The 120611-nt window shown below is 46.6% G+C and overlaps 1 protein-coding gene and 1 pseudogene across 5 annotated transcripts; one reads left to right on the top strand and one right to left on the bottom strand.

The window, feature by feature from the left end:
- Positions 1 to 21217: 21217 nt before the first annotated feature.
- LOC149871383 (U4 spliceosomal RNA) lies at positions 21218 to 21340 on the bottom strand (annotated as a pseudogene).
- Positions 21341 to 22230: 890 nt separating this feature from the next.
- SLC25A22 (solute carrier family 25 member 22) lies at positions 22231 to 113671 on the top strand. 5 transcript variants are annotated; one of them, XM_090032410.1, is made up of 11 exons: positions 24364 to 24607; positions 51912 to 52052; positions 68934 to 69068; positions 73380 to 73505; positions 78305 to 78360; positions 84182 to 84272; positions 95998 to 96116; positions 98405 to 98570; positions 99863 to 100017; positions 100604 to 100679; positions 102749 to 113671. In XM_090032410.1, the coding sequence occupies exons 3-11, from the start codon at positions 69049 to 69051 to the stop codon at positions 102900 to 102902; spliced, it is 963 nt and encodes a 320-aa protein (XP_089888536.1). In that variant the 5' UTR covers positions 24364 to 24607; positions 51912 to 52052; positions 68934 to 69048; the 3' UTR covers positions 102903 to 113671. The 5 variants fall into 5 exon arrangements, with proteins under 5 accessions (XP_089888539.1, XP_089888536.1, XP_089888537.1 ...); XM_090032411.1 differs by lacking the exon at positions 51912 to 52052 and adding an exon at positions 46374 to 46570; XM_090032412.1 differs by lacking the exon at positions 51912 to 52052 and adding an exon at positions 26218 to 26263.
- Positions 113672 to 120611: the final 6940 nt, after the last annotated feature.

The following is a 120611-nucleotide window of genomic DNA, read 5'->3' as shown; positions in this document are numbered from 1 at the left end:
TTGATGCTCCAGGTATCCTTCTTAGTTGCCAGGACTTTTTGAAGGCATCTTCCAGGGTTCTTTGTGCTGCAGTAAGGTCAGTCACTCAAGGATTCTTTCCCATTAGGTTGTGGGAAAACTTTTGTGGTCATCCGAGACACCTGGCAGAAGTTGTGGGGAAAGTGTTGGAGGCTTATCAGCACATGTGGGGGGATCCATAGGATTATAGGAAAGTAGGGCGGAATGGACTCAGGAGGTCATCTAGTCCATCCCCCTGCTCAAGGCAAGATAGTCCCTGATGGGCCTGTGCGAGTTGGCAGCGATCCGATCTGGCTTCGGACCTGGCCGCTTCGGGTGGCTGCGATTCCGATCCAGAGCTCTGGATTGGGTTTCGGCCTCAATCCAGCCAAAGCTGCTCCAAAGCCAATTCTTTCCTCAATCAGAAGAAACTAAGCCTTAATTCTTTCAGTCTTTCTTTATAAGTCATGCTTCCTAGGTCTCTCATCATCAGAGATCCTGAGTTTCTCTGATTAAAAAAAATCCCTAATTTTTGGATTTAAAAAAATAACCCAAAATCCACATTTATCCACAACTAAAATGAAACACCACTATAGTGATGTTTTGATCATGGAAAAATGTTGATTTGGGGTTACTCTTTTTAAATCCAAAAATTGGGGATTTTTTAATCAGAAAAAAACAGGATCCCTGCTCATCATTTTGGTTGCTCTCTGCCAGACACTTTCTAATCTGTCCACATATTTTTTGAAGTGCTGGGATCCAAAACTGGACACAGTACTCCAGAGGAGGTCTCACCAACGTCAAATGCAACTAAAGAATCACTTCCCTTGATTTGCAAGTGACACTCCTGTTACTATAACCCAGTATGCTGCTGTGGTTTGTTTTGGGTTTTGTTTTGTTTTTTTTTGCGGGGGGGGAAGGTGTTGTTTGTTTTGTTTTTGGCAAGAAAAGCAAACTACTGGCTCATATTTAGCTTATGGGGTACTATAACTCACAGGTCCTTCTCTGCAGTCCTGCAGCCCAACCTGTCATTGCCAAGTCTGTATTAGTGCATGCAGTTATTCAGTTCCAAGTGTAGGACTTTACACTTGTCCTTGCTGAATGTCATCTGATTGACTGTGGACTATTTCTGTAGTCTATCCAGGCCATTCTGGATCCTATCCCTAATCTCCAATATGCAGCTCTACTCAACTTGGTGTCATCTGCAAACTTGCTAAGCTTGCATTTATTCCCATCATCCACAACATCCACGGAAATGTTGAACGGTACTGAAACCAGGATGGACCTCTGTGGAACCCCACGTGATACCTCTGTCCCTACTAGACACTGAACCACTGAGGACTCCCCTCCATTGAGCTATTGATGACTACTCATTGAGCACAATGATCTAACCAGTTATGTTTCCACCTGACAGGACTTTCCTCTAGTCTGTACTTCCTTAGTGTGTTAATGGGTTTAGCCTGCATTATTACAGCAGAGCAGTGGGTTCCCAGCCTGTGTATTACAAGAATCTTGTTTCTTACCCACACCTACCCTAGAGCCCACCAGCCTGAGGTGAAAGTGCCATTAAGCTCTGAGAGGCTTGTGTGGGTAGAAAAGAGGGGCACTAGTGGCAACACTTGAGGGCATGGACAAATGAACAAATTTCAGTGAATGAAAATGGAGTAGGGTTTCCCATGGAGCAGCTGCCACAGGGTAATTGCCTTTGTGCATGCTTTCATCCTGTGGTAGGTGTATGGTAAACTGGGGTAACTTCTCACCGAAGGGTAAGATGCCCTGGTTGAAATGACAATTTTCATTTAGAAATTTTCAGTGGGTAGAAATAAAAACAACAGCAATAAACCATCAGAACAGAAATTTTCCCTTGGAAACTTGGTGTGTGCGTGGGGGGGGGGTCAAAATCTAATTTTTGGGTGTTGACATTTTCCATGTTGAAATACTGACCAGCTCTAATAGCACTGTCTGAAGGATGGCATGACTTGCCAGAGTGTTGTGGTCATTTTGCCAAAGCAGTAGCACCATCTAGGGGTCGTGTATGTGAATTATCATCTTGCGTTCATTAGGGTGATCATCAGTAGGGAAATACCTAAACCTTAGTTTGGGTTTTTTGTTTGAGAAGGCCAGCATATAAATCAATCACACAATGAGAACAAATTGGAACGTAACTTAGAAAGGGTGGCTGGAATATCAACATAAAACATTAACCCCTTTAATAGAGGATGGAAGGTATCATTTAAACCAGCTAAGTACAAATACAGGGAGTCCAGCTCTCTATTTGTTTGGCTTAGACAAAGCAAAAAGAATTGAAAACAAATAGTTATGCTTAAGGGCAAAATTTAGCCTTTAACCATATTTGTCATCTACAGGATTTATTCTTCTGTTACCTGGTACTGGCCACTCAGCTGACTGGGCTGAATGAACCATTCAATTCATAGGTGAACCAATTCATAGCTATTCTTATTTTCCTGCTGATTTTTCACAGCAACGCTCTCTATGAAGGTGTGGAGTTCCTTGGTGGTATCTGTCCTTATTATATCTGCCCTTCATCTGTATACAAATGCATCATTTCTGGAATTATTCTCATCTGCAGTTCACATTTCCGCTCCATTCCTGACCCTGTGTAACATTAGCACTAATATATTAGCTGTGAGATCAGTTCCAGTTGCTGGGCAACATACTTAGTGCATGGAGATGAAGAGGCAGATAAGGAATCCTGAGAAATCGGGGCAATCAACTAATTACTTCAGGTGCCTGTACACAAATGCACGGAGCCTGGGAAATAAGCAGGAAGAATTGAAGTCCTCCCATAGTCACAGAGTTATGACATGATTGGAATAACAGACTTGGTGGGACAGTTTGCAGGACTGGGGCATGGTCATGGATGGGAATAAACTGTTCAGGAAGGTCAGGGGTGAAGAAGAGGAGTTGCACTTTATGTAAAAGAGTCATATGATTGCTCACAGCTCCAGTATGAAGCTGGTGATGGGCCTGTTGAGAGTCTCTGGGTTAGGGTCAGCAGGGAGAGCAACAAGTGTGATGTTGTGGTGGGGTCTGCTATAAACCACCAGATCAGGAGGAAGTGGTAGATGGGGATTATTCAAACAGCTAGTACAAGTTTCCAGATCACAGGCCCTGATTCTCACAGAGTACTTCAATCATCCTAACGTCTGCTGGGAGGGCAATACAGCAGTGCAGGCAATCTAGGAAGTTTTTGGAGAGTGTTGGGGGACAACTTCCCGGTGCAAGTGCTGAAGCATCCAACCAGTGCCCATGCTCCTCTTGACCCACTGTTCACAAACAGGGAAGAATCAGTGGGGAATGTAGTAATGGATGGCTTGTGACAGAGGATGCAGAAAAGGCTGAAGTGCTCAGTGCCTTCTTTGCCCCAGTCTTCATAGGCAAGGTCAGCTCCCAGACTACTGCACTGGGCAGCACAGTTTGGGGAGGAGGTGAGCAGCCCTCAGTGATGAAAAAACAGGTTAGGGACTCCTAAAAAGCTCGACATGTACAAGTACTTGGGGCCAGATGGGATGCACCCAAAGGTGCTGAGGGAGTTGGCTGATGTGATTGCAGAGCCATTGGCCATCATCATTGAAAACTCATGGCCATCAGGAAAGGTCCCAGATGATTGGAAAAGGGCAAACATAGTGCCTATATTTAAGAAAGGAAAAAAGGAGGATCCAGGGAACTACAGACCAGTCAGCCTCACCTCAGTCCCTGGAAAAACCATGGAGCAGATCTTCAAGGAATCCATTTTAAACACTTGGAGTAGAAAAAGGTGATTAAGAACAGTCAGCATGGATTCACCAGGGGCAAGTCATGCCTGACCAACCTGATTGCCTTCTGTGATGCGATGACTGGCTCTGTGGATATGGGGAGACTGATGGACGTGGTGTACCTTGATTTTAGCAAGGTTTTTGATACTGTCTCCCACATTCTTGCACGCAAGCTAGGGAATTATGCGTTGGATGAGTGGACTGTAAGGTGCATATAAAACTGGTTCAGGCTCAGAGAGTTGTAATCAATGGCTCGATGTGTAGTTTGTAGCCAGTATCAAGTGGAGTGCCCCAGGAGTTGGTCCTGGGGCTGGTTTTGTTCAATGTCATCATCAGTGACCTGGAAGATGGTATAGAGTGCACCCTCAGCAAGTTTTCAGATGATACCCAGCTGGGGGTAGTAGATAGGTGAATTCAATTCATAGGTGAACCAATTCATAGCTATTCTTATTTTCCTGCTGATTTTTTACAGCAATGCTCTCTATGAAGGTGTGGAGTTCCTTGGTGGTATCTGTCCTTATTAGATCTGCCCTTCATCTGTGTACAAATGCATCATTTCTGGAATTATTCTCATCTGCAGTTCACATTTCCATTCCATTCCTGACCCTGTGTAACACTAGCTGGAGGCTGAGTGGCTGGGCAGCAGCTCTTCAGAAAAGGACTGGGGATTACAGTGGACAATAAACTGAATACGAGCCAGCAGCATGCCCTGTTGCCAAGAAGGCTAATGGCATACTGGGCTGCATCGGTGGGTGTGTTGCCAGTAGGTCAAGGGAAGTGATTATTCCCCTCTATTCAGCACTGGTAAGGCCACATCTGAGTGCTGTGTTCAGTTTTGGGCCCCCACTACAGAAAGGATGTGGACAAATTGGAGAGAGTCCATCAGAAGGCGACAAATGGTGAGGGGGCTGGGACACGTGACTTATGAGGAAAAACTAACAGAACTGGGCTTATTTAGTCTAGAAAAAAGGAGACTGATAGGGGACTTAATAGCAGCTTTCAACTACCTGAAGTGGAAACTACCTGGAGCTAGACTGTTCTCAGTGGTGGCAGATGACAGAACAAGGACCAACAGTCTGAAGTTACAGCAAAAGAAGTTTATATTAGATATTAGGAAGAATTTTCTCATTAGGAAGGTAGTAAAACATTGGAACAGGTCACCCAGAGAGGCGGTGGAAGCTCCATCCTTGGAGGTTTTTAGGACCTGGCTAGACAAAGCTTTGGCTGGAATGATCTAGTTGGGAATGGTCCTGCCTTGAGCCAGGGGTTGGACTAGATGACCTCCTAAGGTCCCTTCAAACCCTACATTTCTATGATTCTCTGAATCTAATTCCTGCTCTCTACCCTTCCCTACACTGATCATCACTTCTTGGTTTAGGATAAAATTCCAGCTGTTTCTCCAGATCTCGACATGCATGTTCCATAGGCTTGTGTTTACGGCCAAAGTAGCTGATTTTGCTACAGTCTTTTTTGTCCCCCCTATTCAGTGTTTCTGTAAATATCAATGCCCCACAGAAATAACAATAAGCCATTTTTAAACATGCTGTGCCCAAGAAGTGCTCAAAGTCCCTCCTTAACTTTAGGCTTTAAAGTGGTAAACAGTGAGGCAGAACAGACAGCAGTGTTCAGCAGCTATTTCTGTTCTGCATTTGGAACACAGTAGGCAGACGCGTCTGCATCCTACCTGCAGTTGCGGATGGAATAGAGGGTTTGCCATCTGTCACAAGAGAGGGGGCGAGGCACCATTTGCTAACAGGAAACTTTTTTAGATTTACAGCAAGAGGTCTCAGACAGCTCCATGGCTAGTTCCACTGATCTACTTAATGTGAATGCTTCCCATATTTTGGAGAATTGTGGAAATTGTAAAGGATTGGAAAACAGCCACTGAATCCCATTATTTCTAGAGAGTAGCATGAGTGATCCAGGAAACTCAGTTGGTTCATCTGACATCAATCCTGGGTAAAGAAAAAAATTCAATCGTGAACTGATTGTTCCATCAATAAAGAATTAGTTGCTGAAGAAGTAATTGTAGTTGACATGATGTGATGGAAAGTTGGTCTTGTCAAACAAATCTGTTGTCTGTGTTTTGGCAGGATGAAGAATCTGGTTGCTAAAGCAACTCTCATAGTATCATATGCTTTGTATTTTTCTTCAATATAGTTGACTTGGTGCCATGTATCATCTTTATTAAAAAGCTTGCATTATATGGGATTTTAAAAGACACACCTTAGATTAAAAGCTGGTTTATTGATAGATCTCAAAATATAGCTATCAATGGTTATCAAGGAATGAATGGGATCCCGGTAAAGATCAGTTCTTGGTCTAATTCTATTCAGTGACAGTGGTTGGCAGCATTTTCTTGTAGCAGGCTGGAATGATGCAGGTCAGCGCTAGGATGCTTCCCCTAGCTGCCTGGCTATGGCATGGATGAAATTTCCTGCTTCCCAGCCGCAGGGCAAGTGAAACTTCCCACTGCCAGAATGCCACCAAAGCCCCTCCTGATTCCATGGGCCAGATTCAATGACTCTGTCAGCTGGATTTGGCCCATAGACCATAGGCTGCCAAATCCTGGACTACAATATAAAATCTGGTATCATTTGTGCATGTAAATAACAAGGACAGATTACTTTTATTGCGTGATCTGAATCATCTAGTTTCATAGTTCCAATTCAACTAAAAGCATTTGGATACAGCCAAAGTCAGGGTAATAGGTGCCTGTAACAGGGCCCTGCCCTGTTACTAGGGATTCAGGGGAGTTTGAACAGCCCCACACCAGACCTGGAGGAACTCACAGGAGGCTGGGGAACCAGGTCCTGGGATGTAGTGTCCTGCAGGAAGGGAGCTGACACAGGTGTGGGGAGTGAGAGAGGGTTAGCCACATGAGCCCACAGTGGGAGGGATAAAAGACCCTGAAAGCAGCCTCAAGGGGCTGCACCTGGCCAGGGAGCAGGTTGCCTGGAGCCCAGAGCAGGCACTGGGAGAGCCTGGAGCAGGGTGCTTGCTTGCTCATTTGCACAAGCCTGCAGATCCTGCAAAGCCTCTGAAAGATAAGCAGCAATCGGGAGGTGAAGCCTGGAAGAACCACTGGAAGACCACTAAGTGCTAACTTATTTAACTGCTTTTGTTTGTTGTGCATCACTACCAAGCCTGGGTGGCCTCCTAGTATTATCTAGTAGCCTGGCTGCAGCAGAGGCAAGGGCCCTGAACAGTGCGTCCTTGGCCAAAGCCAGCAGCAAAGGTAAAACTGGTTAGCGCAACATGCCCTGCTGTGATCTACCCAGACTCTCCCCATAGCAGCCTACAGTGCCCAATAGATCAAGTTGGATCTGCCCCTTTGTGTTTAATGGGGGGGGTTTCTGGGTGTAACCAAATGGTCTGTGGTATACAGGAGGTTAGACTGAATGATCTGGTTGTCCCTTCTGGCCATAGACTTGATAAGCACAAAGATAAGTTAATTTCCCCACACACAAATATTAAGCACTGGAACACAGCAACTGTTTAGAAAAGATAAAGAGGTTGTTTGGACAGGGCTCAGTCTCTCTAAGGGCTCTTTCTCCTACAAACAGGAATTAAGGGTTATGAATGGAGCAGAAGCAGGCAGGCATCATGTAAAATAAGAATGACCTGGATCTGGACAGTAGGACTTCTGGCCATGACTGCTGTGTCACTTTAAGCAACCAAGGAGTTAACACTGCCACAGTTCAACCCCTGGAACTACTGCTGGAGCTGCACTGTCAGTATGGCTAGCAGACAGGGGGTGAACACAGCTGGTTTTAGACTCTAGAGGTGACTGAAAGCACTAAGTTCTGCAGCAGTGCTCACCCCCTGCGTGCTTGCCATGCTGATCCTGCAGCTCAGGCAGCCAAACAATGGGGTTGAGTGGTGGCAGTGTTAACTCCTTGGCTACCTGTAGCCCTGGCAAAAAGTCCCACAGGTTGAATGATCCACTTCCAGGGGCTGGATCCCATGGGCTATATGTTTGACCCCCCGTCACAGCAGAACCAGGAGCTGTGGGAACTAGTGGTGATGACAACTTGTGTGGGGCGCTCAGGTACTGACTTGCTGCCCAACCACTCTAGTGTCATGCTGGGTACAAGATGCTGGCAGAGGAACTGGCTCGCTTGGCCTAAAGCTCCAAGTAGATCTGGTGTCCTGACAGCTTGGCGATTGGTAGGTGTCATGTTGAGTTTTCAATGAAGGACAGGCTATTAATTAAATTTCACTCTGCTAACCCCTTCTACTGTCTATCTATACCTTCATCCCTGTACAACGTTGGGAAGCAACTGTCTCAAGTATGTCCTGACCACCTATTCCTGCTCATTCAGAGGTTCTTTTCCGGATGTAGTAGGAACACTTGTTGATCAACCAAGATGCTTTCCTCCCTTTTCCATCCTAAATCTTCATCCATTTCTTTCCATTGGCCATTTCATCCCCAAAGTGTCCATGGCAGGTGTTGTGACTCCCACCCATGTCAGCAAATACTTTGAGAGGCTTTAGGATACAAATGTTAACAGTAAAGGCTGCTGAGACTGGAGCCAGTCTGCCCAAAGCATGAGATCAGGAAGCATGGGCCATTTGATTAACTCTTTCTTTAAAATCTGCTTCCCTAAAAAATTTATTCCCCTCCCATTTTTTTGCCCATCATTTTGTGTACTGTAGAGAGATATTGGCTTCTGCTCCTCCCACTCCATTCAGCTGCTCTATGTATGCTTTATAAAGACACAGTGATCATAAAATATTCTTAAGTAAACATCCATTGATAGTGATAACAAGAGGCATCAGTGCCCAAATGTTCTTCCAGCTGTGTAGGTCTGCTAACTTGAATTTCTTCTTCTTCATCAGTTGTATTATCAGTCCTGAGGAGCCTGAGTCATGGACAAAGATGCCAGGGTATATGGCACTTGTGCAAACACAGAAATATCACACAGTCCCTGCCCCAAATTGCTTACAACCAAAGATTAGTAAAGGAGACAACAGGGATACAAATGAGGTGTACAAAGAAATGCTGAAGCAATGTTTGTCAGTCAACATGACAGGCAGAGCCCCAGTGCCCTGGCTGTTGTCAAGTTTTGAAAACTTTGCAGCAAAGAAGAGTTTGTACAGAGCAGGATGTGGCACAGAAGGTTTGTAGATGCTAGTGGAAATCTCCTCCTACATGGATGAGACAAGATAAAGCACGGATGTGATTCTGAAATTTGCAGTGTGGGTGGCAGAAACTGGAGTCATGGGCCAATTAGAGGCAGAAGTCAGCATCTTGGTAACAAATGAGAGAACAGAGGTAAGGGGGGAATAGAGCAAGTTTGGCCTTGAAAGAGAGGACAAACAGCTTATGTTTGGTGCAGTAAAGAAGGCTTGGTCAGTGGAGGGATGCATTTTGAGGCAGAGGTGACTCGGTCGTAGCTATAGACTTGGGAAATATTCGTCACAGCAATATTCTCAGAAGATACGAATGGGACAAGGCTGTATCCAAGTCAGAAAATAATGTTGTGGTAACTGAGACATGAGGTGACAGAGCTGGGACACATCTATTTAATTGTTTGGATGGAGATGAAAGGTTGCAACTTAGAGATGTAATGCAGAAAGAATCTGTAAGATTTCCATGTAGTCTTTGGTGGGAACCTAGGGAAAGGCTGAGTTCAAAAAGACTCCAAGGTTATGGGCCTGAGTCACAGGCAGGAGATTGAACTATAGATACATTTTTTAAATATTTAAATCCAGAGTGCTTGGGGCAGAACCAGATGTTACATCCAATTCCTAAGTCCCAAGTCCCAGCCAGCCCCATGACCCCAGAAAGGGTTAAATTCCTTTTTCTTCTTTTTAATGAGTGTTTCTGTCCAGGCCTTAATGTAACTGAGGTCTCTTAGCAACTGAAAACTCAACTGTGGAGATGGAATGGAGACTGTAATATTGTTACACAAAAAGAGCAGTCAAGTAACCCATAGAAAGAGACTGGGAAATAGTATATGATTGATCAGATAGTTCTCTGACAAAAAGGTTTTTCCACTGGAAAATGATAGTTTAGCAAAATCAAAGCCTTTCTTGGAAAAGTATTGATTTCACCAAATCTTTGCATGCACAGTTGTCTCCTGCAGCCTTACACACCTGGTAGGCCTGCCACAGAGTCAGGGGCCTGGCCACTCCAGGAACCAATGCTCAGTGTCACAAGGATTTGGGGGGAGGAGGGGTTGGGCATCTGGGCAGATCAGGGAGCCTCAAGAGTCAGTTTGGCAAAGTTGAAATTTAATTTGGATTTTTTTAAGAGCAAATTTCTGGGTTTCCAATGAGAAGTTTCAAAGCTTAGTCCAAAGTAGAATCATCATTTATTTTGATTTCAGAATTTTGTACAGGTGGAGAGTTCCAGGTTTACACGCTCTTCGGTTCTATGCACCTCTATGCACTGGTTACTGCAATAAGGCTGACGTTTCCAGACAAATAGAATTGAAACTGGCCCTGCCTTCTATAATGCAGAAAAGGATTACCCATGCAACTTTGCTTTTTCTTGCAATAAATTATGCCTGAAATTCAGTGCATGTGACTTTTGTTTAGAGGCTGATTAAATATTCTATTGCAATAATTAGGAGAAAAGCTTTGTATTTATGCTGAGGAGAAGGATGGAAAACTGTAGGAGGGTTTATCTGAGGGAGGGTTGAGATGGCTGTGATTTTTGCATAGCGGACTTGCTGTTCCCAACTGGACAGCCTGGGTGGGATAGGCAATGAACATACATCTTTGGACTTGGGCAGAAATCCTAGCATAGATACTAGGCTGCCTGGGGTTGACTAAGCTTGTGGGAGTTGGGTTGGCATTGTTGTGTGTACATGCAGTACCTAGTGCAATGGGACCCTGCTTGGGGTTTCTGGGCTCATTTACAATAGAAATAAATAATAATGCAAAGAAGGCTAAACTCACTTGGGCCAGGGCCCAACACAGCCATTAAGGTAGCCCAGGATAAAAGACTGAACAGTTATACACTGCCTTCGCCCACTGCAGGCCACATTCTGTACAGACTGGAGCAGAGAGCTGTTCCTTTCTGGGCACACTAAATGCACTCCTGTCCCTAACACATCTCTGATATTATTGTTCAGCTGAGTAAAACCTTGTCACTGGTTACCATAGTAAGGCATCTATTGGTAGAAAAGCTTTGCACACTGTGTTGTGCAGCTTCCTATGCCCTGCCCTTCAGCTCATAGGTACACTACCTCAATGTAGGCAGGGAAGATCACCCTGTTCCTTAGTGCTTTGTTTGTCTGTCCTTGACAGCCTTTTGCCATTCATATGAAGCCCATGTGTTCCCAAACAGCCCTTTCCAGTCTGACCTGGCTTCAGTGCACCCTCATCTCCAGACATGTATGGGATCTGCTGCCACATTCATTGGATGCCCTCCCCAAGTCGGGTAATTCCCCCTAAGGAGCAGGCTGCTACAGGTGACATTGCTGCTCTGTTGGTTATTGTATTGCATGAATCTAAGGCAGTAGTTCTCAATCTTTTCAGATTCAAGTCACCCTTTGGAAAAATGCCAGCTCTTAGCATTCACTTGTTGTTTGATTACAGAAAACTAATAGAGCAATTCTTCTGTTACAAAGGAGAGAGAAAGCAAAGGAAAGTGGGCCTTCTTTTTATATTCCAGTCAACTGAAGTCAAAGATTTGTACCTTGGTGATCTCTGTAATGGGTCTGCCTTGACCTTCCTACCCACTCAGAATCCATAGATCAGTGATTCTCAACCAGGGTGCACAGCACCTTGGGCTGCCTTGATATCTTTTCAGGGGTGCCACAGAATGTTAGGTGTGCCAACATGATTCACAAAATAAACCCAGATATTTCAATTAGGAATCCATAATATTAAAAACATTCTGACCTGTTTTGGTCTTTCTGAGACCTTTGCAATAAGAAAATTGTTCTATTATTTTTCTATAGTAAAAAAAATAAAAACTAAGAGCTGGAATTTTCCGAGGGGACCTTGAGTCTATCCAGGGGTGCCTTGTCAACCACTGCCACAAACTGTGGCAACCAAGCTAAAAGTGTCTCTTTAACTTATATGATGCTCTGTAGGAAATGTCATCAATGGCTCTGGTATCCAGGTTGTAGCCGTATTGGTCTAGAGGCAAAAGGAATAAGAACTTGTGCTAGATGTCATATCTTTTATTAGACCAACTAGATGTTTGCAAAAAAATTCTTTATTTGCCAGCTTTTTGGCACAGACACCCTTCTTCAGGCACAGGAGAAAAAATTGTAAAGTTATACTAGGTAGAAATGAAAGTTTCTATTTTAACTCTCCTATGAAATATGAACTTTCATTTCTACCTAGGAGAACTTTATCAATGATTCTGCCTTCCCTGAAGTCAGAAATAATGCAATGCCAGGAATTAGATACCACAGCCACTGATTTGGAACTGGAGTGTACATTGCCCATGCTGAGATTCTTTGGTTGAATTAATGGCTCATGTGGCTGTTGAGGACTTAGGGTCACTTGCCACGAGCCATCCAAATAGCTGCCCAGGAGGATTTGGCTTGCAATAATTCCTTCTTGACAATAGGTGGCAGTGGCACTGCTTCAAACTCCACCCACTCCACCCTGCCCAGGGAATGGGAACGCAAGTGGCATCTCTCAGCCAAGACAACTCCATTCATCAGCGCTCAATAAACAAAACTGCCAAGGTTTTTTAGCAAGGAGATAAGAGAACAGTGGACAAGATTGTCTTTCTCTCCTTTTAACCTGTAGTAGGAGTGTGTGTTGGTAGCTCCCTGTATGCTGGATGACTGTCAAGAATAGGAACTGGAATTGTGGATTGAAGTTTATTTAAAGGAGAAACCACATGCAAGGCAGGTACTACAGACATTCATCACCTATTTGGAGACTAAGCTTTGTGGGGCAGGAGCTTGCCTTTTAATAAATAGCTGTACAGTGTCTAGCATGTTGACACTTCTACAATACCCAAAACAATGGCAATTTTGTCTTTAACGATATTACTTGATTGTTTGTGGAGTGGGTGCTGCTGCCTTTTACAGAGCAACTTTTGTATTTTGTCACTTTGACTTGTGTATGGCAACTACAGTCAACTTGGAATGTACTGATTCAATTTGAAAGGTCAAATGCAATGGGAAGAGCATTTGGATGTTGTACCTTTTTTTGCTTATGATGCATAAAGGAGACCTGAAAGTGTCCTTGCATTTTTTCCTAGTTTGGACATAAGAGGAATGTCAAGCTTTGTCATCTTGGTTTCTGGGGGAGAGATGGGGAGCTTTCTCAGCCCTTAATTGAAGGGGGATTTGTGTGGACTCTTTATCAGAGAGAGCTTTTCCCCAATTGGTTGTTAAGCACTGGAATTTAAATAGATGTCAAAAGTGATTCATAGAGGTTAAATACAGAAGGGACTGTTAGATCATCTAGTCTAATGTCTCCTATAATACAGGTCATTACATTTTACCTAGGTGCCCCTACACTGAGGCCAGTAATGTGTGTTTGCCTAAAGTATAGTTTTGTAGTTTCATAGTTGGTAGGGTTGGAAGGGACCTGAGCAGATCATCAAGTCCAACCCCCTGCCATGGGCAGGAAAGGATGCTAGGGTCAAACGACTCTGCCTACGTGATTGTCTAGCCTCCTTTTGAAGACCCCCAGGGTAGGGGCAAGCACCACTTCACTTGGAAGTTGGTTCCAGATCCTTGCTGCCATGACTGTGAATTAATGCCTCCTGATATCTACCCTGAATCTACTCGCAGTCAACTTATGGCCATTATTCCTTGTTATTCCCAGTCATGCTCGGGGAAACAGGGACTCTCCCATTGCCTTCTGGTCCCCCTTGGGAAGTTTATAGATGGCCACCAGATCCCCTGTCAGCAAGATAATATAACCACTTTGCCCCTGCATCCTCTCTTAATCCATGTGACTTACTGTCATAGTGCTGATTTTTTAAAATCAGTATTAAATCAAACACCTTAAAAAGGCCTAAGTATTTCACATCTGTGCAATTACCTTTCTCAGTTAAAAGAGTGAAATGAGGTGTGTTTGACAAGACTTCTTTTCCAGAAACCCATCTTGAGTGGCATTCATGACATAGTTCTTTTGTAACTCTCCATCAAATTAATTGTATCTCAGCTTTTCCATTATTCTGCTTAGGACTGGTACCAAGCGAACTGGTGTAGAGTTAACCAGCTTCTACTTGCCCTGTGAATATTTGGTACAACGTTGACACTCTTCCTGTTTTTCATCACTGCTCTTCTAAGATTTATTAAAAGTTGAGTGAGCTGAAAAAAAAAGAAGTAAAAAAATAAAGAGCCCGGAACAGTCCAAATGAAAACCCCTTCCCCTCTTCACTAGTGAATTGGTATCCAAGGGCTCAATACTTGCAGTGTTATAAGAGCTCTGGTTCTCCAGTCATCCGGAGTCTTCCAAAAGTATGTTTTTACTACTCAGTGGTTATCTCCCCTCATTCACTGCCACTTCCTGCACTCTCTTTGCCAAGAAATGTCATTGAGTTGTTTTTTGGCGCATGCCCAGGGTCATACTCATGTTCTCTTTCTAGGCATACTCCCAGCATTGTGCTGTCATGGTGATCATGTGACACTTTCAGCAGGCAGTACATATAGAATAGGAATGAGTGAATCATAAAGTACAAGCCATATCCCCCTGCACAGATCACTTTTGCCTGGAGGTCTTGGACCTATCCAATAAGCTAACAGTAGATACAGAAATGTGTAGTGTTTCCTGCAGTTACCCTAGTCCACTGGTTGTGACATATACTTAAATAATACTGAAAACAACAATGCTGCATCTTTGTAAATCTCAATCAACCCTATTCTCTGTTCACATTTGCTATTTCCCGCTGATTTGGACTAGATAACATTTAGACTGTAGAAAGGTTAAGATGTAGGCAGACATAGGCGATGCGTAGGGAGGGCATGTGGCTCTCCTGAGATAAGCTGCCGCTGGCTTCTGCAGGTGGTCGCTGCTCACCCCCACCCCTGCCACCAATGTCACCGCTTCACTCTCATCTTGCCCCCCCAGCAAACATCGCTGATGGCATCTGTGGGTGATCCCCACACCAACTACAAATGGTGCCCCAGTCATTCATGTAGGCAGAGTTCACCTTTCGAGTGGTCCTGTGCACTGCTATTTTTTGCTTTACAACATCACTGGGGCACAGTTGTGCTAGATGCTGTACCTACATGTGAGAAAAAATGGCTCATGATGTAAAAAGCTTATAGTCTAAATCAGGGGTGTCAAACCCACCCTACCTCCCAGGCCTCATACAGGCTACAGGATTCCTCTTGGGCTGGATCCAGATGTGGCAGTGGGGTGATTGGTGGTAGCTGTATACGGGTTAATGCAGCCCAAACAGGTCTTCGTGTGGATTTTGGTTGCAAGCCCTGTCCCATCATGGCCCACCCTCAAATTCCCAATCCCTCTTCAAGCCCTATGGGCCAGACAACACAGCTCTGTGGACTGGATCTGACCTGTGGGCTGTACATTCGGTATCCCTGGTCTAAACAGTCAAGGAAGGATTATTATCCCCTTTTATTACAGCTGGCCAATAGAGAGGGCAAGCAATTTGCTTAAGGACACAGAACACTTACAGCAGAGCTAGGGAATGGACCCAGTTCTGCTGAGTCCTAGCTAAGTGCCTTCCCTACATTGCTATCTTTTCTCCTGAAAGGAGCTCATCTTTCTGTTAGGCTAACATGTGGAGGTAGGACCACTGCCCATTAGGGAAAGTATGAGAGTTGTGGAAGGCTGGACATCAGAAAATACACCTTCAGAAGTTGGGTTATGTTCTTTTTTAACCTACAAGCAGGACGGGCTGAGGGGAACACCTTACAGGTAATCAGGGTTCAAATTACAGGGAAGCTCGGGGGGCTGAGCTGTCCCATAAGAGACGAGAACCCCCCTGTAAGGTTTGAAAGTCATAACTTGCAGGGGTCTCTGATTTTATTAGGGCATCGTGATGGGCAGCCCAATTTTTTTTGCAGACCTCCCTCCCCCCCAAAGTCAAAGTGTTATTTGAACTCTGCAGGTAATCTGTTGGATTCATGCCTCTTTTACTTGGCTACCTTGACATGTTCTCCTTAAAACTCTTAGCATGTCACCCTTAGCCCTCTGACCTTTGTGTACAGAGTAGATATATAACCAATCATTCTGATCTGTTCTAAATTACCTTTAAAAATGGATCCATTTTAGGTTGCTGCTGCTCTTTAAGCTCCACTTTGCGCAATATGGTTTAGAATTTCTCTGTAGCTCATCAGAAGAAAGAATTCACTTTTTCTTAGAACAGGAAACCTTGGCAACAGCCTGGCACTGGCCCTGTCTGCATCTGAATTCTCAGTCCTTTATTTTTAATGCTGTCAGAGGAAGCGGGACACTTGCTACATACAGATTTCAGAGTTGGTGTGAACATAGCCATTCTTTAACACAGCATGGCCAAAAAAATAATACAGTGACTGCAGTATTTAGATGTACTTCATATTGTAGCAGGATTAACCCCTTTCAAGCTAAACAGAAGAAGGAGTATCTGTGAAAAGGCATGGAAGAGTAAGATGTTCAGGGCTCTGCTGAGCTACATTCATCCCTAGTCTGATTCTATTTTGTCCAATGTATTTAGGGTATTTAACATCTCCGGGCACTTAAGGAAGATTACGAAGGGCTTTCTGTGCATAAATGTAACTCCCACTTCTCAAGTGTGGGCCAATATCCCTCTTGAGTGGCGGGATTTAGTGATTTAGGAGTCTGCTGCAACTTCTGAGATAATGGATCTAGTCCTTCAGCTTAAGTACAAGAGATGTATACTTCAGATGAAAGGGCCTTGAGTGCAACCCTTCTAGGTTGGGATCAGTGTGGGTGAAGCTTCATAACATCCCTATAGCTGAGGACAGAGAAATTAAGAGAGACTAAAGCTGAGGAGGAGGGGATCTGATTTGTTCTGTGCCTTATACCAACAGCCTGAGAAACTTAAGAAATCCTCTTTCCCTGTGTGATACTATGCTGCACTGACGCTGGTTTGAGTTTTCTCTGACACATGATTTCCTAGTGCAGAAGTTTCCAAACTGTTCCATGTACCCTGGGGTTTCATAAAAGGTCATCAGGGGTTCTGCAAAGGTATAAGGGGTATTGGTGTAAGGGGTATTGGCAGTGGGCTGAGAGGTGATGCACCACCATAGCCGGCCCAAGTTGCCTGGCTCCAGCTACCCCTCCAACTAGGGTAGGGGTTCCAAGGCAGAAAAGTGATATGAAATGGTTCTGTGGCTTTAGCAAGTTTGAAAACCACTGGACTAGTGAAAGCAACTCTAAGTACATCCCTATAGGAGCATTATGAGGCAGTGTCCTGGTACCCACTGTCCAGAGAATCAAAATAAGACACAGCAGGCCATTGATTTTAAACACCACACAGGCAGAAGCACAAGAGATAAGATTTTGGTTGCATGAAGAGTGTGAAGTCCTGACCAAGACTGGGGCATAATTTTTCTGGAGGCTTCCCCAAAAAAGCCATGTGGAACCAGATAGTCATCACACCCTGCTGTACCCAGACCTTCCACAGCCAGCTACATCTCACTGGGTACATCTACACAAAATGCTTACTGTATGGTAGCCTAATAACACTGTGCAGTAGCATGCCAGTCAAAAACCATACTAATAAGCTACTGTGCAGTGTTATTTGGCTACTGTGCAGTAACCCTCACAAAAAAATTGTGTGCTAGTGCTACTGCTCTGTAAATGTAGTTACTGCACTTTCAATTAGTACTTCATTAAGGAAGTACTGAACTAAATGCAATAACTATGGCACATTAATAAACGTGTAGATGCACCCACTGTCAGGCAACTTTCTGACATTTAGTAAACATTTTTCTGTTCTTCTCACTTCTTATCACAAGCCCTCAGTATTTTGATAACTAATTCCTCTCACCTCCATGTGCACACATCTCAGATATTTGCAGGTAGTCCTCATGCCCCCACTTAGTCATCACTTAGCCAAATAAGGCACATTCTTTTTTTATTTCAGCAAGTCAATTCCTCTAGCCCCAAAGTCCATTTAGTTGCTCTTCTCTGAACTTCCTTTAGCAGCTCTTCCTATATTATTCATGAATGGTGCCCTGAAAGAGAGTCCCACAAGATATTCAGTGTCTTTTAGGTGTGCTCTGCACCTCATTTGGAGTCACTTGCTCCAGGTACTTCTCACTCAGAAAGTGTTGTTCTTAATTGCCCTGTACTGGCTAAAAAAATATAAATAGTTGATAAATCCACTATAGATGCTAGTCTTAAGCATTTGTTCCTTAGCTGATGTGGCAGCAGCTCATATGATGAGCTTGGTAGGTACCAAGCTGTAAAACTCCTTTTTGTCCAAACAAATCAGTTGTTCTCAGCAGTTTAGGGGACTAGGCTCCAAATACAGTAGTTCAAACAATTTGCTGTAGACAAGCAAACAGAGATTCTTGCCCCCTTTCATGAGGGTGCGATATGCCTGGATGTGTCAGCCTGAATGAGAGTAGCTTTTTTGCTGGTCTATCAAAACTTATGCCAGCTTGCTCTCCACTGTTCTTCACCAGCCTAGGTCTAGGTCTCCTAGGTCTTCTGTCTAGGTTTGTGGCTTTTTTTGTTCCTTATACATTATGGGCATTCTCTCAAGGCAAGTATTATGTTCTAGAGCTGGTTAATTTTTTTCAAACTGCTCTACAAAAAAAAAAAAAAGGAAAGGATTTTTTCATAAAAGCAACTTTCAAGAAAAAATGTTTTGGTGTTTTGACCAGCTGCATTATTTTCCTAATTCATGTCCTCATTCCCAACCCTAGGACCCTGATCTTATTGATTTTAGTACTGATCTTATTAGATGCCAGCAAAGTCAGTGAGAAGATGTAGTCTGACTTCAGTGGATGGTTGATCAAGCCAAGAGTCCCTGTGTATTAGTTCTCAGTCTTCTGCTCATGTTGCCACCCAATTTATTTTCCTCTCTGAACACCTTTACCATGCTGCTTCACTCCATCTTAATGGTGATAAATCAGATGGTAGTCAATACCAGTTCTTGTGCCCACTCCTTTGTTACCTCTCTTCCCAACTCAAGAGAGACTGCTGTTGATATTATCCTGTTTCAACTGCAGAAAAGTAGAGGTAGATTAAATCTCAGGAAAACCTTCCCAACTGTAAAAGTGGTAGGACAATGGAGCAAGCTACCTAGAGAGGTTGTGGAATCTCCTTCCTTGGAGGGTTACAAGAAGCTGAGTAAGTATTTTTCTGGGATGGTTTAGGAAGAGCAGATCCTGCATCTATGCCAGGGATTGCACTAGATGATCTCCAAGGTCCCTTCTAATCCTGTGATTCTGCTACTATGATTTCACAGTTCTGTGGTTCTGATCAAGTTTGTGACCGTAGTTGACTGGAATTAATTTGGGAGGTTTTATTTCAAGAGACAGATCCTGACCCTAGCCTAAATCAGGACTAAACCTCCTGAAATTTGTAGAGGTTTACTGGTGGGTATAGCTAGGAGAAGAATTGAGCTTGCTGTATCAAATGCCTAACTAAAACCATGCTGCATTCCAGCTTTTGCATTCCTTTGTAATTCTAGTTTAAAAAGCAATTCATTCGGTCTGACATCATTTGTTCTTCTGAACCTCAGGCTGCTTATTGCTTACCAACTGAAGGTCCATCACATGACCAGAGTCTAATCAATACATCATGTACTGATTGTGTTTGCTGTGTATTCCCAGCCCTATTTCTGCACACCCAAATCCTGCTGCCTAGTCTCACAGAGGCCCCATTCCACCTCCTCAGTGGCGATGGAAGAGTTGTTATTCACACCTCATAAGGACTGTGAGAAAAGCAAGCACCATCTGTTCCAGTTTAAAGCAGGAAAAAATCAGCATAAAACTTTGCTTGCTAAACAATCACCTCTGCCTCTGGCTTTATTAACAAGCTTACTACTTAGGGTTGTTGCAAAGAGAGCTTGATAAAGAAGCTGGCTGGGCTGCCTGTTTCTTCCCTTACCTACTACTTGGGTATTTGGATAAGCCAAAAGTCATCTGAGATATCTGGAGCCTAAGGAACAAGTTTTCATCTCAGTTACACTGGTACTAATCTGAAGTGGCTCCACTGAAGTCACTTGGGGGGATACAGCAGTGGGGAAATGACAGCAGGGCTTGTCTCTCATTGATTTTGACTGAGATGTGACCCAGTGGTGAGAAGCTTTCCAGTGACCATGACATTTGCAGTAAGGAAGGGTCCATTTTCCCATATGTTCCCAAATTTGTCTCTCTCCATATTTGTTCTGTTAATTTACTAGGGAATGGAATTAGATTGATTATACTGTTACTGATGGCTGTAACACTAATCAGTGGGGTCAATACAAGTGTGACAAAATTGTTAGGGCAGGGCGTGAGAAGAAAAATGGTTGTTTAAGGGAAGACAGTTCTTAGCAGCACAGAGTATTCCCAGGACTCTAGCTCAAGTCTGTGGTGAGCTCAGAAAACAATAAAAGACCTAAAATAGACCCTGGTTGCAATGTCTCAAGGCTCAGACACTCCCATGCTAGGATACAAGTAACTCCCATTGACTACACTGTCCTGAGAACATCATGTAAGAGAGCACTCAAAGTGCTAGGCCCCATATCTGAGCTGTGCTCCTCAGGAGGCATGACCCAGAATGGAGGGTCCAGGAGGGGAGATGATGGCTTTATGCCATATTTGGCTGTCTGTAATTTGGGACCTGCCAGAGGCTTATCCAGTCCCAGGAGCTGCTCTAACATCCGTGGGCTGTAGTGGTCCTCAGTAGAGCTCAGTATCATCAGAGCATTCTGGCTACCCTGCAACATGTCCCCACGCCAAGAAGAAAGGAGCAAAACAGCTAAGCGCCATTATATCAGATGTGTGCCACTCAGAGGAATCCCAAGGCAGGGAGTCCAGATGCTTTTCAATGAAGGATGAGTAGGTAGACTCACCCAGGGTCTGCCCTGAGGAAAATGGAAGAAGGCCTGCTTAGAGACCCTTGTCCCATTTGAAATTTTGGATCATTCATAGGCTTTTTTGTATATACTCATAAACTGGTATACACAATAAACACCTGCCACACAGCTTTTTCTGGCTGTTGTACTTGACTTAGACTCTGACTGTCACCAAGAATAGCAGGGTCAACAGGGTCGACACAGCTGAAAACATCCAGGCCTCAGGAGCTGGAAGGATGCAATTTTAGTGAAGGTTGTTCATCTGTGGAACTTCATGAGCCTGTCTCTGTGTCTTGCCTCTGGTCCAACCCCCATTCAAGGCTGTAGGGGTCTTTCCGTAGATTTGAATGGTGGCTGGAATGGACATTTAATATAGCACACACTTCTTTGCAAAGCTTTCCTTTAATAGAGGCAGAAACCAGTTACTTGGCAAGTGTACTTTCTACCATAGAAATTGCTGAAATCCCATCTTGCTGAGGAAGCTGCAGAGAGGATGGCTGTCTCTGTATTACTTGCATTACAGTAGAGCCCAGAGGCCTCAGTGAGCATCAAAACCCTGTTGTGCTAGGTATTGGTAAAAGTTTTCAACTAGCAACGATCATGCCTCAGTTCAACCTCACAAGCTATGATACTGCCACTGCACAAAGATACATACATGCTGTTCCCAAAAGTGTGCAGACTACGTGGAAAAGACAGCTGGTAGGAAGGAAGTTTCATTATCCCCACTTTATAGAGAAGCTAAGTGACATGCCTGTGGTCACACAAAAGATCTGTAGCAAGGTCACACAAGGGATCTGTAGATAACCTCAGTGCTAGGCTATTGTTTTAACTAGAGAATTGCTCTTCCTTTGCAAGCATCCCTGCTCCTTCCTGTTTGGCACCCAGAATTCATGCTGATTTTGATACTCTAGAAGTTGACTGATTAGATTGAATGTACCAAGGGGAGCTGCACTGGTACATTCAGAGACAGCAATAGGGCTTCTTTGCTGCATCTCAGCTTCTTGTCGTGCTTTCAGTTCTCTCTGCAATCGTCCTTTCAGCATTTTACCTGCAAGCAGTTGATATCAACCTTGTGATGCTTACAGAGTGCTGGCTCCCCAAAGCACCTGCCATGAGTAAGTTTCTCCATGCTACAGCATTCAGCCCTGGCTACTTCAGTTATAATTACGCAGGTGCTGAAGAGCATATGACGCTTCCCCCTGCCCCTCATGCCCTGCTGCCTCAGCATAGCTTAATCTTATTACCACTTTCTAGCCAGAAAGGATGCCTTGTGGCAAGAGTGCATGCCAGTGACTCATCAAACAATGATGCAGGTATCTAGCCTTACTGATGATGATGCCCAGCACTGCTGCAGGGATTTGAGCAAGCCACGTGATTGACTCCCCCACCCTTCCCCTCCTCTCCAGGAAGTCTGAATGTCGCCAAAGTCTGATATGCGCTGACTCTGGAAAGTCAGATCAAGCTAGTTTCAGTATGACTCCTCCCGATGAAGCCACGGGTGTGCTGTGCAGTATTTTTATCAGAGGGAAAGTATAGAAATGATCAAGCAGCAGTAGCTGTTTCACATGAGTGAACCCTCCCCTGCAGGCCCCCCTGTCATCTCATTGGGTGGCTTCTGCTGAAAGGAAAAGGAAGGCCAACTTCCAGGTAAGGGGCCTCTCTCTCTCTGTGTTTGTATGTGCGTGCGCACAGGCACATGTATTTGTTTAGTGTTCTTCAGGCAGGCTGTGCCATGTGACTGCCGGGAGGATGTTCATTATTTCTCATCACTCCCCAAAGTTACTGCCTGGGCTATGGCTGCTACACGTGGGTGACCTGCCATTCACCCCGTGCTATAATGGCACTGGTATCTACAGCCTCAGTTTTGGAGTGGATCTCTCTGATCCAGTTCTGCCTCTTTCAGGGGTTGGTTCTCTGTGGCTGGAAGGTCTTACAGATGATCGTTCAGGACAGGTACAGCATGGCCAGGCCAGGGTTGCGATGCCAGGTTTCTTCTCTGTGCTGCTGCTGTGTAGCGCCCCAATGATGCTGCAGGGGAAAGTGGTTCTTCCATGTCATGACCTCCTGATGAACTGGCAAAACCTAGTGATGCACTGGATTTGCCCTGCAGGGGAAAACAGCTCATGGTGACATCACCAGTCCCGCTCAAGAGCATAGATCTCATTGGGAAGGGAGCATGTGGTGTCCTGAACTCTTTGGCTGTGATCCACCCAGCTGTCACCTATGGGCAGATCCCTGTGCCCAGAGAAAGCCCCAGTGGGACTTTGCAAAGGGTTTGTCCTTGTAGGGCAAACTTGCAGGATTTTGGCTTATGAACGGTGCCTGGTTGGGGCAATTTTATCTGTTAGGAGAAGCTCTCCTTACCCAGCTCTGCAAACATGCTGCATCCCTGCCTTGGGAAGGACAATCTTTGGAAAGGAAGCTAAATCTGGTCTCTGTGCCCCTTCTGGTCCCTGGATTCTTCATCACCAAATAAGACCATGAGACTTGATGCTCCAAAGCATCCTCCATCTATGGATCCCCAAGCACTTGACAAAGCTGGAGGGGATCTTCCTGGCAGCACCTGCAGATGGCAGAGCATAACACCAGCTCAGTGAGTGAGCTATTGAGGCAGGATTAGCACAACACAGGTCTGCAGCCTCCCTGTCCCTGCTCTGATGACCAGCCAGGACACTTCTCATAGGCACAGGCTTTTTTCCACCCCTGATTTAAGGAGGATGCTCTTACATCCTCCACACTGGAATAGAGTGCAGGAGAAGTAGGTTCGGTTTCTAACCTTGCCACTGACTTCCCACAAGATCTTTGGCAAATCACTTGATCCTGCTGTACCTCTATTTCCCTGTCTGCCACATGGAGATAATCAGGCCCCCTCTGTTTCTATCTGTCGCCTGTTTAGACTGTAAGCTCTTCAGGGCAGAGATACCTTTCCCGCTCCGTGTGTGCAAGGGTAGCAACGGCTGCCCGGAGAGACTGTGGAATCTCCATCCTTGGAGGTTTTTAAGAGCCGTGGGCAAAGCCTTGACTGAAGTGACATAGGTGGGGACAGTGCTGCTCTGAGTAAGCGGTTGGACTAGATGACCTGAATCTGTTATGATTCTATGGCTGAGCCTGCCCCTCGGACAAATCCTCCCATTCTTGGCAGCTGCTTCGTGGGATTCAAAACCCGCTGTGTGGAAGCCCCCAGAGATCCACCAGCCACAGTGGCACCCTGTTGCCCTGGGGAAGGGAAGCACGGGGGTCATGCTTGGGGCTGGGGGGGCACTGCCCTCACCCTGAAAAACATGAAGCTGGGGGGGGGACTTGCCCTCACCCCGCAAAAAACATGGAGGGGAGGCACTGCCCTCACCCCCCAAAAATATGGATCTGGGGGAACTGTCCTTGCCCCCTAAAACATGGAGCTGGGAGGGGGCACTGCCCTCACCCCCCAAAACATGGAGCTGGGGGAACTGCCCTCATCCCTCCCTCTAAAAAAACCCCCAAAAACAAAACCATTCAAGCTCCAGAATTTGATCTCCTGCCCTTGAAGCATCCCGGGGGGTGGTCTGCCTCCAACCCCGTGGGAGGAGAGCGGATGGGGTGGAGATCAAGGTGGACCCCCCTCCCCCCTACAAAGAGAGTGTGTGTGTGTCGGAGGGGTGGTCAGTCACGGATCCTATCCAGTACCGTAGAGGATGCCTGGCACGTGAAACCTCCCGCCGGGGAGCGCACTACAGGAGGCGGCAGAGGCAGAGCTGGCGGGGAGCGGCCGGCAGGGGCAGGGCTGAGCCGAGCTGCCCGCGGCCCGGGGGAGCGGGAGCCGCAGACGAGACATCCTGCTCTGCACCAGCTCGTGCGCGCACGCGGGGCTCGCCGCTCGCAGCCCAGGCAGACGCGGGGAGGCGGCCGGGCCGTGCCGCGCCGCGCCGCGCCGCGTGAGGTGGGTGCCGCCCCCTGCCCCTGCCCCTGCCGGCCAGGCCGGGGCGTTTCCGCCGCGGCTCCCGCCGCCTTGCCGAGCCGGCCGGGCTGCTCTTCCCCGCGGATGAGCCTGCCGCAGCGGGCGCCGGGCTGGGGCCGCTTCCCTCCTCCCCCTGGCCCCGATCTGCCCCCGGGCCTGTGCGCTGCCAACCGCGGGAAGGCTGGGGGGTTGCAGATCCCCCTTGTTCCTCGCCCCCCCGCTCCTTTTCCAGGGGCAGGCGGGGAGATGGGTGGTGGATGCCCAGGGAGGATGTAGCCGGGGGGGGGGGGCAGAGGGCAAGGGAGGCTTTGGCGGTGTAGGGGTGATGCCCGCTGTGAGGGGCTGCTTCTGGCTCTGCTACTGACTTGCTTGGTGACCTTGTCTGGGGGCCTGAGCGTCTGTGCCTCTGGGAGGGCTGGAGCTGACTTGGAGAAGTGAGGTGGGGGGACCTCAAGAGGTCACCTAGCCCTGTGGGGGGTTGAGGGGAGTAGCTGAGGCCTGACTTGGTTTGTCTGGGAGAGGGCTCAAGCTGACCTGCTGTGTGTGTGAGTGTGCAGGGCTTTTCCTCAGGGCTGTGCCCTGAATCGTGAGAGTCCTTTCAGACCCACGTGGCTGCACATCTGCAAAGACCGGTGGGCAGGGGCGGGTGCGGTCTGTGCAGGCGGTGGTTGGTTGTTGGTTTTTTCCACCTCTGTGTGTCTGCTGTCTACCTCCGCAGGCTTTCCTTGCTTGCTGGGGAGCAGCTGGAACCGCACGGGCTCCTGAGACTCCCTTCTGACGCTCTGGTGGCAGAGGCTGGGCTCTGTGTTTGCCTCCATGCACGTGTGTGCGTGCGTGGGTGTGCATTTCCCCTGACCCTGCTCTTGAGCCTGGTATCATTCCCCTGTCAGACTACGGGATGGGAACCTGCCACTTCTCCTTCCTGGCTTTCAGGGTTGCCCCCCTGCCACCTCCCGCACATTCCCTGAGCATAGAGGGCAAGAACTGCATGCCCTCTTGCTTGTGGGGCTTTTTTTCACATGCAGCCCCAAGCATGATTTCAGCTGTGAGGCTGAAATTGGCTGCAACTAAATCAGCTGACACTCTCTGGGCCTCACATTCCTGTCCTCTATCCCTTTTTGATTCAAGGAGTCTGTGCGTGTGTTCGTGATGCTCTGATTTCTCCAGAGCTTTGTGCTATCCGTGCCTAGCTGCTGCAATCGTGCATGAGGTCTCCCTGTATTAGGCTCAGTCTGTATGTGGGATGAAAAGTAAGTTCTGTATCTCTAAGCTTCTGAAAGCTCTTTACAAATTTAAGCCCAAATTTAAGACTTAGACCCCTTTGAGGCCTGTGAGTCTTACGCTCCTGTCTGGATAAGAAGGGAGAAATACAGGTGGGTTAAGTGACAGTCTCCAGGTCATCCTGGCAGGAATTGGTGACATAATCGGGCAAAGAACCCATGTGTCCTTAGCTCCATTGCTGCACTCCAGCCCCTGCAGCATGCTGCCTCCCTCTGTGTTAAAGCTTGTGGTTGCATGTGAAAGTATGTATGTGAAACTTTCCAAAGCCTGTCCAGGCCTTTCTTCAACATGGGTTCTTCCTCTTTTTTTAGTCTTGCACTCTGCCAGAGTCTAAGAAACTTCTGAACAGGATGCCAGGTACATTTGTTTGGTATGGCTTTTAATCTATTTGATTGCCCAGTGGATTGATCCCTGGTCAGAACACGGGACACCAGGAGACTGGGGAGCGCTTGGCTTGGCTGCTGACTTACTCTGTAACCTCAACCAAGTTGATTCCCTCCTCTGTCTCCTCCCTCCATTCTCTACCTTGCCCACTGAGATCTTGTAAGCTCTCTGGGGCAAGGATTGTGTCCTGCTACACCGTGTGCCTGTATACTACCTTGTACTGGAGGAACATCCTGAGTCTCTGAGATGCACTCTTGTGCAAACAATAACATGGCTGCTGCTAATCTGTCTGCAGTTTCCAGCTTTATTTAAAGCTTTGCACATAAGCATGCATGTCCATGGCCATAGCATTCAGTAAGTCAGCACTGTAAAGTGGGACTGAACTAATAACGATACATCACCTATGATTCTGATACAACTGAGGCAGTTCAGAGGGCAGCTGGCTCTGTTGGCTTGCTGCCTACTCAGCTTCATAGCCTTGAAAGCAGAGAGAGAGCACGTTCCTAACTGAAAGAACCTCTGGCCTAGAAAACGGGTATGAGACTTAAATCAGGATGTACCTCCCTTTTCAGTTGCTGTGCTTATCTTCAGCATTTCAGCTGGCAAGAATCAAAATTAGATTCTTCCCTCGCCCCCTTTTGTACTAAAATCCAGTGGAAGACATGTTAAGTCTCTTGCCACATGCGCATATGTTGGTTTGTTTACAGGGGAAGCCTTAGAGTAAAGCATGTATTCTGAGAGCCAGCAATGACTATTTGCAGAAGGAGCCTGGCTTTGAATCCTTTTCTAACTGTAAATTATGGGTTAGAACAGGGGTGGGCAAAATGCGGCTCAGGGGCCGGATGCGGCCTGCCAGGCCATTCTCTCTGGCCTGTGGGGCCCCTTAAAAATGTAAAAAATTAGTATTAATCTGCCCTGAGCTGCCTGTCATGTGGCCCTTGATGGCTTGCCAAAACTCAGTAAATTGCCCTCTGCCCAAAATGCCCACCCCGGCTCAGAACCATTGACAGGGAAGGTCAATGGTCACTTCTTAGACCTAGCAGTCTTGTTCCTGTATTTCAGAAAGACACCAGGGACCCATACAGTATTAAATTATGAGAAGTAAAAATACCTGACCACCTGTCAGAATAATTTGTTTTCCTTGTTGCCAAAAACTAATGTAGCAGGTAAGGCAGTAGAGGACATTGTACCTGAATGTTTGGCCAGCCCAGATGACTGGAACCTTGTCAGCATGGAAATTGCCTCCAGCACTTGTGTTTTGTCTAATAGATGTTTGGCTATGCGTGGCTATCCTGGGATGTATCGGATTTAAAGAGGGGCCCAAGCTAGAACAATTGGATTTTTGTACGTGCTCAATGTTTGGGAGCTGGGGATTTGATTCAGGTCAGTTTCTAATGAGAAATAGAATCCCTGAAATAAATAGCTAGTTTATGAGCCTTGCATGTTACATGCACATACAGTAAGTCTTGCATAATGTCCTTCAGGCAGATTATTGTGAAATACTTTAGAGGGAGAACTTTCTGGAGCTGGAGGAGTAGAAAAGGAAATGTCCTGCACCTGAGCTCAGCACAATGAGGGCTGATCCCTAATAAACAGTGAACAGGACCCAATTTACAGGCATTTGCTACCAGAAGTAGCATTCAGCGTTGGGACTAGTGCTAGCTTACTTTAGGGAATGATCTTGTTGGGATATGCATTATACACTTTAAAATAGATAATAATTAACATGTAAATCCCAGCAGTATCAAGGGGATAATCTTTTCACTGCAACCAGATAAACATGACATTTGGGAGAAGTCCCTCCGGGAGAGAGTTGTTTGGGAGAAGTCCCTCCGGGAGAGCCATGTTAATAGCTCACCCACCCTGGATGGAGCATGCAGGTATACCACAGGGTTGTGGTGTCTGACAGTGCTCATTCCACATGGGATGTGAGCTTGACTTTAGGACAAGCTGTAAAGCCAAAAGCTTCAGCCTCTAGAATGTCTTGGGTCTGAGAGCTGTGTTGGCCTTGATGCTGGCCATTGTACAAATTCAGGCCAGTCTTCCCTGGTCTGGGAGTGTTCATCGGCATTTAATAGACTTCATAGACATTAGGGCTGGAAGGGACCTTATAAGATCATTGGGTCCAGCCCTCTGCCCAAGGGACAGGAAGTCAGCTAGGGTCAAAGGATTGATCCCTGCAAGATAAACATCCAAATGTATCTTTAAAGTGTCCAGAGTAGGTGCTTGCACCACCTCTGGGGGAGTCTGTTGTGGACATATCTGGGCTAAGTTTGCTGACAACACCAAACTCTTCCCCAAAGTTTGGTGTCATCAGCAAACTTAGCCAGTCTGCTTCTGGTACCAGAGTCCAGATTGTTTATGGAGATATTAAAGAGGACAGGTCTTGGTCCAGAATACATTCCCTTTGCAAGGTATCCCAACTTCTGGAAGTGGCTTGTCATATAAAAAAAAATCCCACTATTTTGGGGCAATTACTAAGCTCTCAGCAGCTGCTGAAAAATGGTACATTTTAATGAGGCATCTCAGACAAAAAGCATGTGGGACTAGGCAACTGAGGTGGGTGGAATATGGCTACACCTACTCCCCTGTAAGTGGATAGTGCTCACCCGTGGTGACTCTGTCTGAGGAATCCTTCAAGGTTGGGTCTCACTTTAGTTAAAGCTAGTTTCTTTTCTGGTCCTGTTGGTTTCCCCAGGCCATGCTTTGGGACACTGTGGACGCGTCTACACAAGACGCATACTGCGCAGTAGCCTAATAATACTGCACAATGGTGTACTGGTCAAAAACCATTATAATACTGCTCAGTGTTATTAGGCTACTGTGCAGTGAGCATCACAAGAAAGTGCACCAGTGCTACTGTGCAGTAACTGTATTTACTGTGCATTTAGTTAGTACTTCATTAAGCCAGTACTATAGTAAATGCACAGTAACTACTGTGCAGTAGTGAACATGTAGGCACACCCAGTCAGAGAAGAGAAACCATGCTCTGCAGAATCTCTTCACCACTGTGTCCTTGACCTCCTCCCCACACCCAACTGCTAGTAGCTAGGCATTGCTCTATCCATTAGACTCACAGGGGTGGGCAATTAATTCGGGCAGAGGGCTGCTAACTGAGTTTTGGCAAGCCATCGAGGGCTGCATGACAGGTAGCCAAGGGCAGATGCATATTAATTTTCTAAATCTTTTAGGGGCCCCACAGGCCAAATAGAATAGTCTGGTGGGCCACATCTGGCCCATGGGCCTCATTTTGCCTGTCCCTGTATTGGAGCTTCCCATGTGCTTTTTTTTAACCCACATGAAAGAGCGAAAGAACACAGACCCTAACTATTCCTGTTAGTACTGCCTCACTCTTTAGGTGCTAGAGCAGTGGTTCTCAACTGTTTTTTGTACCAGGACCCACTTGTAAACATCAATAGCCAGTCCTGACCCCTCCCCCCCAGGCCCCAGCCCCTTAGCATGTGGGGTCGGGGGGAAGTCTGATAGCCTTCAAGGGAAAAGCCATGGTTTCCAACCTTTTTTTCTTATAAAGGGGAAACCATTTTTAAAAGTTCGGTGATCCATTTTTGAAGTTTGTTTGTGACCCTTTCATTTATTCTTGCAACCCGTGGGTTGCAAAACACTGCCCTAGAGGTCCTGGCCAGTTTCACGATGTACTACCACCTTGTTCTGTCTAGGGTGTATTGTAAGTAATAATTTAGAGATGGGATTGGAGATAATCATATCTAGGGTGTCTGTTTTAGCCATCCCCAGGGCCTCTCTGTTTTGTGGCCAAAGTTAGTTTAGTACAGTCTCTATTTTTCATGACTTTTGAGAAGCAGAATGTTGGTCACATAGCTGGCATGTTTCTGATCTGATTATTTTTGGGGGTGTGGAGAGGGCTACCAGGAGTAGGGTTGTTTCCTAGTGTCCACCATGCAGGGGTATTTTTTGTGGGGAGAGGGTGGGCGAGGCTTCCACCCGCTTTAAGAAGCCCTTGTGGTGCCAGAGGGGCCTAAAAGGGCTTTAGTAAAATTCTTAGTTAGGTTCTGAGAGAGTGTAAAGCCAGAGGCCTACTTCTGCAATGAGGAAAAATTCAAAATATTTTTGTTAGACTGTCAAGAGATTCCAAACTGTGGACATAATGTGTAACCAACCCCAGCCTGGAATGCTCCGGGACCAGCCAAATTTTCATGTCAGCATTCTTGACATGCTCGCTCTCTCTCACTCTCTTTCTCTCTCCCCCACCCCCCTTATGCATTTCTATGAGATGTGTTCAAGGATGTCTCCTATTTACTCCTCTGGACCATTTACCAAGAGACCAGCATCTTCTCAAGAGCTCTTTTCCTTCCCAAGTTTCCACTATTTGGCCTTCTAAACAATTGCTCCTGGAAATTACTCTGCAACTCACTGGTGCCCTGTCATCACAGGGCTGCATCTTCAGCTGGGGTATATCAGTGTAATTCTATTAAAGTTAACGAGGAACAGTTTCTGTTTGGACCTGCCAAAAATCTGATCAGTAATGTGAGACCCTTTAAGCTATGGAAGACTGGCAAGAAATCTATACAATGATTTAAGTTGAGAATATTCACTTCATGGTTACACACACAGTATGTGAACATGCCATTGTTACAGTTGCCAGTATAACCTTGACTCTGCCCTCATGTGCGTCTACATCCTGGCAGTTTAGTTATAATGTATTATTTGCAGAATAGGATGTGACTTGATATGTCACACTCTTTTGTTACTGCAGATACACCTACATAAGCAACCCTGTCACATTTACACTTAACCTTGCATTAATGGGACAAAATGGCTTGCAAACCCTACTGGCTTAGGGCAAGGGTCAGCAACTGTTTGGAGTGCCAGGCCACTGCTTGCAGCCCAGCCATTGCCATGGGTTGCTGCTCCCCACTGCTGCGCCATCTTCTGCAGTGCCCAGGTGGCCTGCCATTGCCTTTGCTGTGTGCCACTGATTCCCAGTGGCAATGGGGAGGGCTGAATTAGGTAGTACTGGTGAGTGGCATGTGCCATAGTGGGTAGAAAGGTAGTGAAAAGTCACTGAAAGGGCATAGAATGAAGTCATGCCTCTAAGCTGCATGCTGCTGATTTCTTCCCCCCCATCCCCCATGCCACCACAAACAGGATCCAGCCCGAAGGCCCTATGATACTGAACCCTTACTAATGATATATCATAGAAGTTTCTTTTCCAATCTGATTATTAATAGATCTGTTGGAACTCTATGTGTTACGTTGAGTTAGCAACAAGGCGTCTTCTTAGGTGCACTTCAGCCAATGGATCAACCGATTGCAAAGCTAATTTAGCTGATCATGTATGCACAGCCAATGTCTGAGACGTGGTGCAGATGCTCAGGTATCGAATGACAGTTGACAATCCTTTAGCTATAGAGAAATGGAAATAAGGCATTTATTTACAAAGCTTAAATAAGAGGCAAATGTGTATGTATCAGTATAATTTCTTATATTACTTCATGCTATGCAATTTAATATGTAGCTTGTGTGTTAGCATGGCTTACTCTGAATTTCTCACAGATGCGTTCTCTGCACTTTGTCTGGCCTTACTGGTGTAAACTAGTAGTTTGCCTAAACTCACTGTTGGATACCCAGTGTGGTTCCAGCTGAACTGTTTTCTGCAAGATGGAATCCTCTTATGGTTGTGTCCCTGGCTGTAGCCTCCAGAGGCTATACAGTGCAAAGAAGGGAACAGCAGAACCAAAGCCGTCTCTGCTGTTGTCCATCTAGACTACATGTGAATATTTCATGTCAGAAAATGAAAGGTGATAATGAACAAAGTACTTATCGGAAGGAAAGAGGGGGCTGGGGTTAGATAGATGGTGCTAGATTCCAGGTGCCTTTCTACAGTACCTTTTTTAAAGGGTCCATTGAGAATTAGTGAGCCCTGAAAGCTCCTTGGTGATGATATGTAATGGACTTACTTGGGGTCCTTATTTCGGTGGCATCAGTTGTGCTAGAACCAAAGTCCCAGGCCTCTCTCAGGGCAGCTCCAGTCCCTAGCTGTTGTGCCCTTTCTTTCTGTGTTTGTGAGTCTTCTTCCTCATAGCATCACCCAAGTGTGTGAAATGCCTTTCTCTCTACTGGCTTATTGGGGAAATGCCTGTAGAGTCTCAGGTGTTGCCATTACATCTGGTGGGTTAAATCCTTCTGATGAGGATTAGCATTTGCAGTTACCCTTAGTGGTAGCTTATGACTACCAGTCTGAATATTCATGCCTGGATGGCTTTTACCAGACTCTGGTGGTGGTAAGGAGGTAAAGCCTTCATCTTGTTTTTAAATCTAGGTTATAGTGACTGGGCATGTCCCCCATATGACACCTTGAAGGACAAGTTTACTCATCTTGTTCTAGTCCATCTGGCAGACAGCATTATGGGATCAGGTAGCAATCTTGTTGACCATCTCAAAGGAGGCGAATAGACCAAAAGCAGAAGGTCTACTTTCCAGGTCAGGGCTGAGGCATGCCAGCAAAGGCAGTCTGCAGATCCTGCTGCTGCTTGTGATGGGTCTGGTGTGGCTGAGCCAAGGGCTTTAGTCTGCAACACTGTGACTTGTGGCCTCTCTTATATCTGAGGGAGGTAAAGTCTTCCCTGGTTCAAGCAGGATCTGCCCAGTAATCTCAGTCACCAAAACCTCTGGTGCTTTTCACCAGTGCAAAATACTACTGATACCTGAATCCTTTAGAAATAAAATTGTCTTGAGCAAAACAAAAGAGCCTTGCTTTGAATGAGTAACTTCTTGCTTTGACCTTTCTTTCTTCAGTTCCCAGCTGCTGACAGAAAACCTGCTTGCTTGGCTTCCTTAAAGGCAGAGAGAAAATGGGGCCGCTTAGTGGTTCTAGGCTGCAGAATTGTGCACTGCAGCTCTTAAATTGATAACATCACTCAAGATGTAACATGGGTGCCAGTGACTTAACAAAAAAACCACAACAAAACAAAACAAAACAAACCTGTCACAGGTGGGGTTATGTTTCTCCCCTGAGCAGCCTCTCCTTGTACATTTGCAAATATTGAAACTTGAAGTACTTGCTCTCCCCTGACAGCTGCTCCTACCAGGATTATTGCTTGAGAAGAGGTAGGCGGGTATATTTGTTCTTTGACTTCCATGTCAGTGATTATCGGGGCTATGGTTTTATCTTAGAGCTGTCCAGCGCAGTCTAGTTTTAGAGAACAGCAGCAGGATCTCATGTTTACTTTGTTTAAATGCTTTCCCAGCGTAATCAGCTCTCATGCTCATTTTCCACTGCTCCATGTTGCTATCCCTAGAAATGGCACCAGGGATCTGCAGGCCTTTCTCAACCAAGGGTTTGTTAGTGCTGCCTGTCAGTGTGTGAAGTATTACTATTGCCCCAGTCAAACTTGTCTCCTTTCCAGATCTGACCAGTTTGCTAGGTACGTAACTAGCCACAGCCCTATAGTGAGGGGAAAGAAACTAAGAGATTGACACCTATATTTTAAGTCTCAAAGTTGTTATCGTGCTGAATGGGGAGCAGAGGACTTGAACTGTGCTAAGTTGTGCCATGGACATTATTGCTCCTGTTGTGGTTATACCCAGAGACTCTCCAAATTGGAGTCTCCCAGTGGCAGGCACTGTTTCTGCACATTAAGGGTTGACTTTTGTCCCCACAGAGCTCACCATTAAAAGAGGCAGTTCATTATTTGAAAGAAAGACTCATCCTATTTGGCCTGTGGGGGAGCTGGGATACAGAGTGGTTATGTGACTGTTTCTTCAAGTCCTCTGGGTCATCTTGCAGTGACTGATGACCTCGAGTCCTAATTACGGGGAAAGTCTCCTACTTGCTCCTTGGTAGCTAGTGGATTCTTCCAGCCCTGTGCAAAAATCCCTTCCACATCCCTGGCCCTGGGCAGAGAAGGCTCTAAAAACCACAAGCTCCTCTCTGTGTGATTCTTCCCACAAGATGCCTGGGTGTTCCTGCTGCACCCAGAAATGGGACCGTCTCCATTTTTACTTTTTTCTGTGAGGCCCCTTTTTCCTGTATCTTCTTCCAGGGAGACTTCTTAGCTATCCCTGGGCACAATGAGTATGAAACAATTGTCCTTAGTCCTAGCTCCCAGGCAAGTTCTACTATGCCTATAAATTAGCACATATATAATAAATAGTTTATCTTGGCAGAAAGAAGGGAGTGAATTAGCCACAAAATCCTCTTTAGTTTAACTGGAGTTTAAAAGCTGGTGATTTTTACTGCCCAGGCAGAGAAGGGGACCCCACGATAAGTTCTATTCCTTCTCTGTGCAAGGGAAAGAGAACATATATCCCTGTTTGCTAAACATCAGGAGAAACCTTGCATAGAGAGACTTGACCCAGAGCAAGTTCTGCAGAGCTAGGAACTGTATGCAAACTCCCAAGTAATGACTGAGTGCCTGAACCACAAGACTTTGAACTATTTTATCTAATAATGTACAGCCGGGGCCTTGTAGTCTCTATCCATCAACTCTGGTAGGAGGAAATGTGCCTGGACTGGATGCTCAGTGCTGTTGGGAGAAAGATGTGATGGGGGAGTGAAACCTCCGCCTTTCACCTGGAGGTTGCTGAATCAAATCCACCTGAGGGCGGTAAAAGATGGATCTTGTGACCATCTAGTGGTTGTGGCCTCTTTGGGATTCTTGCTGGCTGGCTGCTGTTATAGCACAGTAGCACACAAGGGCACTTTTGGGCAGCAAAGGACTGAAAGGATGTAGATACTGACTGGTTTGTGTTCCCTTGGAGTGAGTGGCATATACAGGGTATGGAGAAGGCACATTTGTGGAGAAGATGGTGGTGTTTGTGCCATACTTCTTCTGGTGGAAAGAGAGTCCAAGCTCCTGCATTAAGGAAAATGAGCCCAGTTGCCTTATTGCATTGGCAGAGGATGGTGGGGGCCTGCCCAGTGCAGAGAGATACAAAGGCACCACCCTGTCTCAGAGACACAGCCCAGTCTTATGCAATACATTAGTTATTGACATTCCTGGAGGTGCGTAAAACCATGCTACTGTGCAATGAAAGATCTCAGCAAGGTTGTTTGAACCTTATTGCCAGGGCAAGGCTGCAGCTGAGGCAGCATATCAAGTAGCAGCTAATTTGGAACATGATCTGCGTCTCCTGACTAGTTTTACATGCATCAAGCCTCATGAGGATGTGCACTGTACTGTCTACAATGGAAAAGTCACATGGTCAGAATTATGGAAGGTGCATTAAGGAAAAAAAAGAGGCAAGTAGGGGAAATGTGGCATGCTTTCAGAAACATCCAAGGACTGAGGAAGGAGGAATAATTATGACAGTGCAGCTGGGATGGGCACAGCCTGTACTGAGGCACTTTTATGGCCTCCATTACCCTGAGGTTTAAGCACCTTAGAGCCCTTACCCTTGTGAGGCAAAGAAGTGCTATTATAGATACACAGGAAGTGGCTAAGTTGGGACTTGAACTCGGGTCTCCCAAGTCCTAGGCTAGTGCCCTGGCCACTGGATCATCTTTCGTTTCTTTGTTCAGTCTGTGGTAGTCTTGCAGCCCTGCTGAGTGGCTTGACACTGGTGGGATAGTGGGGGTGTTTGATCTGAGCAGGTGCACTTACAATGGTGCCAGGGTTTTCCCATTGTAGCCAGTGCTTCTATATGTGGCTGTGTCTATGCAAAGCTGCTGCTGTATATTTCTTATTGTAACAGCACTAATGGAGATGGGGGAAATGCTCCCAGTGCCCCCTTCAGATGGGAATAACTATATTAGAGAAGGCAAGGCTCTTGGATGCGGTAGTCTTGATAGCTACTTAAGTAATATATGGCCTCTCTTCTTGATGGCCTCAGTACCCTTTTCAGTTTTATTTTATTCCTCCAAAACAAATCTGTCACCCTTATTTTTGTGTTTCTTTGTTCCATCCCCTGCTGAAGGTGCTCTCCGTTTCTTTGCTGGCATGGGAATGCAACAGAAGCCTGGGTGAGTCCACCTCACTTCTCTGGAGGTGGTGGGTGGGTATGAGAGCTAAATTGATCAAAATTCCAAGTTTGTATAAAATTGCAATCAGCTGATTCTCTTGCTGTAGAACAGTCTCCCTGATCACTCTAATTTTGTGGCAGAAAGTTTCCTTGACACAAGTGGCTTTTGGGTTTTCTTTCTGTAATCTTTTGTAGAAAACTTGGGACCAGAATGAACAGACCTGTTTCTCTTTCTCCTTTTTTTGTTCTTCAAATAAAATGAAGAGGGCAGCAGCTCAGATATTTCAAGGATAAATGTTGTAGAATTGCCACTTAGGTAAATAACCAAAATGAGCCTCAGTCTTTCCCAGAGTAAGCATGATTTGCTGAAACACTTTGACAGATGGTTTGAATTTGGCCCTGGAAAAAAGAAATGCCACAGTGCTGCTGAGCCATGTGTGTGGATGGGTTTAGAGTTCTGCTGCTTTCCAGAGCACTTGAAGAGAAGGATGTGACATGGGGATGTTCTTGGACCTGTGTATGTTGGGGGGGATTTGTAGTAATGCAATGCCTGCTGCAGTTTGAATGCTTTTCTTCACAGGCTGATAATGATAATCTGTGATGCTCACAAGTCTGCATACATACTACACGTGCCATATAGACATGCCTAGGTATGCTTGCATACATGCATGCTCTTTGCCATAAATGGTTCATCTCCACTGCAGTACAGCCATGATCCCTCCCACACTGATCCTGTACATAAAGGGCATTGTATAGTCTCATCTGCTGTTAATGTTATGCACAAATACATTATCAGATGCTGTCCATGAAGAGCCTATGACCAGAGTAGACTATAAGAACTGGTAGTACATCTGTTCACATTTCACAGAAGGGGTTAAGATGCAAAGATTAAGTGACTTGCCTTGGGTTAGGAAGTCAGTGGCAGAGCACCCAGTCTAACAAGACATTAATTGTTTAATAGGGCTCCTGCTAGGTTCTGTAGTGCTCCTGCCACATTTTCCTGGATGCTGCTGAAAGAGGCAAAATGGGCTAGTGGCTGGCACACAGGACTGTGGAGATCCATGAATGGCAAGCATAAATTTATTAGAAAGCCAATTATTTATCTATGTGACATGCTGTGTGATCCTCAGTAAATTCCTGTGCATGCATCTAGTGGAACATGGTCATTGGACTGCATGTATATAATAGGTAATGGATGTGTAACATGCAAGGAATGGCTCTCTGGACCTGGTTTTTGATGCACAAAGAGTTTTCTGCATCTGCTTTCACTCAGTGTAGAACATTTGCCTAGAACAGGCAAGGACCTTGTGTCCACGGCTATGTACGCTTTGTCCATATGCTGTGTAATATACTGAGAAGAGCTGCTTTTCTGCTGTAAAGGATGCTGGAGATGCGGTTATCTTGTAGCACTTGATGAGAGGTGAGAGAAGTTAGTGACTTACATTATGCCAGGGAAAACCGAGTAATGGGATTTTTGGTTGTAGTTGTCGTGGAAATGTTAGTGGATTTCCCCTAAGTAATCAGTAATAACTGGTAAATGTAGCCTAGGTATGGCTGTTCACACCAAAAGTAGCTGAGAGCCATTTTGTTCACTGTATTGTTTTGTTCTCAGTGCATAGCATGAATGGGAGAAGAGAAAAGTGTCTGTGATGCTAGAGGGGAGTGTGTGCACTCCTGTGTCCATGAGATACAGGAATTGACAATGAATCCTATGCTACTCTATCTTCAACCCTATGACTATATTTTTCTATGGCAGGGCGGTGTGGCTGTTCCAGTTTAAGAGGTAAGAAACACTGGGCAAGGAGCTACTGCCCAACAGTGGGCAGGCAGTACCATCTGTCTCAGAAAAGGGTGGAGGAAACTCAGTGGTAGGGGGTCACCTGCATTTAAGGGGGAAATTCCTTCCTAATATCCAGTCAGCTAGAAGAGAGTTTGCATGCATCCAGAGCCTTTGGCTATGTTCAGTAACCCTTCCTGTTGTAATTTTCAGCATCACTAAAGATGTTCAGGTCTTCTCAAATCCTACTGAGCTCATGGCTTCATCTTTTGGCAGGGAGCTTCACATGTGCTGTGTGCACAAAAGTATTGCCCAGGCTGCTTTGTTTGCCGTGTCTTCAGGAAGGTTTCTGCAGACAGCCATCATTCACCATTCCACCCTGCTGCAGAAGATACCCAGACCCCTGGCTTTCCACTTCTCAGTCCTTTTTTGGTTTATGATCCAGAGCCAGAGCTTGACTCTGGGATAGCTGTATTGACATTGCTCCCTTGGCTCAAACTATTTGTATACAAGGTGCTGAACATGTCAATCTATTGTGGTTGTTTCCTGCCTACTCTAAGGAATTAATCTAAAACTAAAACTGAAAGTTTCCAGTAAAATGTCTGTCTCTAGTTGCATTGGATTTTCCCCTCCTCTAGGTATTTTCAGACCCAATTCAGAGGGGCTTCCTCAAGTCCTTCCCTTCCTCCCTTCCTTTTCCCCCTCCTGTGGAGGTAAGAAGTTACCATCCCAGTCCCAGTCTAAGGGGACTTTAGTTTGAGTTCAGTGGACTTTGAATTGCATTTTGGGCCATTGGCCCAACGGAGGAGAAAGCGTAGACTTCATAGATTTCATAGACATTAGGGCTGGAAGGGACCTTGGAAGGTCATCAAGTCCAGCCCCTTGCCCAAAGGGCAGGAAGTCAGCTGGGGTCATAGGATCCCAGCAAGATAAGCATCCAATTTGCTCTTGAGGGTGTTCAGTGTAGGTGCTTGAACCATCTCCGATGGCAGGCTGTTCCAGACCTTGGGGGCTCGGACAATAAAGAAATTCTTCCTTATGTCCAGCTTGAAATGCCCTTGCAGTAGTTTATGACCGTTTGACCTCGTCATCCCTTGGGGCGCTCTGGTGAACAAACGTTCCCCCAGATCCTGGTGATCACCCCGATAAACTTATAGGTGGCCATCAGATCACCCATGAGCCTGCGCTTTTCCAGGCTAAAGAGCCCCATGGCTCTCAGCCTGTCGTCGTACGGTCTGTTTTCCTGACCTCTGATCATGTGTGTGGCTCTTCTCTGGACTCTCTCAAGCTTCTCCACATCCTTTTTGAATTGTGGAGCCCAAAACTGGACACAGTACTCCAGCCGCGGCCTCACCAAGGCCGAGTACAAGGGGAGAATGACATCCCAGGATTTGCTTGAGAAGCATCTATGGATGCAAGCCAGTGTTTTGGTCGCTTTACTAGCTGCAGCATTGCATTGCAGGCTCACGTTCATCTTGTGGTCAGTGATGACCCCCAAGTCTCTCTCTTCCATAGTGCTAGCCAGTGTAGCACTGGCAAGCATATAAGGATGCTGCAGGTTTTTCTTCCCAACATGGAGAAGCTTGCATTTTTTGGTGTTAAACACCATCAGGTTCTCATCCGCCCATTTTCTGAGTCTGTCCAGGTCAGTCTGGATCACCCACCTATCTTCTGGCGTGGATGCTTTGCTCCAAAGTTTGGTGTCATCAGTGAACTTGGCCAGTCCACTTCTGACTCCAGCGTCCATATTATTAATGAAGATGTTGAGCAATATGGGTCCAAGGACAGAGCCTTGGGGGACCCCACTGGTCATAGGACAGCACGATGAGTGACTTCCATCAATTACTACCCTCTGGGTCCGACCACTGAGCCAATTTCCCAGCCAGCGGATCGTGGTGGACTCAAGACCACAATTGGCCAGTTTCGCCAAGAGGTGATCAGGTTTTTTGAAGTCAAGATATATGACATCAATCTCTTCTCTGTCGTTCCAGGTGATAGGTCACCTGGTCATAGAAGGAAATGAGATTGGTCAAGCAAGATCTACCCGCAACAAACCCGTGCTGGCTATCCCTCAGGATGTTGGGGTCGGCCAGTGCATTAAGGATGGCCTCTTTAATAAACTTTTCTAAGATCTTCCCTGGGATAGAAGTCAGGTTGATGGGCCTATAGTTAGCCGGATCCACTTTCCTCCCTTTCTTGAAGATCAGCACCACATTGGCCTTCTTCCAGTCTTCCGGCACTACACCAGAGCGCCAGGAGTTCTCAAAGATCCGTGCCAGGGGCTGGGCTATGATGCTCGCCAGCTCCTTGAGTACCCTGGGGTGTCGATTGTCAGGGCCAGCTGACTTGAAGGTATCCAGCTTCTCAAGGTGTTCCTTTATGAGGTCAGCATTAATGGAGGGCAGGGGGGTCTCCCTTACCTGGACCTCCGTCCCGTAGCAGGCATGGGCTTGCCATGGGACTGATGAAAGACTGACACAAAGTACCCATTTAATAGGTTGGCTTTTTCCTGGGTGTGAGTTGTCAGTTGCCCCATCTGGTTCAGCAGGGGTCCAATGTTGCCCTTGCTTTTCTTCTGGCTCCCCATATATCTGAAAAAGGACTTTTTATTGTCCTTGATACTCAAAGCTAGTTGGAGTTCAGTTGCAGCCTTGGCTTTCCTAGTTTGCTCCCTGCAGGACCGAACCAGTTCAGAATATTCCTTCTTAGAGGTGAATCCCATCCTCCATCCTTTGTAGGCCTTTCTTTTTAGACTCAGGAGGTCTGGTAGATCCCTGGAGAGCCAGGGGGGCTCTTGCTGTGCCCTCTTGCTACCTTTCCTCCAAGATGGAATCAAATTAGCTTGTACATTGAGGATCGCTCCCTTGAGGAGCAACCAGTCTTCCTGGACTCCCCTCCCCCTGGGGTTGTAGTCCCTTAGGGCCTCACTGACAAACCTCCTGAGCTTGTCAAAGTCGGCTTTCCTGAAGTCAAGGACTTCCATGTTGCTGAAATGCCACCGCACCAGGTTTCTACTGCTTTAGTCTTCTAATGCTCCACGCTGGGCCAACACAACAGCTGATTCTGTGATGCAGATGTGACCTTGCACTAGGAGGTCAGGATTTTGTAAGACCAGTTGTAAGCAAATGGCTTTTTGATAGGCTGCCTCCGCAGTGACATACTTGCCACTCTTCCTTTTTCTAGGCTCCCTGTAAAGGTCACAAGGAGTTAGTAATTGGATTAGTCTCTCTACACAAATGAACTGCTTCTTATAAGGGCACGTACAGAGCCCCAGATCCCTCCTGGTATCTGATGGGAGATAAGCAGGCCAGACTTGTTTCGTTAGGCACCTTTTTTTTTTTTTTGTCCCTGTAATCTGTTCCTCATAAGAGCTGATGAGAATTTTGTATCTAGATATAAATATAAACACAATTTTTTTTTTTCCAGGCTGGCCTGGCATCAGCTCAGTACATGTCCAGGTGCATGTGGTAAGGCAGTGGAGTACAAGGAGTTTCACTGTACTCGGGTGTAGGCCCCGAGAGGTGATGGGAACATGCACATGCTCTAGAAAATGCCCTATATGTCAGCATCCTTGGAAACATGAAGAAACATGACCAGCTTCCTCTCCTCTTCCTCCTTCCCCTTCCCTGCCTTTTTTTTCAGGTACCAAGCGGGCAGTGACAGCACCTAACACACACAGGCCTGGTGTGAGCACAGCTGATACCAAACACATCTCTCTCTAGGTGTGAACAAGTCAAGGATAAGCTTGCTTCTGTGTTGTAGGAGGGGCTTATTTGAATTTTTCTGCCTGCTGGGACTGCCTGCTTTTCCAGTTAAAACGTGCCTACCCCCCCACCCACCAAACAGCCAGATCTGGACCTGGAAGCACCTGATCTCTTCCAAGTAGGAAGCTAATGTAACAACCCATACCTCACCACATAGTCATCCCCATACAGGCCTGTGTAGTGAAATTGAAGATCTCCCCATATTAGCATAGCTGTGAACATTACAGCTGACAGGGACTCTTTATCAAGGTTGGCTGCACTCTGCTTCTGTGTGCATCGACCCCTTTCCTGTTTGTGGCATATAGCCCATAAGGCTCAGCCATGCTATATTCAAAGCCTCTTGTGGGCTTACAGTTGCAAACATGGCTAGGTTTCCTGGAACAGATGCACGCTTAGTTTATTTTGCCAGTGCCACGTCCCCTCACTGTGACAGGTTGTTTTAATGGAAAACCCAATGCACTGTCAGTAACTGCGCGGGGCTCCTGGCTGCCAACACCGCTGTGCCATTGGAACACGTCCATGTTGGCACTTTGCTGGAGGCTGTCTGTTGGCTAAGGGCATGTGGTGTTCAGAGAGGTGGTCTTTATTTGGGTGACAGGCTGGGTTTTGCCAGTGTCCATCACATTTGTGTGTGGACACGTGCAAACCTGGGGTGGCAGATGGCAATTTCTATTGAGGAAAACTCTCCCAGCGTAGACTAGGTCACGGATGACAGGTGGCTGGCTGCTGGACAGCAGGACGCAGTTTGGCTGTGCTACCTCAGCTGTTGTCCACACCAGCAGCAGTACTATAGTTTGTGTTGTCTATTTCCAGTTCTAAACTATCTTCTTATACAGCCACCACTGCTCTGCATCTCCAAGAGCTCCATAGAGAGCTCTTTCCTCATCTGATGCCCTGCCTGGATCCTCAGTGCTCCCACTTTCCTCTGAGTTTAAGGTGAAAGCTGAAGTGGTGGTAATGTTTTGGATACTTGAAGGACCTATATAGGGCTGGGTCTGACTTAGCATGGTTAGGGAATGGAGGAAAGATGATGTAGGTTAACTGCTTAGTGGGTTGCAAGCTGTTTTGATTGCCTTATTCCTCACCACCTACCGACAACAAAAAACTGTACCCCCAAGCAGAGCTTTGAAGCTGAAGGAAGTGCCAGAGACTGTACAAAGTCCCTAAAGCAGTGCTTCCCAAACTTTTCCTCAGCATGACCCCACTTATGGCCCCTTACTCCCAACCCTTACCCCCATCTGCTGATGTTATGACCCAAATTGGGGTTGTGACCCACGGTTTTGAAACCACTGCCCTAAAGATTCTGCAATTGCTATAGCTATTACAAGGAAGGGACTGCAATACTATGGTGATTTGGCAAGAGTATAACAACTTAAATTAGATTACACAACTGCTTTGAGCTGTTTGGTACAAAGGCACTAAAGGGGTGGGAGTTGTTGACACTATGAATATTCATACACAGACTTGTGTCGACACTGATTGATGTTAAGAAACTTCCCTCAACATGCTGTAGTTCAGGCTGCTTTGAATATAGGATAGAAGATTTTTTTTTTTTTTCTCAAAAGCACCCAAGCTATCTGGAAGCCAAGACCCTGATGCCTTTCAAATAGCTAGATGGGAGATACCAGGTGGAGGCTTCAAGGGTAAGTTGTCACTAGGCTTTAAAGTGAGGAAGTTCCTCAATGAGGCTGTAGAAGTGTGAGTTACTTAGCTAACTCAACCAGTTTAGCCTTAGCTCTATTAGCTAAAAACTTTTTAAATCCTGGACAGGACAGGACTATCTTTCTCTTGTGTAGATGCTGTGGAAGAGCCTGACTACTACTCCCTTTCACCACTAGTTTTAGAATATTAGAAAGTGAGGGCTGGAAGGGACCCCAGGAGGTCATCTAGTCCAACCCCCTGCTCAAAGCAGGACCATCCCCAACTAAATCATCCCAGCCAGCGCTTTGTTCAGCTGGACCTTAAACCTCCAAAGATGGAGATTCCACCTCGTCTCTAGGAAACCCATTCCAGTGTTTCACCACCCTCCTACTGAGATGTTTTCCTAATATCCAACCTAAACTTCCCTTGCTGCAACTTGAGACCATTGCTGCTTCTTTTGACATCTGCCACCACTAAGAACAGTCCAGCTCTATCCTCTTTAGAACCCCACTTCAGGTAGTTGAAGGCTGCTATGAAATCCCCTTTTAGTCTTTTCTTCTCCAAACTAAATAAGCCCAGTTCCCTCAGCCTCTCCTCACAAGTCATATGCCGCAGCCCCCTAACCATTTTTGTTGTCCTCCACTGGACTCTCTGCAATTTGTCCAAATACTTTCTCTAGAGGGGAGGCCCAAAATTGGACACAGTACTCCAGGTGTGGCCTCACCAGTGGTGAATAGAGAGAAAGAATCACTTCCCTTGATCTGTTAGCAACATTCCCACTAATGCAGCCCGGTATGCCATTAGCCTTCTTTGCAACAAGGGCACACTTGGTTCTTATTCAGCTTATTCTCCACTGTAACCCCCCAAGTCCTTTTCTGCAGAGATGCTGCTTAACCAGTCAGTCCCCAGGCTGTAGCTGTCCATAGCATTGTTCCATCCTAAGTGCAGGACTTTGTACTTCTTATTGAATCTCACAATATTTCTTTTGGTCTAATCCTCCAATTTGTTAAAGTCAGTCTGAATCCTAGTCCTACCCTCCAACATATCTACTACTCCCCTCAACTTGCTGAGGGTGCACTTTATTGCATCTTCCAGGTCACTGATGAAAATATTTAACAGAACTGACCCCCTGGGGCACTCCATTTGATACTGGCTGCCAACCAATCATTGAGCCAATGACTGCTGCCCTCTGAGCCCGGTGATCCACCCAGTTTTCTGCCCACCTTACAGCTAAGGGAAGGTAACCAACCCTTACTTCCCTTAGCTTGCTTTGGAGAATGTTGTGGGAGACCATATCTAAAACCTTACTGAAGTCAAGGTATATGACATCTGCTGGTCTCCCCGCATCCACAAAGCCAGTCATCTCATCATAGAAGGCATTCAATTTGGTCAGGCATGACTTGCCCTTGCTGAATTCATGCTGACTGTTCCTAATCATCTTATTTTCCTCCAAGTTTTGTTGAGACCTCTTTCCTTCGCTCTGCCTCCCACCCCCTGGCTACACTGGACCTGTATGAATTAGTATTAACTAGTACAGGCCTTGTTAAGTCATCAAGTCACAAAAAGCATGTATTAATATCCAGGTAAAACCAACTATTATTGACTAATAATATTTTGATTGCATGGCCACAGTTAATGTTTCTGTCAGGCCTCTAGTTGATGACTCAAGACTCTCCTATTCTGAAGCAGGTAGAGAAGGATGCTGGGATGTATTTATCTGTACAGAGTTCACAATTTGGATGAAATGGCCAATCTGTGCCGTTGTACAGTGAAGGCCTTTAGAGAGAGTGCACTATGTATCTTGTTCAGCTTCCAATATCAACCTCAACGTAACTGAAATGACCATTGTATTCATTTAGTGAGATGTCCTGTCTAACAGAGGCCAGAGAGAAAGAATAAAGAGAAAGTACAGTATTCTTTGCTTTAAATACTTTGAAATAAAGGGTTGAATTCATGCCAGCAGGGGAGCAGATTAGATTTACTTAATAGGTCTTTTCCCATCCCTAATTAATGAAATCATCTGTGAAAAGAACAATGGATTTATAAGTCTCTGAGGAAAGGAAGCTAAATGCTTGCTCCTTGGTCAGGGTTGGAGTCCTACTGTGTATTTAGGAACTGCCTTTGCATATTAAGACCACTACTCAACTCTGAATAATAATAATAATAATAATAATGTTCTGTTTGTATATTTAAATGATTGAGGGTTAGATGCTTTTACAGCTTCTGAAAGCTAAGCAGCACACTAAATGCACTAGATTGCCTTGCATTTCCCTTCCTGTACAACTTCCTTCCTAGCCTTACTTTTCATTCTGTTTCAAAGTGCCAGGATTTTTTTCTTTCTTCCCTGTTCCCTTCCATGTACTAAGTGTTGTGCTCATTCTCTCTTTTTCTGGCCTCCCCATGCCCCTTCTCCAGCACATTACCATTTCTCAGTGAGATAAATCATTCAGTATAGTAAGGTCTTTTGGGAAGATGGGCCAAGTTATCCTTATATTGGAACACCATTAATAGCTGCTGTTAACTAGCTGTTTGGCCTGTAGACAATTGCAGAAGTGTTTTGAGGTTGAGCATATAGTCGTGGAGGGGAGGGGAAGCACATTCTCCTGTGTTCTTATTACCTTCCCCCACCCTGTCCCACAACCCCATTGATGCCTAGACTGTAGACAGTTCCCTGAAATTTTGGAATTGATTGGGCATGCCATTCAAAACTTACCGTGTTACAGGTAGACGAATGGAGAAATTCAGTTAAGTTGTGTAGTGCCTTGCAAGTGGTGCCATCTATGGGCCAGGTATGACGAGCAGGAACAAACGTAACTTCATTGTCTTCAGTGGAGCGATGCTGAATTACACCCGCAGAAGTTGTGGCTCTGTATTTTAGTTGCCTTCACATAGGCAAGTTTGAATGGAGTTTTGGGGGCAGAGGAGAAAGAACATGCGTTGCTTTTTTTGTTCCTCCTTGCAGTGCACTCTGACAGCCCAGCAGGCTCAAGGAGCTCAGGTCTTGTGAACACGACACACCACAGCCTGATCGCTGAGCTGCTGTATAAAAAGCTAGTGGCCATAGGACTGTTAAAGTTGGACTGCAAGGAGCAGAATCGAGCTACTGAGCCCCATAGAGCATCTGAAGGCATGCTGTGGATTCATCGGAGTACCCATGATGTAAGTAGCCTGTAATAAGAAGGAAAGAGAGGAACGAGAGGCCTTTTTTTAATTCACAGTAGTCCAATGACTAATAACCCATCCCAAGATGCAAGTTGCATGACTTTTACAGGTGTTGCATCTAGGTTGTCCATCATAAAGGACATTCTGGTTTTCTGCTACTCTGTCCTCTATTGATATGAAACCCAACACCTTTATGTCCTCTATTTTTCCCTTCAAGAGAAAAATAGAGGACATAAAGGGCTTCGGGTTTCATATCAATAGAGGACAACCAGAGTATCCTCTATGATGGCTACCCTAGTTGCACTGCTTAATTTCTCTGCTCATGGTGGTAGAAAAATACTTCTACTGAGTGTTAATGTTCCTTTATAGGAAGAGTAATATGCTATGCTGGTATGAGGCAACTTCATACATCTGCTAGGAGTTGTACTGGTTATAACTGCGTCTGTTTTTAAAAAACAAAAAAACCCAAACCAAAAACATTGCATCAATGGTCTGTGTGTTCAGGACAAAAAAGGATGGAGGGAAAGCATCAGCCACGGAAAGAAGAGTTGCTCCCTAAGAACACCTCAGGATAGGCATCTGACCTACTTTCATGCCTAGGAGAGCCATTGCCCAGTTTGACAATGAAGGGGTCCACACACTGCTCTTTAATGACAGGTTAGAGCAGCCTGAGCAAATTATAGCTTCTGGGTTGTAGCACCACCTCCTACTGAAGGCTCCCTTCTGTGGGGTGGACAGTTAGTCGCCCTGTGAGCTGCACAAGAAACCGCAAGGAAAGGCAGGTTAGTGGAGGGGATGGCTCAGCACCATTAAGTGGTACAAAGTGATAGGTGGGGCAGAAGAAATGCCCAAAGGGCTGGATATAGGGTGGCCATCCTAGAGGGCATTCTCGTTTTCTGCTACTCTGCCCTTTGATTCGAAACCCAATGCCTTTATGTCCTCTATTTTTTCTCTCTTGAAGAGAGAAAATAGAGGACATAAAGGCATCAGGTTTCATATCGATAGCAAACGGAGGACAATTGGACTGTCCTTTGTGGTGGCCACCCTAGCCATAATCTAGCTGGGTCATACAAAAGGACCCTGTTCTCTTTCACTGCAAGGAAGTCTTCTCTAGAGAGAAGCCTGAATATGCATTTGAGAGTTGCCTGTGGTAATGATCAAGGTGGAGAAGATGATTACCCTTGAGATTTCCCTCCTTTTCTTCCCGGATTTGGAAGAGTGAAGGGCAGGATGGATTCTAGCAACCTGGCTGAAGATAGCAAGAAAAGAAGTACTTTTGCCTCCTCCCTCCCTTTTTCTTGTTCAGTGCTGCAGCAGTAGCTGTATCACAGCTGACTCAGAGGGCACTTTGCCACTGTCTGACTGGAAGGCATTTGAGGTCGATTTATAGCATTAGAACATTTGTAGTTGTGCTTAGGGCTATTTCTGGCATTTGGTATTTGTTCAGCATCTGCCTCGAGGGATAATGCAGGAAACTAACAAACAAACAAAAAAGAATGAAAAGGAAGGAAAAGAAGTGTTTGGTTTTTTTAAGGTCTTGCACCAGGTGGTAAACGATCTTGGGGTATAAACATGTTGTGTTTGGAGCGGGATCCATTGGGGTTGCACTGGAACACACCCCAGCAATCTGCTTCACTGGTGTCTGCAGACATGGCCAGGGTTGTTGTCTTGCAGGGCTGGGCCTCTGCCACTCCTGGGGTGTCAGAGGCCTGATCCTGTGAGACGAGCCCCAGGTGCCATGCCCTGGCTCAGATGCCTCTGCTAGCAGGGAAACCCCCCAAGCAGGTCAGGGGCATGACAGCATGATACACACACACACAGTGAGACTCTGGGGGATAGGGGCTTCACCTCACCCTCTGCAAACCCTATAGGGTTTCTTCCATCAGTGCTTGTAGACATTTACTGCAGGCATTTCCCTGCAGGGGGATTCCTGGGGAATGCAGGATCTGGCCCCTGAAGCCCCAGGAATGCCTGCTGTGGCGGGGGGGGGCGGGGGGGGGCTGAAGAGCTTGGGCAGCCCTTGGCTGCCTGCCTTCTCTCACTTTAAGCAAACAGACATATACTGGAAAAAGGTGGGATGAACAATGATTGACAATCATTGCACTCGCAAATCCCAGCATTTGTGACAGGGCAAAGGGATAAGATGGTTGTTTGCTTGGGTTTTGTATTACCATAAAAATGTTTATGGTGGTGCAAAGGCAACATTTTTGCAGCCTTAAGGATACATTCATTGGGGTTTGCTGTGGAATGGTGGCCTTTGGCAAGGGTTGGGTGATGTGTGAGCTTCCTTTACACAGCTGCTTACATCACTCTCTATTCAGAGCACTTTACCCATAGGCTGCAGAAAGGGGTGGGCCACCCGGGCCCTGGCCTGACCAACTTTTAGCATGTTAATTTAGCTAGCTACACAATTAAAAAAAAAAAAAAAAAGCTGTACAGTTTTGACCAGAATGACAATTGTGCGTTTGTGGGCTATATAAATGAACGTGCTAGAAGTTGGTCGGGCCATGGCTTCGGGTGGCCCACCCCATTCTGCAGCCTCTGCTAACCTGGGATATGTCCTTAGCTTCCCCAGAATACCAGTGCTCCTGAAATGCAACATCCCTTCCCATCTCAGTCTGCCTGTCTGAAATGCTGTAAATGATGATCAGCAGCACCCTCAGCCTTCATAGCCGTATACATGCCCAAAGAGCTCAGGAGAGGTACGTCCTGTAGAGCCTGTGGTCAGACTTGACCTTCACAACCATTTTGTAGCCTAATCTAGAACTGCTAAAGTAAAGGGCTGCAACCAGCCCATCTTTTCTGAGCAAGCCTAATAGGAGCTCACTTCAGTGCGGGTGGCTCTGAGAAACCATTCAGAGAGTCAGGCCCTGGTCCCAATGAGATAATCCAGGGAGCTCTGCCAGCAGCAACGTTTATTCTCTCTCAGTAGAGCCTCTGAAGCCTGTTCTCTTGGAGTAAAGCAGTCTGTTGTGAGCCAGGATCCTTATTTTGCTGCTGATTGGAAATGAATGGGGCCTTTCACTCCTAGCATTCTCAGCTGGGGGGGCAGGCCTCGCTTTTCCAGGCTCCTGCTAAGTAATGAACTGGAATGCAGCCCTTGCTTTCCACCAGTCTTGTTAGGTTTCCAGTGATACTACTTTATGCTGGTTGTCTTAAACCACTCAAAAAGGTCTCCTGGCTCTAATGTTCTCACATATTTCTTTGCACCCATTAGTACCTGAATTGAGTGGCCAAGGCTGTGTTCAGACTGCATCTATGTCCAAACCCTTCTTTAATTAAAGTGCTCTGTCAGCTGTCTGACCATCATTTTTGGGGATTTCCTTTCCGTGATCTGCAAGACCTTTTCAGACTAAAAATGATTATTCTTACTAGCATTGTTGTTCTTATTTTTCTTATTTGACAACCTTTACCTGCACCAGTTGTCCCTCCTATTAAGAAAAATAAAGGTGGATTTTAAATATATTCACAATTTAGATCCACTCTGATTTCTAAGAAAGGAAAAAGCAACGCGTGTTATAATTTTATAATTTGGAGGATATTTCTTTCCTATTATCTACTTAAACACTAGTTACAACAAAGGTGGGCTAGAATTTATGCTGCTTGTGTTGAGTCTACCCTTGCATCACAGTGTGACTGAGGATTTTGCAAAAGAAGCCACATAAGAGATGTTCTTGACCCTCTGGTCTCAGAGTTCCCCAGTCTTATACCTCTTTTCTAGCATTCCTGTAAAGGTTGCATAGAGTCAATATTGGAATCACCTTTGAATCCTATAACCCTGATGTCCATAGGCCTCCATATTCATATTACAGTAGCCCTTGTGCTAGACAGTACACTTGTGCAATGCACATGTATGTGTGTACACGCAGTAAGGGACAGTCCCTGCTCTGGGAAGCCCTAGGCTCCGCAGTTTTGCTCCTTACCCAGTGCCTAGCTATGGTTGTGGATTGGAGGCAAGTGAAACAATTGGGGCTGACTCCAGACAAGACAGAAGTGATAGTAGTGGGTAGATTTCATGATTTGTTGTTGCAGAGGAGGTAGGGGAAGAAAAGGACACCTATCATTGGGGTTGTCTCCCCTTGTCATTCAGGTGACAAGGTGCCTCTGAATTTTCAAGTTTGTTGCTGTGACTAGAAGCATGTTGCACCAGTTCCATTTGGGGAGCAGGCTGGGAGCTTTTCTTTAAGATTTGCATCTGGCTACCCATGCCCATGCTTTCATATATAGGTGCTGATTCCATGGGTGCTCCAGAGCTCAAACACCCATCAGAAAAAAAAAAATAATAACAGGTGCTCAGCATCCATGGAACCATGCCTGCAGACATTATAAAAACTAAAAAAACCTGCACTTTACCAGAAGAAGCAGCATGACTTCAACCCGACTCTGCAGTGTCTGTTAAGTTTGGATGCGTCACTGGGCCTTTTTGACGCTTTTAGCTAAAGCTGATTCAATTAGCTATGAGAGAAAAGTGCCAAAACAGCACCAGTAAAGCACTCAATCTTTACAGATGCTGCAGAGCCAAGTTGAAGTTATGCATTGCCTCTTCTGGGCATGCACAGGAATGCATCAACTTAAAGTGCTGTTTTCTGGGGTGGGGGAGTATAACTTGTCTGTTTGGGTTTTTTTGTTTTTATATCTGCAAGCACCCACTGGCAAAAAACAAAATCGGTGCCTATGCTTTCATACCCTCGGGGCAATAGATTCTACCCTTGATAATTGTCTGGAAGCTGCAGCTGGTGCAGAACATGGCATCCTGCCTTCTAACAGGGGTGGGTTGCCAGGAGCACATATCTCCAGTGCTGGAGTTTGTGCTGGCTTCCATTAGCTTTCCAGGCACCGTTCACAGTGTTGGTCCTGACCTGTAAAGCCTTAAGTCTGGGCCCTACATGTCAAATGAGAAGCCTTCTGCCTTCTGTTCCACTGTGATCCCTAAGGTCAGCTGAGAGCGACCTTCTGCAAGTACCATCTACACACCAAGTTCTTTGGGCAAAAACGCATGGGAGGTCAGTCTCAGTAGTTGCTCCTCAGCTCTAGAGGCTCTTGTGGGAGAGGTTGGGGCCACTGTGGCCTGTCAGAATCTGAGCCTGGACATTTCTTAAATAAGTATATGGTAAGACCTTTTTATTTGGGTAGGCTTTCAATAGGTAACATTTGGGGGGAGCATTGTTTGGGGAGTTTATTTTATTACATAGCATTTTATTTTAATATTGTTATCTGGTGTGTATGTGCGTCTATCTATTCACTCATTGGAAGTACATGCGTCTTTTCCTTAAAAAGGACCAGTGGCTTACAATACCCCCCCCCCCAAAAAAAAATCTCTCTCTGTCTCTCTATTTAGGGAAAAGCCCCATTTACTTCTGGTGAGTGAATAAATAGACAGGGAAGTGGGGGAAGGCAAAGGCTGATGGAGTGCCCTGTCTAAGGTCACATACCGCAGATCAGTGACAGAGCCAGGAACCGATCAGAGGCCTCCAGATTCGTAAGTACCTTGTCTTCTCTATTGGACCAAACACCTTTTGCCAGAACTTGGATGCTCTTAAAGTGGAAATTGTTTGAGATGGTCAGAGCTGACACAGTTTCTGTCAGACTCTTCACAATTCCAGCAACACTGCTGCTTCTTGCCAAGGTTGCTATGAATCTCTTTTTTTAGACCTGCTAAATCTCACTCCTCTGAAGGAAGCTGTTTCCATTTTTTTCCCTTTAAAGGGAAGCTCTAAAACATTACCCTCTCATGAAGCATAATCCTATCGTGTGTTTGGGGGATGTTTGGTCTCATTCGTACTCCTGCTTTTATACCTCAGCAGCCCTAATTTCGTTATCTTCGAGATATTCCCAAGTGATGTTGGGGCCACTCATTAGCCTAAACCGGGGGTCAGCAAATTACAGCCTGCAGAGCCACTGGATCCAGCTCACAGAGCTCAGGCCTTGGTGGCAAGGGGAAACACTCATGCCATGCTAGAGCTGGCCAGCATGGAGAAATGACAGCAGGCTCGTTGCACTGGCCCACCTCAGCAGGGCTATTCTAACCTGCTGGCAAAAAAATCTCTGACCTCTAGCCTATATGGAATAACCAGGGTAGCTGCAATGGTGATCCTGAGTACTGGCAGGGGCAAGCGGGGGTTTGTACCAGCATGTCAACTAGGATAGACAATGCTGCCCTGTACACAGAGGCTTAGTGGTTGAGGGTGCGGTTTTACTCTAGGGTTGCAAAAGAGCTCTGATCGTCATATCCAGCTGTGTCCCTGACTTGCTGTGTGAACCCTCGTTGAGTTGCTCCTCTTTCTGGTGCCTGTTTTTTGTTGTTCACCCTTTTCTCAGAGCAGAGGCACTCTCCTTAGGGAGCTGAACACTGCCAGCATAATGCAGGTCTGACCGTCACTGGCACCTCTAGGCACAGCTGTGACTAATCCCAGATCCAGCAGTTGCTAGATGCAGAGTCTTGAGGCATAGCTAGAGCTCATTCTGGGTCAATACGAATCCACCAGACGGGTCCTTCTCTCTTATTTTTGTCTGAGCCTGCCCAGTCTGGCTGACGGGCTGCCTTTTCCAAGCCCTGCTCCCCAGGTGGGCCTTAGCTGTAGTGTATATTGTACAGCCAAGGACTTAGAAGCCCAGCTGTCATGGGGGCAGCTGCTTGGGGACTTCCACGCTGGGCTCATTTACCACAAGGTGCTGCTTCCCATTGGCAAGGGGCACTTGTTGATTAAAGCAAGAGAAGGGGTTGGGCCAACAAAGACAAGCTGCAACAGGGCCCCACATGTACACCAACAAGTGAGGGGACCCCCTTGGAGCATGGATGGACTAGCATAACCAAATGTAATGTAAATCTGCTGCATGTAATGATGCATCGTAGTTACTACATGGTGGGGGAGCAGGTAATAGCTGGTTTGCTCTTAGCAAGTACCTGACCTGGTGTAGATGCAGACAATGTAACTTATGCTACCAGAGTTTGATACCCGTGATATTTTTCAGAGGTAATTCTCCATTGGTTTGGGCAAAGTCATCCTATTTTAGGGGTATTTATCAGTCGCATCATGTTTACAGTCACAACACATGCCGTATGTCTAGTCTCTCAATCAACCTCTCCTTCCTGAGGTGAAGGAGACACTGTTCAGCCTCCCTGGTTGATCACCTCTTGCTGGCATGAGTAGCTTGCGAGGACCATCACTCAGGTTGATCTGTTTAAGAGTGGCTCTGCCATTATGGAGGAAGTGGTTCTTTTATGATGATTTCTGGGATATTTTTTTGCAAGGCCCCAGGTAGTCTCAGTAATTTGGGGTCGCAGGAAGTGTTTGGGTTGAGGCAAATGATGCTGGCATAAGAACTGGCATGTACAGAGCTGCCTGCACTCTGCAAAGGGAATGGAGAGCCTTGCAGGAGGTGGTTGTGGGGTGGATTTTGAAAATCGAGTCTTTCTCCATTTTCTTCCTTTAGTGTAGGTGAGTGTAAAATGCCTGTGCTTCCAGCTCTCTGTTGTCTTTGCTGCAGTCATGTCAAAGAGGAAAGAGATTTCTCTACTTTCCCTCTATAAAAGATGGTTATAAGTTCTGGGGAATGAGAGTGGAGACTGTGGCAGGAATTGTGGAGCCTATTGTCAATACAGACTCAACATGCTGCACCAGACACCAGCTCCTTGGATAACATGCAAGATTGTCTCCCTCCTACGTTCTCTCTGCTCCCACAATACTAACAGTGGGACACCCCCTTGGAGCAGTTTTCCTTTAACAAAGTCCTCTGAGGGCTGCCTGGAAAGTCTGTGCTCTGGGCAGGATCCAGGTTTTCATGGGTTAACTCGGGCCTCTCTTAAGTAATTAAGTGCTACTGACATTAAAAATGCAGTCCTCCATTGGAAGCTGTCACTAACCAGGTCTCACTGTGCCTCTTGAGGCAGGCATGAGCATCCCCATTTGACAGATGGGGGAACTGAGGCATGGATGCCAAGTTTTTTTTCAAAGGTTTCTTGTGACTTTTTTTTTGGGGGGGGGGGGAAGGAGGGTGGTCAGAGTCTGCCTCAGTCTTTAGATACCTGAGCAGAGACCCTGTAAAGCAGGGCAATCTTTGGAGTGCAGTATGCTCAGCAGATCAAAAATCCTTGTTGTAAAATCTTGGCCAAGGACGTGGAGAGATTTGTCCAAGGTTGTGTCCATGGCAGAGCTGGGATTGGACTTCAGGCCTTCCAGCTACTAGTCACAGGCTCTGGACACTAGCCTCATCCAGTCAATCTTGGCAGGTCTGTGAATAATAAAATATATCACCTCCTTTTGGCAGGTCTGTGAAACTTGACCTGGGTAACTGTAAAACTGCAAGCCTTTATGACACAGATGTTCTCAACCTGGGGTAGAGGATTGCCTTCCCAGGGCCTGCTTTGCATTGTGACCAGAGGGAGGAGTGGTGGTCCTGCAGTGAGGGCTATTGTGTTGCAGATGAAGAAGAGACTGAGGAGCACTGTAGAAGCAGGGAATCCTGGCAGAGCTCAGCCTGCTGTTTGGCAGGTCTCCAGGGTTGTGTGTTGGCTGCAGACCTGCCCCTGACATTCCCGGTTTGGATCTGAAGGGCTGCCATGACTTGTGTGCGGGATGATAGTCTGAAGAGGAGTTTGAGGGAATCCTCTTTCACAATAAATAAGGAACTGGGAAGCTGGGTAAAGTGACGTGGGAGAGAGCTGAGCCGAATTGGACCTCTCTTGTCCTGGGCAGGGGCAAGGGGGGTGCTGTGGGCTAAGGCTCAGCATCCTGGCAGCTTCTCTGGGCAGAGGTCTTCTTGCGCACTGCTGCCCTGCTCCTGCCATGCAGCCAATTGGAAACCAGCCTGGCCTGACACCACCCCTCCTTCAGGGACTTTGTCTCAACTGGCAGGGCCAAAGAGCCTTTGCTCGATCTGTTTCTTAAAGGCTCCCTCTCTGCAGAGATCTCTGCCCTATAACCTTCGTCCCGCTGACAACAGGAGAGGTGAGTTTGGAGCTGTAATGCTATAGGGATATAGGTTGCAGTTGTGTTGGTCTAAGGACAGAGGCAAACAAGGTTCTTGGTAAATCTGATATCTTTTATTAGACCAACTCAGATAGCTAGAAAAATTCTTCTTTGCAAGCTTTCGGGTATGAACTGTATAATGCTGTCAGGCTTTTTTTTCCCTGGCCATGCTCTATAAGGAAGCTGGCTGGCAGCATCGTGGGTTTGCAGTGCAGAGAGGTGTACTGCACAGTGGATCCTTCCTCTCCCTTTCCCCTGCAAAGGCGTGCAGGGATACCCCTCTTGTGGTAGTGAAGCACTAAGAATGTGCCTTGTTCCATGTGTAGCAGCCTACAGTCCAGAAAGCAGATGGGGAACTCAAATACTAGCTATTTTGGGAAGCACCATGAGAAAGTAGTGCCTGACTTGAGCTGGGCTACCTTGGAGGAGACGCTTTACTTTTGGGTGTCTGGCCTGTTTTAGTGCAGCACGGGCTAGAAGGCATTGTTTCTCTGGGAGAACTTTTGGTTCATTTACATTTCTAAAAAGTCTCTGCCTGCCTCTGTGGTGTCCCTTTACTGGTTAACAAAACTTGGCAGGGGCTCGTCTGCTCCATGGTGTTGGACGTGTGTGTGTGTATTTTATAATAAACAAACTAATGCAGTGCACTAATCCCCCAAGTGGTTATGATTGCTTCACAGCTTGCTCAGTGTATGACAGGTCACCCAAGTGAGAGTAAATGCTTCCATCGCCCATGAATTGGGGCTAGGATACCCCTCTGTCCTGGGGAAGGGAAAATTGCCAGGGGAAACAGTGGGGGGGGGGGGGGGGAAAGGAGCACGCGTCTGCCGATTTGCATGCACACGTATTCTGGCTTAACAACTCTGCAGATTGATGGCTTCTATAGCACAAATATCGGCGGACCATCAACCCACCAGTGAGCCATTGCCCTCAAATCATAAGGTCCTCCAGGGTGAGAGGGGGCTTTTGGGCACTCTGCAGAACCTGAGTTGGGCTGAGCACACTTGTATGAGGTGCTAAGATCACTTGTCTCCTTTTCTGTAAGCCACTGCCTCCTGCAGGTGCAGGCCCTGGTCTTGTAGTGTAACATGGCCTGATCCCTTCCCCTATTTGACTGGGCTCTTTAGCCCCATGGGTGGCCCTCTCCTCTCAACATGCTGCATGCTGGAACCTGGCACAGCGCTGGCCTGCCAGTCCCCCTGCTTCTTGTTCACCCTGCCACTTGGCTCTGTCCTCTCTTCTCTTCTCTGTGTGTTCAGAAGATCCCATTTTGGTTCTGGAGATCAGGCTTGGCTCCAATTGCCTGCTTTTGAGGCAAACCTTTGACACTGCCCCTTCCCTGGCATACTGTACCAGTTGCCTTTGTGCATCTCCTGCAGGCATGTGCTCACTGAGGTTTTGATTAGTGAGATGCCAGCTGATGGTGCTCAGTGAGAGACAGTGCACTGGCACAAGGGATAGTCCCCATGCTTGTTTTGAGTAGTTTTTTTTTATTATTATTTTTTTTGCGGGGGGTGGGATGGGAACTGGTCTCCGGCTATTCTTAGGCTTTGCACATCACTGCTCTCAAATTAATTAGCAAGACTGAGTTTCAATTCAGGGGTCCCAGAATCTGGACCCCAGATCATTGCTGAGGGGCTGCATCAAGGCTGTAAGGAGTACTGGTACCCATGGATTTCAGGACCAGGGGAAGTTCTTAAGTCCAGGTCCTCCTTCTTATCTGAATGACTACCTTACCTTTTATGCAGCAACTGAATTTAGGATCACACCTGGCTTTTGGTTGTTTCTGCACTTCGAAGCAAGAGGAGTAAAATCCTAATGTGGTTTTAACTTGTGTGCATAAAGGAAAAGCTATTCATGATTTGTTGCGGGGAGGAAGAGGTGGGGGATTAATTTTAGACTGCCCTGGTCCTAGTGCTCTCCCAGGTCATGTTTCTAGGGTACCAATCTACAGTCAATTTAGCAGCATTTCTGGGCTGAGGCAAGTTCAACAGAAAAACAAACTCAGGCCCTGTACTCTGAATGGAGGTTGCGGGGTTAATTTAATCTATTAACCCTGGAAATAGAGTAGATGGTTGCAAACTTGGTCTCTTTCTGCAAACCTAGCACCTCCTCCCTTGTCTGGATGGTGATGTTGGAAGGCTCTCTAATCCCACATACTTTCTCTGATACCATTGCATATACCTGAATCCATGTCAGATTAGATAAAGTGTATCTAGCCTGGTGGCAGGGGTCCTAGTGTGTGGGCACAGTGTGTATGTAGAGGAACTACTATCTTCATGCTAAAACTCCCTAACCCAGCCCTCCTTCCTCTGTATATTGTGGAACGTGATGATGTGTCTTAGGGCTGCTGTGAGAATTAGCTGGATGAGGTTTTCCGTTTGCTTTTATATGTGATAGTAGCTAGAGATCACGGTCATTGTGGAGCAAGGGCATCAGAAATATCTGAAGGTCCTAGCAGACCATCCTCCCTTCAATCCTGCTCCCTGCATACCACTGTTTGTACAAGGAGCATTAGTGCTGCATACGGCCCAGTTTTGTTATGGTGTGGGATTCCCAGGTAAAGCATTGCCCTTCACGCGATAAGATGAAGGGAGGCAAAGGTTAACAGGCAACCAGGTGCACTGGCATATACTTGCACCAGAAGTGTTTTGAGGTACTAAGGTTAAAGTCCCTGAAGAAACCTTCCTGAAGCTTGACAGGGTTCAAGCTGATGTTGTGGGGACAGAGCTAGTTGCTGCTGGAGGCACTCTGGAGGAACTGTTTGGGTTGTGCCTCAGAGATTGGAGGTTTTGTGTGTGTGTGTGTGTGCGTGTGCACGCGCACACACATGCATGTATCTGCATGACAAATGGCATCTGAACAACATGTGAGAGTCTCTATGATTGTTCTCTTTGGAAGACAGGAGGCAGGGTCAAGATGGCATCTGAAGCCAGCTGGGCTTATGCTACCCAATTACTTGATGCAGTCTGGTATTTGAAGGGGCTATTTCTTGGAAGTTACGTATTGGGGTGTCAGAAGGGTGACACTGTGCTAGCGACTCCTTGTTTGGGGAGTGGGGTATATGTTGTCATGGAGGGAAAGGCAGAGCATCCTTTGGTCCATTATGTACTCCGTTTTTTTCCTCTTAAATGCAAAGGAAGCCGTTTGCAGCTGGACTGCTGTGTGGGAACTCCATCAAACCCTGCGAACAACAGGATTCTGGGTCACAGCCTCCGGTTCCTCGATGTGGCTCTGACCCAAGTTATGGCCATCTTTGGAATTTTTCATTCTTGGCATTCAACTCTGGAGTGTTTTCTTGGGAGGAAAGGAGAACAATGCATTGACCAGCTGTGATGTTTCTCCCTGGTGTTGCTGGCATTGGTGGGAATAGCTTCCAAAAGTGGAGGTAGGGCTGGGGACTAATTTGAGTTTTAGGGCCACGAGGACTGCATGGACATTCTAGCTGGACCTGGGCAAACACCTTATGCAGACACAGTCCACACCAGGCAGCACAGTGTGTCACAGTGCAGCTTACATGATTTGAAACTGATTCAAATTACAGCCATGCTGGGGGCTTGAGTTGGCATAGGTATAAGTATGTTGGTGCCTGAAATCCCAGTGTGGACAGGGGCTGCCAGAATGCCTGTGAGGATAGATCTAGCTGCTTCTGGAAAAGCATTCCCTTGGAAATGTGATACTCCAGAACTGGCTTACCTGTGCTCCAGCTCAGGGCTGCTCAGCTGTCATGACCACCCTGCCCTGCCTTGATGGAGAGCAGAGGGAGGGTCCTGCAGGGTGGGCCTGGCACTGTGGGGATGATTCTGATTGGGATTACCACTGCTCTAGATCGGGGATGTCAAACATACAGCATTAACCCTGTCCTGATGCAAGAGGCAGGGAAATGGAGCGACTCTGTAAACTGCAGAGTGCTGGCTGTACCCATTCCTTACTATATTGTCCCATTGTCCTTGAGGATTCCCAACCTAGCACTACGGGAGCTTCCTCACCCAATGAATGATGTGCCTGCTGTTCTAAGACTGATCTCCTCGATCATTTTTAATAAATGTAAATGGGACATACCAGGGTGTGAATAATGGGGCATTAATCCATGCCTAGCTGTGTTAAGAGCTTGCAAGGCAGGAATTAATACCACATAATTCATTCCCTGCACAGTTCTGTCCCTTAATTAGGTACGGGTTGTAAGATTTTTTTCTGGAACTGCCTGTATTCAGGGCTGATTGGCTGCTGCTGCTCCTAGGAAGCCAGCCAGCCCCCCCCCCCCCGGAAATAACACCTCTTTTTGCTGAAGGCCATTGGTCCTGGTTGAGGCCTGCCTGTGGATGTTACAGTGCAGGAAATTTGCGAAGGTTCCCACTTCCTGTATTTCTCTGCTGCCAGTTCTTCTCATCATCCCTTTGTTACTTGGGTTATAGGAAAGTGTAACAGAATCTCAGAGTCCCCAGTCTCAGCAGGACTGGGGTTTCCTGGCTCTCATGTTCTGGGTGTCTGCATGAAGCCTTTTAGACAAATACGTGCACCTGCCCTGGCATCGGTTGTCATGCTGCAGTATTGGCCCAGCTGCTCGATAGGAGTTTCCTGTGAATGCTTGGGGCCACCGTGACAAATCTGGAGTAAGGGGCTCTGAATCACTACTAACATTATGCAGCTGCTTGGCAACTTCTTCTCTCAGAACATGGAACTGGAAGGGGCCTCCTGGACCATTAAGTCCAGTGCTCTGCATTCCCAAGCACTGGTAATCCAAGGAGTGCCCTGCCCCCCACCCAAATCAAATCACTGCTTCAAATCCTCTCTCCCAACTGCAAGATTTCATAGACATTAGGGCTGGAAAGGACCTCACAAGATCATTGGATCCAGCCCCTTGCCCAAGGGTCAGGAAGTCAGCAGGGGGTCAAATGATCCCAGCAAGATAGGCATCCAAGTGTGTGGGGGGAGGGGAGGTTGTTTGTTTTAGTTTTTTTGTTCTGTGTTTTGAAAGTATTCAGAGTAGGTGCTTGCACCACCCCTGGGGGGCCTGGAATAGACTCCCCCCAGACGTGGTGCAAGCACCTATTCTGGATATGAAGCTTGAAACACCCTAGCCCATGCTATCAGTGGAAATGAGGACAATGAGGCTCCTGCCAAGACCTTGTCACTGCAACAACAGGGAAGTAGTTGGTTAATAGATAGTCCAGAAATCCTAGGAAAAGGACCATGCCTCTTGCTACAGAGGAAGACAAAATCCCCATGGTCCATGCCCATCTGATTGGGGGGAAAGATTCCTTCCTAGCCCTAAATTTGGTGCCTGGTGTGACCCCGGAGCAGAAAAACAAGACCCTTTGGGTTTGAGGAACCTTTGGGTTTTCTAAGTAATGGCTAGAGCATCAGTGCAACTCAGAAAACCAAAAACCACTTCAGGGTGGGGGAGAGAGGGTGTATGGGGTGGGGAGTGCACGCATACATGTTCATGTGTGTGCCTGCTGGCCCCAGCTATCAACCTGCAGAACGTTGAGGTATGGGATTACCAGACACTTTCATGCTACTTTTATACCCTAGCTTGGAAACTGCATCACAATTTCACATAACTTTCCTGTTCTCTTTGCATTGTTCAGGTTATAAAAGCACTGCAGTATACACCTTGGTCTCTGCTCAGTCTTCTTTGTCTCCATTCTTATGAAGGTTTTTAAGGCTATTGGAAATGTTTAGTAACCTCCTCACCCTTTTGGTTCCTCCTGTTCCCAGAATGCAAGAGAGAATTAATCACCCTCGTGTTTCTATGGGGGCTGGAGTCTGGCCCAACTCAGATCTTCCTAGACAGGGGTGCTTGAAGTGTCTTTTTATAGCATTAACAACATGATGGGCTTCAGGAGACTATAGCAAAGCATACAAGCAGCATTTAAATTGGCATTGGCTGCTCTGCAATTGGGCATCTACTGAAGTCCTTTTCACAAACAAAGGTGGAATAAGCCTGTTTTAATGCTGCACTTGAATGCTCAAACCCACCTGCTGGGAGAATCTCTCCTTGGCTACGGAAACTTAGGGAGGTGCAGAACTCCACCAGTGTTGCCAAGTCTGCTGTAACAAGTGGAATTGGGCTTGTTTTTTTTAAGATTCAGTTTAATTTTTTGAGAGTCATGGGTTGATAAACACCTGCAATCCCCTGTCTTTTCAATGGGTTGGGCTTGTTTTGGGCTTGTTTTTAAAGGCAGTGCCACTTTTTTTTTTTTTTCCTCCTGCAAGACTTGGCAACACTCAACTCCACTATGCTAAGATGTTAGTGAGAAATGGATAGTGTCTGCCTTAGACATGCTATTTCCTTTTTCCCCTCCTCTTATCTAATTAGATCAATGGTTCTCAACCTCTTTAGACTCAAAGAACACCTCGGAAAAAGCCAGCTTTTAGCTCCCTGGTTTGTTTTGGGTTTTTTTTTTGTTTTTGGTTAAGAGAAAAATAATGGAGCAGTTCTTTTGTTGCAAAGAACCCAGGCAGACCACAGCAGGTCAGAATGATTTTGACACTGTGAATTCCTGTTTGAAATCTCTGGGCTTATCTTTTGGATCATGTAGGTGTTTGCACACCAAACAGTTAATATTGCTTGGCACCCGACAGCACACTTAAAGAATCTCGTGGCACTCCAGGGTGTTATGCAGTTGCAGAATTGGATGTCTCTGTCTCATACAGGGGTAAGGTTGTATCCGTGCTAGTCTAAGCACGTAGGCAGACAAGGCTCTTTGGGTAAACACTGACACCTTAATTTACATCTTCACTGACTGGCTTTCTTGCATGCATCCCATATGGCTGCTTTTACTATTCGTTCCATCCAGGAAGAGCATACTCAGGCTGCAGATACTTCCTCAGCCTGGCGAAGGGTGTTTGTACCCAAAAGCTTGCAAAGAAGAATTTTTCCAACTATTTGAGTTAGTCTAATAAAAGATATCAGATTTACCCAAAGTACCTTGTCTATCTCATACAGCACTTTTCAACTGTAGATTTCCAAGCACTCCACCAAAGATGGAGAAATCCTTCCTTCTCTCTAAAGATGGGGGTAGAAGGAACTGAGGTAGTGGATCTGCTCACAGCTATGTGCCAGGCCACTGGCAGAGGAGGTAGGCCTGTGCAAAATGGCTATGTTTTGTTTCGGTTTTAGATTTGGTGTTTCAGAGGTACAGTGATTTGTTTTGGATCACTGTCCCTTTTTGTTTCGGCTGCGTCTGTTTTGGAGTTTCGCTGCTGTTTCAGTGATTCAGCCATACGCTATAATGGGAAACTTTGTCATTTCATGCCTGATTTTGATGAAACTTGTAGGGATGCTAGCCTCTTCTGAGGTCATGAAGCCTGCCAAAGTTCAAAGAGATAGGTACAAGGTTTTTTGTGAAACTGCACCTCAAACAGTTGAAAGCAAACCTCATATCACTTGTTGGCAGCCTGCTGTCATCCCGTGCACAGATCTGGGGGCCTGCACCCCCCCCAGAAGGCTGCAGGGATGTGCTGGACTCCTCCTGAGGGTGCGGGCCCCCAGATCTGTGCCCGGAATGACAGGAGGCTGCCAGTGCTACCTGAGCCTGCGTTGGGTGCAGCCTGCGCCGAGCGCCAGACAGACTGCTGCTGCCTCCGACTCCAGGTAGTAGCGGCAGCCTCCTGTCATCCTGCGTACAGATCTGGGGGCCCACACCTCCTGGGAGGCCCATGCTTGGTGTCAGTGGTGGGAGGGCGGAGGGGGCTACAGTGAATTTTGGGGTGGCAGCAGTCTCTCCTTCCATCACTGCGGCCTGCCTGGGAAGAGCCCGATGCCACCCCTGTTGCAGCCCCAGGAGCAGTGGACGCTACTTGCCTGCAGATGCTGGGCTGCATCATGCCCCGAACCCCCTGGTGTGGCGCAGCCCAGTGGCTGCAGGCAGGTGGCATCCACTGCTCAAGGGGCTGCATCAGGGATGGCACTGGGCTCTCCCTGGCACTCTGTGGCAGTGCTGGGAGGACAGGGTGATCTCTTTGGGGCTGGAGGAGTCACTTGGAGTGCAGCCCTGGCTCTCCCTGCCTCCTGCTGCCAGGCTGTACTCTGAGCAGGTCCACCAGCTCCATGGAGCTGAGCCCGGTGGCGGGAACTGGAGGAGAGCCGCTGGCCAGGGCTCCGCACCGAGTGGCTCTGCCACTGGCTTTCCTGCCACTGGGCTGAGCTCCATAGGGAAGACCCCAGCACAGCCCCTGAGCCTGCAGCCCTCCCATTGCAGCTGGCACCAGTGGCTCCTGGCACCAGCCGCATCGGGAACTGCCAGTGGAGGCGGGGGGGCGGGACGTGACTCTTGCTGCTCCCTGCCCCCCAGGAGCAGGCTGGGAGGCTGTGATGGGGTCTTTCCAGGGGCCCTGGCACAGCCCCCCAGCCCGCACCCTTCCCGATGCAGCTGGCACAGGTCGCTCCTGTTTTCCCACAAGCCTACCTCCAAAACGTTTTGGATGGTTCTGTTTTGTTTCAGAGATGTTTCAGAGCCTTTCATTTTGTTTTGGATTTGGTGTTTTGGTAGCACCTCTGAAACTAAATGGCCACCAAAGTTTTGTACAGCCCTAAAAGGAGGTCTCCTCAGTCCCCCTCCAGGGAAGTGGAGCTGCAGTGAGGCTATATTTCCCAGCTCTGCTCAATAATATGTCAACCCAGGCTTCCTGAATCCAGTCCTGTGCTCTACCCTCAGGAATGTCCTCACGTCTTCCTCAGTATGCTGGAGATCAATAACCATGTGGTGACCTGTCTTGTGTGTTTCTCTCCCTGTTGGTCAGATCAGTAAATATTTACCATGTCTTCCACGATGCACTCTTTCCCAGTGTATGCTGGGCTTGTCCAGAATGTGCCGTGGCACACCAGCATGCGTCAGATGTGGGACTGGGGCTTGTGGAAAACCCCTGCTCTCCATAAAGGAAAGCTTACAAGCCTAATGCCTGCGTGTCAGGAAACCGAGCAGGAGGAGAACTCTGTATGGTGTTTGCCAGTCTTGCACCATCAGTAATTGCCTTGCTCAATGGAGACCCCTCTTCTTCCTCCTTTGCCTACTAGTCATGGTATTTAAATGACTATATTTCTTTCCATGTAGTACCCTTGCTCTCTACTAGCCCATTTGTTGCATCAGACAAAGCAGATTGTAGCCTGCAAGTGCTCCTGCCTCTCTGAACAAACCTTTAATTCAGTGTCACTGTAATAAGCAGGGATCCTTTAAATCCTTCTCTGATTTTAAAACCCGACCCAATTTTCAGATGAAAAAAGTAACCTAAAATCTGCATTTTTCCCCCCATTATTTAAATGAAACATATCTATCGTTTCATTTCAAATGTGGAAAAATGTGGATTTTGGGTTACTTTTTTTAAATCTGAAAATTGAGGGTTTTTTTATATTGGAGAAAACCAGGAACCTTGGTAATAAGTGAGTCTTTATGGATGCTTTTATTTTGGGTTAGGCTGATTAGAAATCAGGTTTAAGTTAAACTGAAATGAACTGCTCGTTAGCTAGACAAGTGTCCAGGCATATCTGTACCTTTGTCTGTCTGGGATTCTGAAGTATTCTCATCTGCCATTCACTAACTCCTTTTGAGGAAGTGACTAGTGGAAGAGGGGGCCACAAATAGGATGCAGGCCAGTAAGGCAAGGGTGAGAGTGATCTAGGACTCTCATTTCTCTGTGGGTCAGTGTGCTGGTCTCTCTTAGTGTCTGAGTTTAGGATGACCAGCGAAAATGTATCTGGAGGCCCAGGCAGGGGTGGATCCAGGGCAGGTGCAGTGGTGCGGTTGCACCCCCTTTGATTCTTACTGCCAGTGTAGGGAAAAGGCTCCTGGCTCTTCGTGGGGCAGTGCGGGTGGAGGAGGCATGGGGGGGTGGCTGTGAGGGAGTTGGCATGACTCCCTCAGGCTGTCTCTGACTCAGTGCCAGCTATAGAGAGCTACTTCTGTTCTTTGGGCAGAGTGGGGTGAGTTTCCCTCTTTCTCCCGCTGGTCCTGGCCAGTGTGGGACACAGGGGAGGGTGGGAGAGCCAGCAGGGCTATGAGGAGTTGGGGTTTAAGGCACAGTCAAAGTCTCTGGGGCAGCAAGGGACATGGGAAGAGGGGGTGAGCCAGAGAGCAGTGAAGGGGGATCTGCCCACCCCTGCTCCTGTCCCTGGTTGCACCCAACACCTGTGCAGGTGCTTCCTGCAGCCCACAGCTGAAGTGGGGCAGGAGCAGCTCTGGGGCTCCCCCATGCCTGGGTCATCAAAGTACAGTGGTGAATGGGTCCCCTTGGGGTCTTCTCTCAACCTGGGGGCTCCAGCTATAGGGAGTGGCTGTGCAGGGAGCTGGGCTCACCCAGGGACACTGGCAGCAGTGAATAGATCCCTCTTTGCTGCTCCTGCTCAGTCCTGTTAGGTATCCTGCACCAACCCAGGGGCTCTAGCTGTGGGCTGCTGGGCTTGGCAAGAAACAGTGACAACAGTAGATGCATTCTCTCTTCCTGGTCTTGCTCCCTGCTGGCTCTTCCGCTTTCTCCCATGTCCCACCCACTTTTCTAAATCCTGGACCCACCCATGAGCCCAGCGTAGCCCACGTACATGGCTATGCAGATGATATACTGTGTCCTTCCTCAGTTTCTGTGACTCTGTATTGGATCTGTCTGCCCAAGCGACATGTACATCTCACCTCATTCCTTTTGTACAACTAGAGGAATGAGGCAGGTGAGGTGCCTTAGCAGAGCAGTGTGTAGGATCCTGCACAGTGCTGCTTTGTACTGTAGCTCTCTGCAGTTGTATGTGCCCCTCGTTTATTGTGAACACTGTTTGTCACCCTGCTGTACCCTGAAATAAAAAGCTGTTAGCCTTCTGCATCACCTTATGGAACATCCAACTTTTCAGTGTGGGTTGAAGAATCCAGTTGGAGGGCCTGGGATTAATATTATCTCATTGCCAAGCCAGAAGGCAAGTGGCTTTTTTCCTCTAAATATTTTTGCATTGCCACTCACCAAGCAACTGAAGTGAGGCAGCTGAGAGGCACTGAGTTACCAGATGGCAACCAGGTACCATCTGCTCTCATGGAGCAATAGAATGAGGTGAGAAATGAAGAATATGGGAGGGGGGTGGGATTTTTGTTGTTGTTTTTTGGTTTAATCCTCTTGGGAGTGCTGGGGTAAAGCACAATGCTAGCTCTGCAACTTCCCATGCAACACCAGGTGCACTAATATTTTGTTCAAAAGGAGTCCCTGAAGCCACTGTGAATAATGCGATGGGGATCGGGGTACCTCACTGGTGTGTGTGCATGCTGCTGTCTCCTGTGCTACCCCTGTTCTGCAAGTAAAAAGAAACTGGCATTCCTCAGGGTCTGTATCTAGTACTTACTTTTACCTGGTGTTATGGGAATTTGAATGGAGCTTGTTGCTTTGACTGCTCATGCAAGTGCTCTGCTGTCCCAGCTGGAGTATTGTTGGATCTTTCTTATTTGGTTTCCAGCCTTAAGTCCCATCTTAGGTTATGTACTTACTTGTGGATTTTCTTAACCAGCTTCATCTGACCTGCTCGCAACAAATACAGTTGTGGTGGATGTGCATTAACTCTTTCCTCAACCTGGTTTCCCTTCTTTTTTCATTTATCCCCACCATTTTGTGTTTGTGCCTTGTTGTGTTTATGTCCATGCATTTTAGAAAAATTTCTCTCCCATAAGGCCTCAGCAGGGGTAGAGTCCTCTGAGGACCTACGTTTTTGGCAATGCACTCTGGGATGCCCTGCTGCACAGTGGAGCTGGGAGGGGAGAGGCACAACTAACCTGGTTATGTAGATCTGGTCAGTGAAGCTTTCTTGTTTAGCAAAATAATAGTATTAGGACCTGAGGGCATCTGGGTCAGCCACTGGTCCAGAAGACACCACAGTTGGTGCACCATGGCTGTTGAGTGGCTGGCCCATGCTGACTGGGGTCTCAGATTGCATGCAAAATTAGCCATGGCTCTAGTTCATGACTCATGAACAAGCAACTGGATCCAAACATGTCGGAAGTGACCACTAGCTTTTGGGTGCCAGGCTTGAAAAGCTCTCTGCCTGCTTAGTAAAGGGGCTAAGTTGGGAAGGACAAGACTTTTATGCTTGGGAGGGAATGACTGAACCGCCAATGGGCTTAGAATGTAGAAAAAGGCAAATGTATGACACAAGGATGTGTTGTGTGAGGCATTTCTAGCAGAGCCAGGGAGACGTGCATGCCAAGGCATGAGATACTTTTGAGACCTCTGGGATACTGTATACCAGGAATATCAAACTCCTTTGGCTCTGTGTGCCAGATGAGGGGTGCCAGGCTGGTCTGTGGGCTAAATCTGATGCATGAACTGGCCCTATATGCAGGATGTGGTGTGTAGGTCCAGCCTGAGACCCAGAGATACCACTATAGGCAGAATAATAGGGTTTAGCAGACTGGATCTTTGACACCCTTACTGCATGCCATCTGGCCATCCAATTCAAGGGAGACCAATTCAAGCTGGAATAGGTGCAGAAGAAGGGCTGCAAAGCTGTCCATTTCCCAGTTCATCCTGACTTATGGGAGGAGGTTAAAGGAGCTTGACTTCAGCTTTCATTTTGCTGAGATGTGATTTGCCCTTCCTAAATGCATTTGAGGGTGGGAAGCGTGAACCGAGAGGAGAGAGAAGAGCTATCTAAGCTTAAGAACATAATGGGTGCTAGAATGGATGGGGCTAAAATTCGCCATGGATAAATGTAGGCTGGAAACTTGAATACATCTGATTGGTTTCAAGGTGGAGTTGGGTCAGTTTGTGAAAGGGGTCCTACAACACGGTCACCTGCAGTAGCAGGGGGCTGCAGCTGATGAGCCAGGAGGTCTCTTCCAGGCCTGGGTAACCAAAGGGTATGAAAATGCAGCTGCCAAATATATTGCTGTGCCATTAAGCTGTGCAGGGTGCTGGCTTAGTCTCACTGCCCTCCATTCCTCCTGCGTTGCTACAGCTTGGTGCCCTTGGCAGCCCTCTCAAAGCCATATGGCAGGTGGGCAGATGTGATGATTCTTTAGTCTTGTGCCTTTTTTTTTCTTCTGCATGTGGCAGAAAGGGAATCACTTGGGAAACTTGTGCCTTCAAAATAAGAATGAGAAGGGAGAGTGACTCGCCTTCCTTCATCTCTGAGTAAGCAGGTCCTGCCTGTAGTTTGTGAGCGGTCCCTGTGACTGAATCACTGACCTGCAGCAAACCAGCTTTATGGGCACAAAACATGATCCCACACCCTAGTGTGAGATGGGTGCTCTATAATAGGCCAGGCTCACTTTAATCAGGGATGGGGTAGGCCCTGGCATACACTGGACCCATCCTTGCTATGGTTCAGGCTTTGGGTATCGAATTTCCTTGTACTCAGTCTCATCTCCTATAATGTCCTTTTCATTTTTTTTAAATTATTTTTTATTTGTCTCTCTTCTCAGGAAAATCAAAGCCAACCTTTGTTAGGATTGAGGCGGTGACTGAAAAAGAAAGCAGTGAAGGCACGTTCATTCAGAAGGAACAAGTCGATTTTTAACAGGATCAAGTCTGAATTAAATGGCTGATAAACAGATCAGGTAAAAAAGTTCTGCTCCTGTGTGCCCCCTCCCAGTCTGGAGTGACTGGATGGGAGGATATGCTGTGTGGTATATAGCAATGTAGATGAGATGGTGACTTATACCCTTAAACACTCTAAATCCTTCTCTGTTCCCTTCTCACCTGCTCTGTCCAGCCTCTCCTTGTCTCCCGTCTAGTGTCCCTCTGCTGTTGTTTCTATCTTTTACCCTGCACTTCCCATCTCCTTGCTTCTGCACCTTTTAGAGGTGCATTAAGGTGCCCTCCTGTTTGTCCACGTATCAAAGTCCTTGGAGGAGCTCTTCCAGTATATAGCTATCTTGCACCCTCTCACTAAGGCGGGCCTTGTGTAATTTTGGGGACGTTGGTATCCCAGCACTGCCATTCCCGTCTAGAATGACCAGCACAATTGGAGTGCACAGCTGGTATCTGACAAACCTTGCACCTGGTGGCCTCATGGCTGAATTTTTGTCTTGGAAAGTGCTTCCGACTCCTGTGGCTTACACTACAAACCTTTCCAGGAACCTGGCTGCAGGGGTTTAGCAGAGCCCTGTCTGTGAGTTTAATTTCTGCTAGCTCAGCCAGGGTTCATGATTTGCTTACTGTTCAGGATTGAACCAGAATAGAGGCATCTCCTGTCTGGTTCCAAGCTGTGCTATGGTTCCAATGTCAAACCCCTTTATTAATGCACGACTGCTGACCTCAGGGAGCAGTGAGGTCAGAGGATGAATGTTATCTTGTGACAAAGGGTTTGGGGATTTGGCTGTGTTTGATGCTGGTGAGAAACTGGCTGCCCTTACTTGTCATGGTTGGGCTTTTTTCCAAGGAAAAACCATGGCTTCTAAACTGAGCATACAGCAACTAGAAGACACACTAAAACAGTGGCATCAAATGTATGGCCTGTGTGCTGGATTCTGCCCGCTGGGCTATCAGAAGTTGAGGGAGTTGGTAATGGGGCAATATCCATGGGCCCTAATGGATTTTAACCATCAGTAGCAGGAGGCCAAGTAAGGTCTGTGCAGTTACAGAGTTACAGTCCTTGCTTGCCCAACAGCCCCTGGACGTGTTGTAAGTGCTGCTGGCCCCACAGATCAAGCCTGATGGGAGCCCTTCAGTTCAGATCCAGCCCAGGGTAAATTTGACACCCCTGTTCTAGTACAATTGTGCCCTGAAAAACATTTGTCATGAGTGTCAGGAGCTCGGTGTGTGTTCTGTGAATTGGATGCCCAGATTCACCCTTGAAAGGCCTGATAGCTGTATATGCCTGATGACCATAGCAGAGTGAAAGACTAATGTTGGGCACCTGTGTACCATAAACCCATCTGTAGCTGAACAGCTAGAGGGTGCAGGCAGGGCAGGAGGCTGAGATTTGAGGCAGAGGGATAATGCATTGCTATCCAGGATGCCTTTTTAGCCTACTGGCTGGGTATAGAGCAAGGAAAGAATTCCTGGAGACCTAACAGGCAAGCCTGGGCATCAGAAGAGCAGAGCCTGTTCCTACCTGTGCTGTGCACTTGCTGCACATACTTTGGCAAAGTATTTTTCTTTGTTTGTATTGCTATAGCACAATGGAGGCCTGTAAATGGTAGGTAGTGTACACACACCTGGTAAGAGACAATGCCTGTCTAGAAGAGTTTACAGTCTAAATAGTCTAAATAGATCAGATGAAGGATGAGAGAAAGGGATTGTTATCCCATGTAGCAATAGAGATGTAAGTTAAAGAGGCTAAGTAAATTGCCCAGTACCACCCAAGAAAATTGGTGGCAGGGCTGTCTTAATTTCAAGCTCATCTTTGCTTTGAAGCTGCATTTGGGCTCTGTGCATCAGTTTTCCCATTTGCAAGTTGGATTGATGGTATCATTTCTGGGGGGCATTTCAACAGAGTCTTCCAGAAATATTTGCCCATGCAAATTTGTAAACTTGTTCTCCCCCTCACTGTTGCTTCTGAAGGGATCTGATCTGTTGAAATCCATGTGCACTGGGCATATTGAACAAGTATTTCCCACAGTCTAACAACAGGCAAGGGGAGAAGCTTTCTGCAGGCTTCTTGCAGATTGTATACTGCCTCAGGCTCCCTGCCAACCCAGCAGATTGTATACTCCCTCCCTCCCAGCCATCCCAGACCTTTACCATTTGTTCCCTTTTTATCTTTTGCACAATAGCACTGGTGCCTGGGCCACAGTGTTGTGTATTAAGGAGGAAGTGCCTTTCGCTTTCTGTTTCCTGGAGGCCTACTCCCTGCCCTATATCCCTGAGCCTTCATAACCTGAACCGAGGCACAGACCTTCTTACTATGCCAGTAACTCGATCACTTCTGCCATATCCATTATAGATAGTACTCTGGAAGGCTTCTCAGTGCAGGAGGTGTTAATAGAGCCTCTGCCAAGCTGCTCTGGCAGTCAGCCTGTCTGCTAACCTTGCATCACACTAGCAACTTACCCTGCCAGCACCTTAAGTTGGAACAGTGCTTCTGTCCATGTCTCTGAGCCCTGGTGCCTTTTGTGAAACATGTATTATCCTGGAGAAAGAAGAGACCTCTTGGGCAATTCACTCCATGGGCTCATAGTATTTCTCAGTCCATTTAACTGTGATCAGGAGCACACTCAGGCAGCATTTGAATATCTAGCATATCCCATGTCCCAGGGTTCATGTCCTGCAGTTTTTCTGGAGGAAACAGACTGGAACAATCTTGTGGGCTCCCTTCATCTCTAGCTACAGTGGAGGGTGACACTTGCCACATATGTGCTGCCTGCTTCTGTTTCTGATTTCTTGGAATGTGAAATCTCATCCCTTAACATCTGCAAGCATGCAGCTTAACATCTGTCCAAGAGGCTTCACTGACTCCTGTTGTAGTGGTTTACCGGGCTTTTAGTGCCTCATACACATGCTCTTCCATGCCCCACTTCCTGAACACAGTTGCAGGAACAGTACTTGAGATGTCTTTACTAGTTCTGAAAGCATATAATGCTTGCCTGTCAGGTAAGCCCTTTGCAATGGGTTTTTCACACATGCTGTTAACAGATGACATGTCATGAATCACTAGTTAGAAGCGTGTCTACTGCCTTCTTTCTGGCACTAAAGTACTCCTTCCTCTTCCTGATGGTTAAGGAGAGACCAGATCCTTAAATGGGGTCAGAACATGCTGTTCCTTTAGTCTGGTGTTGGTCCTTGAGGGACTATAGACAACCTTGGACTCTGGACTAGAAACTTTTCAGTCCCTGAGTGCTTATTGGTGGTGTGGTGGGGGAAAGGACAAACTTTAAGTGGGATACTGGACTAAAGCAAATGGAGTGTTCCACTCTGAACCTACATGCTGATTTGGTGGTGTCTGTCTGTGGAGTTGGGGCATGTTCTTGCTTCATGTTGAAAGCTGAAAGTTCCCATCAGTGTGTGAACAAACCCCAAACTGCTGAAGGCCTGAGTTTGCCACTCAGCAGTGCCACCTGCTGATTAGTCAGGAGCTCCAAGGACAGAGCCATGGTGGGAGCTCCCCAGCCTGGGCCGTCTTAGTTGAGGAAGCCGTGGTGGTCCCTGCAGAGCCGAGGGGAGGAGGAAGGGGCTGAGACATGGAGGGAATGGCTTTGGAGTTGCAAGGTCATTCAGGCTTCTCTTCACCTGCTGGTGGCAACTAAATTTCATGATAAAACTAGGTTTCCCCATTTTCTCAAAGAAGGGGGTACACCTGCCTGACAACTGTTGGACTTATTATATCTTTTACTTGCCCATAACAGAGACTGAGGCCTCAGTGTGTTCACTATGGTACATGTATAGTGAGAGGCAGTCTAAATAGACAAGAGGGACAAAAAAAAGCAAGTGCGAGTGATCCGTCTGCATTTTACCCATGACAAAGTAAGGTACGCAGATTAAGTGACTTGCCCAGGGTCCCACTGGGAGTCTGGCACAGACCAGGAAACTGAACGCATGTCTCCAAAGTCCCAGCCTAATGCCTTGCTGACAAGGCCAGTGATGAAATAAGTAGTAATGACAGGTACCTCAATCAAAAGTGTAGAGGGTTTTTTTCTTTGGGGTTTGAAGGGTTGATAAGACTATGGAACTGTGGCTGAAGGGTCTGGGGTTCACTGTTTTTTGTTTTTAGTCCATTGCTCGACCTGTGATTCTGTCTTAGTTTTCCCATCTGTAGAAGTGGGATAAATGGTATACCTGGCAGAAGCTCTTGAGTGCCTGGCATGGAAATTCCTGCCTCAGGGCAGGGCGTTTGTGTTCTCAGGGTCCAGCTTTCTGTTCCAGGTTCTCATCCCCTCTTTGACTTAAATTCCCATTGCAGAGACCTGTCTCTTGCTTATTCCTTGCAGTTTACCTGCCAAGCTGATCAATGGAGGGATAGCTGGGCTCATCGGGGTCACCTGTGTGTTTCCCATTGATTTGGCAAAAACGCGCCTACAGAACCAGCAGAATGGCCAGCGGATGTACACCAGCATGTAAGTACTGCCTGGTCAAAGCCCACAATGGTGGGTCAAAACAGGACCCCTTCTCACCTCCACTCCCTTAAGGCAATACCACCATTTATAGGAGTTAAATGCTTTCAGAGAGAGAGGCTCCAAAGGAGCTGCAGCAGGAGTCCTGACTGCAACCCAGCAGGCCAGGGTGTTACTGCTTGGGTCTTGCACTGGATTAATGTTTGCATGCTCATGAGTGGTGTATTGTCTTGCACCAGTGCAGAAGAGAAGGATGGCTCCATAATGAAGGCACAGGACTGAGACTCCTCCTGATTCAGTTCTGTGCTGTGCTATAGGCTCCAGTGTACTAATGTCACTTGATAGTCTCTCTCTTGGGTTTCCATCTGTAAAATATTGGGTAGGCAATGCAGCTTTTCTGGCTAGCTTCTGAGCCTTCTCCTAGATAACCCTTGCTGTAATGTGAGTCCATACAGCACAGTTAAACTATGATCTTGGTTGGGACCTGTCCAGTGCTTAGGTAATAGTAACTGTTAATAAAAGTGCAACCTATCTTGTAGACTTCAATTCCAGACCAGGAAAAGTGCAGATCTTAACGTTCTGCCATTAGCACAACTATGCTTCCTACCATCTAATGCTGTGGGTATTGCTTTGCAACTAATGACTTCAAAACCTTTGCCCAAAAAGTGTTGCAACTGTGCAGTACTGTCCCTGGATAATATCTGTGTGGCTCCCAGAAGGGTAGCAGGTATTTAAATTCCAGGGGGGGAGGTTATTTAATTTTTGTGTTTTCCCCCAAGATGTCACTGGCCACACCAATGCTGCTATTTTAACGGAAAGCAGGCTTGCATGCTGTAAGGGTAAGATGCGTCCTCTCGTGTTCAGTTGATCATATAGAGAAGGATAGCAAAATGACCTGTACCTTGGTGAAAATGCCATTTGTAGGGCCTGATTCAAAGACGGTGGAAATTTTTCCATTGTCTTCAGGGGAGTGTGGATCACACCCGAGTTAACAAGGGGCACTGACAGACATGCAGTACAGCTCCTCACTCTAACTCAGGTCACTTTACAGAAAGGGGGGAGGGCAGGGGGACAGATCATGCTCCACTTCAGAGCTGATCCAGCGAAGGAGCTGCTTGCCTGCAGCCCCTCTACTCTAGCACCCCTCCACCTCTGCTCCCCTCTGCTCCCCCCCCCCCTCCCCCCGCCAACTGTGGTGCTGTCTGCAGGGAGGGAGGGGGAGCACAATGCTGTCTGGGGTTTGCCTAGCCTGAAGTAGAGGGAGAGGGGGCTGGGGGGCTCCAATCCACCTGTCCCAGGTCCAGCTCAGGCTGGGCAAACCCCAGCCCTCAGTGCATTCCCCCTCCTTTCCTGCAGACAGCCCTTGGGATGGGGCTGAAATGCATCAGCCCAGCCCTGATCCCACACAAGGACTAACAGAAGTTTCTTAAGGCACTCTGCTTTGGAGCACCTTCATTTGATCCCTCATTACCTGAGGGTTAATTTGTCTTGCGATTAGCCACTTTTAAAGCTGTCTGCAGCTGTGCATTTATGTTGGGGCATGGCTGCAGAGCATGTTCAGGGGGCCAGTCGTGCAACAAAAGTCACTTGTGCCAGTACCTAAGATATTTAGAAGATATAATTACCCTTAAATTACAGAAAGGCAGATAGAAAAGAGAAAAAGGTAATGCTTTATTGACATCTTCTACGCTTGTCCATATGAGAAGGTGAGTATCATTAAGAGGATATGACTTGAGGAAACAGAGGGCTTGGGAAACCATGCTCTGCCTACTCCTTGCTGCAGGCTGCTGGGAAGCAGTTGAAAGAGGCCTCTCTGAAGACACAATAGTTGCCCAGGGGAGGCTGATGGTTGACATTTACAATTGCACTTGAAACATTGCATCAACCAGCCCAGGAGAAATTGTAAGCAGTGAGCACAAAGGATCTGAACCTGGGGACTAAACTGTGAAGCTCAGGTTTCTTCCACCTGTTTCTTTTCCTCTCTTTCTGTGAGCAGTTTTCTGCCCTTGCAGCCATACTTAAAGGAGGTTCTGAGCTCCTTGTGTTACAGGTAGTATCAGCTTGGGCTGGAGGCAGACTGTCTTGCCCAGCCACTCCTGGATATCTTTTGCTTTTGGATATCAAGTGATGTCATTGGCTTGATCCAAGGACCCAACCATCACCCTAGGGCTATGGACAGGTGTATTTTTAAATGGCTTCAAAAGGAGAAAGGTGTTGCCTATGCGGAGTGGGGATCAGCTGTGGTGCTGTCATGTCCACCTGATCCGGCAACCACATAACATAGTTTTCCAGTCCCTGGCCTGATCCAATGGATTGCTGTTTTCCTGGGTGCTCACAGAGCTCTGTGGCTTGTCTGGTTTGCCTATCTAGGCACATTGCAGGCAGTGGCTTTGTGTTTTACCCTGTGTCTTGTTTTGTGCCTTGTAAATGGAATCCATTTGTGCACAACAGTCTGGGAAGGCTGGTCCCTGCCACAGTTTTTCTCCCTGACCTGCCTGCTGGTGTATGCCAAGCAGCAGAACTGCATATAGCACCTCTGGATGGTCCTGTGGCATGTAAGATGCTATGTATGACCTTGTGCATCCTGACCCTTCAGCACACACAACAGGCTGGTTCTAAGAAGAGACAGATTCTGGCCCCACTACAGCCCCACACCAGGATAGTATGGAAGCGTGGCCAGTTGCGTGACCGGTCACATAAGGAATGAGGAGGAGCTGCTGGTTAGTTTATTTCTGCAGTCTCTTTTCAGACAGCACCTCTGGCTCTTAGCAAATGAGTAGGTAACATTTACATTTTAAAATAAGGCTTTGCAACACTGTTGGCATCTGACTGAGATTTGAACAGCCAGGGGAGCATCAAGGTCAAAGGAAGGCTTTTTCAAGATTGAACTGGAAAGCCCCTGAACATGAGGATCAGAAAGGGAGAGGTCTGTCTTGTGCTAAGTTATCCCACTAAGAGATGACACCTGTCAGCCCTCTGTCCAGTGCAAACAGGCCAGGACAAGAACACTTTAAAGACATTAAAAGGTTGCTACCACTGGCAAGTCTTCTGGGTGTAGACTGCAGGACAGAACCCTAACCTTTTAAGTGACCAATACTTTTGGGTACTTTAACATGTTACAAAAAGTGATTTGCTCAAAGTGTTGAGCACCCATGCTCTGAACTGAGCCCTGAACTTTCAGTTGGAAACTAGTACACGGACTCCTACCAAATTCATTTGACTAGCCTTAAAGCTCTGGCTACCTTGTTGCCTGTTGCCTTATCTTCTCTTTGAACCACAAGAGCCAGTGCTTGAGTGAGGACTTTGAAGTGGACTGGTTAGTTGATGTATTTTTAAAAGCAGAAGCCCCTTGCCTTCAGTGGCTCCTGAAAGCTGAAGAGATCTGTGTTTTTGATGCTACTGTACACTAGGGCCTATTGTTCCTCATTATTTTAATTAGCTATGGCTCCTTTTTCCTCACTTCATTGGGAGAGACAGTAGGCTGTGGTCTGTCATGCAAGTGCCTTCGTGTCAGGAGAATCTGTCCTTGTTCTTGTTTGGTTCGTCAACACCCCCGCCAAGAGGAAGAGCTTAAGATCTCCTTAAATCAGTAGCTCCCATCCTGAAATGATCATTGTCATTTATCTAAATATCTCTGAAACCTCTTGCACCTTATCAAACTTTTAAATGAGAAGGGGTGCTCAATGCAATCCATGGACTAGCAGTAGACCCCATAGTATAGTCTTGCAGAATACCATTTGGGACCCACTGCCTACAGTTACTGGGCTTCTCTGAGTCTTATGGTTGGTTTAATAAGCTACATGTCCTTTAGTACTACTGGTACTTAACAGTGCTCTTTCCCAATGAACTGCACATGTGTATACACATGTAGACGTGCATACACACATACAGCACACTTTGTCTCCCCTTCCCTTCTCTATCCTTCCCCCTCCCATTGCTGATGCAAGCACCAGTCCCTTTTGTTAAGCCAAGGAACAGCCCTTAGTCAACATGCATCCTACTTGCACAATCTAATTTAATTCAACCCTGGCAGTAAAATGTGCATTGGCTTCCTGTGCTCCCTTCTCTGGACTGGGAATATAGCTACTTTCTAGACATATGTGAATACATGTGCATGGGCATGTGCATGTATGAATGTTTTGTACATGCTCCATGCGCTCCTTGAGGCTGGTTTGATGGCATAAGATTACACTAAGGGGTGGCACTTTTCAGTTCCCTGATATCTACTTGGTGCCTATTCAAGCAAGCTGCCAGACACCCATTGACTTCAGTATTTCAGTTGAGGCTGTTGATGTATGTGTGAGGACCTGAGGCCAAGCCCATTGAAGACCACAGCAGTCTCTCGCTGTTTTAAGTGAGGCTTAGACTGGGCCATATATAACTTTGCATTTGTTAAACTATTCCAAAAGTACAGGACAATGAAGTCTTTTTAAAGTGATAGAACACAGTTAGCACTGTGCAAACCATTGAGGTTTAAAAGTGAGCTCTATTTCCTTTCCTCAAGCAGCAGTGATCATTAGAGCATCTTGTGTGTTGTATTTTAGGCTTCTGTCTCCCTCTGTTTTAGAAAGCTGAGTTCCTGTGCACAAGGTGAGTCACTGCTTCAAAGTCACTGTGAACCAGGTACTGTAGAGCTATGGAAGCCCTAACAATGACCCAGATTCAGTGGCTCATGCTGTTCCCTTCCCTGCTCTGAGTTTTGCTAACAACCTAAAAATGAAAATCATGTTTTTGTGTTTGCTCTTCTCTCAGCACCACCACCTTTTGAGCTCTTGGAGATTACCTATATCTCTTTGTTGCAGGTCTGACTGTCTCATTAAGACAATCCGGTCAGAAGGTTACTTCGGCATGTATAGAGGTAAGAGTTGGAGCATGGCTTCTGACGGTCTCCTAGCTTGGCTTCCAGACCCCCAGTCTTCTGTCCACTCCTCCCTCCCACCATCTTTTCCTCTGTCCCGTTTATGTCTTGGACCTAGGATTTCTGGTGGCAACCAATTCCACAGGCTACTCGTCCTTACAGTAACTTAGTGGACACGGGCTACCATCTTACTTTTTGATAGCAATAAAGGCACCCCATTACCTTCCTGAAATCTACAGGTAATTAGGGATATGTGTATGCATGTGAGAGGACCAAATGTTCATCTTCCAGTGGTGGAAAATCTGCAATAATGTCTCTGCCTTTAATAGGGATTGACTGGTTTAACTTAGACTTGGAATCCAATTCACTGGTGGCTGTGTATATAATTGCAAGTGTGTGCAAATCTTTGTCTCTGAGGTGTTTATATAGCATTGACTGTGGTATTTGTTCACTGATACAGATAAAAAAGGAGCACTTTAATTGCTTGATTAAATGAATCCTTGCTCCAGGTTTAAGGGGGAATATAGATATCATTGAGCCTGGCTGCTTGTAGGGGTGCTGTATCTTGCCAGGGCTTTGTTAGGTTACCAAGGAAATATGGATACTATGGCTTGATGTAATGAGGATAATAGATTGGCTGCTGAAAACAGCCAGTCTTAGGTCCAAGTCCTGATGGGAGGAACAGGAGGCGGGGCTGATTCTTGCCATGGACTGGCTGGTTGCATTGGTTGTTTTTCAGAGCAGTCCCTAGACAGGGAAGCAAATAACCTGGAAGAACCCTGGCAGATCTGATCCTAAAGAAACATTCTGACGTCGGTGATGCTCACTTCTCCATAGGCTGGGTTTTTGTGGTGGTTTTGTCCTTGGAGAAATTGCAACAAATGAGCAATTTCAGATCTTACCAGAGGCAGAAGCACTGAAGCTGCATTTCCTAGAAAAATTAAGGAAAAAAAAAAAGGGGGGCCCTTGCAGAAAGCCATCATAAACAATAGTACCACAAAAAAATGAACTGGCCTAGATTTAAACCCCAGGTCAAGTGCAGATTTAGCTGCTTTTGGCACTGGTTGGTAGAAAGCTCACTGGGTGGAAGTGAGGAGGTAGCAGTGTTACAAAGTGGCTGCGGTCTTGTACTCTGCTGGGGGCTCTGGGGCTGAGGATGTGGCTGGTTCAGTGGGGGGAGTCAGCTTGGCCTCCAGTTGGGGGTGAATTCAACTTCAGGCTGCTCTCCACTCCCTGCAGAAGCTTCCAACAGGGGTAAGCTGTGCCAGGCAAATCCACCCACCCACACGCTGCCACGTGCCTCCAGATGCACACTGCCATCTGACTGAGACAACCCACCCCGTGGATCCAGCCCAGGAGGAGCCAGTCCACAATTATCCAGCTCATTGCATCCGATTCTGCTTTAAAAGAAGTTTGCTGCTGTTCTGGAAAACATGAGAGAAGAACAGGAGTTTGGGGCAAAGCAGTCCTTCTAACAGGCAGCTTTGTTTCCAGACCTAAAGAATCCTTCAACCCAGCCAAGTCCATGCACAGAGGAGAAATGCCACAATACCAGTGTGTGGGTTGCACTGTGGTTGCTGTATCTTCCTGAATGACCTTGGACAAGTCACTTGTCCAACTGCCTCTGTTTACCTGCTGCGGGTAGGGGATAAGAGGGCATCAGACTGTACTTCAGTAAGGAGGAGTTTCCATGTCACCTTGTGGTACTTTGCAAGACAATGGGATGTGGTGACTCACCCAAGTAACTGTCTGACCTGTTACAAGGCAATCCTGCTACCTCTGGCCTTTTCCAGAGCCTGTTGATCTTGGTTTCTCTAACTGTCCCAATTGTAATAAAGTAGTACACAAGTTCTACTTTTGTCTGTCTGTAGGGTGGGGGCGTCGGTGCTAGTATTCACTAGAACAGGCATCCAGATGAGCTCTTCAGTGCTGAGGAACAAACATGGTGAATGAGCACATCCCACCCTGCTCTCTGGATGTAGAGCAGGATGCTGTCCTTTTGCCAAACTGTCTTTATAGCAAAGCATTACAATAGTGCTCCAGCAAACTGGGCAGCCTCCTGTGGCCTCTGCTAATAATACCCTCCACGCTCTCCCTTGGCTCACACAATACCTGCTAAAGCTATTCTTGGCAGCTTGGGCCAGCCAGAGTGTTTCAGGTCTTAATCTCTCCCATTAATAATTTTGGCAGTTATTTTTCTATTTATTCTGTTTTCTTCTTTCCCAGGTCACCTTGAGAGAGGTGTGTGTGGGTGGTAAGCAGCATCCCTCTCTGTTTCTTTGCTACCCCCACCTCCACACTTCTAGTTGCCCAGCACATATTGGTTCTTTCTTGCCACATTGGTTTGAATTGGATTTTTTTTCCCACCCCCTTGCCAGAAAGTCAGCAGGTGCCCCACTCTTTCAGTTAGCCAAAACCTCAAAACTCACTGTAATTAAACAAAACATCTGAATCCAAGGCAATGGCACTTCTGCCTAATATTCGTGCTCAAATACATGCTAGGACTGGACTAGGTTCACTGATCTCTTGCAAAATCCTTCCCCCTACCTGCTTTTTGGTTCTAAAATCCAGGTGCACAGAATCCCCAAAGTCACCCTGGGTGTAAACATTATGGTCATATGAAGGTTTGGCCCACTGAGATGCCTACCTAGCCAGTGATACATAATGTGAATTCTAGCTACAAGAACTTAGGTAGTGAAAAATCCCATTGTTTTCATAGTCCTCCTGTTTTCCATGTCTTTTCTGATTTTTTACTTTTTAGTGGCACTGTCTCATTTTTCTTTCCCAGTGCTAAAAACTACCAGTCTACTTATAACCTGATAGGACTACTTCAACAGGGTTGGGGATCTTTTTGTGCTCTTTTAGACCACATGGGCCACACCAGTGATCAAAAAGAAAACACCTTGGTCCATGTACCAGTTTGCAAGGTGCTACTAGGATATGGGGTTTCCAAGATAAAATATACCTTTTACAACAAAGCCTCTGAGGTTTGTAAGTAAAATTCCCATATAGAAGATTCATCAGGACTACAAAAAGGATAAGGCCATTGCTTTTGTTTCAAAGCCTGGAAATTTGAGACTCTTAATAACAGTTCCACCTCTTGAAACTTTTGTCATGGTATTTAATTTATCCTGCCTTCCAGTTCTCTGCTGTCGCTTAACATCCATGTAGCGTTGTCTGCTCTCTGTGGAGGCCTTCTAAATGTGAACTTGGTGTAGAGAAGAACAAGCCTTAAGCCACCTGTGATAGGGGATGCATGAAACTATTTTTTGGGTGTATAGAGCATGGGAGAGTTTTGCCAAATTTGAGAATGCATTATCAACTGCCAAACTGTTTTCATAATATACTCCGTTCCTCCTCCTTTGGGGACTTAGATCTGTTATGGGTCATTGAGGACAAGGATTATCCATACTTTGTTAAGCAGCTTTGCTGAAAATAGCAAAGATTTAAGACAGAACCCACCCAGGTTCTTTTTTAAAATTGTATATAGTTGAATTTTTTTCTCCATCCTTTCTGTCCAGTTGCAGTTGAGGCAACATTAATCCCAAACTTCTTCATTAGTTTGAGAGCTTCTGTATTTCATATGAAAACTCATCCCACTAAGTCTCTTGTCATTAGATTTCTGCCTCCCTTTCTCCTGGAAGCATGTGCACAAATATAAAGCTGCGAGATTATTTTTTTTCCCCCTTGTGTGTGGAAAGGTGTATTTGGGTTGGAGTGCTGTAGCTCTGATGGTCCAGGAAATGTCCAAGGGGCAGGAATTTTTTTGTGATATTGTTTGATTGGACTAGCTGTATAATTGGGACTGTTACTGGACAAAGCTTTTGGGCAACAAATGCCCTTCCTCGGGTCATTTGTTGTCCAAAAGCTTGTTCAGTAGTGCTCCCAACTACACAGTTGGTCCAATAAAAGAAATCATAAAAAAATCATTTCTTCTCTGGAAGGTCCATTGTATTTTCTGGCCCTTGGCAGCTTCATCAATAATTTGAGCTTATACCGGGACTCTCTAATAGGCACTTAATTTTGGTGCACATGGCTGATTTAGATTTGTGTTGGGGGTGGGGGGGTTTAATTTTAATAATTATGAGTATTAATGGTATAAGTTTATAATTTTGGCTTGAGAATCAAAGCTGCCCCAGTACAGGATGGGAATGGGCAAGGCCACCCACCTCCAAGCTAAAATGTGCTAAGGGGCTGAAATCACAAACCAAATATTGCAAACATTTGCTCAGAGCAGGAAACTGCACCACTCCGTTTGTTTTGCCCCACCCACACCCAGGTTGACTTAAAACCTGCTAGGATGCCCTTGTGTTTGACTAATACTCGTCTTCATAGCTGTCAGTCTGAAAACAGAGCTGTACAGGCTGTTCATTGTGGTAACAACAATGTAGGAATTTGCCATTTGTTGCAGGCGACAATAGAATACTTAAATGTAGCGGGAGTGTGAAGTGCTGTTGACATACCAGAGCAGAGGGATTCAGCCCTCTGCTGTGGGCTGGGACTAGGCCTGGCCTCTGGTGCTCTTATGTGATTTATTACAGACCGGGTGCTTGCCATGTGTGTACCTTTTAGATCCAGGCCATTGTGAGGCTGTTGTAAGGGTGACACCCAATGGTGAAATGAGAAATGAAGTTTTCTGTCCTAAGGGTTCGATTCAGAGCCTGGTAGAGGCACTCCTGTTGACTTCAGTAGGTTTTCAATCGGTCCCCAAGCCTTCCATAGCCCATGACCTCCCTAGACAACTTGACTAAAAACAAGTTAAGCACAGGCAGTCCTCGACTTACAACGTTTCGAGTTACAACATTCCACACTTACAACGTTTATAAATTGACACCCTGGTTCAACTTTATGACATCAGTTTTGACTTTACAACACTTGATCTGATGCCAAGCCACGCCAGTGAACAAGTTTGCTGCGTCGCCCATCTCCCTGGAGAACATCTGTCCAGACTTCCTTGGACACTTTCTTTAAGAAAGCAGACAAGACTCCAGAAAAACCTGGAGCCAAGACTCCTGAGAAGACTCCAGCCAAGAACCCTTCAAAAAGTCCAGCAAAGTCACCTCAAATAAGTTCTTCCAAATCAATATGATTGCTATTTACAATAGAAATACATTAATGTAGCTATGTTACTTGTCTATAATTGATTGAGTACAAAATTCTGGGGTATTTTTTGGTGAAAATAAGGTATCAGGCCTTGGTTCAGGAACCAATCCCCATTTATGATATTGTTTCTTATGAGAAAATTGGTTCCAAGTTGCAACATTTTGACTTAAGACGTGGTTTTCAGGAACCAATTGTGCCGTAAGTCTGAGGACTGCCTGTATGCCAGTGTTCTTCTGGGGAGATCTTGATTTCTCCAAGCTTGGAAGAAGCTGTCTGCAGGATGGGGCTATAACTAATGGAACGTGTCCTGCCTTGAACCTTGATCCAAAGTCTTCTGAAATCATTGAGAATGTTTGTTTCAGTTTTCTTGGATCCGGCTGTGGGAGTGTGCACAGACACATACAAGGTGGGTTCTGCTAATGTAGCAGGAATTTCAAGAGCTTGTTGAAAAAGGAGCCAAGAGACTTCTGGTGAGATCTTCACATGCCCAAGGGATTTGGACAAGACCCATTGACTTTCAGTGTTTTTTGTGTTTGAGTACTTTGGGAAAACATTCCCACCCCCACCCTTCCCCCGCCACCTCCCCTTTTTGTTCCTGCTTAGATTTAAAGTTGCAAACCCCACTAGTGCAGAAGTCACTGCACTCCATAATCCATCCAGTGATCAAGTCCTTTTTTTCGGCTGCTCCAGTGCACCTTTCCTCTTGTTCCTTCCCCAGGGGCTGCGGTGAACCTGACTCTAGTGACGCCAGAAAAGGCCATCAAGCTAGCGGCCAATGACTTCTTCCGACACCATCTCTCCAAAGATGGGTGAGTGTGCAGCTTTTACTGCTGGAGCAATGCTTGTGCTGAGAGACGTGAATGTTTTGGGATGGGATGGGGAGGAAAGCAGCCTGCTATGCATAACTGGGTGAGATGCTGTCATATGATCTGATGTCCTGACTGCAGTTCACCTTTAAGTTGGCCCAACCAGTAATTTGCATTCAAGCCAAAGGCCCCATTCATGGAACTGAAAATGAAAAGCACCTCCCCGGAGGGTTTTTTTTTTCCCCAAGCTTCCAGAAATAGGTCTAAAGCCCAGCCAAAGTGAATGTAGCTAGAATTCTGCAGAAAGGATCTTCAGAGATGCACTTCATTGGCTACTGGTCAAACAACTGCTGGGAAGTTCCTTGTTCTCAACCCCCAATTGGACACTCTTCTACTCCCTCCCAGTTTTGTGCTGACTATGCTTTGAGGAGCTGAAGCCAGGATGTTTCCAGGTCCCAAGTCTAGCAGCAACACCTAGTTTTGCAACTCTTTGGAAATGTTTGGCAGCTGTGGCATGGTGGTATTTGGGGGCAGGAATGAGTGTGGATATATCAGTAACTGGCACTTTCTGCTTCCTCTCAGAGGTGACCAGTATTGAAAGTCCGTAAGTCAACAAAAGGGACGTTATTGAAGTGTTCTTTTTTGGCCATGTGACTTCAATGCCAGCGAAATGGCTGCATTGGTAGCCCTGAATGTGAAGCCCTGTTTATAGGACACCTGCTTGTCCTATAAACCTATTGCTTATTTTGCCAAGGTGTTTCCTCTCCAACTCACAGCATTGTTCAGTTTCCACAGACTGTTTAAGCCTCGGCCCCTCTGTGGTGACTGTCAGTAAGGGGGCTAGATGTTTGGATATGTGTTTGGCAAAAGCCAGTAGATGTCTGGTGCATAACATGTAGCTCTTGGCCATTAACGACCTCAGTTGGATTTGCACAAGGGAGCTAAAGCTGAAAAGTTGCATATCCTTTAACCAGTTGCTTGACCTATTGGTGCTTCATGGTACTTGGGGCCAGAGCCTCAGCTAACATAAGTGGGGGGACCTCATGGGATTTTATAGGAACTAGGCTAGCTTAGACCAGTGGAGGACATGTTCTTCAGTCCTTGTTTGTTCCAAGTTACTTACGCTTCATCCTGGAGTGTTGGTTCTGTTGTAGTCCACCAACTTGATGTTGACATCTGGTTATTGCTGAAGAACGGAAGCTCAAAATTAGTAAAGGCTTAACAGTTTGTGGAGGGAGGGAAGATGTTAAAGGGAGGAGAGAACATCTGGGCTGTCCTGTCGTCTTGTATTTTGTAGGACTTTTTCAACCAGTTGCACAGGGGAGGTACTTGTCCAGCCAGTCTTGGCAAGGCAGATTCTGGGGGTATCTGGGCTGGGGGCAGAAGGCCAGCATAGCTTCCACATGGAATTGGGTGCAGCAGTGCAATAAGTCTTGGCCCATTGGTTTGGGGAGAGGCCTTTCTATTCCCTTGGCTCCTCTGCTAGGAAGGAAGTGAGCAGTAGTGATGTGTTTGATTTCAATGGAGTGTATGGGTGGGCTTGGCTGTGGTCAAAACTAGTAGGTGTCTCTGTCTTCTGTTGCTCCTGAATGGCTGCTCCGGCAGGGGCTGCCCACTGCTATCTTGGGAAGCTGCAGCTCTGCAGTTGGAGTTCTGTATCTCAGCACAAACTGTCTCAGCCAGCTCTGGGTATGTTGGTTGGAATCTGGTCTGGGTGATGAGACTGAATCTTCTGTGGTCTTGGACACTAATTGCTTTGCATGTGCACACTGCTGGGCCCTCAGGAGTAATTGGGCAACTTTTGGGATATACAAAGAGCCTGGAGTGATCTGGCAGGCTTTGCTGGTGAGAATAGCTAGGGGACAGCCTTCATTTAGAACTTGCTGTTTCTGGGAGTGGGGCAAGAATTGTGCAGCTGTGCCGGTAAGGGCAATGCACAAAGCAAGATCTATGTTCCCTTGGGCCATCATGGCTATAACACTAGCAAACAGCCATTGAAATGGTATAGCCCCAATGGAGACATAGGATATGCCAACAGAAGGGGCTTCACTGCTGGAATAGCATCACGACTTCTCTTCTGTTGGCAGAACCACATCTACACCAGGAGTTTTGCCACCACCGCTACATTGGCTTGGCCATGTTGTTTCTTCATGCTCCTTTCTGACTTAGCTTTTCCCACAAAACTTTATAGGCCAGATGTGGTCTCAAACTACTGCAGAGCCATTGTCTCAAATCCCTTTCCCTCAATTCTTTTGACTGTCATGAGATAGAGAGACTGTCCTATTAAAGGGGTTGCCTCTGTAGCTTTCTTCATGTGCAGCTGCCTTTGGCACAATTTGGGTCTTTTCCAAGCTGATGCACATGTGGCAAGCAAAAATGTGAGACTAGCAGGCCATTTCATTGTAAGGCACTCCCATTGATAAGCAGAGCATCTTTTTTCTGCTATTCCATTCTCATCCAACATGCACTAGAATTGTCTCCTCCAACGCTTGCTGTCCTTGATTTTCTCCATCAAGGCTGATCTATCCATTTGGTTTCTGGAGGGGAGAAATTCACCTCCCCTTCCCCACATTTCTCTGGTAAACTATGGCAAGGCAGGCAAGGCTAGAGACCAATCTCCTCTACTGAATCAGAAAACGAGGTACTGCAGTCTTCCCTCCACCCTCTCATATATGCAGCTGAGTATGTGTCACTGACTCTTCAGTCCCCAACACTTTGTGCAAACTCCCAGATAGCAGAAAACCTAGATTCCAGCAAACGACCATGGGCAAGCAGGGGTTCAAACTGCTTGGCCTGGGAATGTGCTTCCATTCCTGCCTGCAGTTATGATGGCAAGGATATGGATATAGATGATGGTAAAGTTCACTCGAACTGTTCAGGTTTGCTCTAATCCGGGGACAGCTCTGGGGGCTGCTTGTGCATGATTCAGTCACAGAGGCCTCTGCATTAGCAGGGCAAGTCGCCCTGGAATGACTAACGTTAGTTGGGGTGTATTTTAGGAGTGCCATGTATCTGTGAATGCGTATCCATTCTGGCGGATATGCCGCCTCTGCGATGTGATTGTAGCCCTCTTTGGAGCCTCCACGTTTACAGAGTCTGCAGTCAGAAAGCTGTCCTGTGACTCTTTGAATGGGAAAACTGACCTGCCAGGGGTTGCCTCACTGGAAATCTGCTCAAATTTTGAATGGACCAGGGTTGCTTGTCTAATTTAACATGTGCACACATGCAAATATGAGGGGGTGTATGAGAGCGTGTACATGAGGTGCATCGTGATGGACATAAGGTGACCCAAAATAAACCGGCCGTGAGTTGCACAACAATCCGCTCCACACATGGGTATTTTTATTTAACTATTTTCCCCCCCAGACAGTCCTGCATTACAGTGAACCTGCCTGAAATGGCAAGTGAAGTTTTGGTGGCTTCAAAGACACAGACTGTCCCAAAAGGTGGGACTGAGAGAATACTTGGAGCTTGACGGTGGGGCTTTAAAATGGAGCTCTTATAACTTGGGATTGGCTATTGCTAATGGCTCATGTATTGTTGGAATCTTGTTTTACTTTGTATGTTGTTTTGAGTAAGGAAAAAAAAAAAGTTTCCTTTGCCCCCAACTTGCCTTAAGCACCATGTCAAGCCCTGGGCAATTCAGTCTTCCTGTCACAAGCTTATAAATTGTTTTGGCAAAGAAAACCAACTGGGATGATGCTGTGACGTCCTCTGCATTTCAGCTGCCCCTATCTCTTCTATGCGTCTTGGGAGCCCCGGAGGGAATGCTGAGTCTGTCTGGATTGTGTCTAATCCCCTGTCATTAGACTCAGCATCTTCTAGTGTCTCTGCTAGGTTGTTCTCCAGAGTATCAAGGACTATAAGCAGAAGATCACATAGGAGCCCTCATTGTGCAGCTCTTCATACATCTGTGCCTGCTTGAAGCTGCTTGTACTAATGATACTTTGCTTCCAAAGAAGGCAGGGTGGAAAGAAGCGAATGGGGATTTTCTGGCTTTGGTCTATGAAGAATGCAGAGGAGGCTTTCCTGAGCTGCCCTGAGGTTAAACACCTCTGTGGTGAACATTGCTCCCGCACTCCCCCTGCAAGGCCCTGAGTGAATAAATGGCTGATAAGATAGTAGCTGTTTTGTCTTCCAGAGCTAAGTACAATGTAAATGGAAGAAAAGTCAAGTCACTAGGGCCAAGATTGAAGGATGCATGTCAGCATGTCCTTAAGAATTCTTAAAGGCAACAGGTTCCTGTCCTGCACTTTAACATGCATTATTTAGTTTTGAGTGTCCAAGAAATCCCCTCTCATAGGGGCCTGCTTTCCACCTTCCCCTCACCTCCCCAGTCAACCCCCCACAAAGTAAAAGATCCTGGGTGCTGTATCTTTTATGAATATTGGTCTGTTTTAAGGTGTTTAGTACTAGATGCTCAGAATAACCAGTCGTTTCTAAAAATTGTGACCTTGCCACACCTTCAACAAAGCCTTTCCTTCTGAAAGCAACTGTAAACTGCCTCACAAAGTTTCCTTTCCATTTCCGAAGCTTAGAAGAGGGCTTTTCAACCTATTTTAATAAGTGTACCCCCAGCGGGGGGGTGGACTGCTGGATGTGGAGCAGCGGCAGTGAGGGGTGGTGGGTAGGGTGGCCCTCATAGAGGACATTCTGGTTTTCTGCTGCTCTGTCCTCTATTGATACAAAACCCGATATCTTTTTATGTCCTCTGTTCTTTCACTCCTCAAGAGAAAAATAAAGGCATCTTGTTTCATATCAATAGAGAACAACTGGACTGTCCTCTATGATGGCCTAGTGGTAGATGGTGGCAGTGGCGGTGACCATGTGTGAGTTTCCCCCGCCTCCCCTCTGCATCTGGCTGGCCAGGCAGTGCCTGTGCGGCCTGTAGAAGGGCACCGCTACCCTCGCTCCTCCTCCCCGTCCCCCTCGGCCACGCAGTGTGCTCAGCGGTGCGGGGTGGTGGGTGGCAGTGCTTCATCCTCACCTGCCTGTGCGTACCCCCTAGGGCCTTCCAAAGTACCGTGGGGTTATGCGTACCCCCAGTTGACAACCCCTGGCTTAGAACACTGATCATTGTGGTGTTTTGTGCCTGCTGTATCAGGGTCTCTCTTGCCTGGGTATTTTAGCCTTGGTGGGATAAAAATTTTCCTGAGTTTTATTATTAATGGTATCTCTTCATTATAAAATGTCTTCAAAGGGCCTAGCCAAGGCCCGTTATTATTAACTTTCCTTCCCTGCCCTTTGATTTCTCCCTCTTTCCCTCCCCCCCCCACCCCTTTTATCTTGACCTTCACTTTGTTTGCTGTTCCAAAGCGCAGCTGAAAAGTGCTGGTTCAGCAATTTTGGTTCATAGCCAGCCCAGTGCTATTGCATTACTGGCTTCTTTGCTAACATGAGCAAATTTTTTGCGGAATGGATATGGTAGTTTTCCTTCCCCCACCCGCCCTTTCTGTCTTTGTGCAAATCAGATCACTTTGCTTGATGAACAGAAATGCAAGGCGCTTTATTTGCTGGTATGTGGTGCTGTGTGAGGCGTCCATGGCCGTTTTTGCTAGTGCCTGTTCCTAGTCCTTTTCCTTATAGCATTAGAATGGGCCTCCTTGGTGATCAAGCTTTCACCCCTGCTCGTGCAGGCAACCAGGTCATAAAATCCCATTCATAAACCAAACCCCATCTTAACACTAGTTCAGTTCTGGACCACCTTCCTAGTGTGGGCAAATAAGCATGCCTGCTTTAGTAGTTAGAAACCTAATTTCCAGCCTAAAGTTATTCAGAGTGACTTCATCCCCATCTTGTCCTTGTTTCAGCAGTGTCCTTTAGCTTGAGTACTTCTTCTTTCCCTTGAGAGAGCTCCAGAGAGCAGTCATGTCCCCATAGCCTTCTTTTTTTGCTGGGCTGTTCTGTTTCCTCCTGCAGGATAGGTTCTCTGTTCCCCAGATCGCCCTCATCACACTTCTTTACCCATCTCTCTCCCTTTACTGCTGAAGTATACCCCTGGGGTAAAACACTTCTGCTATTTAAACTGCATACACATCAACCCAACAAAGTATTCTGTTCAGCACCTCCTCCTTCAGGAGCGTAAGGGTGAGTGGGCAAGTGGAGCCATGAAACCCAAGTGCTGCCTAGGAGGTAAGGGGCACCCAAATAGAGTTGGGGGAGTGTCTCACTCTCCTCTCCCCCATCTCCCGTATCCTGCAGCAGCCTGGCACCAAGGAGAGCAGAGCGGCAGCAACACTTCCTGGTGTAGGAGCAGCAGCTAGAGGTCTCAGAGGAAGATGTTGTCTCCTTGTTTTGCCTCTGAAAGATGGTGTTTAAATGGCTGGTTGACACCCATGTCAGTGGGAGAAAAAGGAGGTGACATATTTCCAATCCCTGCCTCCCCATCCCTCAAACAGCAAACCTCTGGCTGCTGCTTCTGCACTGTGCGCTGCCACCAGCCAGGGTGCAGTACTGGCCAGCTGCACCTCTGGTGCTGTGCACTGCATTCAGTGGATAGAGCAGCGAGGTTAAAATGAAATCCTACAGGCAAGAATTTGGCCAGGACAGCATGAATGAAACAGCCATATACCTGAGTTTGATTTGGGGGGGGGCAGGAGCCCCCCCAAAACTGTGATAGCAGTACCAGCCACAATGGACTAGGGCCACAGCTTTGTATTCATTTGAAGGACAAGGTTGTGATTCCTTTTGTTGAAGTTCCTCTGGATTTCCCCAGCATCATTGACTATAAATGCTTAAGTGACTCCATAAGGTCTTCTCCACCTGATGTCATGCCAAGTATATTATTTCTCCAGAAACAGAATCTGCTCATCCTGTTGGGATCTGTTTTAAATGACTCAGCAGCCAAAGTGAACCTTGACCTGCAAAGTGCACATAGCCCTATCATTTGAAAAGGCCACGTGTTCAAGTGAACAGGGCACTCAGTTGGACACACAAGGCCAGGCTTCTGTTCCAAGCTGTTCTGTGTGACCTTGGGCTATTTACCTACCTGCCCCCACCTATTTCTTTTGTCTATTTAAACTGGAAGTAATTTGGACACAGATTGTATCTACAGTCTACAGCCTCTCACTAACGCACATGATTCCAATTCTGACTTGTTAGCATCTTGGCTGGGAGTCCAGCCCTTCTTCTCAGGGATGAGAAGGTTAAGAGATGATACAGTTCCTGTGGATAATTGTCGACACAGGAAGAAGTCTCCTGATACTGCAGGGTTCTTTAGTCAAGCAGACAAAGGCACATAGCAAGAGCCAATGGCTGTATGCTGAAGTCAGGAAAGCCACAGACTCTTAACAGTGCAGGTTATTCTTAATGCTGGAGCAGTTTGTCAGGGCACCCCTCTGACCTTAAAATCTGTTAATCTTGAGTGAGCTAAAGATAGCTGGTTTAATCATGGCAAAAACCCAATAGTGGGACATTGCTGTGCACTCATGCTGGCAGGGATTGAGTGGAATAAAGCAACAAAAACCTGCATCACTCATACTTGGAAACCGGGTCAGTTGGGCCAATGTGTGATGCACACATTGCTGTACTGTCCCTTTTTCTGTTTCTAAACTGTATGCTAAGTGCACTGCTCTACATTGTTTCCTGGCTCAGGAAGCCACTGTTTTTTGTAGCGTCCTTAGAGGGGCTGTTACAGCTTGAGAGGACTTGGAAAGAGGATAATTACTTTGTTTCTTCACTACTTAAATATTTCCGAAGAGAAGTGGCTGCAAGTGGTGCCTTTACAACTCTTGCCATCATGGCGGTGGTTGTACTGCCATAGTTGAGTTACTTGTTTTTGAAGCTGCAGTTCCAAGTGGCTCTTTGTTACACCCTACATGCAGTGAGCTGCACGAGTGTCAATCTGTGTTAGTGTTAGCTTGGAGTTTGAAGCAGTCACAGCCTTAGTCTAGAAGCCTTCTCTGACTGTCCCCCACCTGCACAGCTGTGACTTGACACTAGAGGCCTGGTGAGCAGGGGCAGGACTAGGAGCTGGAGCTGTGAGTTGCTACTGCAGTGCTGGTGAGCCAGGACAAGCTCTATCCCTGCTCTACGAGTTGGGGTGTGAGACCTTGGGACACAGGAGGACTTCAAATTGGGCCACACATCTGTGAGGAGTGGCTGCACCTTAATGGAACAGGAGTTGGGTAGTGCGGATCAGTGATGATAAACCTGACCTGGAGTGGTGTAACTTTGAGCTGTATAACAAGATGTTAAAACCACTTTAATGTCTGGACAATCCGGGGTTAAGAGCTCCCAGTCGCCCAAAATAACCATGTAACAAGGCCCTTTCTCTCTCAAGAGAAGGACTATTTGATTGAAAATCCTCATGCTTTTCCTTTAGGTTGGAGGGGTTCGTGTTTGCAAGACTCATGAAGACTCCTCATTCCATTGTTTCTGAGGAACAATCTCACAAACGTAATCACTTGCAAATGGGTTTGTTGTCTTTTGTTTTTTGTTTTTTTTGTTGCTGTTCTTTTTAATGGAGGGCTCACCTACTCCTGGAAATTTACTGGATGCTATTTCAAGAAAATTTCCAAGTGCAGGGTAGGATTTTTTTTTAAGCACTTGCTATAACTCTAACCCTGCTCCCATTTAAAATCTATTTTATCATGACCTTTGGTGGGCATGAGAATCAGACTCGTACTGAGCACTTCTGAAAACACTTCCGTAAGTCTTTATTTCAGTACTTCTTTAACAGCTTTCTCCCTGTTTCATTTTTAAATCTGCTATTGAGCAACCAGAATAATTGTGCACCCAGCACTCCCTAGTTAAGATAGATGTTGCATTAAGGCTACCATTTGGTTTAAGGAAGAAAAAAACTCAGGAAATTCAACTGAATGGTTTCTGTGGCAACAGCGCCGACATGTTTGTCAGAAGCATTGATGTACAGGGTTGAATGCCATGTATATGGTCAAGTATTTATATTTAATACCATGTGTTGGACTAGAAGTGTTCTCTTAACTTACAGGAATTGATCCTTGCTGTTGTAAAAAAAAAGTATTGTTCCTTTTGAAGTCTGAGCTGTGCCTATTAAATCAGCTGAGGAATAAGTCCATAATTCACCCTTTCTCTTAGTACTTGGATACCTATTGTAGTGTAGGATCTAATTCTCCCCTTTCTTTCCCCCTCCCCACAAAAAAAAAGAAAAAAGATTTTCCTCTGTGTATAGGCCTCGCTCCATATAGGTCAGTAGAGCTAATCCCAGTGGGGCCTATGGGCAGTAATGGATGAACTCCACTTCCCCTGCCTCTCACTAAGGGTGCTGGATGTTAGGTTCATTGGAAGGTGACCTTTTAATTGCACGAAACCCTACCTGTCATCTGCACTCAAGATCAGATAGATTGTAAGGGCTGAAGCTGCTGCTGTTTGGGGTCTCCTGCTGTCAGAGGCTAGTTGAGTAGCTATCCCAGGTCTTCAAAGCCAAGTGTCTGGGCTGAAAACCAGCTTTCCACCCCTTTCCAAGCCAGATCAGCCAAATCAATTCCAAATCCATGAGTCAGTCCAGAACCACAAGTGGCCCTACTGCTGGCCAACATCCTCCACTCCCATCTGGGGCCTCAGATAATCCTTTGGCAGGCATCCTACGTGCAGGCCGAAGCTCAGAGGCTTAGGGTTTGGACGCCCCTGAGTTTTTTGCTTGCCTTCAGCCATATGGCCATAGGAGCAAGCTAGAGAGGAGTCTCCCATTTCTATAAAGTGGGTATAGAGCCAAGAGCTCCACACTCCAGCAGCTAAGTGGGAGGTTAACTATATGTTACCTTGGCGGGTACTACCTCTGTGCCAGGAGAGCAGTCATCCCTGGATGTTACTAGGAAAACTGCCTCAGTGGTCACTGTTTCTGCTGCTAGGCTGAGAACCAACTATGCTAGGAAACACCCATTTCCTTCTTGGCTCTCATAAAGCACCTCATGGAAGGGGAGAAGGTTTCTGCATGTGGATCCAGGCTCTCCACAGGGTTCTGTGTGAATCAAGGGTTTCTTTGATCCTGTACTTGTGAGATTTGGAAGGGAAAATCCCATCAACAATTCCTTCTTTCCATCTCAGAGAAGGAATTTATATTTAGTCATTTATCATCCCTGTGGCCTAATGCCCATAATCCCCTCCCTTTGTATCCTCCCACAGAGCAGATGAGAGGTGGAGAAATATGAGCAGCTGACGTGCAGGCCGCCCAGGATTAGGTAGCTGTATGCAATCCTCTGAATTCCCCGGGGAGACTTTGAGGAAGCTGACGGGACTGGGAGAGGTCTCCTTCATAAGAGGGAATTTGGGGTATTCCTTATGCCCCCTGATTGCTTCCTGCGGCAGGAGGTGGTGACAGCTCATGGGATCTCTAAGCTGCTGCTAAAGGCACTGCATTAAAGAAGTGTTTGTGTGTGACACCAATGTGAACCTCAAGCCAGACTCCTAAATGCACATCTTTACAAGCAGTATTTACAGAGCCAGATTCCCAGCGGGTGGCAGGGCAACACTGCTCCGCTCAGGTCAGTGGGGCTGCGATGTGCAGCCCAGGATCTGGCTTAATTTGAACGTTGATGCTTCATTGTTCATGACACTCTTCAGCTCTAAACCAAATCCAACTCTGTCCCAGCTGTACACCCCCCCCCCCCCATACTGGTGTATGTTGTCACCGCACTATTGGACAAATGGCGGCCTCCCCACCCACACCTTTTTTGTTCTGTAGAGAGCAGAGTTAAACGGCATAAAGCAAGAACAGCATTGTTGGCCCAAAACAGTACAGGTGTTGTTAAAATGTTTGGGGTGAATACAATAGAACATTTATCATCTTTTAAGTAAAAAAAATATAGCTGTGGCCAGGTAAGCACTACTGTATTTCCTGCCAAACCAGTTGTCTCTGAATGTGTATCTACCATATTTTATCACCTACAACACCCCCGCAATAGAATACACCCCCCCTTTTTTTGAAAGGCAAACTAAAGAAGAAAAGATTTTTTTCTGTGGTATGGCTGTATAGAGCAGGGAATGAGCCTAATCTTCAGCTGACTTATTTTTCCTTTCCTGTTTAACTAAAAGCTGAAACCCTAGGTGCTTCTGAAAACTAGTTTCCGTGGGTGGATTTTGGGGAAAAAAACTAGTCTCCAGGGCTCTGAAACAGGAGATGAGAGACCAAGAGCAGCTAGCAGACAGCAGAATTGCCCTAAAATATCTTAGCTTAATTAGTGGGATATTAAGACCATTAAAAAGGAGAGATGATTTTTCACACCTCTGAAGTATAGAACAATGAGCTATTAAATCAATAGACTCCTTTCCCTGCCTGAATAGTAATGCAACAGCTGCTGCAGTATGGGGCAGGAATCAAAGCACGATGCTTCTGTCCCAGTTGGACAATCGGCTTTTCCACTTAAAATGCATGCTCTGACAGGGAGGTAGGAGGGTTGATTTTTGGGGATAAAAGATGTGTGTTGTATGCAAGAAAATACTGTATAGTTCTAGTAGCACTGAGATAAAGAGCCAGCAGGGGGAGCAGAAACATTGTATCATCATTGTGGTAGTTTTTATAGCAAATAGTTAGGAGTCAGAGGACTCTCACTGTCTGACTTTGTATTAGTTTTTAAAGGCAGGACAGATTTAAGGCCTAAAACCTCAGCAAAGGACCTGTCTCAGTTTTATCATGGTAGGAGCAGGGTCTTGCAGAGAGGGTGGTTGTTCCTCTGAGCCCAGCTGTTTGATTTGTTCAGTGGTGGATTATTCTAGGCCAGCTCTTCTGACTCTCGCTTTATTTTGATAGGAAGAAGCTGACACTACTGAAGGAGATGCTGGCTGGCTGCGGGGCAGGCACCTGCCAGGTGATTGTCACCACTCCCATGGAGATGCTCAAAATCCAGCTACAGGATGCAGGCCGAATTGGTACCTTGCACATCTCTTCTCTCCTTGCACAACAGGCGGGCAGTGGGGAAGATCCATAGAGGAGCAGGGAGCGTAGGGCTGTGGGAGAAAAGGAAGCAGATACTACTTCCCATGTACTCAGGGGTGCCTCAAGGTGTGGTAGAGCTTTCCTCATTGTCTTGCTACCTCTCTCCCCTTGTCTGGTCTGGTAAAGCTTCATCTTAGTGATAGCAGGCACTTCTCACTGCCCACACTTGCACCACACAGTGACCCTGTGAATGGCATCACAGCTGTTGCACGTGGAGGGGAGAAAGGCAGCAGGGAGGATGGTGTTCAGCTTGTAAATTATTAAAGCTCATTATCTAATGCACACAGGAGAAGGGATTAAAGTTCCCTTAATTCATTTCCTGTGACAGTTTCCCTTGTTGTCTCTCCCCCATCCCCACCTAGCACATTGCAACTGTAATGTCTTCTGAAAGGTATGTTGTACTGTCAAAAGCCCTGTCTTGTTTCTGCACTGCCTGCAACCACTCTAACTTCCTGGCAAGAAATGTGTTTTTTAGTTTGTTCTGAGCAATGAATGAAGCTCCCCAAGTGATGGCAGATGGGGTGAGATTATTTCGGTATAGCACGAGCATGATGCTTTATGCAGGCCTGTCCATGCCCTTGCCCCACTTCCTCCAAGCCTTGCTGGTTTTCGGTTTCCTCTGTAATCTCATGGGGAATTCTCCAGCTCACAAGGCTGAGAGGAAATTTCAGGCTTTCCCTCATGAGAGTGAAATGAGTGATTAACCTAAGCAGCCTTGAATGGCTTGTGGTCAGAGTTTATGTAATCAACTTGCATCATAGACATAGACCAAAAAAAAAAAAAAAAGCCCAGGCCACATAGCCATGGAAAGAAATATGGTCACTGCAGGTAGCTGGCGTTGGTCTATACTATAAAATGTATCTACAGTTTGGCACAGTGGGCATTCTTTGGACAGAGGAGAGGCCTAGATAGAGTCAAACTATTGAGAAATGCTGCAGGTAGGGTCAGAGGTAGAACTGTGGGGGAGTTGAGGGCTTGGACAGAAAGGGAGTCACAAGCCAGGACTGAAATAAATTGGTAGGGAAGGGAGTTGGAACAAGGGAAAAGTCATGTTGTAAACCATATGAGCTACACTGACAGCTGTCAGTTCTGCACCAGTAGTCTGCCATGTACTTGGCCTGGTGTCTTCACAAAATGAAATTAAATTGAGGGATAAGAAAAGGCTTGATATATAGCCTAAATCTCTCCTAGAGTCCAACCAGAGACACCTGTCTGGTTCCTATAGTTTCCTAAATCATGCCCATGAGCTAGGGTGTTAATAGTACCATCGGAAACCACTCTGCTAATAAACTTGTATGTTCTTTTATCTCTCTTTGATTCTTTAGTCACGGAGTCTATCTTTTTTTTTCTTTCCCTGCCTAAGACCTCTTTTTTGCTAATTTTAATGTAAGCCTTATCCTCTTTGTATGCGTGTGTTAAACTGTATGGAGAAATGAAACCCCGGTTTTTAGGCTCAAAACCCAGATTTCTACTATTGCAATTGGTAAAGACCTGTTCTCTCTGTGTTGCCCAAAGAATACAACCCAGCTATTGACAGTGCTCCACCTTCTGGGTAAATGGTAGAACTACACTAGGGTGTGACAGGAATAATGGGAAAAAGTATAATAATGCCTAGATATAGATCTAAAGTACTCTAAAACACAAACTGAAGATCATCCCTCTGCCCCTTTGCAATAACGGTATTGTGCATGGAAACAAATTTTGGAATAGAAGGGATGATCTTTCCCTGTTTTTGGGATGATTCTGGTGTCCTTCCCTGCTGAACACCTGTGTCCTCATAGGGTTTAAAGACACACCTGTAAATGAGTCTCTTGTTCCTGGCGTAGTTATAAGGGTGACTTCTCCACACTCAGGAAGTCCTGCATGATTGACTGTCTCTACCCCAGAGAAACTCAGGAGTGGAACGGTAAGGAAGGGTAAAGCTACAGGTCGGGACTTGGGGCCATTAGCCAAGTCAGGTTTGAGCTCAGGACTGGGAAAAGGGTGCTGCATGTGAGGACAGAGGAATATTTGCAGAGCGGAGTTGAGAACTTGCAGGACACCTGGCTGCTTTTGGCTGATGCTGTCAGGCTCTTCCTGTCACAAGCATCCAGTTCACACCATAAAGGTCTCTTCCTTTCTGAAACAAGCACCCCTGTCCATTGCCCATGGGCAGCACCATTACAGTGCACTTTGTTTTCTATAGTAGGCATTTGTCATTAATGCTCCAACTTCCATGCAGCTGCTCAGAAGAAGCTAATGGCAGCACAGGCCCAGATATCCTCTTCCGCTGGGGCAGCAGAGTCTGTTGTTGAGAGACGGACCACAGCAACCCAAATCACCCGGGAGCTACTTCGAAGCAAAGGCATTGCAGGACTTTACAAGGGCCTTGGGGCCACGCTGCTAAGGTAAGACAGTGCTCACTGAGCACAGCAGGCATCTTCACCTGTAAACCCCATTTTAAGGGACTAAAGTAGCAATACTGGGTGCAGTCCCTTCCAGTAGTGCTGCTGTCATACCTGGGGCTACTTACCAGGTAGTGCTGCCTTCTGAATCATTGTCAAACACAAGATTCAAGGAGATGCCAGTGTCTGTGGGAAAAGAATCATGATTTAGGAGTCAGAAAGAATGGGGTCAGCGAGAGGAGAATTGGGTCTGTAGTGCTTTTGTGTGGGATGGAGAGAGGAAGTTTAGAATGCCAGGTGGCTTCTCCTTGCACGTCCGTAGGAGTTCTTGTGTAGGGGTTTTTACCTTGCACCCATGACTGGCTGCCTTCCAGTAGCTCCTTGGGGAGCATGACTAACACCTCTTGTATGGTGCATATTCTCCCTCTGGAGAGAAGGCAACAGAAATGTGTGGCATACAGCATCTGGGTTGGTCGGGTGTTGCATTGGATTCTTATTTTGCATGGGAGGGTACAGGGTGGGTTCTTGTCATATGCCCATTGCTTTCTCTAGCCGATGGAGCAAGGTCAAAAAAAAGCTATGTTGCACTGAAGCAAGCAAGGTTGACAGAAGCCTCAGTTCATGGTTTGTTTCATCATCTCAGAGTGGCTCTTGGGAATATTCTGTCTCCCTCACAGATGAGCTGTGTCCAATCATGGACAGTTTCCTTGTGCCCAAGGAGCACAAATTTCAGCCAGAGTTGTCTTGCCCCAGAGCTTGGGGCAGTCTCTTCAGATATCATGGCTCCAGGTCACAGAGGGCCTTCAAGATGAGGCCTAAAACCTTGAACAGGGTAGATTATGTGGGAAGCTGGTATCAATAAGGACTCTTATCTAGGCTCTTCTGCTTTCAGGTGACTGATTCTCCAGTAAAACAATAGTAATAACAACACCTCAGAAGTAACAGGGAGGGGAGATGGAATGCAACCCACTTAATTAAAAATGGATAAAAGTCTATAACTGTGAACACCCTGAGCCAGATCCTCAGCTGGTGTCAGTCTGAAGGTCCATCGACTTCAGATGAGCTCTGAGTGTCACTGGCTGAGGATCTGAACCCCCTGGCTTCACCTATAGGATGTAGAAGCTGTAGATGGAACATCCTTCTCAGCTTCCCCCTTGCACATCATGTCCGTAACTGGGAAAAGGGGGATACCTAGAGCCTTGCTTGACTTACAAAGTTTGTTGCCCTTTCTCCTCTGAACTGGCAGATTGGTGCCAGGTTGTGGCTCTGCTCCTCACTCTTCTGATTCCCCACAGAGATGTCCCATTCTCCATTGTTTACTTCCCACTGTTTGCAAACCTGAACAAGCTGGGCCAGAAGACCCCAGACGTCAAGGCTCCGTTCTACGTGTCCTTTCTTTCTGGGTGCCTAGCAGGCAGCACAGCAGCAGTGGCTGTCAACCCTTGTGATGGTGAGTCCTGGGTGATCAGGTGATCAGTGCTGTTGGTCTTAAGGGCAGTGACAAGGAGCTGCTTTTTTTGTGTGTGTTTTTTTTTACAAACAGCAAAGCTGTCTGGGAGCACCCCTCCCTTTGTAGGGAGCTGGTAAAGTAGACTGAGGCAGCAGAAGAGGTGTGGTGTTGCCAGAGGGAGGTGGGGGGAGGTGACTGGGACAGATTTGAATTTTTTTGGATGCCTCAATGTTTAGGTGCCTATTTGTAGATTCTTTAGAAGGCTGAGTTTTCAGAAAATGCTAAATTTCTCAGAATCTGATGTTTTTAATACGTTTGAAGTTAGGATACCTATAAATAAGCAGGCAGGCACTTAATCTGCACCAGTTCTGAAAATTTTGTCAGGTCTGGAGTTGCCTATCTCTTATTTACACTCATAAGTGTAGTTTAATTTCTGGTCCTTGATCCGAGTCCCTTGGTCACTCTTAGCTATTAAAGTTGCTGAGCAGTGTGCAAAATATTTGATGAGAGCACTGGTGAAGGGAAAAGCACTGCATATAACCAGAGTTGTTTAAAGCATCTCTTCCCTCTCTTTCTTTTTCCTTAGTAATCAAGACAAGACTGCAGTCCTTGCAGAGAGGAGTCAATGAGGACACATACTCAGGAATCCTAGACTGTGCTAGGTAAAAGCTCTTCACAGTGCTTACCAGCTGATCAAATGGCAAAGTCTAGTGTCCTGCTTCCAGGCCAGGAACATGGTTTGCAGCATGATGGGACTGCTTCTGAACTGTGTCTTATTTTAACATCTCAAAGCGTACACTCCTTAGATAAGGGTAGTGGGATTAGTGTCCCCTTCAGCTGACATCTCCAGCCCATGTGTCCTGAAAGGAAGTAGGGAATTAGAAAAAAGTCCAGAACCCAGTCATGTCCATACAGAGTTCTTGCCCCAGAAAGGAAGGTGTGCCAGACAATCCATGAAGGTTAACAAGGAATTTGCTCTCTGGTAGTGCGTGGAAGGTGGTACAGGGAGGAGCATCAATGTAAAACCCTCAGGGACAGAGTGCGGTGCTGGGGGGTCTCTGGTGGCCTGCAGCTATCAGCTTCTCCGCAACCCCATCTAGCCTGATAGAATCCACAGAGGAGTCTTTGAAATCATAAGAAATGTAAAGCTATGTGCAGTATTCCTTCCCAAAAATGATAGGCGCTGTTGTGATAGACTGGACTTTGGACCTGAGGACAGCCTTAACCCATGCCTGGGGATGAGATGCTGGATCTATTATAGTTTCATGGGTTGTAGGGTCGGAAGGGACCTGAGCAGATCATCAAGTGTGACCCACTGCCATGGCAGAAAAGAGTACTGGGGTCAAATGACCCCAGCAAGGTGTTCATCCAGCTTCCTTTTAAAGACCCCCAGGGTAGGAGCCAGCACCACTTCTCTTGGAAGTTGGTTGCAGATCCTAGCTGCTCTGACCGTGAAGTAGCGCCTCCTGATATCTAGCCTAAATCTACCCTCTGCCAGCTTGTGACCATTATTATTAGTCACTCCTGGTAGTGCTTGGGGGAACCGGGATCTTCCCCAGTGCCTGCTGGTCCCCTCTGACTAGTTTGTTAACAGCCCACTAGATTCTCCCTCAGCCTTCTCTTGTGGAGGCTGAACAGGTTCAGGTCCCGTAGCCTCTCCTCATAGGGCCTGCCCTGCTGCCCCCGATCATGTGAGTGGCCTCCTCTAGACCCTCTCCATGTTGTCCACATCCCTCCTGAAGTGCGGCACCCAGAACTGGACGCAGTACTCCAGCTGTGGCCTGACTAGTACTGCATAGAGGGGGAGGATCACCTCCTTGGCCCTGCTTGAGATGCATCTGTGGATGCATGACAAGGTGCGGTTGGCCTTCCTGACTGCATCCCCACACTGCCGGCCCACGTTCATCTTGGAGTCAGTGATGACCCCAGATCCTTTTCTGCCTCTGCAGTGACAAGAAGGTTCCCCAGCCTGTAGGCATGCTGCTGGTTCTTCCTCCCCAGGTGCAGCACCCTGCACTTGTCGGTGTTGAAGCCCATCCTGTTCTCATCCGTCCACCCCTGTAACCTGTCTAGGTCTGATTGCAGCCTATTACTTCCTTCTAGCATGCCCACATCACCCCTAAGTGTCATCTCTGAATTTGAACAAGATGCTTTTTATCCCCTCGTCCAAGTCGCTAATGAAGATGTTGAACAGTGCGGGCCCGAGGACTGATTCCTGGGGGACCCCACTACCCACCTCCATCCAGGTCAAAAATGACCCATCCACCACCACTCTCTGGGTGCGGCCCTCCAGCCAGTTAGTGACCCATCTGACTGTGTGGGCATCGATGTCACAGTCCCCTAGCTTTTTAATGAGAGTGGGGTGAGAGACAGTGTTGAAGGCCTTTCTGAAGTCCAGAAAGACTGTCCACTGGTACCCCTGCATCTAAGGATTTTGTGACCTGGTCATAGAAGGCCACCAGGTTGGTCTGACAAGACCTGCCTCTAATACTATGTTCACGCAAATTGCCCTACCAGCTCAGAGCAGTGGGAGTGATCTAGAAGCAGGAGTCCTTACTCCCTTGAGGCTGTAGGACTAGCTTAATTGTTGGAGCGGAAGGTAACAGGCTCCTAAATTTCCTGTGAGGCTAAGCACTAGAAGGATGCTGAGAGCCACACCAGTTGTCTGCCTGGCATGCGCAGGGGGCCCAGGGATGTCAACTCATGCTGAGTCTCTGCTGTGTCTCTGTAGGAAAATCTGGCAGAAGGAGGGCCCCATGGCCTTCCTGAAGGGGGCGTACTGCAGAGCGCTGGTCATTGCCCCGCTCTTCGGCATTGCACAAGTCGTCTACTTCATTGGGATCGCAGAATTCCTCCTGGACCTGTTCCCGAAGCGCCGGAACTAATCATTGCGCTCCCTCCTCCAGTGAGCATTCATCCCTGTGTTCGTCGTCATATTGATGGTGTCAGAGCAACAGCACAAAGGGTTAGAGCAGAAAACACCAAGGGTGAACATTTTCTCCACACACAAATTCCTTCTGCCTCTCAATACAGGGCCTCCCCTCCACTCCTTCTAAGGACAGTACCAAGTTATATGCATATCTATTATTATTTTTATTGTCATTCTTAAAGACTGGTTAGCACAGACTGCTGATTGGGGTCTTCTCCCACGAACAGGGGCGAAGAAACTGCCATGCCATGCTGGAATACCCAGCAAGTCAAGGAGGAGCACAGGAAGAACTCTCTTTGTTCCCTCAGCCTCTTTCCTGGTGTGGGAGGCCTCTGAGTGAGACCAGGCCTCCTCATGCCATGTAAAGGGAGGCCCATTATTGTTGATGGAGGAGATGGATCAATGCTGGAATCAAAGTTTCTTGTTCTGAAACCCCTTTAAAATGAGCTGAACTTTGATGAACTTCTTTGAGATCAAAAGAGGGGAAAGGATTTAATTATGTTGGGGGTAGTTTTGTTTTGTTTTGTTTTTTTTAATCAAAGGGACTTTCTCCCTAAATAGGGGCCATGGGGCACATTTGGGTGAGATGTACGCTACAGTTACTTGTGACCTGTATGCTCTGTGAAGAGTATGTCTGTGGGATCATGTTGTTGTCGTCTTCAGGCACATCAGTGCTTAGGGACAGGTGAGAGAAGGGAGAACTTTGTGACTTGGGATCAACTTTTTATTTATGCAGGAAAGAAGAAATCAATTACATTCCTTAAGTCAGCCTGGGTCCAATGTGTCAAGCTGTTGCTATACCCAGTATACTGGCTGTCTGTGTCTTTCAGCCTGCCCCTCACATGCATGTTGTACACTTGTGTGTCCACAGCCACAAAGGATTGCTTAGAAGTTGGTCTCTAGGTTAGGCCTCTTTTGTTGAAGATCATGGCAGACCAGATCTAAGACTGGCCTTGGTTGTTGTAGCCCCTTTCAGGTCTGTTAGCTCTGAAGTCAGTGGAACTCTTGTGACACGTTGGCAGGGATCTGGCCCAGCATTCATGTCTCATCTTATCCAGACCAAAATTGAGTTGTGGGAAAGAAAATGAGACCAGAGTCAACTTTAAATCCCCACGAGGGCCTAATCCCAATTGCTGTAAACCTTGCCTCAAGGGCCAGATCTAGTATTACTTCAAGTTTTCCCACAGAGGTCAGAGAAAATAGATCCTGAGAGGCAAGTTGACTCCAACCAAGCCCAAGGCCTGTATGCATCTGGTTGCAGAATTGAGACCTAGATCCCAGAATCTTGACCTTTTGTTCACTTTTGGGGGTAGTGAATAGACATGCACAACTAATTCTGTTAAAGGGACACTGTTCAGGTAAAATCATGCATTAGCAGACCAAAATTTTTCTTACCTATGTTCCACTTTGGCTTATTTTGTATGGAAGAACTGAAAATCTGCTGTGTTCTTCCCTGTTGTTGCTATTTATTCTATTTGTTGAACTTCACTTGGCTCCAGTATTTATATTCACCTTGGCCATTGCACTTCTTGCTTTATAATCTGCTTTACTTTCTGCTTCTCCAAGTGCTGTTTGTTTCAGACACCATTGAGGCATATTTAAATTAAATTTAAAAGCACAGTTTCCACTTACAAATCTGTTTCTGTTTCAACATGTTAGCTTCCTGACTGTGTCCCTTTACCTTAGAAAAGGTTGTTATAGAAACTTCCTTGTTTATCTGTCACTCTGCTGCTGTGAATTGATTTTTGTTTTTAATAACTCTATCGTGTACCTGGAAAGGAATCTGTGCATTGAAGATTTTTCTTTTCATGACAGATTTCTATGATCAGTTCAGTGTTGTAACACTTGTCACTCTGGATTCCTCTAGCTGGATTAAAAAAAAAATGTTAAGGTGACCCATTTCTGATTATTCTGCAATGTATAAAGGAGGCCTGACAGTTCTAGGGTTTTTTGAAGGTGGTTTTTGTTTTTTTGTTTTTAACCCTTCTTGGCTTTATGTGCAAATTTCAGGTATGATTTGGGCTGTGAAACTATAGGATGATAGGAAACTGCTAGATGGATAACTTCCCTTTCAACTTTCGTTCTCTTGTGGAAGGCATTTATAGTTATCATGTCAAATGTTTTTTATTTCTTCTCTTAAAACAGCAAAACTTTCAGTCCTCCTTTATACCTTATGAGGAAACGGGCAGGAACACCAGACTTCATTTTTGAGCAGTTCTCTTGTAGATGACCTTTTAGTATCTTTCCAAGATATGGAAAGGGGATAATGGTCAAATAGAAGGCCAGAAATGTGTGTGGCTTACAATTTGGGGTTAAAAACCATATTGTGTCAGAACAAAATGAAGGGCTTCTATAGCAAAGCTAGGGGGAAGAGGCCTGTATATTGCTCCACCATGGATCTCTGCTTGGCTCCTGTTCCATTTAACATGGAGATTTGGATCGGCAATATTGCTGATTTAGCCACTGAAAAGCCACTTGATGGCCTCTGGAAACAGTCCAGGGAAAACTATCCCTCCTAGAATTGTGACAGGAGCAAGGGCAGCTCTCTGAGGCCTGGCATTTTTTTGAAAGATTGGTGCCTGGCATTGCTGCAGCAGCTGTCTTTACCTGGTGGCCTTGAATGCTTCAAGTCAGTGATGCTTAGGTTAGCATTTAACAAACCTTCCTGTCTTAAGCCCTGTGTATTCCAGGCAGGGGTGCCTGGTGCCCCTCCATGGATGCTGCTGGTGTCTGTGCTGTCTTGACCAGCTGTAGAGGTCTGGGTTGGCAGCTGTGGCCTGGCAACTAAACTGGGATAAACTTCACTAGTGTAAACTATATCTTCACTTCTGTTTGAGCCAGTGGCTCATGTCCCCATGTGGGCAAAGCCCTGAGTGTGGCACTAGAGACCAAATGGAAGTGCCTAATTCTGCACACCCCTTCCCACCAGGTGGCACAGCTCCACAAGGGCCATTGCTTGCCTTCAGTGACTGCTGTAAGTACTAGGGTAGGTGCTGCAGTGCTCAACAACTGGCTCAGGTCATACAATCACCTTGCTGAGTCCAGACCCCAAATTCTACCCCACTGGAGACCCACGCCCATGTTATTGCTCGGGCAGAAGTTTTGCTCAGTCCAGTAAGAAGCTCTGCCTGAGCAGCATCAGATACTAAGGCAAGGCAAGCCCTGCATCATCACTGCAGTAGAAGATACCATGCCACCCTCTTCTAGCCTAAGACTGGGGCAAGGAGCTTGCAACCCCTGCCTCATAGGCAGGGTTTTCAGTCCTGGCCAGAATCCAAAGACCTGGGGTTTATGCACATATGCTTTTCTCACTGGCTTTGAAATCAGTGGCATGTGTGTAATCCTTTTTTGGTGATAGGTCCCTTGGTGATAAAAATGCATGGGGAGAACAGTGCCTGAGACTGGTATAAGGGAGAAGAGGCTTCTTGAACAAGGATTTTAACACTTAGTTTGGAAGAATCTGTCCACTTTCCTGTTATCTGGGGACTAGTCCCCCTGCCCCTCCAGCAGGCAGTGTTCTGGAATGCAGCGCGTGCTGTTCTTCTGCATGATGGGTGGGAGTTCTCCTCTGCTGTATTTCCTGAAGATCCCAATTGCTTTTGCTTTTCTGTTTTGGAATTGGTATTGGGGTTTGCCACACAAGCTGCTTCAGGAGCTCATATGGAAGCACATTGATCTAATGAAGCTGGGTGCTCCTGAGACTGTTCCCTGTAGCAAGAGAAATTGGTGTCTGTGACCTCAAAATGTTTTCTCTGGCCCAACACCTCAAAGATTCCAAATGTGTGAAACCTTTTTTCTACTGTTTGTGTAGGGTACTCTTCCTTCCCCCTTGCATGTGTGTTTCCTTTTGTAGGACATAGCTTTGGTACAAGGCTCTTGCAAGTTGGTTTGGGTGGCATGGGGAATCACTTGTGGCTTATGAGTTTGGGGGGGTTTCCCCCTACTTTAATGCAAAGAATATTATGAAAATCTTTTTTTTTTTTTTTTTTTGAATTGGCTTCCAGTTTTGGCTGCTCTGTCTATGGGCTCACAACCTGATGTTGTCTTGGGTCAGGGTTTTTCAGAAGAGCTGAGCCCCCACCCTTCTAACTGACCTTGATAGGAGTTGGTGGTACTCGGTGCTTCTGAAAAATCTGGCTCTAGACTTCTTGAAATGGGTGTCCAAAATGTTTTTAGAGCTAGAAATTTTGAGCACATCTCTTGAAGAGGCCTCCAAGTAGTTAAGGGTTGGGTGGGAAGAAAGCAAACTAAAAAAAAATTGGGACTGCCTAAACGCAGACCCCTTTCCACCCCCCACTGCCCCGCCCCCACATGCACACGTGCACGGATGTATGTATCCTTTCTCCCAGAGTGAGCTGAAACGAGTATTTTGCAGGTGAAGTTGCAGGTGAAGCTTATGGTAGGTCATATTATTCTTCCTACTTGCTGTTGTAGTCACCAAGGAAATAGTCTGTAGAATAGAGGAAGATAAAAATTTGTAGTATCTGTGCTATTCCTGTAGGGTGCTAGCAATCCTATTAAATTGCCTCTGGAATTTCTTTCTTGGTGGTAATAGTGTTTTGACATGGCTTTCTCCTCCATTTCAACTGCTTTTTGGCAACCTGTGACATCAGAGTCCACAATCTAGGATATTCATGATTTCTCTGAACAGCAGCTCTTGGATGCACTAGTCATTGGTCAGTTAATGGAGACTGCATTTCTGTGCACTGCAGGGATCCCTGGTCATCCCATGTCCACTTAAAACATCACTATGGAGCCCAACTGGTTTGGTCAATTAGGAGCTCTTTCTAAGAAAAAGCAAGGCAAGGGCAAAAGTGAAGAAACTGCCTTATTCAGTCTCTAGGAGCTGAGATCTGTGGTCCTAGCTAGCTGCTTCATTTCATCTTCTGCAACGCCATGCTGCCTTTGCCCTCCAGCTCTGCTTGTAGTCCCCAAAGGCTGTCTGCACTGGAGAAGTTGTCTAAAAGTGGTTTAAATGCTATTCAGCTAAACCATTCTTAAAACCAGCCCAGAACTGTATCTTGGCCCTAGATTGAAGTGATTTAAGCCAGCCTGGCATATTTTGTAACTGAATCTCTTCTGGGACTGGGAGTTCTTGGTTAGGTTTTCAAACCCAAGTTTAGTTGACCTAGTTGTGATGTGTCTGTCTTAACCAACCTTTACTGCCAAGGCTGTGTCGCATCCTGTTGGTGCAGTGAAGTGCAAGGTAGCCCACATGCAAGGTAGCCCTAATGAGAACTAAGCGGATAGCACAATATGGCATTGGCTGAATGCTTCAGTTGCCAGCAAATATGGCTGCTGCGACAGTGTCATCTAAGCCTTCAACAGGTGGCTCTTACCCCACATCTGCATCTGCTGGATACGGTTAGTATCTGGAAGAGAAGGAATGTTGTGTAGTAGTTTGTTATAGGCACGGAGGCATGAATTCTAGGAGCGATCCCTGGTTCTGCTCCTGGCTCTGTCCCTGTAAGACCGAGGGAAAACTGTTACCTACCTACCTCACGGAGGTGTGGAGGCTTAATCTATTTGCGGTCACACTTTGAGATGCTGTGGCAATGCAGTCTGTGGTTGTTTTTAATAATCATGGTTGCCTGTCCTTTAAAGTAAGAACTGGACTCCACATTCAAGCTGAACTAAGTGAAGTGGTTTGCTGGGTTTTTGTAGACCTGGTTAAGGGAGGATGTGGTAGCCAGAAAAGTTTTAGTCTTTGGATTAGATCTTCAGCTCTTGTAAATCAAAAGACAGGAATATAAATAGTCTGTCAAGAATGGTATGTAGCCATGGCTTCTCCTGGATCTAGTGACTCCCCCAGAGCTTCCCAAAGCCACTATAATAACTGGACTGTTAGGGCACCTACACACATGCAGCAAGGCTGCTCCAACACGCTGTGCATACAGCACATTGGAGCAGACTTGATTAATTGAGTCTGCTGGAGCATAGTAATTGCCATGCTCCAGCAGACTCCAGCATCTCATATATTAGCATCCTTGCGCTGCAAAATGTTGGCAGGGGCATTTTAACTAAAGCTCATCTGACAGGCTTTAGTTAAAGCATCCCCATTGCCATTTGTCAGGATGGGGATGCTTATACATGAGACGCTCTGGGTGCTTTTAATTAGACCAGCCTTCGAAGCCACTTTAATTAAAGCACCTTCTTCCCCCCCCACTTCCCCCACCCCACACACACTCCCAGAGCACATGTATAAATGCCCTTAGATTCCAGTCTGACATTCACTTGTCCTTTATGCTTTGTTTTCCATTCCTAATCAAAGTGAAGTTTCTCTTGCCCTGATTTTTGCATGGTCACAAGCAGATCAAAGAATGGGCGGATCTGCAAATAGTGCTGACGTGTTTGGGAACCTCTGGTGTTCAACAAAGAAAACAAATGGACTTTGTGAAGCATGTGACACACGCGCGGCTCGTGTTTTTTGTTGTTGTGCAGTCACAAAAAATCAAGCCATGAGCTTGATGTATCTTTTTCAAACAGCCCTAAGTGCAAGTAAAAACAAAACAAGAACAACCCCCCCCCAAAAAAAAAAACCTCAAACAAACAAAAAAACCCCAGCCCATTGTACATGATGCATGGCCATGAAATGTAAGAAGACAGAGGAAAATGGAAATGGGGAGATAGGCTTGAGACTTAAGATGGTAGAAAAAAGTTTATGGGACTAGTGATGAGGAGGCACAAGAGGCTCCTGATAGAAACACAGGGTCTGATCTTCAGGGGCACTTAGTCCCTGCAGGGATGCCATCCAAGTTTGAATGCTTAGTTCTACAGCTGGTCAGAAATTTAGCTCCTACATCTCCCATCATGCCCATCCATCTTCCTTCCTCTTGTGGAGAGGCAGTTGCATCATGGGAAGCATAGTCCAACTGGGGATTCGTGTCATTAGGGAACAGAGACATGAAGATACTGTAGTATAATTCCTGTGAAGTAGCAGTCTTACCTGAATGGATATACTACTTCTTTTTCTTTCCTTTTTTTCCATGAAATAATTCAGGGCACTTTAGTTTTTCAGTAAAAGTAATTGAAATTTTCCTTGATAACTGACATCTGGGCGGGGGAGAGGGAGAAAATGCATATGAAGCCAATATTTTGTTAAAGTTTTTCATGAAACACTTTTGACCAGCTCTGTTCAACAAATCTGAAAATTAGGTTCATAGAAGTTGAAGGAGGATGTGAAATGTTTTGAGTAGAAGACAGGAGTGGCCAGTAGAAAGGATGTGGAGAGATGACTATGGACAGGACCCAATAGAGGGCTGGAGGAGGTAGTGTTAGGAAGTGACCTCTCGTGGGAGAACGAAACTGAGAGGTAGGTGCTATAAAAGGAAACCAGGCAGGAAGAGTATGGGATGTATAAACTATACCCGGCTGGTGGAGAGCAGGAGAGAAAGACAGAAAGTATGGTGTCAAGGAAACTGACTTTGCTCTCATGCCTGAGGCCTAGATCCTGCTCCCCTTGAATGGCTGGCAAAGCTCATGTTGGCTCCCAAGCCAGTCACAGCCAAATGCTATATCCATGCCTGGCAGTTCTGTCATTGACTTTATCGAGAGCAGGAGTAAGGCCTATTTCTTCTGATAGTACCATATTCAGGCTGAGGAGCAAACAGAAATGAAAGATGTTGTGCTACTTGAACTAGCATGACTTTGAGAAGCAATTGGGGGTGTCTGTGTAATTTAACCTGTGTGCTGATATGTGGCACTGAGAGCCTTGGGAACACCACAGGAAATGAACCAGGAAGAGCAGATACAAGGGCTTCCACCAAATGAATCCCTCCAGGACAAGCGATTTTTTTTCCCTTGCAGGTGTCTCCAGGTTTAAGAGGAGGAGCAGGTATGCCAAAGATGCCTGCTCCCAATACAATGACCGGACAGGGGAATCCTTGCCATACCTTTCCAGTAAAGAGTGAAATGGCACATGGTGCAGCAGGCTGGTAGGTTGTGAGTTGCTCCTATATCTTAAATCCATTGTGAATATATGTAGGGAGGTCGCTGGTCAGTGGTCGGTCTTCCCCAGAGCAAAGTAATCAGATGGTGTAATGTCAGCTGTGATAGCTTAGACGGAGATGGGTATGTTCTGGGCTACAGTTAACTGGCACCTAGTGCCAGCCTGGCTGGGGGAGCTAGTACTCTAAGAGGAGGAGATGTGGTGAGCGAGCAGCTGGATTTCTGACTGTTCAGGGGCCTTGCACTGGTCTGGTTTTCTTAACCTGCAGTTTGTAGGCTGGTAGCAATGAGTTCCTCCCCACAAAAAATGGCTAATGTGACGCTTGGGACATTTTGTCTTGGTCCGTCAGGCCTTCCAGCCCACAAGGTCCAGCTCTTCTCCCTAAGGCAGCAATCTCCCTTTGCACCAACATTTTGACGTGCTTTGAAGAGCTCTGCAAAGACGCCGGGAGCTCTGTTCCTCTGCTCTCCAGAGCTGTCAACCTGGCACCAGAAAAATGAACCAAACAAACGCCCCCAAGTTCAGAATAGAAGCGGTCTCAGTCGGGAATTGCAACCAGCTTCCGTTTCCATAGGAACGGTGACCTCACTCCTTCCTCCCCTGCTGGATGTGCCAGGCACCAGGCTTTTTGAAGCAGGCCCATTTATTTTCCAAGAAGCAACTAAATATCCCAAACAGCATGTATGCTGTGTGTCCCCAGGTACTACAGAAGTGCTGCTGCCCTGGGGATCTGCAGCAAATCCTTGAGTGGGAGGTGTATAATTTAACTGAAGTCCTCTTTCGCCAAGCTATTCAAGCCAACATCCTTCTACTGGACTTCCAGGAGTCTGCTTCTCTGTGTAGCATTGCCCCTCTGGAGAGAGTCCTTTCTCCCTTTGCGTAGAGTCAGCCAGGGATTGATCTTGGAGTATGCTGAAACCCTGGGCAAAGCAGCCTCTTGAAGAGTAAAGTAAGTAAACAGCCTGGATCCTAATATTTTCAGAGCCCTTGCCTATGCCTATGTAATTCTGGCCCTGTTGGACTCTGGACCCTCTTAAAAAAAAAAATGAAAGTAGCCAGTGAGGAAGCTGTAATTTATAGAAAGCACCTGCCACGCAATGCTGGTATGATATGCACCCATTTGTGCATCTTTAACTTCTCTTTCCTTGGAAGGGCTTGGGATCCTACCATTGCTTCTAGTGGAAAGGCCTGGGGGTGTGGGGCACTAAGCACAGGCCTAGGAGCCAGATGTTGAGGTGTTATCCCTGCTCTGATACCCTCTTCCCTTTTGTGGCTATGGTGAAGTTACCTAACTTTGTTGCCAACGCTTTGTTTGGAAAATAGAGAATTGGCCACAGGAGTGTTGAAAAATAATGGTAACTTCCATTTGGCAAGTACTAAGTGTTGCTGTTTCTAGAGTAAACTGCAGTTCATGGTAGGAGAGTAAAGAGGAGTTGGGAGAACAAGTCAACCTGCCACTCATACTAAAACCTTGGCACATTGTAAAAAGGCCAGGCAGTAACTTGGGGGCAGGCCCCAGAAGCCCACTGAAGTCTAGAGAAGTCTTTCACTGCCCCAAAGCCCTTTGAAGGCAATAGGCAGACTTCCCCAGACTTCAGTGAGCTTTGGATTAGGTGCTGGGGCAGTGAGGTAGGAGGAAGGGTGAGGGGAATGGGTCATTCCCTTGGGGATGCATTTAGCCCTACATGTGCCTGAGAGATTGCTTTCCAACCCAGGTGATTCCTTTGCACGGTTCCAAGCACTTGGCTGCATGCACAGTAGCTGGCCCCAGCAAATGGAGGGGAGGAAGGGGTGCAAGTTATCCTCCTTTATTCTAAGGTGCACCTTGTTCTTTGGAAAGAAAGGATGAACACATGATTCAAATCCCATTGAAGCCAATGGGAGTCTTTCCATGGGTCAACTGGTTAGGCCCCATAGCACCAAGGAGAGCTACAGTAGCACAAAATCGCTTCTGTTGCCATTGCCCTCTTCCCATAACATGTTCCTATATACAGCAGCCCAATTCTTGCAAGGGTGAGGTAGAACAGTCCAGTCAACCGAGTATGGCGTTGGTCTCTGGCTTGTTGTGCAATGCTCTGTCTGCTGCTCCAGAGTTATGAAGGTAGCAGAGGTACCATAACTGGCTTCTCTATTGTAACCCAAGGTATTCTTTGCTGTTCTGTGTTTGGCGCTTGTCTTGTTTTTGTCTTTCACAATGCTGGCGTGGTTATGTGCGGTTCTGAGAGCGCTCTTGGACCTTCTATTAATGAAGAGCTCCATTCCTCATTTCCAGCTCTCTCTCATATTTTCTTGGTGTAACTTCTTGAGCAGTAGCTAATCAGGACCACAGAAAAGACCAACAGATTTTTCCCTCAACTATTCTGTTCATCCACACTAATCTCTAGTTAATGGTGGTGTTTCTGACTGACTGGATTCTTTTCCACTTATTTATTTCCTGGTACTAAGGGAATTTTCTTTCTTTTTTCTTTTTTTTTGAATTAAAAAAACTTGTTCTGTTCCATGTTCCTTGTGGTAACATTTTAAATTTGCAACATAACACATGTGTTTGAATTCTTAATGTTCCCTCCAAGTGTACAACCCCTGACTGTGGTGGTGTTTCAGTAACACACTAGAACATTATATGTCCTGTTGCTGTAGGATCCTGGACAATACCTGTACTTTTTTTGAAACTGCTGCTCTAAGAATTAAAACAAAACAAAACCTTTTTCCTTTTTGAAGTTTTAAAAAATGTATTTTTTTTGTGTATTGTCACGTAATAATAAATATTCTAAATATAACTGGTTTTTGTCAGTTACTTGAGAAGGATGTGCTAAGACTGAACTGCTGTTTCAGTCCTCTCTGAAATTGGGTCTGAGCGTCTGGAACATGAATAGTCCCCCTTGTGAGCTAGAAGAGTTGTCCTCATCTTGCAGAAATGAGGCAGAGCAAATGCTAAGTGACTTGCCCAGTTGCACACAATCTGACATAGCCAGAAACTACTAGATTCCAGTTCTCCTGAGTTCCAGTCCAGTGCTCCACCCATCCTCTTCCCTACTACTGCTGACATGGGTGCAATATTGTTTCCTTAGGTTACTGTGTGTGACCGAGTTTGCAGGAAGGTAAATGGAGGGACAATGGAATAGAATAACTGCACCTGGTACGATTACTAGGGGATATTCTTGCTGAGCTAGTGCTGTGGTATCTGCCCAGCTTGTAACAGACATCCGTGTCACAATCTCTGCACAACTAGGCCAGATCTAGCAAACTGAGGTTGAGGAGGGCTGTTAGAGGGGGAAGAGGATGATTTAGTGGCCAAAGAACAAGATGGGTAATCAGGAGATCTGAAGTCTTCTCTGCCTCTGCCACTGATCTACTGCATGGCCCTAGTCTTATCTCATTGCCTCCCTATGCTTCTCTTGCATAGACCAGACGAAGGTGGGAAATGAAGGCCCTCCAAGGCAGGGGCTATACTATTAGGTGAACCTACAGTGTCTAGCACAATGTGGCTCTGATCCTGGGTTGGGGCTCTAGGTCCTACTGATATGTGAGTAATAAAGAAGGCTGTTGCAGACAGGAGGCAGCTCCTGGTCACCGTTACCTTGGAATAACATCATTAAAATGTGTGGTTGGGAGAACTGGGATTGGAGGCTGGATCCAGAAAGGCTGGATCCAGAAATGAAGTTTGTGACTAGGACATTTTCAAAGCTGGACAGTGGAAATGGCACACACCTTCCCATACTCACTCTGACACACCCAGCCTCCAGGTGATGCCTCTGGTCCCTTGCTTTCCAGTGGGTTTGTAGTTCTGGCAGAAGAAAGCAGGTTCCCATTTTCACCTGCAGAACACAGGATGGCCACACATCTTCCTTAATGGATTGCAGGGCTGACCAGAAATGTAGGCAGCCTGCAGCACTGTGAAGCAGTCTGCATGCAAGTGGACTCACTGCTGGGAACATGATTTGCTCCTGTGGAAATGTAGCTGTAAGCCAGAGCTGGCTGAATCCCAGATGGCAACAGTAGATGCTGCTTGCTGCAGCTTGGCCTATTCCCTTCCTTGCCTGCCTTCTGAGATGCTGTGGGTGGCAGGATGACATCAGACAAAGGAGTGAGCCAGCCAGACACTCAACACCCTACTCTTCTCCTCAGTGGGCCTGTGCCATCAGAAGTAAATCAGCTTTATAGCGTTAGGCCCTTTTTTGACTACCCTGGTGGGACTCAGGAGTTGCTGTGTGGGAGCCAGCATGGAGTGATATCCGTACCTGTTCTCTCCCTGGCAGTGACCTTTACGGTTCACAGCTGAGGGAGCTAAGGGTCCCCCTGAACTCTAGCTGGCAAAAGTGCCCTGCTTGTGCCCTGGTGTGTTTGCTGAATGAATAAATGCCACCTGCTGGTCTTCTGCACAATGGCAGGCCTGAAATCCCCTGGCTGAAGAGACCCTTTGGAAAGGGTGCTGTTTCCCACCAACCTGAGCTGATGGGCTTTTAGGGCTTGTCTACACAAGGACATTTTATCAATACAGAGTTAAAAGCTAAACTTATAACAAGCATTGCTCCCTCTCTCCACAAGAAAGCATCACCAGCAGCATTTCAGCTAGCATTCAGCAGCTAACTCTGCCACTTCCTTACAATACACCCACATGTGGTTGCTTTTGCCGGTGCCATCTGTCTTCATGGTGAGAGTCTCCCAATCAAAGATGCTTGCAGGCATCTTGGCTCTTCACTCCTTCCCACCCCCACATTATTACCTGGTTGCTCTGAGTTTTGCAGTGCATTATGGGATACTAGAACCCCTGTTAGGGAATAATCAGAGCTTGGGGCACCTTCTTGCTCTTTTTGTTTCATTTCTTTTAAAAGCAGTTCCTCTATTGCATCCCATTATAGCCCCTTCCCCATATTGGTTTTCATCCACCATCTTAGTGACAAAAATGTGGTTGGTCAATGGACTGGCCTGGGTTGGCATTAGGGCAAGATGCAAACTGTGTAGCCTCTTAGGGCAGTTCCAGATGAGCCCATGCATGCCTCTTGCTGCATCTCAAAGCTGTTTGAGATGTGGCAAAAGGCACACTAGGAACAAATAGATGTTCTCCACGCTGCATATTTGCAGCACAGGCTCAAAATTTGATACCTGGATATCAGGCCCTTGTTGGGGGGCTGTGGCCCTCGGGGGGAGCTGTGCCATGCAGGGTGCAGGGGACCCAGCCCCCCACACATGGCCCCTGCCCAGAGTCCCCCTATAAGCCACCCCCCAGGCCTCCACCCACATACCTGGTCAGGAGTGAGGGGACTGGGGTGGGGGGCAGGCTGTGGGTTGAGAGTGAGGGGCAAGGGCAGGGGCAGGGCACTGCCATATCAGTGCTGCTCAGCACTGCACATACTGGTGAGCAAGGGGAGTAGGAGCAGCTCTGATATTTCTATAACAAAAAAGCTAAAAGTAAATGCCAAAGTGTATAGATATTAGAATTTATTTTATTATGATGATGGTGGCAGTGGTAGGCTTCCAAATTGCTTTAAACTTGTAAATATATCAATAAAACATTGTCCAACTGATCTCTCTATATATAGTGGCATTTCATTGTAATAGTGAAAGAACACTATTTTGGGTATTTTAATGACAATTTGGGGCTTTTATCAGAGAATCTGCAATTTTTAAACGGGGAACACCAGGATCTCTGCTGGTGAGATAAGTGTCAAGACCCAGGCAGAAGAGCCTGTTCAGCAGCCCCGACTACCAGACTGCTGCAGTGGGTAGAGGGGGCAGGGGTCACTCCAGGTTAGGGCTGCTTCAGCAGTCTAGCTGATACAAGGGGTAGCGTCATGAGATACCAAATGGCCAGGCCTCAGAAGCTCTTGCGAGCAAGTAGCCCTGAGCTCCTCGCCAGGGCAGGTTTTTACACTGCTGGGGCCAGCACAGGTGCTGACCCCAGACTCTAGCTCCCACTGGCTGTAGATCTTGGAAGAACTGGGCAGGGTTATTTTGCCCCAAGTGGCACAACTTGCCCCACACCAAAGTGCATGTCTGGGCACATGCGCTGAGGCAAAAATCCCTGGCTCAAATTTGGGCTGCACCTATTTGAGCTGCTGCAAATTCACATGCATGTATGTGTGGACATGCCCTTACAGTCCTGAGCTGGCCAGGACCCTCCCCTGAGGCAAACCCTGTTGCTCAGATGAGGAGAGTTCTCAAACCCTTCTTTGGCAGCTGAATCTGTATTGGAGGAATGAACTTCACCAACTATCACAGTGGTCATTTGTAGCATTTCCCACTGAAACAACTGGTGAGCAGTGGGATTTGAGTGGTGACATAAATCTAAGACAGTCAGAACTTGCACAAGATTGTGACACTGGGCAATAGGCAGGAAGGAAATAATAGACTTCACAAAGACATGAGAGAGAGAAGATCCATGCTCCAAACTTGGCCTGTCTCCCTTACCCTTGCTAAGGATGTTGCTAGGATTGGAAGCTCTTCCATGCAAGTACTGGTGGATCACCAGGGACAGTTCACTACTGTTTCCATTGGATGGCCAGGCAAAGGATTTTATATACCACAAACAAATACAGGCCTGTTGGGAAGGGGACACTCTTCCCAGAGCAGCACACCCGTCTTTAAAGCTGTTGCAGTGTCAGTTGTGATGGCCAAGGATCCAGGCTACCTCTGTTTCCCTGGCTCACAAAGCTGTAAGCAGAGTCGCTGGACAGCGGCAAGGAAAGGGTGTACTCATGCCAGCAAGAAGGCAAATATTTCCAAAACATGCTGGGAATTTTAATTGATCACAGGAGGAAAGCTTCTAGTCTGGAACTCCCATGGCAGCAGAGGTCAAAATTGTGACCAGAACAGTCATTGTTGCAGGGGCAAGGGCATTATGATTATGGGACTGTTGGTGGATGACTTTGTACCAATACAGGTAATAAAGCATTCACAGTCATTGTGCCAGTGGAACAGTGCCGGGAGTGGACTGGAGTCACATATCTGATTGGTACAAGTTAATTAGTATACCTGTAGCTTCTCACATGCAACATACCCCAAATAAGATATGCACATTGATTTTTTTTTTGGGGGGGGTGGGAAGGGAGGCAGGGTGGCAGAATGACAAAAAAATATATATTTTCCAGAGTTATGGCTGCATGGAGCAGGGATGGAGCCTAATCTTAAATTGACTCACCCTCCCTTTCCTGCTTGACTAAATGCTGAAACCCTACCTGCTGCTAAAGACTTCATGGTGGCACTATGATTTTGAAAAAAACTACAGAGTCTTTCTGGATGTGAAAAAGGAGGAGAGACCAGGAACAGTTAACAGATAACTTTCCTTGGGGCAATTTTGCTATCTTTGTTAGCAGAACATCAAGTCCATTCAAAAGGAAAGATGATTGTTAGAACCTGTGGCGTGAAGAACAATGAGCCCTTATATCAACTGACTCCCTCAGTTGCCTTAATAGTAATGCCACTGCTGCTGCACTATGGATCAGGAAGCAAAGCAGGATTCTTCTGTCTGAAGCAGAAAAATCAGCTTCCCTCCTTAAGACATGATCCTAATTTTAGGGAGCTAGTCTTGGGGGAAAAGGTGCATGTGGTATGTGAGTAAATCTGGTAAACATAAGAGATTGCAAAAGTGAGTGTGGATACATGTGAAGATTTGGTGAAATAAGGAAAGGTGCTGGAGAGTAGACTGAGAGTCATGACAGTATTAGCCCAGAATAAAAATGTCAATCAGTATCCACATGGAAGTAAACCCAATGCTAAATCCTTCCTCATGACAGCTGGGGTGAACAAAGTCCTCGTCCCTGGCTGCTGGGAGATGCATTTGCCCCAGCCTCAACCAATCCCTTAGCTTTAGGAAAAGACACTCTCTCCCTTTTTTTAAAGAAAAAGCTGCAGTGATCAAAAGGTCAAATTGCTGTTGCCTTTAATGAGGCAGAATTAAGTGCTGCATAACCACATGCATCTCCTAACAATTTCCCAAAGTGGCAGGATGGTTAAAAATAACCTTCCATTCTCTTTCATTGCTTGGCATCTGCTGTGGAAAATCAACTGTGTGTCAGCCCTAGCAAAAACATTTCTTTCCATTTAGAACCACTTTGCTGTCTGACACTGAGAAAACCCTCTGAGTGACCCTTAGCCCTGCAAAGGGGGTTTAAGCAACAACCACCCCTGTCACCAAGGGCTGGGCTAGGCTAGAGCTGAGCATCTCACTCAGAAGCAGCCTGAGGCTCTGTACATCCTGCAATGACAGTGTTTTTAGCGCTCCGCAGTACCAAGGGTGACTTCTACAGGAGCCCAAGTCTCTGCCGCAGCCCCTTTGCCACTGATGAATTGCCTCTCATAGGCATTGTTACCTCACATCCTGCCTTGACCCTAAATTTTACTGAAGATAACGAAGGCCTGTTTAAAAGACATAGGACCATCCTCACGGCTGACCTTGAAGGAAGCTTTCTCTAATGAATCAATACTCCCTGGCTCTGGCAAGCTTTACTTTTCCCACCCCCCTCTCTCTCCCTGCTAGCACTCAGCCTTTGCATGTGCTGCATTAGAGATGACGTGACCCATTTCCAAAGGTTTTCACAACAGCAGGCAACAGAGCCAATGTTGCAGAAGTTCTTCCCTACCTCACACGATAACCAGGGATTTTCTAAATGTTCACATGGCCAATCTCATCCGGATGCCTGTTTCACATGAGATTCTCTTTCATCAATACAAAACAATGTATGGATCTGTAACTCTCAAATGAAAAGCCAGTGAATCCACTCATGCTAGTCAGTGGGCTTTTCATATGAAAGAGTTACTGCAAATGATGGTTGGGAGCTAACTGCTGTAAGGGTCCACATACTCAGGTCCGCAAGTGACTGACTTCACTGATAATCAATACACTTAGGCTCCCTTTGTGCTGCTCTGGTGGTGTGAGGGGGTTGCTACTACTGCCAGCTGATATGGAGGAGATAAAGAGGCTTTATATTAACTCTAATCTCAGCTCCAGCTTTAGGGGGAGAATCAGGGATATGGCTGGGTCACTTCCCTGTGCAGATTTTATCCTCTGACTTCTGAAATTGAGACTCACTGCTTGAGCTCAGAGACTTGGTTCTGTTAGAGGCTGAGGAGCCGCTACACCCTTGATTGTGTGTGACCCAGCCACCACTAGAAGGGGGCAGAGCACCGTGCTGGGGTGTTGTTTGAATACTGTGGATAGTCTAGCCAAGTGAGCTTGCTTACGCTAGGAGTCAAGCAGATCCCAGGGCGCAGACAGCGCAAGGAAGTCTTAAAAGGCACCTTGTTCCCACTCCAAGGCCAGCTACAGAGTACAGGACTCAAGCCTGATAACCTACAGATTCAATGAAAGCATTCCTCTCTTCGAGGGCCTCGCTTTCAACTCAAGGCTTCAGTGCTTTGTGTTGCTAATACATCTTATTTACTGTGGAGCTTGCGAGCCCTTTAAAATGGGCTGCAGGTGTTGAGACAGGTTGGTTTAGATCAGGGGTGGGCAAAATGCGGCCTGTGGGCTGGATGTGGCCCACCAGGCCATTCTGTCCGGCCCACGGGGCCCCTAAAAAATTTAGAAAATTACTATTCATCTGCCCCTTACTGCCTGTCATGTGGCCCCCAGTGACTTGCCAAAACTCAGTAAGCAGCCCCCCAGCCAAAATAATTGCCCACCCCTGGTTTAGATCCTCAGCTCAGCTGGTAAACTTCAGTGTACCTTTACTGAAGTTCGTGGAGCAATTGTAGTTTTTACTACTGAGGAGCACATCT

The sequence above is a fragment of the Crocodylus siamensis genome, chromosome 2 (assembly GCF_052110815.1).
Source record: "Crocodylus siamensis isolate JL-2025a chromosome 2, ASM5211081v1, whole genome shotgun sequence".
Classification (NCBI taxonomy): domain Eukaryota; kingdom Metazoa; phylum Chordata; order Crocodylia; family Crocodylidae; genus Crocodylus; species Crocodylus siamensis.
This window is presented reverse-complemented; position numbering and strand designations above follow the sequence as displayed.

Excerpts from the sequence above, each read along its gene's own strand:
- SLC25A22 (XM_090032413.1), top strand. The coding sequence starts at position 69,049 with ATGGCTGATAAACAGATCAG. Across the intron at positions 73,506-78,304 it reads CAGCGGATGTACACCAGCAT|GTCTGACTGTCTCATTAAGA; the intron begins GTAAGTACTGCC and ends TCTTTGTTGCAG. Across the intron at positions 84,273-95,997 it reads CACCATCTCTCCAAAGATGG|GAAGAAGCTGACACTACTGA; the intron begins GTGAGTGTGCAG and ends TTATTTTGATAG.